At 42.4% G+C, this 119,267-nt stretch overlaps 1 protein-coding gene across 2 annotated transcripts; it reads left to right on the top strand.

Annotated features, from left to right (window-relative positions):
* Positions 1–421: 421 nt before the first annotated feature.
* On the top strand, positions 422–50,606 carry NDFIP2 (Nedd4 family interacting protein 2). 2 transcript variants are annotated; one of them, XM_020796468.3, is made up of 9 exons: positions 422–817; positions 22,498–22,657; positions 25,351–25,487; positions 29,713–29,772; positions 35,153–35,240; positions 38,819–38,943; positions 41,596–41,662; positions 45,369–45,474; positions 48,265–50,606. In XM_020796468.3, the coding sequence occupies exons 1-8, from the start codon at positions 776–778 to the stop codon at positions 45,470–45,472; spliced, it is 783 nt and encodes a 260-aa protein (XP_020652127.2). In that variant the 5' UTR covers positions 422–775; the 3' UTR covers positions 45,473–45,474; positions 48,265–50,606. The 2 variants fall into 2 exon arrangements, with proteins under 2 accessions (XP_020652127.2, XP_072850781.2); XM_072994680.2 differs by lacking the exon at positions 29,713–29,772.
* Positions 50,607–119,267: the final 68,661 nt, after the last annotated feature.

The following is a 119,267-nucleotide window of genomic DNA, read 5'->3' as shown; positions in this document are numbered from 1 at the left end:
ACCAGTGAGTGTTGTCTTATTATATGCCCAAAATACAGATAACCTCAGTTTAGCCATTTTTGTGCTGGTAGGGACACTTTAAGATTTACTGGATCTACGTGTCAAGTTGGAACTGACTTTTAGTGACACTTGATAGGGTTTTTCCAAGACAACTGAGATATTTTAAGCAGTGATATACCACTGACACACACACATACACCCCCCCAAGCTTCCATGGCCACGCGTGTATGGGCCCAACGTCTCCTGAGTCCTATGACGGACTAGCTGGCGTACAGGGCTGCTTTTGCCTCACAATAGCCAACCATAGGAGGTCGGTCAAGCTGAGAGGCCCGGTGTTGTCTCGGAGGGGGCCTTTCCTGAGCCTGTACCGCCCTCCCAAAGAGCAAAGGACATCTGGCACCGCGTCGGGTGCAGACGTGTAGCGCTTGCAGCCCGCCTTCTACCCGGGCCAGGTCTCCTGGAGGCTTCTCACGTTCGCCCGTCCAGCTGAAGAAGGAAGGGCTGGCTTGACAGAGCGAGCCAGCAAGCCAGCCAGCGCCGGGGCGTCGGTCTCGAAGAAGGCGGCCGTGAAGGGGAGGAGCTGCCCGGGCTTCCGGAGCGAGGGAGGGAGGGATTGCGAGGAAGAAGAAGAAAAAAAAAAGGGGGGGAGGAAAGAAGCAGGAAGGCGTCAAGGAGCCACCGGGGCTTTTGCGGCGGTCAAGGCGGGGGAGACAAAAACACCGAGCTGAGGGGGAGCGGCGAGCCTGCCGGGCCGGAGTCGGCCGCTGTCCCCGGGATGGAGCATCATCACCAGCAGCCTGCTAGCCGATACCAAGTGGTGAGTGGTGACCTTCTTGGCGGCCGGGCCGGCGGCGCAGGCCTTCAGCCGCCGGGGCCTCGCTTTGCTTTGCTGCTGGCGCTGCTCGCCGCCCCCAGCGCTGCAGCAGGCTGCGGGCTTTTTCCCCCGTGGCCGTCCCAGGCTGCGAAGGCCTCCGGCGCGAACTGGAAAGGGCCGGCGGAGCGGCTTTACATAACCAGGAAGAGCAAGCAGGACGTGGGGTCGGGGCGCTGGTTTCCCCTCTCCTCCCTTCCACACTCGTTGCTTTGAGCCGTGGGAATCTCCCTCTCTCCCTCTCTTAAATGGAGACGGGACAACACCTCCCTTCTTCGGTCTACGACTCCCCAGCTGCTGTTCCTGCGTTTCCCTTCGTTGGAGGGAGGGGAGCGAGATTTCAGGGCTGGAGCTTGAGCCACACAACCCCCCTCGGAAGTAAACACCCAGGGGGTTTGTCTGAATAAACACGCAGACACGGTTCTGCTGCAGGGCAGCCAGCAGGCTTTGGGTTAAGTCCCCACGAGCACGGCATGGCTGCCCGCTCTACGCCCAAGGGGTCAGGCTTGTAGGGGTGCCAGTTGATGAAATCATTTGTTTTTAACTAACCGTGTGACTTTTACCTGATGTTTGTGTAATTCGACAATTAAAGGAAATCCCATTATTGCCGAAAAGTTCAGCATGGATGACCCGTATGTTTAGTTGATGAAGTGTGAGACAGCTTACAGGTCATTAAGCAGGTAATGGCTCTTTGTTAAAAACAAACCATTTTTAGTATTTTCTTACCTGTTTCCTGCTAAAGGAGCTGTAAATACAAGCCGTTTAGTTAAAATATCTCCTATTAGTTATTCTACCTAAGAGTCTGCCTGCTGTTCTGAAAAAAAAAAAGGAATAAACATTGGTTGTCAGGAGTGAGTCTTTATTCTCATGGCTTGTCACTGCATTTCTGAGCAGCCAAGGCCTACATTGCATGTTAATGTACTGGAAATGCTACAGCTGTATTGCCTTTGTTTTTCTTTCAAAAAATATCCAGCAAGCCTAAGGCGGCTTGGAAATTCTGTATTTTAGAAAGCACATCTTAGATGGATTTTGTGTGTGCGCGCGCACGCACGTACACAGACACATACATTTCTGCTGTGGTGTAGACACTTCTTTGAGAGAAAGATAAAAAAAGACATTTTCTCCAGTATTGTACTTACTTGTTGACAAAGATTTGGGGTTTTTTTGGAGATAGATCCCTACCTTGCTGTTCATCACAACTCTCAATACTATAGGATGGTTGTGTATTCATCTTTCAGCTCTCTGCCTGAATAATGTGACATAACATCTTATTCTCGGTTCTTTGGAATGTTGCATCCCTAGGCTGAGAGATCCATTTAAGTCTTCTGAGTAACATTTCTGTGCTGACAGACCATGTTTTCTAGAGCTCTGCTGTGGCATCTAATGGGTCCTTTATAAAGAGAAAGATGAGATAAAAATATTTTATAATAACAATAACAACGATAATGATGATAAAAAGGGACTATACTCATATGGAGAAGCGCATATGTTCACATATTCTCTATTGTTTTACTATGTCTCTGTTTTGCAAGCAATATTTGAGATCTTTCTGAAACTGTAGAGCAGGATATATATTCCAGACAAGCCTCCTTGGAACAAGTATTATTTTTGCTGTAGTCTTCTTTCTTTTGAATACACATATTATACCTAGAAATTAGACTCTGCATTTCAACAAGGATACTGTATTTTAGTATACTGATAGTGGCTGAAATTCTGTTGGCCTAAATTTATGCCAGTGTTGAATATCTTTAGTTTAATTAATTAAAACATTCCTATCCTCTCCCTTCAGGTCCTGAGGCATCCTAGGTATCCCTTTTGAGAGCTTCAAGATGGGGTGGCGGGGGGGGGGGAGAGACTTTAATATCAGAAAATTGCCACTTGATTGCTAGGGCAATTTTCTGACTTTGAATGCTCCCCCTCCCATGCCAAGGCTCCCAAAGGCTTCCCTCGAGTAAAAGGAATCCCAAGGGAGACTTAGAACCGGAAGGGGGGAGGAATAGGAAGTTTTAATTTGTATTAAATTAAATATATCCTTCACCAGATGGTTATGTTATCTGGCTCATGTGGCGTAAATTTATGCTAATAGGATTTCAATGTGCATTAAATCATTCTTGAAATAGTTCTTATGTTTACTTAAATAAATTTGGAACCTTTAGTCTCTCTCACTTCCCTGCCCCCATTTTATGAATAGAAACAGTAGATCTCAGTATTTGCTGGATATTTCTTTCCACCCACCAATTACCTACTTCTGTGAAGACGTAATTACATTTGTTTCTGCTGGGAAGCAGTATGCTGTGATTTCCTTGTTCAGCTGGGGCAGTGGCAGCTACGTCACAGGGGCCTCTACAGATTGACTGCTTACACAACTTAAGGAAGTGACCATTGCACTTTAGTTTGTTCCCTGCATGCCTTATTAAATGACATCACATAGGTTTTGAATAACTCTTAAAGTGAACACCTTCGCCTTTATCATTTCTGCTCATTTATTTTTAGCTTATGGCAAGCAGAAAGAATTGGGGGAGGGGGCAACATATTGATCTTTTTTTCCAAAAAGAACTTTACCTGACATTTGATAGAACATGTTTTCAACATTAAAAGAAATTTTAGGGGCAGTTGTCTGGCTGGTATGTAATTGAAACTGTAGCGGGCACTGGACAAAAGCTATGGGAATTTCGTAGGCCTCTAATTTTACATGTAATTCTTCTATTTCTTGTACCTGGATATGCCATTCACTTCAGATAAATTGATGAATTTGGTGGTGACACCATTGCTGTGGCTGAACAACAATTTAACTTATGGGATATATAAAAGGTGGGAAATGAGAGGAAAATTAAGTAGATCTCAGGATGCATACTATATGTAATTTGAGTGATGACACCACTGTGGTTCTTATTATACCCTTTTTTGCTATTCTTAATAACCTTTTAGAAAATCAAACTCAGGTGCTACTAGTAACTCTGCAGAAACTGACTGCATAGAGTTGTCATAAGAACCAATCCAACCATCATTTCTTTTTAAGCATAAAGTAGATATGGTGTTGTAGGTAAGGGAAAACAGAACCTGGGAAAAACGGGAAAAAGGTATCGTAGCTGCTATGGGAAGGCACATATGTACATGCCTTCAGTTTGATGTATGCATAAGTGTGAGAGAAATAATTAATAATTACATGTTGTCAAGTCGATTCCAACTTCTGACAACCCAGTGCTTAGAGATTCTTAGAAGTAGTTCACCTTTTACTTCTTCTGCAGGTCACAGTCAGATTGTGCAGATTGTCCAAGGCTACATAGGTTGGCTCCTCTCTAGGAATCTTAGTGGAGAATTGAATTTTCAAACTATGGCTTTACAGCTACGCATCTAATCACAAGGCTTTGTTAATAGGAGTCTATGCAGTAATTCTCCCTGTTCCTTCTTGTATTGGATGAAAAGTATACTTGTTTTTATATATCACGTGCAATTGCTCAGTTGATGGTGTTGCCAGGAAGCTTGGTTTTGCTGCTACTCTGTGGATTGCTCTACCACCATTACTCCAGAATCTGCATTTTGTCTCGGAAGAATTAAGTAAGTGGGTATTAGGCTACCAGGACAAAATATGCAGAGTCACAGTGTACACTGGCTGTACTCCATAACATAGATTTGAGGAGTGAGTTTTGCTCTGATAAGTCTTTGGAATGTGCAACTGCAGTATCATACTCTCTGTAAGGTTCCGTTATGATCTAGTGAACCCTGCGTGCTGTCTTTTAACTGTCTTATGGTAAGGGAATAATCAGTGGAAAGTCCGGGAAACCTATTTGTAAGTATATAATATATGCTGAGTTTCCCATTGGCAGAGATTAGTGACTATCCAGGTGAGGAAAATAGACCTAAAGCAGGCAAGCAGCCCTCCTTTTATGCTTTTCTGAGTTTCAGTTCATAGATAGTACCATTCCAAGCAGCTTTCTTATAGTTCTCCAGAATTATATTAGGGCAATGAAGGACTTGCCACTGGAGTAAACTGCATTGACCTTAGAAATGAGTATGCTAATCAATAGGAAACAAATCCAGAATGCAGAGTCCTGTGTGTTCCCCCATTTCAAGAGGGAGAGAAAAAAGAAAACCATAAGAAGGATATAGCAGCATAATTTGCCATATAATAATAGCTGTGTGCTGTCAAAACAATTCCAGCTTACAGCAACCCTTCTAGGCGTTTTGGAGTTATAAAATACTGAGAATGGTTTACCAGCCCATTCATGCGTCAGTGATTACCTGGAAATACGGACTATGAGCAAGTCCATTCCTTACAACCAGCTCTGCAGGCTATATACAGTATTTGAATATGGGAGGTCCAAGTTGATTCATGTGTGGCAATAAAAATTTTTAATGTAGCCATTCCCTTTCTTTTCTCTTCTGGACAGAGTCAAAATTGTTGGCACATAAAATGCTACAATATAAATTATCTCCCCCCACAATCACCACCTGGTAATTTTGTGTGTTGGTGAGAGTGCTGCATTTGCACCCAAACAGATCAGTTTTCCAAAAAAAATTAATTTGGTCAAAAAGGATATATATTCCAGAAGTCCGGGAACGACCTGGGTAGGCGGTGCGGAGAGGCTTCAAGCTCCCCGGTCCACCCCCCAGCCTGTTCTCCGATGCCGGTAGCCTCCCCCGCCGCCTACCCAGCCTGTTCTCGGACACCCAGGTGTCCGAGAAAGGGCTGGGTAGGCAGCGCAAGGAGGCTTTAAGCGGCGGGGACAGGCTGGGGGGTGGATCGGGAAGCTTGAAGCCTCTCCGCGCCGCCTACCCAAGTCGTTCCCGGACTTTTTCGTTAAACGGGGCACTCGTTAAGCGAGGCACCACTGTACCATGTTTTCTCTTGATCAGTTGCCTGAAACATACTGCCCCAAACCCTATTTGTTATGCTCACCAGCATAACACCATCAGCATAACTTTCATTGGTGAATTGCTGCAAGTGCAGAAATCAGTGTAGGCATTTTCTGTCACATACCAAGTTGCACAAATGATGTGTGATAGGAAATACGTATGCTGGCTTCTTAACTTACTGAGTTCATGCAGCGCACCATTAGTAATAGACAAAAGGAGTATCTACTGCAGCAAGGAGATGAAAGCCATTCTGATTTAGGTCTGTTGCTTTTTGCAGTATGTCATTGTTAGGCCCTTGTCTATTATACCATAACATTTCTGGATAACCAAAATTCTACCACTTCATAAAGTGTTGTAAGAATTCCCCAGATACAGTGCATGTTTTAAGAATCTTTTAATGCTTCTTTTGATTCTTAATCATGGAAGTAATCTCCCTAGTAGATTTCCACTTGCCTAGCCATAAGAGTTGAATGGGACAAGTGTTAAAATGTGCTGTTTGAAGAGCACTGGTAGTGTCCATGTTTTGCTTGGATTGGATAACAGCTTGTGAAGTAGTGATACTAAAAATAATTTGGGGCAGATCCCTTTCCCAGAGCCAGAAAAACCCTCTCTTTTGTGTTACTTTAAACAGAGGCTCGTGTTAATTGACACCAAGAATACTGTGTTTCCCTGAAAATAAGACAAGGTCTTATATTAATTTTTGCTCCAAAAACGCACTAGGGCTTATTTTCAGGGGATTTTTTTTCATGTACAATCTACATTTATTCAAATACAGTGGTGCCTCGCTTAACGAGTGCACCGTATAGCGATGTTTCCGTATAGCGATCCCTTTTTCGGGATCGCTATACGGAAACATACCCGATCTTCGCAATGGGGAAAACCCGCATTGCGAAGATCGGGTATTGCGGCGGCCATTTTGGAGCCGCCGAACAGCTGATCGGCGGTTCCAAAATGGACGCCGGAAGCCCGGAAATGGCTGCCGGCAGCCGTTTTCGCGCCCTGCCCTCGCTTAGCGAAGGCGCGAAAATGGCTGCCGGCACCTGGAATCCTCGCTGAACGGGTAAGTAACAAAGGTATTGGAAGTTTAATGCGTTCCAATACATTTCCCCTACCCGTTTAGCGATGATTCCGTATAGCGAGGGCACCACTGTACAGTAATGTCCTCTTCTTCTGGTTATTGCACGATGGTGGAGGGTGAGATTTCACTCAACTAGGGCTTATTTTTAGGGTAGGTCTTATATTACGAGCATCCTGAAAAATCATGCTAGGGCTTATTTTCAGGTTAGGGCTTATTTTCGGGGTAACAGGGTAGTATTAATTATCCCTTACCAGATTCTGACTAAATATTGTAACTTGATTAATTTTTGTTCACCGTAAGAGCAGACGGCTGTAATCCTGGGTACACATCCTTGTGAATGAACTGTGTTGAACTTGATGGGACTTCTTTCCAAGTGAGCAAAGAATTGCACTGTAAATTAGGAAAATAACATGTGGCTGAATGAATGTATGGGACATTATTCTTAAAGTTTCCTATCTAAATTCATTTCTTCGTTCCAACTGGAGTAGGCCTATGTAAACAATGAAATGAAGTTTTGATTTAGTAGTTCCCGTTAATTCAATGGGTTTATGTTAGTTGGGACTGACAGTTGGGTTTAGCTTTGTCTTCTTGTAACTTGTTCAGCTTCCGTATATTAACTTTTGATAAAGCTTAATGCCTGTTTCAGCTTTTATAACTACAGCACTAGAGTCTGAAGTTACTGTGGAGTAGCTATAGTAAGTAGACTTTGGACAGAAATAGGTGAAGTATACAGATGTCTGTTGGGAAAACCTTGGCTTCAGCATAGCAGCTTAAAACCTATAAAACTGCCTGAAATTGCGTCAAGTGGTGATAGTGTTAAGCCCCGAAAGAAGGGGGTCTTGTAGAGGGCAGTCACATGATAGTGGCTTGGGGGGGGGGGAGATTCTGAACCTTGTGTTTTATTTCCCTAAATGGATGAAAAGCAGATTTAGAATATTTACTTGGTTTTCGTTTTGTTTACTAAACATATATCACATTAAGTTTGCACTCTCTAAATATATGCTAGATTTTCCCAGTAACCAAATAGTAGCTTGCTTTTTTTTTCTTTCAATTTTGGAATATTTGTTGTCCTTTTGGGAGTGCATGAAAATGAAAATAACTAGAAGGAATTACAAAACTATTTTTTCCCCTGAGAAGCAGTTTTAAAGAAAGATGTTAATTTTTTTGAAGGCATGTATCCCTTTCTTTTGCACAGATACTTAAATACTGTATTTTCCTTTTAAAGAATTGGATAGAGGTCATGTCTGTTACATACAGCACTGATGTTACCTGTCTGTCATGGGTTTGGAGGGAAAGTTCCATCCTATGGGGAGTGGAAGGCGGGACATCAGGAGGAGGGGCTGTACTGTATAAATATGTGATGCCTGTGTGGTGAAGAGAGAGACACTGTGAGACACTGGGATGTGACGAAGCAGCAGCTGGGAAGAAGAAGCTGTTGTGGGAGTCTGTTTGTCAGACAGGGTACTACTGTGTGTCAGAGTACCAACCTGATAGGTTCAGGTGTCTGTTGGTTAGCCAGAACTGATAGGTTCAGGGTCTGTGCTTCAAGTTGAGGGTTCTGGGTGAACCAAACTGTATGCATGTATGAGTGAGAGTAAGCCACGTTACTTTATCCTATTCACCTGATTGTTTTATTTTTCCCTGTGTGTATTTAAATAAACCTTATTCTTTTTATTGTTTGAAAAATCCATCCCTGGTCTGTGTGACTTCTTAAAGGGAATGGTTGGTGGCAGCTTAGTGTAACTGTGTGGCAGATCCCAGTAGGTCTGGGTTTGTCACATTGATTGGTGTCCAGCGTGTGGGATACGACTGGTCCAGTTGTCCAGCGGTCCAGCAAAGCCTTGGCAAGTGTGCCCAGAGCAAGGGGGGTCTAGTCAGGGACAATCTGAGGCGCGTAGGTAATCTTCTAGGTGTACCTCACGGGGAGGTGCGCTAGTAGAAGAACGTGCCAACTGGGGAGACTTAGATTAAGGTGCTCTGAGGCAGCCTAGTTTTGGCGGGAAAAAGCTGAGGCAAAACTGCGTAGTAACAGTGATCTAGCTTGCCAGCTGAGAGGCCCAGCAGAGGGGGGTAGGCTCTGACTCGATACTGTTGCAAGTTAGTGCTGAAGAACAGCAGCAATCTCTAGGGAGAGCTGGTTCTGAGGCAAGAAGGAAAAAAGTGGTCGTTTTATTTTGAGGCTTGACTTTTTAAAGCAGCCTGTTCTGAGGGGGGATTATGCCCTTGACTCGAAGCCAGATGGCAGAAATGAGTGATGTGAAAGACCCCCAGATTGACCAAGGTTCTGAGGATGAATTTGGCTCAGTGCAAGGTGACAGCACAGGAGAGCAGAACCCAGAACTTAGAAAAATACTCATAGCCCAACAGCATGAACTGAGGGTGAGGGAAATGGAGGAAAGGGAAAGAGAGAAACAGCGGCAATTTGAATTAGAGAGAGAGAGAGAGAGAATGGAGAGGGAAGAAAGAATGGAGAGAGAGAAAATGGCGTTTGAATTAAGAAAACTGGAACTGATGAACCAGAACAATAATAATAATAGGGATTCTGAGGGAGGCCAATTGTCTAAGGCTGACCTGAAGAAATTCCCTGTGTACCACAAGGGAGATTGTCCTGAGGTGTTCTTTTCCCTAGTGGAAAGAGCGTTTGTGGACTTCTCAGTGAGGGAAACTGAGAAGATGACCATCATGCGATCTTTAATCAGTGGTAGCCTGGCTGAGGTTTATGCCGAGATGCCTGAGGAACTGATGAAAGATTTTGCAGAGTTTAAAAAACTGGTGTTTGCCAGACATGGGATAAATGCGGAGCAGCTGAGACAAAGATTCAGGTCCCTCACCAAGAAACCAGAACAAACTTTTACCCAAGTGGGGGCCCAATTGGTGAGGCTGCTTGAGAAATGGCTATCTCAGGAGGGGACAGAGACCTATGAGCAGCTTAAAGACTTGATAGCACTGGAACAGTTCTATTCAGTCCTGCAGGGGGAATTGAAATTCCAGGTGAGGGAAAGGAAACCGAGGTCTGTGGCAGAAGCCTCAGAGATCGCAGATTTTATTTCCCAAATAAGAAAGCCCTTGGGTGAGGGGAAATCTGTAGGTAAACCCAAAGAAACCTACAGCAAGTACTCTCAGGGACCAGGGAAAAGCCAGCAAGGGGGAGGGGCCCATGGTGAAGGGAAGCCCTCAGACATGAAACTAAGACCTCAGATTTTGGAGGGAAAACCAAAACAAGATGAGAGAGAATCAAAATACACCAGAAAATGCTATTTCTGTCAGGGAAAGGGTCATCTAATCTCAGAGTGTGAGAAATTAAAGCAGCTAAAAGGAATGGTGCCTCAGAATTCTAGTGGGACCAAGCCAAAAGCTGTGTTCTGTGTCCAGAAAGAGCAAGGCTCAGTGTCACAGAGGGAGCCTGTTGCCATGGCTACTCAGTCTGGAACAGCTACCTCTGCTGATCAGGCTGAGGAAAATGGTCCTCTTGTGGAGGTAAAGCGCTGCTTGCTGGTGAAAACAGATTCTCAGTTGTTTGAGACAGCAGGGGTGGACGTAGGAATACTTGACCGTCAGTATAGGGGGCTGCGGGACACTTGTTCCCAGGTAACCCTGTGCCATCCAGATATCATTCCTAGGGAGTATATAATCCCAAATGAGAGCATAAAGGTGGCAGGGATTGAGGGGCAGGTAATCTCTCTGCCAGTAGCAGAGGTACCTGTCAACTTTCAAGGCTGGAGGGGAGATTGGCGGCTAGCGATTTTATCGACTCTGCCAGCAGCCGTGCTCGTGGGAAATGACCTGGCTGAACATGTGAAACGGGTGCTAGTGATTACACGCTCACAAGCCACCACAGGGACAGTTCAGGGGGGTAATGATGAGCCAGAGACGGAAGCGGAGGGGAGTTCAGAAGCTGTGGTGGAAACCTTAACCACAGACAGCAGATTTGGACAGGAGCAAAAGGCAGACGCCACTCTCCAAAAGTGTTTTGAACAGGTGACTGACGCCCAGCTAACACCTGAAACCCCAGTGAGATTTCTGGAGAAAAAGGGGATTTTATATAGAGAAACCATGAGGAATATCTCAAAAGGGGGAGATGGGATCAGAAGTCAGCTGGTGGTACCTGAAAAGTATCGCCCCATGATCTTACAAAGGGGTCACTCTGACATGTCTGCTGCACACTTAGGGGTGAAAGGGCCCCTTGATTTGATCAAGCAAGATTGGGAGCAGATCACCCAGGATGACCCACAAGACGTTGTGACATACATAGACACCTTGATGAATGACCTAAGGAGAAATCTAGAGCTGGCAGCAGAAAACCTGCAAGCTCAGAAGGTCAGACAGAAAACATGGTATGACCACAAAGCTAGAGAGAGGCAATTTGACCCAGGGGAGGAAGTGCTTTGGCTTAGGCCCTGCAGAGAGAATAAACTGCAGCTCAAATGGGCAGGACCATATAGGGTCATTTCCAAGATGTCAGACCTGAACTACCTAATAGAGCAGGAGGAGAACCAAGCAAGGAGGGTGGTTCATGTGAATGCCCTAAAACCCTACTACAGAGGGGAACAGAGGGTTTTATTCGCGATAAAAGCAGCTGAGAGTGAGGAAGCGGAATTACCCTTCTGGGAGGGTAGAGGGGAAGTAAAATACAACCCAGAGGAGGTAAAGATCAGTCCTGCACTCACCCAAGACCAGCAGCAAGAACTAAAAATGCTGCTTAGTAGATATCAACAGGTGTTTTCCAACAAGCCGGGGATAGTGAAGGGAGTGATGCATCGGATCCACACAGGGGATGCACCCCCGCAGGCAGTATCCCCATACCGAGTAACGGGACCCTATAGGGACGAGGTGCGAAAGGAGCTGGACGAGATGCTTAGGGAGAACATAATCGTCCCCTCTTCTAGTCCTTGGTCCTCTCCGATAGTCCTTGTGGACAAGCCTGATGGGAGCATTAGGTTTTGTGTCGATTACAGGAAATTAAACCGTGTAACCACTCCTGATGCCTACCCAATGCCCAGGCTAGACAACCTGATTGAAACCATAGGGGGTTGTCGGTTCATCTCATCATTGGACCTGGTAAAGGGATATTGGCAATTAAGAATTGATCCCAGGGATCAAGAAAAGACTGCCTTTTGCAGCCCTTTTGGTCTCTATGAGTTTCGAGTCCTGAGCTTTGGTCTCAGAAATGCACCAGCCACATTCCAAAGGCTGATGGACCAGACCTTGGCAGGGCTCAGTGACTTTACAGTGGCCTACATTGACGACATAGGGATCTTCAGTAATACCTGGGAAGATCACCTGATACACCTGGAGTTAGTGCTGCAGAGGTTAAGTGCAGCAGGGCTAACAGTAAAGGCCAGCAAGTGTCAGCTGGGTAGCCCGGAAATAAAATACTTGGGTCACATGGTAGGGGGAGGAATGATAAAACCCCTGGAGGCCAAAATAGAAGCTGTTCGTGATTGGCCTAGACCCAACACCAAGAAAAAAGTCAAATCATTTCTTGGGTTGGTGGGCTACTACAGGAAGTTCATCCCGAGGTTTAGCGAGATTGCGGCTCCGCTGACCGATCTGACGAGGAAGACGGCTGATGACCGCATCCCGTGGACCAGCGACTGTGAGGCGGCGTTCCAGAGGTTGAAGGAGGCGTTAATCAACTATCCTGTCCTGCGTGCTCCAGACTTCGACCGGGAGTTCATCATCTACACCGATGCGTCTAACAGCGGGGTAGGAGCAGTTCTGTGCCAGGAGGATGAGAATGGTGACCAGCATCCAGTGTCCTACCTGAGTAGGAAACTTCAAAAAGGTGAGAGACATTTGGCAACCGTGGAGAAGGAGTGTTTGGCCATAGTCTATGCGATCCAGAAGGCCAAGCCTTACATCTGGGGAAGACATTTTATTCTGTGTACTGACCATTCACCATTGCAATGGTTAAAGACAATGAAAACCCACAATAGCAAACTTATGAGGTGGGCTTTAAACCTACAGGACTATGACTTTGAAGTGAAGGTGGTCAGAGGGTCAGTGAACTGTGTTGCTGACGCCTTATCAAGAAGACCTGAAGAATGAAGACGGCGAAAGAACATGGACTATGTGTATATAATGATGACAAAAAGTAAAATGTACCTGTTTTTGAATTGGTTTGTATGAATAAAGGTAAATTGATGTAAGGTATATGGTAAATGTTTAAATGCCTAATTGAAATGTTTAACTTAGAATGTAAGTATGAGTAAGTATAATATGGTATGTATAACTGTTGTTGTGTGTTTTATCAAGGTTGTTTTTTTGGTGAAAAGCACCTTAGCTTTCCCCCTACAAAACAACTTATAAAGAGGGGAGGTGTTACATACAGCACTGATGTTACCTGTCTGTCATGGGTTTGGAGGGAAAGTTCCATCCTATGGGGAGTGGAAGGCGGGACATCAGGAGGAGGGGCTGTACTGTATAAATATGTGATGCCTGTGTGGTGAAGAGAGAGACACTGTGAGACACTGGGATGTGACGAAGCAGCAGCTGGGAAGAAGAAGCTGTTGTGGGAGTCTGTTTGTCAGACAGGGTACTACTGTGTGTCAGAGTACCAACCTGATAGGTTCAGGTGTCTGTTGGTTAGCCAGAACTGATAGGTTCAGGGTCTGTGCTTCAAGTTGAGGGTTCTGGGTGAACCAAACTGTATGCATGTATGAGTGAGAGTAAGCCACGTTACTTTATCCTATTCACCTGATTGTTTTATTTTTCCCTGTGTGTATTTAAATAAACCTTATTCTTTTTATTGTTTGAAAAATCCATCCCTGGTCTGTGTGACTTCTTAAAGGGAATGGTTGGTGGCAGCTTAGTGTAACTGTGTGGCAGATCCCAGTAGGTCTGGGTTTGTCACAATGTCGACTGGCAATAATGATAAAACTTCTCAGTGACAGAATACTGTAGTAAGAAAGTTAGAATTTCAGGGGGTCCACTTTTCCCTACTTTTCACTCACATGGTCTACATTTAAGTTTTTTTCTTTATTCATTTGTTCCCACACTTAGCAAAAATGTTTCAAAGTCTCTGAAATTGTGACAGAATTAAATGCAGTGAGTTAGCAGGCACACAGGAAGTTTCCTTACATTGAGGCAAACCATAGGACCATCTAGCTCTGTATTCTCGACTCAGACTGACAGTGGCTCTTCAAGGTTCCAGATAAGATCCTACCTTAGCCCTACTTTGAGACGCTAGGGCTTCTCTCTGACATTGTCCTTTATCATTGAGGTGTGACCTCTCCCCAATAACAGCAGCCAGAATTCCCTAGTGGTCTTCCACCTAAGTACAGTACTAGGATCTGTTCTTGATCATCCCAGAGTGCAGGACACATAATAATGGGCTCAAAATGCTGTACAGGAAGCCAGATTTCAGCTGAATATCAGAAAAAACGTCTTAAGTGTTAGAGCAGTATCACTTGGGAGGTGATGAGTGCTCAAACATTGGAAGCATTCAAGAAAAAATTGGACAACTATCTGTCAGATCTGCTTTCATTTGGATCCCTGAATTGAGCAGTGGGATGGACTCAATGGCCTTATAGGCCCCTTTCACCTCAATTGTTCTGTGATTCTATGGTTCTATACTAAGCCCTGCTGTAGCCCCACAAAGCTTTTGGAATCTGATGAGTGTATTACAAGTGTTACTAGCATTACAATAATGAATTAATTGATTAATTAGCTTGGTTAATTAATACTCAAATTTCAATTTGCACCTCAGTTTTGTGTTTTGTAACATAGCAGCTTGGAATTTTATGACACAGTGACTTTACTTACTCATAATAGAAGGTCAGGATTGATTTTCTTTTTTAAAAGCCAGTTTATTACAAATGTTGCTCTGTGCAGTGTGCTCTCTCCTCTGCTGCTAGTGAGCAGGTAAATAAACCAGAAATGGTTCCTTTAGCATTTCAAACTGAATCTGGGCTGAATAAACCAAGAATAATCTCTGGTTCATTTCTGGTGTACAAACTTGGTTTCCTTTCAGCAGCGACCCGAACGGTGTTATTATTTAGGATTACTCTAGATCTTTAATATTAGAGCACACGAAACTGTAATACTAGATCACTTTACTGGACCATGCCTTGGGAAACAATCTGCATTGAGAAGTAGACATTTAGAAGTAGACAGGTTTGTGTGTTCCTTTTGGTTCTGCTGGACTTTTCAGTGGCTTTCAATACAGTTCAGGATCACACCTCTGGGATATGACTTGAAGGCCCAGTTTTCATTGTCTGCAATCTCCTGGAACGGCAAGTTCAGAAGTTGGTGCTGTGGACACCTGCTCAATGCATTGGCTGTTGGCCTGTGCGACCCCTCAGGGTTTTGTTCCGTTCCCGATGCTATTTAATTTAACATATATATGAAATCAACAGGAGAGGGTTCTAGAGCCCTGTGCTTCGACACAACTGTTACATGGTTGGTACTGAATTCTGTTTGTTCTTTCCACCTAATTCTGGGGAAGCTCTTTTGGTTCTAAACCAATGTCTGCTGTCAGTAGTGGACTGGATTAGGTGAACGAACTGAAGCTGAACATGACAGAGGGACTCCTGCTCACCTGAAAGGCAGATCAGGGATTAAAGTTCCGTCCTGTACAGTATGGGTCTACATTCCCCCTGAAAACTCAGTTTTGCAACTTCGGCATGCTCCTGGATTAATTTTGAGTCCCAGGTTTTGTAGCAGCCAGGAGTGTATATGCATAGTTAAACTAGTGAGCCTTTGGAAAATATTCTGAAACTTTGTCAAGTTGGGGGCACTGCAGCTGACCTCCTCACCAGAGCTGGTTACAGGGAGAACAAAAAATCCTTGTTATAAGAACAGCACTGGCTACTGGTCCATTTCTAGGCGCTGTTCCCACTTTGTGAAATTCTATGCCATGAGACACTAGATTTCCACCCCCTGTTTTCTTTCTGTTGACCTTATTGTGCAGGTTTTTAGTAACTGCTTGCTAAGGAAGAGGTTTGAATGAAGGATTTATTTTATTTTATAATGTGCTTTTACATTATTTTAAACTTTTACATTATTTTAAACTGTTTTAATTCTATAGTTGTATTTGTAGTATGTTTAATTTTTTTAAAAAAATTTTGTACTGTAACTTACTGTGCTTTAAGCCTTTGAAGTAGTAGCTGTGCCAGTTTGTGCAAGTATATCAACAAGAAACAAACAAACAAAAAGAAAAACAAAAACCCCAAAACCTGCAACAGAGAATCTGTTATCTGTATTCAAAATAAGGACAAAGTACGCATACTCACCACTCTCTGTGACTTTGTGTTCACACACAACTATTCATCTTTGACAGTAAAACCTACCTCCAGATCAACAAAACCACCATGGGTACTTGCATGACTCTCCACAATATGTGAATATATTTATAGCTGACCTAGAACAATTCTTCCTTAACATTTGTACCTAAAACCCACTCTCAATACACTGTATTGAAAGCCCACTGTTCAATATAACTATCTACATGCCTCCAGCTTCCATCCTGAACACACCTCTAAATCTATTGTTTATACTATAGCCAACCCCTCAGGTACAATCCAATCTGCTCAGACCTACAGGATTAAAAACTCCAAACTCAAGGATCTACAAAGCACATTTCTCAGACTACAGTATCCAATTGAATATGGTTAAAAAAACAAATTAACTGGGCAAGATGAATATCCAGAAACAACCTACTGCAGGACAAACCCAGAAAACAACCAAACATGGGTAGGTATTACTTTCAGCTCACAACTGAGACCACTCACGTGCATTAGAAATTATCTCCAACCCATCTTTGACAAGAATATTTCACTCTCCCAAGCACTTGGTGGCAGGCCTTTACATGCTTACAGACAACCCCCCTATCTCACACAACTATTGACATACATTGGAGTACACAACACTGATACAAGGATGGAGACCTACCCCTGCTACAACTCAGATGCCCCCACATTTATCTGGCAACAGCATTACAAGATCAAACAATGTCCTATGAAACATTAACACTTTCACTTATTCTTCTACCAATGTGATCTGTGTTCTTTTTCCTAGCAGTACCCTTCTGCACTATACATAGGACAATCATTACGCAAAAGTTAATGGACACAAATCAGACATTAGGAATGGCAATACACAGAAACCTGTTTCAAAACATTTCAGTATACCAGGACACTTAACAGGATTTGAAAGTTGCTATTCTGGAGAAGAAAAATTACAGAACAAGACTCCAGAGGGAAATAGCCAAGTTAAAATATACACATTTGCTCAATACCCATCTGAACAGATTAAATATTAGCCAAGGTGTCTTAAGCCCTTACCAGATGTGAAATACTACAGTAATTATGTTATCTGCTGTTATTTTCCTTCCCAGCTAATAACAACCACCTTTGCAAAACAAGCTTCACAGGTAGTCAGCCATTTTTAACTTATTACCACATGCTGTTTTCGATGTTGTTTCCTGTAGCCACTAATCATTGTTGCTGTTTACTGAATAAAGCTTCAAAAGAAAAGAACTGAACACCAAACAGAGATCTTAAATCATTACTAGGAGTGAAATGCAACCAAACTGTTGCTTATCGCAGAGCCCTATGTAATATCTGTATTTTCACTCTTGTGTCTGAATAAGTGGACATGTTCCACAAAAGCTCACATTAATCCTTCATAAATTACCTACTGGTTTTCTGGTTGGGCAAAAAACAAAGTATTACGAAAGTATATACATACAAAGTATATACAGTACATACATACTGTAGTTGTTACTGTAGGTTTAAAGCACCCTAATATTGAAGATCTGGTTTGCCCCAAGGATATTGTATTAGTACAAGAGGCTTCACTAAGCACTTGCAGTTTGTTAGAGAATCTATGCCTGTAGTGTGTGACCTGGCCTTAAATTTAAAAGAGCAGGGAATGTAATTTGTTTTTGAAAGGAATAAGAAAAGAGGAAGAAAGAAAACAGTACACAGTTCTCTGCACTGGATGAGGGTGTGGCTGCAGGCCCCATTGGGTTCCAGAGAAGAAACCATTGCAGGTTTATGGGTAATCAATATTAAATTAAAACATAGAGATGGGGGCAGAGGGACAATAACATATATGTAATGTGGACCATAGTGTTTTATACTTACCCAGCCAGAACTGATAAATGTAACAGCCTGTGCCTGCCAGGGCAACAATGCATAATGCAACAAGCTCCTTCTTTATAGCAATATTGCAAGCTCTAAGCATGGCATATCTGGAATGGAAGTGTAGGAATCCACTCTGAGATTGAGCAGGACTGTTTGTGCAATGTAAACATGGGGTGTGTCCAGATACATTCCAGTTGCAAAGGAATCTAATATATATTTCAGTTCTACTAAATTCCTATAATCTTAGGTAGGGAAGGTCCTTTGTGACAAAAAAACATAGGAAGACTTGCAGAACTGGATAGAGTTCCATGATGCCTTCGATACAGGGTAATGCTTTTTGTCTGTTGTCATATGTGGTCCACTGAGTTCTTGTAAGGTTGTTCACTCCCTGTGCGTATGGAAGTTGACTTAGAAAACCACAACATATGATCTGACATTGGTTATTGTGGGATAATGCCTGACTCATAGTGCTGTTGCAGTGAGTGATAAGTAGGCACTGTTAATGAATACACTTTGCTAGATAGTATGAACTTTTAAAAAAAGAGTTGCAACAGAAAATATAGCTTGACTAAGCTTATAAAAACATTTTTAGACTTTTCAGTATTTCTAGATACTATGTGTGGGACTGCGCTCCTGCTAAAGTAAGAGATTTGTAGTTTGGAGGTGCTCTTGGACCAGCATTGTCTCTGAAGGCCATATAGCTGCTGTGGCCAGGAGTGTGTTCGTTCTTTGCATACTGTGCCAACTTCACCTCCTCCTGGAGAAAGCAGGTTTGACTACACTGATCCATGCCTTATTTGCATCCTGGCCAGAGATAGGTCATTTGTATTCATCTCCCCGGGGGAGAAGAATACAAATATTGCCACCACAGATGGCGGGGCTGATAGAACCCTCCCCCAGAACTGGGCCCTCCACTTGCTGTTTGCAGTGCAGTGTGTGTGGCCTGTTGTCGTCTGCGCTGCGCCAACCATGAAAGTAGCCTGTCCGGGGCTTTCCCATGCTGCTGACCACTCAGGAGCTGGGCAGGGAGACATGTCATCCTGTCTCCTGCTGGATTGGTCAGCAGTGCAGGGAGGTGGGGAAGGCCCAGCCAGGCTACTTACATGATTGATACAGCACGAATAATGATGTGCTGCATTTGTCGCACCACAGTCAGTAAGTGGACACCCAGTTCGGGGGAGGGGGAGGATCCAATCAGCCCAGCCCACCTGTGCTGGCAGTATTTGTATTGAACACAAATATCCCATCTTTAGTCCTGAGTAATATAGTGCACTCTACACATCAAATACCCAGTGTGATGTGGTGGATAGAACGACAGGCTAGCACTTAGGAGACTCAGATTTGAATACCTGCTTCACCATGGAAACTCATGAGGGAGTGTAGAGCTGATAAAATATCTCTTTACATAGCTCACTTACTTTGAAAGCCCTGTTAGGCTCACTGTAAGTCTGTTCTGACTGGGTGGCACATAATGCAAAACATATACTGTGCACTCTACGTGGGACTACCCTTGAAAAGTGTTTGGAAGCTATAACTGATAGAAAATAAAGTGGTCATATTATTTGCTGTGTCATATGGTCTGAGGTTGCGAATTCGATTTTCTACTGTTCCTCCTTCACGGGCTGGATTCGATGATCCATAGAGTCCCTTCTGGCTCTGCAGTTCTAATATTATCCCCAAGACTATCCCTAAAGTTCACCTATCTTGAATTAATTGCACTGCCTTGCAACTTACCATATTTTTCGCTCCATAAGACACTCTTTTCCCTTCAAAAAAAGTGAGGTGAAAAGTCTGTGTGTCTTATGAAGAAAATACATTGTGTTTGGTTCCCTCTTGTGGTCAGTCTAATAATTACACATTTTTTCCAATGCTGATCTGGAAGGATGCTGCCTAAAGTGTGCTGGGACTAGGCAAAATGGTGGTGGCTTAACAGACCCCCCCCCCCAATACTGTACTCATTAGTAGTGCTGATACTACAGGGCATTCGTAGCAGCCCTGTAGGACCATCGCTTCTTACTGGACAGCTGGATCATGTGACCAGCCAGACACAGGGGGAAGCACAAACACACACACACACACACACACACACACACACAGAGAGAGAGAGAGAGAGAGAGAGAGAGAGAGGAGAGCTCCACGGAGGAAGAGAGAAGACTCGTCCAGGTACTGTAAATAACATAATACAGAGGAATTCCTGGCTGGATTGCTGACTGGTTACATTAAGGGGCACATGAGGCATTGTTGGTGAAAAGTAGGATTTGTTTCAGTTGCTCACTGAGTGAAAGGCTTTTAGTTTTTTTGAGATTTGTCATACTATTCTTAAACCTGAATTTTCCTCATAAACATTGTCATTGGAAAGACTGGAATTGATGAACATAATCTGTTTCATGTGGTGGATGATGACTTAGTAAGTGTAGTCTTTTCTTCTTTTAAAAGTTCTTGAAATGATCTGTAGAAAAAAAGCTCCTTATGATTTGATTTTAATTGTGAAATTTGATGGGAAGGAGTTAACCAACAAACAGACATTCTTTATGCTTTAGGTTTTGCTGGTTATTACTGTCTTCTGCATAACTTAGAAAATGCAGAGCTTCTCAATATTGGAGACATAAAGGCAGTGGGTAAAACACTGTTGACATTATCTGTTGCAGCACACTGAGTCATGCAACTCAAGACACAACAGATAATGTCTATGGGGATTTTTTTAACTTGAGGCAATTTGTTTCTGAAATTTTCACAGAATGAGCTAGAATACACCAGAGTTGCAATGAGTTTGTTTTTTTTTGGGGGGGGGGGTTCAGAGATATATGAGATTGTGTGCTTGGTAGTTGATGTGTTAAACCAAAGTTCTTTCATATTCCTAAATGGCACATTAGTATTCAAAGCAATTTTGCAAATAATAGCTTGCTTATGAGTCTTGGATTTCCATGCTGGCTGTAGAGGAGAGGAATCTCATTCTGCAGCCAGCACAGAAGTACTGGTGTGACATCTGCAAGCTTTCCTCATCTTTCAGTAGTACACAGGGACTTCTGTCCATGGATCTCCCCCTGCTGCTAATCAGACAGATACCTACTGTGCTTTATACTATTGTGTCCCTTCACCAAACTCTCTGGAGAGATTTTACTTTAGCGTTTTGTTACGACTCTCACCATTAGATAGCACTACTACCACTAGTTCCCAAATCAAAAATCTTTTTAAATGGTGCTTTGTTTTCTTTCTCACCAGCCCCCCAGCTTAGCAGTCAGTGTGTTTACTCAAGAACAGTCACTATGAAATAGCGAAATGCTTGTTGCATAGAGTATAAGGTATTTTTATTTAAATGACAGATCAAATAAGACTAACAATAATAAAAAAGGTTATAAACATTTCTTGCAATCTTTACATATATTTGCGATAGCATTCTGACTTTTCACAGAATCTAGTCCTAATTTAAGGCTTATCCTAACAAACTTCCAAATCCTATTTTAACTGAAATTTCCAATCCTGTCTACTATTGGCAAATTCAACTCTCTTCCTAAATATCCATTCACTCTCAGCTACATCCCCCTCCCCCTCCCTTGGGCGGGGGAAAGCAGCCAATGACGATAGAATTCTGTGTAAGTATATTCTGATTTAACTGTCAACCCATTCATTCCATCATACAGCTAACACCTATACATATCTAAAAACCAGAAGCAAAACAAACAGAAAGGGACTGAAATCATCACAACATATATTAACCTGTTGAGTCATGGCAACTGGACTTCTTTCTTATTAGGTTGAAATGTTTCGCTTCTCATCCAAGTAGCTTCTTTAGTCTGAAGAGTGTTGGTAGGAGACCCCTGTTATAGCCTCTTATATCCTCAAGGTTCTCCTACCAAATCTCCTCAGACTGAAGAAGCTACTTGGATGAGTAGCGAAACGTTTCAACCTAATACGAAAGGTCTAGTTGCCATGACTCAATTTCCAGATAACCTCATCTGGATGACTAAGAATCTTCACAGATATACTCTTAAGATCTCATTTTTAGAAAATGCCTTCCACCCAAGAGAAGGAGCCATGGTGATCATGAAACTGACCATAAAGGAAGGAATTTGCCATTTTTTTTCAATTAGCCTGCTATAAAACTGTGTATTGACAGAAAAACAAATTGATTCGCTTCTCCACTAGCCTACTCACTCACTCGCTTAGAATTCCTGTTAGCTTATGGTGACCAGATGACTGGATTAAGTGTAAGGTTGAGCTACATTTTGTGGAATACTCTCTTGTTTTCTCACTCTTTTCCATTTTGATTGGGGTCCTGTTGACTGTAAGGACTTTCTAGGGAAAGCCTGAAATAACTTGTTGGTGAATGGTGGTGCCTTCTCATACTGTGGGGATAAGGTAATGTGCCCTGATTCTTGTTAGAAACTCTTAGTAGCTGTTTTCCCATTCCACTAACAAATAGCAGGAAGGGAAACATTAGTACAGTATTATGTCCTAGCTCTTTCTATTTTATATTCTGAATCTGAGCAGTAGTACTCTCAAGGCAAATGTCTTTTCTTTAGTACTTGTCCTCAGTCACAAAAAAAAAATAAACTGAAGTAGAATAGGCAAACATTTATCAGAATATGTTTTTTTTTTAAAAGCTTCATAATGAAGATGATCCTGCAGAATCATCAATGGTTGAACAGCCATCCACCTCGACAGAAACTGTGCTGGCTTCTCAGACGGAAACATCTTTACCTGAAGGAGAGACTTCACCTCCACCTTACTGTAGCATTGCTGCAGAAGCAGCTACACCATCAGGTACTTCTTTGTTGTTATATAACCTTCTCAGTTATTTTTAGCTATACTTGAGCAGCCTTTCCAATCAGTAGCATTATAGTGGCATCATCAGTTCATACGTTCTGTTGCTCTCCAATTTAAAAATGTTTTTTTTACGGCCAAAGAGCCTGAAAAACCCACAACAACCGTTTTTTTCATTTCTTTAATACAGAAGCCCAAATGACTTTGTGCAGAGAATACTAAATGACTAGATTAAATCAGTGGGATTCATGAATACTATTTATTTCCATTATGTTGCCTTCTTTGGGTATGATAAAACAGTAGCTGCCTAATTAGATGTAATTGATTAAATGTGTACGAGAATAAAAGCAATAGTTCTAAAGAAGACAACCATATACTTCCTTGAGATGATCAGTATATGTAAGCACCCCTTTAAAAGGTATGTTACCTTCCTATGTGGAGAAGAACGGAAAAGGCAACATCCAGGATTGGAAAGAATGAAGAAGTGGTGGGTGTTTCTATGCAATCTAACAAATAGTGCTGATGGAGAAATTGTGTGTGTGTTTAGTCGTTTAGTCGTGTCCGACTCTTCGTGACCCCATGGACCAGAGCACGCCAGGCCCTCCTGTCTTCTACTGCCTCCTGGAGTTGTGTCAGGTTCATGTTGGTTGCTTCGCAGCCACTGTCCAGCCATCTCATCCTCGGTCGTCCCCTTCTCCTCTTGCCATCACACCTTCCTAACATCAAGGTTTTTTCCAAGGACTCTTTTCTTCTCATGAGATGGCCAAAGTACTGGAGCCTCAGCTTCAGGATCTGTCCTTCAAGTGAGCATTCAGGGTTGATTTCCTTTAGAACTGATAGGTTTGTTCTCCTTGCAGTCCAGGGGATTCTCAAGAGCCTCCTCCAACACCACAATTCAAAGGCATCAATTCTTCGGCGGTCTGCTTTCTTTATGGTCCAGCTCTCACTTCCATACATCACGACAGGAAAAACCATAGCTTTGACTATTCAGACTTTTGTTGGCAAGGTGATGTCTCTGCTTTTCAAGATGCTGTCAAGATTTGTCATCGCTTTCCTCCCAAGAAGAAGGCGCCTTTTAATTTCAGGGCTGCTGTCTCCATCTGCAGTGATCATGGAGCCCAGGAAGATAAAATTTGACACTGCCTCCATATCTTCCCCTTCTATTTCCCAGGAGGTGATGGGACCAGTGGCCATGATCTTAGTTTTTTTGATGTTGAGTTTCAGACCGTTTTTTGCACTCTCCTCTTTCACTCTCATTACAAGGTTCTTTAATTCCTCCTCACTTTCTGCCATCAGAGTGGTATCATCTGCATATCGGAGGTTGTTGATATTTCTTCCGGCAATCTTAATTCCGGCTTGGGTTTCTTCCAGTCCAGCCTTCCGCATGATGTATTCTGCATATAAGTTAAATAAGCTGGGGGACAATATACAGCCTTGCCGTACTCCTTTCCCAATTTTGAACCACTCAGTTGTTCCATGACCAGTTCTAACTGTTGCTTCCTGTCCCACATATAGGTTTCTCAGGAGACAGATAAAGTGGTCAGGCACTCCCATTTCTTTAAGAACTTGCCATAGTTTGCTGTGGTCCACACAGTCAAAGGCTTTCGCATAGTCAATGAAGCAGAAGTAGATATTTTTCTGGAACTCTCTGGCTTTCTCCATAATCCAGCGCAAATTAGCAATTTGGTCTCGAGTTCCTCTGCCTCTTCGGAATCCAGCTTGTACTTCTGGGAGTTCTCGGTCCACATACTGCTGAAGCCTACCTTGTAGGATTTTGAGCATAACCTTGCTAGCGTGCGAAATGAGTGCAATTGTACGGTAGTTGGAGCATTCTTTGGCACTGCCTTTCTTTGGGATTGGGATGTAGACTGATCTTTTCCAATCCTCTGGCCACTGTTGAGTTTTCCAAACTTGCTGGCATATTGAATGTAGCACCTTAACAGCATCATCTTTCAAGATTTTAAATAGTTCAACTGGAATGCCATCACCTCCACTGGCCTTGTTGTTAGCCAGGCTTTCTAAGGCCCACTTGACTTCGCTCTCCAGGATGTCTGGCTCAAGGTCAGCAACTATATTGTCTGGGTTGTCCGGGATATCCAAATCTTTCTGATATAATTCCTCTGTGTATTTTTGCCACCTCGTCTTGACGTCTTCTGCTTCTGTTAGGTCCTTCCCATCATAAAAAGTTTGTTTGGAGACTGTCAGCATGCATGGAGGACTACATGCAGACACCATGTTATTCTGGCAGTTGTATTCTTAGGTGTTGTGTTCGGCATGCTCATTTACAAAATTATTTTTCTAAAAGAGATGAAGTCAAAAGATGCAAGAGGATTTATTTACAAACCGAGTATAAGATACCCTACTGTGTTCAGAAAATTATGTTCTTCTCTGTGGAAACTGGAAAGTATTGCACAGAGTAAAATTATAGTCATCATTAATTTAGAAGTTAAAATATGGAGTGCTGAAATCCTTTAAAAGTTATATAAAGAAAAATACCTTTTTAGAACACTGAGGAAACCTAGTTGTGGTGACTTCCGCAAACTCATTATTTTGTGTATACAATTATTTAAAAATAATTTAATAATAACTTTTGTGACTTAATGTGACTTTTGAGTATCTTAATATTACTAGGGAATGAGTTTCTGTCTGATTATCAGCATCTGAATTGTGAAATGCATTTTTTTCTTTTACAGAAGTGGAATCGCCTAATGAATTCTACCCATTGCCACCACCCTACAGTGTAGCTACCTCTCTTCCCACTTACGATGAAGCAGAGAAGGCCAAAGCTGCAGCAATGGCTGCTGCAGCAGCAGAAGCAACTGCCCAAAGAGTAAGTGAGCAATATGTCCAACATACAGTATTCAGATATGTAAGATTGACTCCAGTATATATATATGGAAGTGATTTATTCAGTAAACATTTCTGATCATTCATCCAAACTGGTTTCAGAACTACTTGCTGCTGTTAAGACAATTCTAGCAACAACCTGGGGGGGGGGAGCCTCCTTGTGAAAATAGAAGACACTTTTTGGTTTTTATGAAATCTTACAGAATTCATATGCTGGTTACAGAATTTGCAGACATTTGTAAAAGAAACCAAAACACTTGTACAAATAACTGTTCTAAATACATCTATGATTTTAGAAACTGTCTTATTTAGGGTTCAATTCCTGTGCAAAGCACCGTAAAAATTAAAAGATTTCTCTGCTGCATGTCTTAACATACAGAAATCCAGATGCCTGTTTCACAGTTACCTTCATGCTTTACATAATCATTAGCTACGTCTTCCTTGAGCACTTATGCCTAAACAAGGCAAGTTCATCCCATGAGCAGTATACTGTTGCAAGGAACTTGGTGAAACCTCTCTATTTTGACTGAGTACATTGAGGGCGACTATATGCAGTAGGCCGTTTCAACTTAAATGGATGCATCATAGTCAGTACCAGACAGGAAGCATATGTCACAGAGTTAAATAGCCAGGGTGTGGCTGTGTTGGCCCATAATAACTTGCACAGGCTCTTCCTGTCCATCTAAAAAAAGATCAGTGCGTATTTATTTGAATTTATTCCTGGCCCAGCTGTTGTTGTTTTAAGCAGAGGTTCCTAAATTTAGGTCCCCATATGCTCTTGGACTAAAAATTCCAGAAGCCTTCACCACTAGCTTGGAGCTGTAGTCTTGGGGACCCAGAATTGGGAACCACTGATCTAGAGGAAATAGTTCATCTGAATAAAAACTGGCTAGCATTGGAAACTTCATTTTTTCCTATATAATAAGAAAATGGATGCCTAAATGTAGTCTACAGCTTTGCAATTATGTTAACAATATGATAGTTGAAATGAGGAAGTGGCCTCACACTAAATCATGTGATAAAAATACACTGAGGGTCTCCGTACTTCCTGAGAGTTAACAACACCACGGACACAAAGACCTAGTAATACATAATCTGTGGCTGCAATCCTATTAGTGTTTGTATCAGATTTGTTGACTTGTCATGGCAAAGTATTGATTGTGTAGCTAGGTCAAATGCATGATCAGGTGTGTGAACCAGCCATGTGAGTGAGAGGTGCCCCAGCACCTCATTAGTTATCTAAATTAACTGTGGCAAGTTATGCAGATCTTACACAAATACCGATAGCATTCTGGCCAGTATGTAGACTGTACTAACATGTACAGTCCATGCAAACGTATAATGCTCTTGAACTACAGTATATACGGTGGATGCTATTAACCATACAGTAGCACCTTGCAAGATGAATGCCTAGGCAAAGAAAAACTCGCAAGACGAAAGCCTCTTGCAAGTTTTTAGGTGCCCCGCGAGGCAAAGATATTTTCGTCTTGTGAGGTATGTTTTCCCATAGGAATGCATTGAAATTTAATTAATGCGTTCCTATGGACCAAAAAACTCTGAAAAAGTCACTTACCATGTAGGGAGCTGGGGAAGCACCATCGGAGGACTGCCGGGGGTCCTCCGCAACTGCGATCGCCGCTTTCAGAGGTCCCCCGGCAGTCCTCCGATAGTGCCCTTCCCCTGCCTTTTTCTGTTCGGAGGCTAGCCTCCGATGGTGCTAGGCAAGCCTCAGAATGGAAAAAGGCAGGGGGAAAGCGTTGGAAATTCAAGGGTGGGGAAATCTTCAGAGGCTTGCCCAGCACCGTCGGAGGACTGCTGGAGGACCTCTGAAAGCGGTGATGGCAGTTGTGGGGGATCCCCTGCCAGTCCTCTGATGGTGCTTCCCCAGCTCCCCACCTGGTAAGTGACTTTTTCAGAGTTTTTTGGCCCATAGGAACACAGTAATTAAATTTCAATGCATTCCTATGGGAAAACGTACCTCGCAAGACTAAAATTTTGCAAGACGACAGGACTTGCGGAACGAATTATTTTCGTGTTGCGTGGCATCACTGTATATATATATGTGGTTACAGGAGACAGTATTATCTATGAAACACAATTTAAAAGTTCATTGCAATATAAAGTTCTGCTTTTAATTCAATTTCAGCTTCAGGTAGCTCATATACAGTAAGTCCTCTTCTATAGTCTTCAGCAGAGAAGATAGCTCAGGCTTTCATCTTGGCCCTTTCTGGTATATAGTTTCTGTAATGTATAGACATTGTATTGTTTGCTCTCATACTGTGTTATAAAAATGAGAGAATCCAAAAATTTCACTTCATAAATGCAGCTTAACTGCTCAGGTATCAATTTTACTGCTCTGTAAACAGGATAGTAAACATTGCTATCAAGTAGAGCTTATCTAAAATCTCCTTTATTTTATATTAGTTGTTCACTGTCTTCATAAGGAAGTGGCTGTTATTGTTTTTAAAGAAATATGAGTTATTCCTAAAAAAAGAGAAGCTAACAGATCCTCGAGTTTTTGTTGTAATTTTACTTTTATCTTTGCTATACAGTAGTTGTAAAAGTTCTGCAACTGTCTTCTACATGTACAAAAGAAAAAGAGCATAAAATTATGTGACTGCTGATTAACACATGGCCGAATCTCAAATAAAGCACTCAATGTTGCCTGCTGTGATTGGCAGCAGTTCTCGAATAAAGGAGTTACTACAGCCCTACCTGGAGATGTCAGGGATTGAAACATGGATTCTCTGCATCCAGTACAGTATGCCCTATCTGCAAGCTGTGGCAGTATTGCAGTTTAAAAGGACATCCATAGTGAAGGCTGCAGCCTTATTGAATCAGCTTGAGGTATCAGGTTTCAGTCTTGACTTCTGAATGTTGACTTGGTGCTGTCTCTTGGATTTCTACTTGATACCTGAGAATTCTGCTGATCTCAAAAGCTAGCCTGTTTCTGAGATTTTAGTGGTTTGATCAAGTTATCACCCATCCTTATTTTTGCTCTTAGAAGGAAATATCCCTTACAAAATAGAGGTAGATACTTTACAGAATAGAGACAAATATGTGCATAATTTTGTTTTCAGGATTTTGTAGAGCTACACGGCTTTAAAATTAGATGGTTTTCATAATAGAACTGCCAATAGCTTTTATATTTCTAAGCAGAATTGGAAAATAGGTGCAGGCGTACTGCCTCTTCTGAGGTAATTATGGCTGCCAAGTTTCAGATATGTAGGCACAGGCATTTTTCTGCAAGATGCAACTTTCCAACATAAAAAAGGGTTATTTCCTTAGGTTCTTGCGGATTATTTCCCCCAAAATCACAAACATGATGTTAAACAAAGTTCTGTAATGAAAGTTGCAGCAGCTTAGTAAAAAGGAATTCTTACATTTTGGGGTGAAATGGGAAATCCTTAGTCCTCCATTTTTGAGCAATGTATATGAAAATAGAATGTATTAGAACATATGAAACATGTTAAAATAGAATGTACTATTTTAGGCCTTTTAGTTAGTGAAATATGATGGCGTTGTAAGAATGGCCATCCTCATTGTCAGATCTTTGCCTGCACTTGCCATCATGCCTAACTGCCATGCTTTGTCTACTCCACAGGGAAAAATTAGTAGTAAATAGTAGGATTTACCTGTATCCTGTCACTCTTCAACATATCTGTTCAGCAAAGAGGAAAATCATAGTTTAGCAAAGTCACAGTCTCCAAAATGGAGAGATTAGAGAGACTCTGGTAAAATACACTTTGAGATGAGATAGTAGATCTACCAGTCATGCCACTGCACTGATGCCTCCTTCATCCGCCCAAGACAGTTCCCAGCAAATGAAACATAAATATGCAGATCCCAAGCTTTTGGTGGCTTTGGAGGAAAGCCTGTTTCTGCTTGGGAGGGGCCATTGAAAGCAGTACAGTTTTGTCTTAGGCATCATCAAAATCTCATGTACATCCCTAGTAAAATGCATTTTTGTGTGTAATATTTTCTTCCATGTTTTCCATTTCTAAGTAATGCAAATACATCACTGCAATACCTGGTTTCTAGTACTTGAATAATTTAATTTCTCTGTTTTGAGCTATATTTCTTGAGTCCATTTTAAATCATATTAAATTTAAATTTAGAGTAGTATAAGCTGTGCTTGAATGTTTGTCTTGTACTGAATGGCTTAACACTCCTTTAGTTCTTCTGTCTTATTTTCTTTACATGCTTAGCACGGCCAATTTAGGGAATCTAGGAGTCTGTTTGATGAAATATTCCTGAGTCCACCAGAGGTATGATACAGTTCTGTGAAGTTTAGATTTTGTAGTGAGTTTTGTTTTCCCGGAAAGGAAAAACAAATGATATTTCCTGGTTCTTTCTCTTTTTCTTGATGAAAACTTGCCACCATGCTAATCTTAAAAATGGCATAATAAAATTCTCACTACTTTCTTAAAAGATGCAGACTTAATAGTGAAATGTTATCTGTCTATATCCAGAAGTAAGCTCTGTTGAATTCAGTGAGACTTACTCCCACAAAAGTAAATGTAGAATCACAGTCTCAGATAGTTGTTTGTTCAGACTTGCGTAGGAGTAAATCCCATAGAATAGAATAGTCCTTACTTCAAACCAAATGTTTGGATAATGCTACATGTTAGCCCACATACTTGTGGAGAGTGCTGTTATTGTAAATACCATCAATGGCCAAACTGGTCGGGGTGTCCATGCTTTGTCTGTAATAGGGTGGGCACCTTGTTGTCTTCGGAATGTCAGTAAACTGCAACTAATCATTGCAGTATAACTACAACTGGGAAACTGCAAGTTGTCCATCCCTGCTCTTAAGTAAAGACAGACCCCTTACCAGACTGGCTGTAGAACATCTATCATGTTTATGTGCATATTATTCTTCACTTGTGCAGATAGATGCCACTTGATGCCTTCAAGGCTCCAGAGTTGATCCTCTTGAAGAAGAAGGCTTCTTTCTACCTTTGGATTAGACAATTGATGCCATTTCCAAAATACTGTAGGTGAAATGTATTTCTTGAAATAGAAATCTGGTAGAAAAGATTTTAAAAAGGAAATACATTGGATGCACACTTGTTGTGAATTCATTTCCTATTAGTCTGATTCTTCAAGATGGAGCTCTGGTAAATAATTTTATATTTATATTTGTGATTTTATCAATTGTCTACCAAAGCATAGGACTGGGCTTTTGGGCATGGTTCTAGCACAACATTTTTCAATATTAATTAAACAAAATGATATGAGTAATTATCAAGTTTCATTACTCTTATAAACAATGGCTGTTTCTATCAGCCCCAAATACCACTCAACAAAATGTTCAGGAAAAAAATACAATATAACTAAATCATCTGTGTGTAGAATTGTTAAGATTTAAATATATTTCACTATTATACGGTGCATAACTAACCTAAAAAATACCCACACCTGGTGATAAATGAATATGTCATTAATATAGAACTTGAGTGAGTTGCACCAGAGTTGATCATACTTTGAAGGGGACACACTGAAATAAGTGGTCTTCTGTAAATAAGACTTAGTTTGGATCTATGTATTAAGTGTACTATATTGTTAATCAGAAACAGAGTTCATCTCTGTATTACTTATTTTCTGATGATTATGTAATAGTGTAGTTTACCTTATTCATGAATTACACAAATCATGAGGCTAAGCTTATTCATTGGCTGAAATCCTATTGCTCAGTATACTAACTCACCCTAGAGTAGGCCCATTGACTCAGTAGGGATCTGGTGAGTCAGCTTCACCATAAGACTCATTGGTTCAAATGGGCTTAGTCTAGTTGTGACTTCCTTCAAATAGGCCTACTCTAGCTGTGACTTACTTCCCTACTTAGTTCTCCGAACCTGCTTACGTCATCACTTCTGTGATAAGGGACTCTGGAGCAGCCTTCCTTTCAGGTTGAGTGGAGAGATATGGGGAGACTTGCACACCCCCATCGGTCTTTTAGGCTTGACATCTGAATAGGGCTACTACCACTTTCACTGCGCTTACCCTATTCATAGAGTTATCCATGAATTAAAGCGTGGTCCCATGGAATTACTTTCAGGGCTGTAGGTGTGCGCCAGTTCTGTGGAAGTATAAAGGACCAAATGTAAAACTAATATCCACCGAAAAGCATATTTCTAGACTCCAGAGATAGGCTTGAAAAGCAGTGGTCAATCCAAGCTGAAAATGCAGGAGTCAGAGGTGGGGTTCTGTAAGATTTTCGGTGGTTGGAAGTGGGTCTTAATGGCCTTGCCTTGTTTGTTTCCTTGAATCACCTCCTTTTCATCTGTGTCCATGCTGTGATGAATGAAACCAAAACTCTGTAGAACAGAAAATAAAACCAGGCATATCATTAAATTTCCACGTTACATAGATCCCAAAGGAATTAAGGTTTCTTGATACCGGATTTGGACTGCCTGTACACTGGATTCTATATAGTTTTGAAAACAGCCTTCCTTGTATATTGCTGAATATTCATACCCCTCAGGTGAGTCTTGAATGCTGCCACCATTGCTGAGCATTTAATACCATTTGAAAAAAAGGCAAAAATTTTATATGTCTGTAAAAATAAATGCAGATTAAAAAACAGGATATGTAACAAATACACCTGTTTTCCAAGTGGTTGCATACTTTCCTGGATTTATTTTCTGAGTTTTACAGAACTCTTATCCTATTTCAGTACTGCATTTCTATGCACTCTAGTATTTTTAAACAGATGGAAAACAGACCTCAGAAAAATTGTTTGGGGGAAAAAGATTACTTCAGTGGCATGCTACAAATTTTAATCCTTTGAAGTTGTTTATACCATGTGTAAGGCTAAGCACAAAAATGATAGAGCCACAATTTAGTTAACCTTTGTTAGCATTTTCTGGACATAAACACCTTCTGGTGTCTGAATATCAGCAAAACATTTAGTTTGGAATGTCTTGTGAACCAGGTGTTGTTCTTGATTGCCAGTGTTATTGCACATTGCATGAACATGTATTGCACACACACACATTCTTTCATTAATTCATTTAGTTGTAATACTGCACCATATTGTGGCCTTGCCACTATGCTGGACAGCTTCCAACAATAAAATAAGCATACCCCCCCATCCCACCCAATCCCAAAAATATAAATAAAGGAATATAAAATATGTATCTTACTAACACAGGTTGCACTTGTGAAAAGCAACCTTGCACCACTTTCAGTTAGACTCTAACATAAAATTTCTACTCTGTGTGTGATCTCTGTTCCACCTCATATGTCTGAAGAAGTGGGCAAAGAAAGTCCATGAACGCTTACACTACAGTATAACAGTATTTAAGGTGCTGCAATGTTTTTATCTTTTGTTTTTCTTTTGTTTTTGTCGGATCTATCATATTTTTCCGTGTATAAAACGACACTTTTTCCTTAAATTATTAGACAAAAAATTGAGGGTCGTTTTATACACTGCTTTTTCCCTGCCTTTTGCGAAGTGATAGGGCTTAGCAAAAAGGAAGGAAAGGCTCTCTTTGGGTAAGGCAGCTGTGAAAGGGCTGCAGGATCACAGCCCTTTGATCCTGGAGCCCTTTCATGGCTGCGTGAAAGGCAGGAAAAGCGGCAGTCAAAGGGAGCCTTTTAATCCCTGCTTTTCCCTTCCTTTTGCTAAGCTCTGTGGCTTAGCAAAAGGAAGGGAAAAGCAGGGATCAAATTTTGTAATTTGAAGTTAGAAAAGGGGGGGAGTCGTCTTATACTTTGGGTCGTCTTATAAATGGAAAAATATGGTACTTGATTAGGAGACATACACAAGGTTCTAGAATGCAGAATGCTTGTGTCCACAGACGTGTTGTTGTGGTGGCTGCTTCAAAAACTACATTAAAACACATTTTCCCCAAGTTGCTGCCCCATCATATGTGCATGTATCTTTTTAGTCAGTGTATATGTCACTCACGCCTCAGTTGTCTATGCCAACACCATAATATGTGAAGTTGTTGTCCAGTTTTGCGGAGGCTGAGGCACCATCTGCACTGGTGCACTAAGAAAGGACAAAGGACACCCCATTACTGACTTTGTTGCCAAATATTCCTCATTCTTTTGACATGTGAAAGAAAACATGTTTAAAGCTATCCTAACTGTAAATGCATCAAAACAAAATAAGACTGGTTGGTGTCTTTTTCCTCCTCAGTAAGACTGGCTGGTATACAATTTTAAAAAGAAATAAACAAGGTCATAGCCCTTTGATTTAATATAATGTTCCTGAAAGAAATATCTTAATAAAGCGAAATAAAAATACAATAATATAGCTTTACATATTATCATTCCTTGGAGAAACTCATTCCAAATTCTGTGATTGTGAGGAGTAGACCCAAACTCCACAACCATTTGGTGGCATGTTTTCTTCTCTGTCAACAAAGTGTACAAACAAATTAGACTAGAATTTATCTAGGAGAAAGTTATTATTTCCAAAACAAGTCCTCAGTGAGGCTAGGTTTAATTGAGGCCATAGGCATTTCTTAGAGCCCAAGTTATAGCTTGAGGGTACCTGATAACAGCAGTATGATTGAAGCTGTGTGAGTCTGCATACAGTCAGCACCTGGTGGGAGACCATGGAGGGTTTTTTTTTTTTCAAAAATTGTTCCTGGTCTCCCCGAAAAACTTATTATATGTATAATAAATAAAGAAGAAATGCTGTTCTTTTCTGCAGTAAGCGGTGTGAGGCAGATCTGAGGAAACATCATTTGTGACTATTAGATTAAATTTAGTTGTTTCAGTTTCACTTCTTGCTGGTGACCTTCTATACAGTATTTAAAATATTAACAGACAAAATATTAACCAGGCTCTCAGGGTGGTTTGCAACAGTAGAGGCACAAAGAAAATAAAATACTTGAATACAGTAAAAGGTATGGAAATATCATTTAAAATATAAGTATAAAGGAAGACATTATTAAAATGCCTGGGAAGTAAACATGTGTTCATTTGGTAACCTACTCTGAAAAACATATGGACATCAGGGAAGCTCCTCCAGAGAGGGTATTTCAAGGCTGGGTTTCCATGACTTGAAAAGTCTTTTCCTCAGTGGCCACTTGGTTCACATAGGACGGGGATTTTAAAAAAGACAAGCAATCCCTCAGATACCTTGGTTCCCAATAGCTGAGGGCTTAAAAGGTCAAAGTCAGGGATTTGACTGGGAGCTAGTTAAACGCGATGTGCTCAGGCCCTCCTGGCAGACTAGGAACCTTGTTCTGATGTTTCCAGATGCTCTTCAAAGGCAGCTCTCCTAAGCGAAATTCATAAGTGAAACTAAGCCATCCCTTTCTTGGTTGGCTGTAACTGCACAACTGCCTGAGTTTGTGAAAGGGATTGGGTGCCTTGGAGGCAGTTTGTGGCTCTAGTGAAAAAGATGGACCCCCGCCTCCAAATGATGAAGTTTAGGAGCACTGGAGCTTCCTTCAAAAATATGCAGAACCTAAGCAACGAACACAAGTTCTATCTGGTCAGTAGCTTCTCTTCAATCAAATGAGTTCACAAAAAGGCCATTTACAGTTTTTGTTTTAGCAACTGGCGTGTGTCTGTAGTAACATTTTACTTGTGTGCTCCTGCATACATTTGTAGTTTTTACATTCTTACATTTCAGGTAGACCTAAATATATACCACTTTAATGTAAAATTATCATAACCTTAAAGGAAGAAGAATATCCACCAAGGGATGACTTCAGTGATGCAGACCAGCTCCGTGTTGGCAATGATGGTATCTTCATGTTGGCTTTTTTCAGTAAGTAACCTTTTTCATATATCTGCAGTGCTTGTCAGTTTTGTCGGTTTAAGACAAAGGCGAGAGATGTTGTTGGACTGTAACTTTCATTAGCCCAGGCCTAGGGATCATCAGGATTGCAGTCAAGCAGTCTCTGGAGAGCCTCATATTCCCCACTCATATTTAAGGTAAACACGGAAGGATGGTGGATGTAACTACAGTAATTTCATTTTCTTCCCAGCCACACAAGAAGTAACACTATTTACTTCTATTTGTAATTTTGCTTTCTTCTCAGAGCTGCTTACACATTATTCAGAAATCCCTGGACAGTGGTTCCCAACCTTGGATCTCCAGATGTTCTTGGAGTACAGGTCCCAGAAATCCTGACCAGCACAGCTTAATCGTGATGACTTTTGGGAGTTTTAGTTCAAGAACATCTGTGGACCCAAAGTTGGGGAACTACTGATCTAGGGTATCTGTTCTCCAGCGTTGTAGTCAGTGATGGTGAGAACTAGGAGGTGTACTTTGGAGCACTTATTTGACCTGAAAAAAGGTCACTACTAGCATTAAATCAGAACTCCGTATTCAGATTTCATTTGTTTCTGTACTTGGAAGGCATTCCCTGCTTTAGGGCTGGTTACGATTCTTGTGTGATGTGTGACTGCCATCTTGTGTCAAACTTCTGCATTGCATTGTATGGCACGGAGCATTGAAATGTGTAAGATACTGATGGCATCTTCCAACCATCTGTGCTGGTTTTTAAAATGCTTGAAATAAATGTTTCCATTGATTTAAAGAGGTTTGATTATTATTTACATTTAATACTGTAGATATATTATACATAGATGTAGATTCCATTTATTTACCGATTTAATACATAACCTGTCTTTCTGTCAAAAATAGTACCCGGAGCAACATACAGTAGTAAATTCAACTACAACCAAATATAATTAAATCATATAAACCAGTTAAAATCACATTGTAAAAAGAGCAGTAGCCAAGACAAAAACCTTAAGCAGAAACCTGGCTTAAGCCTAACCTGAATAAACAGTCCTTGCTTTATTGGATATTTCTTGTAAAACAAAACAAAACAAAACAAAAAAACACTCAGGAGACTAAAACAAAATAATGGGACTGGCTTCCTTTCAGTTTTATGAAAACTGGGCCACCACAATGTGTGACATGGAAAACAGAACATGGCATATCAACAGTCTGTGACGAGTGAAAAAACGCTGCTTGACAAGCAATAGCTCCCTTCCTCCTTACCCTCAGTCTCTCTCTCTCTCTCTGATCCTGCAGTCCTCCTCTCCCCCTTCCCATTGCAAAAGGAAAAACAGCCCTCTTCTTGTGAGAAGAGAGTTTGAGCGACACATAGATATATAGCTCTGAAGGAGAATGTAGAGTAGTCCCATGCTGGAGAATATGGAGATGCCCTGCTCCCAATTTCAACCGAGTGATGTGGCTCCTTAACAGGCTGGGGGCTTTTGCTTTCAGTTTTTGCTTTTCAGTTTGCTGGAGACATTCAAAAGAAAGGCATTCAAAATACAAGCTTCATGACCCCCACAGGCACGCAGGTATTAAAGCAACCCAAGTCTGAGGGTGTATTTATTTTGGGTTTGTACGCATTGTTATGTAGAAAGTGCCTAGTTTAAATTCAAATTTAAGTTTAAACATAAATTGCAAGGCTATAGTCCAGTCATGCTGACTGGTGAAATTTTTGACTGGTTGGTGAGACATTCTAGATTTTTTTTTAAGCCCTGCATATCAGCTACCGTATTTTTTGCTCCATAAGACGCACCTTTCCATAAGACGCACCAATTTTTTAGGAGAAGAAAACAGGAAAATATAATCTGTTTTCTTCGCTCCATAAGATGTACAGACTTTCCACCCCCCCCGTTTTGTGGGGAAAAAGTGCGTCTTATGGTGCGAAAAATACGGTATATACTGCATTGGCAGGTGCTTTGTAATTATTTATCCAAGCCTTAAGCAGGCAGCAAAACCAGATTTACTGAGCTACTAGTAGGCTGTTATGCATAGCCTGTAGGATATGCTCTGCTGAGTAGATTACAAATTGTAGAAAAGGGAGCAGTAAGAAGAGAGTAAATTACATGAATTATGCTGATTAATATTTCTAAAATTAACTGGATCAGATTCCAGAAAAGTGGAGTACTTTTATGGAGGTAAAAAGTTACCATCAGAGAACTTGCTTCTTGTAAGTTCTGGTAGGGACACAGAGAAGAGCCAAAGCAAGATTTTAATGGACTGACACATAGAGAAGGTAACCCTTGGGATACCTGGGTCCTAAGACGTCAAAGGTTTTAAATATCCATTCTGCTACTGTGAATTGTATAGTGAACTAGAAAAGCTGTTTCAAAACTGGCATAAAATTTTCTATTCACTCAGCCCTAGTTAAGCACATAGCAGTTTTACTTTGAATTAAAATTTCCAAACAGTTTTCAGAGACAAAAGTTGAATGTTGTACTTTATAGCAGTAACCTCTCTGGATGGCTGCAGAACATGAATCACTATGGATCAGTGTATATTTTAGCCAGCATACAACTAATCCTAGTAAAAGGTGTTTTGTGGTACAGAAGTTGCTTGGGGAAATCCTGATTGGGGTAACTTCCCACTATGGTGGGATAGGAAGCTTTAAATTAATTTAAAATAATTATTTCAAGTTCTTGATCCAGTTTACGCTGGTGGAACTGCATCAACAGGATTTTGCCCTGTGTGTATGCTGAGGCACTGATAATTAAAATTCAGACAGCACTACCTGACTTCATGGTTTTCTGGGTATACACATGCTACCGAAAAAATTGATAATGTGCTGTTGAAATTACTGTGGATGTGATTTGTTTTGTTCTCAAAATGTTTTGTATAACTTTGAGGATAGTTTAGATACAACCAGTTCATAAGATACACGCAGCTCCATTAGAAGTGATAAACCCCATTGTGTGAATTAGGTCATGGTAAATGTGGACATTAGGAGATTGAATTGTTCACCTTTAAGGCAGTGTCCTGTTTAAATTACCTCATATGCATTTGTAAACAGCTGCTGTATTGTTAAGTAGTCTGGCCCTGAAGACCTAAAACACTGCACTTAGTTCCACGATTGTCCTTAACACATGCAGTAATTTGACCAGAATTCTGCCCTTTCAGTATTAAAATACTCAGCATTTATCTTAGTGCTTTATTTCATCTAGGAGTATTTTTGTTTCATAGTAGTAGAAATGTGGAAGTTGCCATGTCCATAACAATTTTTTTTAAAATCTGAGAGTATCCAAAATTGACTAAATGATGGTCTTGTCCATTCTGTATGTTTGTCAAGAGTGATGGACTGATAGGCTTTAGATCTTTGATTGTTTTCCTTCAGTTCAGAAATGTCCTCCAGGCACTCACAGCTACTCCATCATATCAATTATGTTCATCCTAAACAGTCACTTTTAGTTTTTGCTGGTTCAAAATGTAATATTTGGAAAACCTTTAAACATTTTCCACTAAGTCAAAAGTCCAAGTTCACTGATAAAGTCAGAATTTATAAAAGTGAAAAGAATTTATCTAAATTAGAATGAGTTTAATCGGTGCTTCTTTCATTTCAGTGGCATTCATTTTCAACTGGATTGGTTTTTGCTTATCATTCTGTATAACTAACACCATAGCAGGAAGATACGGTGCCATCTGTGGATTTGGGCTGTCCCTGATCAAATGGATACTTATTGTTCGAGTGAGTGTTCTTTACTGTTTTTATCTGCACAGATGCTTTAAATTTTAAATGTGTATTCATGAAAGCATTAATTTTTATTTCCCCTTTGGTCCTTCCCAAATGTTTGTGTCCTAACAGCTGCTTGAGTGTGGTGGTCCTGTGCATGCAAAAGTATGTTTGTTCCTGCTGGTAGAAAGGATTAGACCAGACGCTCGCAACACAGAGCTAAAACAAAGATGAAGTGGGGCAATGGCAGAAGCAGGACCTTGCAGTGACAGAGGGCCATTAATTAGCTGGACCTTGACACTTTGACGCAAATTGGCCAGTAGCACAAGGCATGTTATGTCTGTGCTATTGTTGTTTTCTTTTTCCCAATCTGTTGGTGCTTCCTCTGACCCCTTTTGAACTTGCTCGCCCCCTATACTGCTGCTGTGAAACACTGTGCCATCAGAGCCTAACACTGGCTTATTGCTATTATTTGGTTTTATGATCTCTGATTGTATTATTTCATTGTTTTCTTATGTACCTCACACAGAATAGTGCTGTGCGCCAATGGAACAATAAACAAACAGACAAGCAAATATTAACTCAGTGGTTCCCATCCTCAGGTAATCCAGATGTTCTTGGACTGCAATTTCTGGACTACTAGCTGTGCTGGCTGGGGTTTCTGGGAGTTTATGTGGCAAAGAACTCCTTGCCAGAGGATGTAGTGGTGCCGTCTGGTCTAGATGCCTTTAAAAGGGGATTGGACAGATTCCTGGAGGAAAAGTCCATCACAGGTTACAAGCCATGATAGGGATGTATAATTTCCATTCTTAAAAGGAAGGTACCTCAAAATGCCAGATCAAGGGGAGGGGTATCAGGAGACAGGTATCTAGTTGTCTCGTGAGCCCCCAGAGGCAATCTGGTGGGGCCACTGTGAGATACAGGAAGCTGGACTAGACGGGCCCTTGGCCAGATCCAGCAGGGCTTCTCTTATGAGTTGTAGTCCAAAAACATCTGGGTTACCCAAGGATGAGAACCACTTCTCTAACTCTTTGTTGTTGTCCAAAGCATGGAGACTGAATCTTCATTCACGTACTATAATTCATTGCAGACTTGAGTTTTTGCCCATGTAGTCACGTCATGTCCTTATTCTGAACAGGCTGAATTGGTTAACTTAAATGGGTGGGACTGTAGAAACAGATGGGACTGCAAAAAGAAAGAAAGTACTTCTTGGTTGCAGTCAATGGCAATAGGTTTTCAGAGGACTCAGAAACCATAGTGGTATTATGACTACATCTCACTAAAATGAATGTGTCATACTGATGAGGGAGGCCACTCAGCATTATGTTGTCCTGACATGTCCCATTTTAAGACAAGGTGTTGTGAAGCTGTTTGTGTCTGCTGGATAGATATATCAGTGGTTCTTCCACTAGATTTAAAGCAAAAACAAAAACAAATGCTATAAACCCAGTGATTTTCAACCATCAGCCCTCCAGACTTGGACTTCCAGAAGCCCCAGACAGCCAAGCTAACATTCAATAATTTGAATGGTGTTCAATAATTTGAAGGGTTGACCTACAGAACACCTGGAGAGCTAAATGAAAAGCATAGAAACAAATACTGGCATAATGAATATGCCTGTGAATTATTTTAAATTGTTAAGCAGTGTGAGAAAGTGTCCCCTCCTTCCTTCTGCCTAGTTCTTTAAAAAATGAGTGTTTAACCCAAGTTGTTCCAAAATTTCATTTCATATGCAACTTTACGTCAGCTAACCAATTATTTGGTGATGGGAAAGAACTGATAAGAGACTGACCGGTGAGCCAACCTGTGGTGGCAACAGAGGAGCAAACGAGGAAGCTGTTTTTACTTTGTTAAATTCTTTCTTGGTTCAAAAGTTGCCGTGAAGACTTTGTGCTGCTGGGAGTATGTGGTTGTAACTCTGGTGAATTCCTGGAGACATTTGATTCAACTCTTTTATCAATGAAGCATGTCGTCTGGAGTCTGCTCAAGTCCAGATACCTGTCTCCAAAACCATCACGCCCTACCCTCCAGCTGCCTGTTCAGATTCCCACATCACAGAGAGGACAAAACTGTCTACCATGCTCCCTAACAGAAACGATTGAATCAGCCCTTCAAGGTTCATTTAGCTGCACTCAGCTCACTGCTGGGAACTGAATGCAGGAGCATCTCGTTTGAAACTGAAAGGAGTTTAATGAATCAAGGCTTTTTATGGGACCGGTATTCTTGGCAGTGATTATCAGTAGGGGGTGTACAGGAGGTCAAAAGCTCTCCTTTTATGGGGTCAGCTAAACATCCCCATCTGATAAGATTAAACTAATGTGACTTTTGGTGTTAATATCAAAAGCAGCGGGCTGCTGTAATGTGTTTGGGATGGTAGACGCTGGAATGGGGAAGAAAACACCAACTGACCCCTTTTATAATGGTGAATGTTAGATGCTAATAGGCAATGTTTAATATATTTTTTCACAGGTTGGTTGAGCTTATGCAGCACACACAAAGAACAATACTTCAGACCTTCCTCTACTGTTCTGTTGCTTCACAGTACTTGTCTCCCCAAATGTATGAATTGTGGAAAACAAGATGCAAGATGCAAAATAATACTTTTGTTTTGTCATCATGTCACAAGCACTACTTAAGATATACCTTACATATTTGTTTTTCTCCCAGTTCTCAGATTACTTTACTGGTTATTTCAATGGGCAATACTGGCTTTGGTGGATATTTCTTGTACTCGGTAAGTCTTAAATTTTGAATTTGATGTAACTTGAATGTTATATAAAAAAAGGATAATCCAGACTTAGTGTTAGAAATGTTTTGCAGACATGTGAATGTGCACATATATGACATAGTTTATGTATGCAGAATTGGGCACAAGTTTGTTCATTGATTTTACATGTGAGAGAACTGTCAAACTATAAGACAGACTCCTCATATTGCTGTCTCTGAGAATTTTTCAAAAATATTAGTTCATATTGTTAAGATATGTGGCATTAGTAGACTTTATAAAACCAATCCCCAAGGTACAAAAGTTTGAATAATAGTTGACTTTTAAATCGATATATTAGTTTTGTTGCATATATATTTTCAGCATTGTATTTGAATATATTTAGTTTATATGTATTTTTAATCCCTTCTGACTTTGATTGATATTCCATATTTTACCTCTGAATTATAGTTAAGAAAACTGAAGATCTGTGTTATGGATTATATTAAGGATAGGCTAGTTAAATGTTTTTATAATTAAATCCCTACTATATTTGAACTGTTTTCATTTGTGTCTAAACACACCATTAAGTAAAGGTAAAGGTTCCCCTTGACATTTAGTCCAGTCGTGTCCAACTCTAGGGTGCGGTGCTCATCCCATTAGATACGATGACATCAATGTATAAAAATACTTGTAAAATTGTAACTTTTCTATTTAAGATCTCTAGTTTTCATAAGTAAAATTTGCACAAATACTATGCAAAAAAAGCGAAGAGAAAAGAAAGAAAAAAGCCACAAACCAACAACAACCTTAGATTGTATGAATGATTTTGAATGCTGGAGTGTCCGTCACTTTGCATTCCATTCATGCAGGCATCTTTTTTGCCTTAGAATTGCACATGCATTAATCATTATTCACTCAGGCAAGGGAAGGGCTTTATGCCTTCTGAACACAGTGCTTCTGTTCCCTCGGCTTTCTTTTGAAAAGCTGTCTGCCAAGCTTCAGGCTTGGAGTGTGGGGGAGAGGAAGGCTTCTGAGTGTATTTAAGTACTCATGGTGTGTCCATAGCTTGGCTCACACCGCCAGGGTTAGCTGGTGATCTGGTCTTAACCGGCCAAGTGCATCTAAATCTGTTGCTATACCAAACGTACTTACAGATCATCAGTGTTTGTTTTAAACATTCTATACTACTTCTCCAAAATAAAAATGCCTAAACTTGATGAAATAATAAAATATAAAAACAAATATAAACATTAGCAATGCCTAGAAAAATTGCCAGTATCCTCTCAAAAACACCGAGGAAACTCAGTGCTCATGTATCCAGCAGCACATGTAGTGCAAAACCAGGAAGGAGTTCTACCTTCAGACACTGACAGTTGTAAGGCTACTAAATGATTCAGTAAGTTTGGCTGATTGGTCCGCTGCAAAGCAAAATGCCTAGGAGACAGAAGCAAGGAACAAGTGGCATTCAGAGCTGCTCCCTTGCTTTTTCTTCTTCCTTCCCTCCCTGGCTTCCCTCCCATTTGCTTTACAGTGGAAAGAAGTCGTTGGGATAAGCTCTGGGACTTCTCTCTTCTTCTCCCTGCCCCCCCCCCATATTGGGGGTGGGGAGGAGGGCCTGGGAAGCCCATCTCACACCTCAAACCCCATTTACCCATTTCTTTTCCTCACTACCCTGGTGGAATGAGATGCATAGGAAGAGTCATGGAGGTAGGCAGCAAGGATTAAAGATCTCCTCTAGAGTTCTAGCTGTGCCTTCTTCCTAGGTGCAGGGTTTTTACATTACAGGCAAGAACCCTGGAAAATCTGGATACTTCCTCTTGTGTAGAGCCTACAGACAAAGAGGACCATTGTCTTCTCCCAGGCTCAGCATTGTATCCATGATGAATGTGACAGTGGTGCTTGGCATTCCCCTCCAAGCATGTCAAAACTGTTGTGTTGAACAATACCTCAATAGGGCTTATGAGAATAGTTTACATAGTCGTGCGCCACTACAGTGTATAGCTATTAACATTCATCTGGGCAGATTGAAACATTTGGATTGAATGACTTCTTCGGTATATTCTGACTTCTTGGGAATGTCAGTGTATTGTAGGTATAAGAATGTCTCATTTCCTTAGGAGTGTTTTGAGTGCAGAAGCCAAGGGTTTTCCATGGTTGAATAATAAAACTTCCTTCCCTTCTCTTCTTCACTTGTAGATTTTTATGTTACGCATAAAGAAACCATTTATATACCTCTCTTTTAAAATAACTGATTGTTTAGTGCAGTACACAGCCCAGGTATAGTTGTTACTGGAAAGTCTAGGTTTTGGCCTGTCACAATATTGCCATATAATACTATTTCTTCTTCTTCTTCTTCTTTTTTTTCTTTTTGAAAAATTTAAAAATGGAGGAGCAGCCAGGCTGCTCAGCCGAAAAGAAATGATTTGTTAATGTGCTAGTTTTCTTGTTCAGAGGACAGTTCCCAAAGTTAGAGCAAAATTGTGATTCAACAGATATAAAAAAATTTTACTTACGCTTTTTGAGTCTCACTCTTTCACGCTTTCCTTGGTGGAATGTACAAGTACATTTCTGACTGGAAAAAAGAAAACATTTGTGATGATTATGCATAAGGCAGAGGGAATAGCATAGACATAAATTTGCCAAGAGCCCACTAACGTTTCATGGGCCCATATCTTTGCTATCCTGCATATAGTAAGAGATGTAGTAGTTCAAGACAATGGTTCTTAACCTTTGTTACTCAGGTGTTTTTGAACTGCAACTCCCAGAAACCCCAGCCAGCAGAGCTGATGGTGAAGGCTTCTGGGAGTTGCGGTCCAAAAAACATCTGAGTAACAAAAGTTAAGAACCAGTGGTTCAAGAGGTCATTAGGAATACAGTGGTGTTCTAAAAGAGAAGAGGGAACCATTTCCCACTTTCTAAAATTCCCCTCTCTGGTTGTCTGGTGGCTGTTATTACAAAATCAATGATAACCTGAACTCATGGCTATTTATTGCCATAGGAAATGTGTGCTGTTGGCTGAGTATAGTTTAAAATTCTAACAAGTAAAAGTTTTACCATGATATACACCCAGAACCACTACGCTGATTTGGCTCTATTATCCAGTCAAACGTTGGAGATTTTTTGATAATTGAAAAGTGGTTTTCCATTTCTGCAGTCTGGGAACAACACACAAATCAGTATAAAAGATTTATATCCTTTAAAATGGCAAAGCACATGCTTTCCGTGTCCTTGGAAAGTGTTTTGCTTGTAGAGAGGTGTGGAATGTAATTTTACTCTAAAACTCTGTTCCCCCCCACCCCATCCTTCATGAAAACTTCATGTGCCTGAGTCAGTGTTATTCACTATGAAACAAGAACCCCAAGGAAGAAAATCAGTGTATCTGGAATTTGGCATTTATCAGAAAAATCTTGTTGGTAGAGTGTTTTAAGACTGACTGAAATGTTTTGTGTTACACAGGAAAATTAAATGCTCATTTAAATTTTCATGCATCTGAAGCTATTGTCTTGCCCTCTCTGACTTTTCATTTAGGAAATATTTTTTACATTTTCTAAGATACATTGATGTAGCTATGACTGTATGCCAGTTCTTCTGTACACATGTTTGTGGAATTACAAATTATTGTTTTACCACAATAATTTACTTTTTAAATAATACCCATCTCCATATTACTCTGTTGCTATAGAAATGGATTGTGCATCTTTAAATACATTTCCTATTATATATCTGGTTTTAGGCCTTCTCCTGTTTTTCCGAGGTTTCGTTAACTACCTTAAAGTCAGAAACATGTCTGAAAGTATGGCAGCTGCTCATAGAACAAGATTTTTCTTCTTATACTAGAGGTAAGCAATATAATAGTATTTATAGACAAGCATTTGAGATGTATCTAAAAGAAAGTACTAATCAGGAACAAATTGAATTTGACATCTTGGCTTTTAAACACCAGGATGAAAGAGAAATGCAGTTGGAAATGTTTTGTAGGTTGAAGGTACTTATTTCCAAAAGCTGGGTTGTGCAGCCTCTGTCTCCAAATGTTTTAGCCTGAAGTGTGAGGGATGAAAATTGTAGCTTGAGAGCAACTCGGGGGCTTTCTGAAAACTCATAGCCTTTTCAAAAGCCTGTTTTTGTAATAGTGGGGTCAAATATGTTTTTAAAAACATTAATATGCATACCCATACCAGTTAGATGTTCCTGTAGCGCTACACAGTACTTCCTTTTTAAAAAGTACCATTAGCTAGGATAAATCAGTAATTTAATATTGCTATTTTCTCTTAATTTACATTTGATAAGTCTCATGATGGTCTTGTGGAGTGGATGCATCCATTGATAAGCTTAGAAATCAGTGGTTATGACTATCTACACATGAATCTGTTTTTCTGTTACATAGGCTCTTGTGGAAAATGAGTTGGTATCTGTGCATTTTGTAGGTGGTGCGCAAAAGCAGGGATTAACTCTCTTCCTGAAACTTCGGTGGATGTTGCAGTCCTCTATAAAATATCTGTCACCCTTTCATAGAAAGAATAAATTAAACTCCCAAACACCTTTTTACTCTCTGCCAAGCTTAACCAGTATGCTTCCTTCAGCCATAAGCACTTAAAATGAAATCCAAATCCCTTGTCAAACAGGGATAATGGCCTTAATTGCTACATAATTTTCCTGCTGAATGTCAGCCATAATAAAAGCAGCAGTATTTATGTACTCTTAGTTTTCAGAGAAACTGACATACAGGGCCATTGGAAGGATTACTGGACTAATGCAAGTTATGCCAGTATAACTACCTCCCCTATTTCACATTTGTGGCTTTCAGTTGAGAGCAGAATACGAATACACAAGAGCAACAAGTGCATGCAGTTGAAATTGGATTGGGCCCACAATAGTCTCAGTTTTTGCACTTGTTCAACCACTCTGGTTCACCAACTGTCAAATTAATATCAAGAGTATTGACTGCTCTCAACTGTCTTTTTTTCTTCTCCCCTACATAGTGGTCAGGTTGCTGGTGTTTATACTGTGCCATCAAAGTATGTGGCGTCTTACAAAATTACATGAGTATGATAGAGGATCCAGACGCCTAAGGAACTTAAAGAGTAAAATGGGGAGTGGGGGGCAGAGATTGCAGAATTAGTGCAAATACTGCTGTATGTATTTCAAGCCAAGTTGCAATGAGGACTGAGAGGGTAAACCAAAGGTTATGTGGAAAAGGTAGATTTTGTTGAGGGATTTAAAGAAAACCACTGAGATAACAAATGCTCAAACATTCAAGTTTCATGTGTCAGAGCCACAAGGGCAAGAACAAGGCAGGGAGAATTTTGGTTGCAGAGGACTATAGATTTGGAAGAGATTATAGTAGGAAGAGAAATAAGGCCCCAAAAATAGGGTGGGACAGGGTGAAGATTAAGACTATCTTCAGACTTAATGAAATAATAATAATAATAATAATAATAATAATAATAATAATTATAATAATAATAATAATAATAATAATAATAATAATAATAATAATAATAATAATAATAATAATAATAATAATAATAATAATAATAATAATAATAATAATAATAATAATAATAATACTGTACCAATATTTAACAGATAATTAATACTTTGTCAATGTTTTTTATAATTTTGATTGACTGTGTCTGGTTTAATAATAATCATAATAATCCATGAAATCAATTCTGACTTATGGCGACCCTTTTCAAGGTTTTCCAGGTGGAGAATACTCAAAAGTGGTTTACCATTCCTTGGTTTTTGGGGGTGCCCTGGGACTGTGTAGCTTGCCCAAGGACACACTGGAGGAACTACTGAGAATTGAGCTCCCACCTTCTTGTTCCTCAGCCAGCTACGTAAACCACTGAGCGATCCACCAGAAAGTTCCTGTATGAGTTGCTAGATATAATTATAGGGTGCAGCTAAGAAGACCACAGTCCAGTCTACTTAGTACAACTTAATCTTAATAAACATAAACATAAACAAACCTTTTATAACATTACTATAGAAATTAAAACTCACCTTTGACTAGGCTGACACAGCACAGATGGAAATAATACTGCAGTATGAAAAGATCACAAAACCTTAAAATATCAGTATCTTTCTTAGTATCAGTACCTCAACACAATTATCATTCCAAACACTGAAAAAGAAGCAGTAGCATTTACACAATGTCTCCCCTGTGTTTTTAAACCAAAGGCCTGTTAAAACACAAGTGTTTTAATGGCCTTTTAAAAGTGGATGTTGTGTATTTCTGACAGAAGGAAGTTCTACAAATGTGTCCACTACAGAAATATGAGTAGTGACCCCTGATGCTTCTGATGTTGATGGTGACACTTACAAAAACACTTCATTTTCTGCTTTTAACACTTGGGAAAGCAGGTATTCACTTCAGTATCATACATGAAACCCATATCCACATCCAGATTGTCAAGTATCTTAAATTTAGCCCAGAAACTAACTAGCATATTATGGAATCGGTCCTTGTGAAATATCCTTCATGACTGGAAATTGGTAGAGTAGCTTTAAGGGACTGTATTCACTTATATACGAGAATGTCACACTGTTAGATGCTTCTTGATGATCCAATTAACTTAGTAAATATATTTTTATTTTACTAAAATATAATCTTTCTTTATTCCCAGACTGCATCGACCAGACATTCCTTTCTCATACCAATGTGAACTTCCAGCCAATCTGTAACCTTCCAAGTGAATAGGGAAAGACGACTACTAAATACCGAAGACAAATTTGAAGCAGGATCTTTTTGCCACTTAGTGAATGACAGGGTGGTTTATGCTTAAGTGCCATTTCTGTTCATTCTGATCGATATTTATATTCAGCATTGCCTTTTGTCTTGCACATATACATATGTGCTAATTAACAAGAACTTTAAAAAGAATAAAGTCCATGCGTATAATCTGCTACGCAGTTGCATACAGCCAGACCTGACTAATCTGTGTTTGAATCTGGAAGATTTTAAGTGTAGTTTGTTCTCACAGTATTATATACTATCTTCTGCCCGGTCTTTTGTTTGTTGGGTACAGACGGCTTCTGCTGAATGACTCATAGTAAAACAACTTGAACTCAGTTAGTATGTAAATTACATTCTTCTAGTTATGCACATAGAACATTTTATCACATAGGTTGTAGCTCTATAAATGCATGTTAAAAAGCATTTGATTGAAGGCTGACCAAGGTTGTCCCAGTGCACCTCTCTTGTAATGAATGGTCCCATTGGTGTGAGTTTGCTTTTTCCCTATATAAACACAGGCAATATAAGAGCAGCAGTTCAAACTGCTGCCTTTTTGAAGTCTAGTATGAGCAGATGCTTGCAGTAAGCATATACAGTAGGAAAATGTACTGTAGTGTAACTATCCTAATATATAGTTTGATTCTGGTGGTATGAGAAGATTCTGGTTGCTGTTTCCCAGCAGCAACATCTCATGTTGCTCTGGTAATACAGGAAAAGAGGAGACAAATGGGAGCCTTAGGATCATTGGGGGAGGCTGCAGTGGCCTCAGTCCTCAACTCAGAAAGGAGTGCAATTGCTGTGGCTTACATAGCAAAACAACGCAGGGTTTGTGCACATCGAAGCAATACCATGCCACTCCCAAAGCACTCAGATCAGCTTGTATACTTGTGAAAAGAGAAGTATGAACATTGCCGGTCTTCACAAAATCATAGGGAAAACAGAAACCATGGTGGTTCTCCTTTTTCTCTTTCTTTTTTTTTCTTTTGCCAATTTGCTCTGCATATTGGTTGTGAGGCTCCAAAGTTTGACCCTTGAGCTTCACTGCACAAAAAGTATTAGGCACAAATCTGTAAAGAGCTAAAAGAATTACATTGGGCATCCAAACAGAAATGTCTTCTACAGTACCTTTGTGACTCTGAACATGGGTGGAAGATTGACATCCATTTCATTCTCATGCTCATCATCTCATTAGAAGGCCAGCATCAAGATTTGTTGGCCTTATCCTGCACTTTTTCTAGATAGACGGACCTCTGCCCCACTCCTGCTCTGTCCCCCACACCCTACAATTATTGAAGTGTAACTGGAGATCAGGAGTATATATTCTTCAAGCACTCCAGCTGCACAGCCTTCCTTCTGCTAGGTGACTTTTTAAGGAAGCCCTGCTCATTTCCAACCCAAAAGGAATGGAAACTGCACAGAAGCAGTGGATGGACAACTTAGATTTTCAGCTTGGAGCACCAATTTTCATTGTCATTATGTTATGTAAATATATTTACATAATCATTTATTATTTGAGGAGTAGCCCGAATATCTTTTAAGAAGTTATTTACTATGCTTTTAAAATGGGAATGAAGCTGAATTTAGATAAGTTCTTATTGATGCATTTTCATTTTTCTCAGTGAAAGTATAGGCAATGCACTGTTGACATTACTCACATAATTGTAAGGATGCCCCTTTGGATGGATAAATCCATCTCATGGGGAGCCAGTGTGAATAATCACATCTAGACATCTCTGGGACTTCACCGTCTGGCATGGAAGGAGAGAAGATCTCTTAAATATCTGCAACAATTCTCATCTCAGTTTGCTGCCAATCAGTGATCACTCTGCCTCTTGGGAGTGGGAAATGCACATTTATTCCTTTATTTCTTACTTTGAACTCTAGCAATTTTAATATTAACATGTAGAGGAACTATATGTTGTCTCATTTTAGTGCTGTATTCAATTTTGTATCTAGTGTATGCCTAAAGATCAATGATTTATATTCTTTTATTTCAGGATTACTAAACAAAAGCCTAAATGTTTGAGAGCAAAATGTCCATTCCTGCTTTTCATAAAAACAAAATCTCATGAGTTCCAATGTGTTTCCTTTTGAATTCATCAGTATTTTTCTATGCTTCTCTCTCTGTCTCTCTCTCTCTGTCTGTCTTCTCTCTCTCTCTCTCTCTCTCTCTGTGCATTATTTGTTTTCAAGAGAGAGAATTGAATAAATTTTGTTTTGTTTTGGAATAAAGACTCCCAGTTTTTGTACTGTATATTAGAGAAGTTTGCTACATCTTTTTAGTAGAATAATTCGCCATCTGAATGATGTTCCCTTACAACTGTATTGATCTGCCAGCAGCAGTGGCCTGTGGTCTAAATGAGGGTGGTGGTACCTCACCCCAAATATGAGGTGTCTCTCCTTTCATAGACAACAGCTTGCTGGTGTTCACAACTCAAACTGGAGGTGTGGGGGGCCTGTGAACAGGTCAACTGTGTTTCAGGTCAATTAAACTTGGGGTGAGGGGCAAGAGTCTCCCAACCCTTTTCCTCCATGCCAGTCTCCTGACTTAATTCACACAAATACCTAAGCTGTTGTTAGCTCCATGAGGAAAAACATTCAGATTTGAGTGTGGGTAGGTAGAATTGCTTGTTAAGTATGGAGATAATTCATTTTGAGATCACAAAACTCTATAGACATGCACCTAGTAAAACAGCGAAGAAATTATGGTTCCTGCCTGGAAACAACAGAGTAGTAGAAGGAATACTATCCATATTTAGGAGGAGTTTACAGTGGAACTGGCTGAACATTTGCTGTCATTTCAGAGCAGGTAAAGTCTGCAACATGTTTGTGTGTGTCTGTGCTTTGTACTTCTAAAATGTGAAGCACATTTTTCTGTAAAAGTAAGTTCTTATATAGGATAAAGCTTTTCTGCCTCTGTGCTACAAAGCATGCAAGACAAAATATTCTCATGCTATTTCAGATTCATCACCTAATCTTAGCCTAAGCTTAAATGGTTTTCGGTTAAGGATATAAAAGTCAACAAAGAAGATGAGTAGCATTTAAAATCACAATTGTCGTTCTCTTTGTCATTGATTGATTTCCCTCATATGTGTGCAATTAAGTAAAATGTTTATTCTATTTATAGGCATAAATACCTGTATGAAAAGGCATGTGCTGGTGAGGGCACATCAACATATAATTATAAAATGAATGGATTTTATTTTTGTGATCTTTATATACATGGAACAGACACTAATCAAGATTGCTTGCACGAAGACAAAGGGGTCAGAACTTCTCAGATAAGAAGTGGTTGAGTAAATTATCTTAGTGAAATGGAAAGTAAATATCCTGAACTGTTCGATTCACTGAACCATAATTACTGATAATTTCCCATAATGCATATGATCTATTTCCAAGTTGTTGTTGTTGTTGTTGTTTTGACAGGTTAGACTTTAACAGAGGTTCATGGTTGTTTTAAAGTACAGATTTTAACATTTATATTTTTAAACTAAACTGGCTTAACTATAAAACAGGCATGTAATACAACTGGAAATTATCAATAGATGAGACATAAGCCCCTAACAAAAGGTTGTGTTTCATAGACCTGTGGACTTCCTAATACCTTAGCTTCTTTCAGGTCTTTGACCCTCAGACCCTCCTTTATTTGAGATAGCAATGGCAGATTTTAAACCATCTGTTCACAAATATTTTGTTGCAACAAATATATTGTTGGATTTTAAAGATGGCCAGACATTATGTTGATTTTTTATTTCTCAAGTTCATTTGAATCATATTCAAGATCAATTCCAAAGGTATAAGTAAATACTGTACCTATAAAGAATTATTTGAGGATAATAAACAAGGCCAAGATAGCTTATGAAGAATTAATGTTTTTGGCCCTTGCTACTAGTAGCTGGGGGAAGGGGGGAAGTTATGTTCTTTTATTTCTACATTAAACTAATCCTAGTATAAACTTTTGATTCTGCTATCAGTTAAGATGTACATTAATCTATTTTCATGAGATTTGTGCATGGGTGTAAGACTAACTTATTGGAAGTATTTATATATTTTCTTTTAAGAAGCGGTACTTAATTGGAGGCACCTAGGGTGGTGTAACAGAGGCATTGGATAGCTCAAGAATGATGTAGAATCACATGGCCTGGATTTTCAGTGTTCCGTTTCCCCTATACTAGTTCTCTTGTGTGTCATTTAAACATTCAAACATAAGGAGTGGTGAAGGGGTTTGAGTGTGTCAGTAAAATTGAGGACAATACCACCAGGAGGTCAAATTCCCTTACAAGCTTGGACTTCTAGCAGGGTCATCCAACGTTGAATAATCATAGTTGAGGCACCGGACTAAGATACATCCACCCTCTTCAAGGCAGCTACTGGCAGTAAGAATAGCTGAAGAGGATACTGGTGGAGGAGACAACAGTGGTGACACTCAGGCTAAGTACTGTGCTGAAGGTGGCAGTGATAAACCACTGTTGAACTTTCCATACCATGAAACCATTATGATGAGACAGTCCAAAATGAAACAAGAGACAGTGCTGGAGGATGAAACCTCCAGCTTGGAAAGCACTCAATCAGCTACTGTGGAAGAGCAATGGACAAATATAAAATCTCTGTCACTAATGATACAACTAGAGTAAAGCCAAAAGGATGTCTAGCAGCTGGCGTGCACAGAAATGAAGTCCAGTGCTGCACAACAGATGCAATTTCATTCTGTTGCCTTGAGCATAATGCCTAAGCCTATTAAGATCTTTTTGAATTTTGTTTATCATCCAGGGTATTAACTACTGTGACGGATGCACCACATCACACATGTCACTCATAGCTGGAGCTCATTTGCATAAGCCTCTGAGAGGACAGGAGAGGCGGAGGCAGAGAGTCAGTTAAGTCAGAGAGTGAATGAGAAGAGAGAGAGAGGTTTGCAGAGAGAGAGAGATAGTCAGAAAGAACTGTAATAAAGATAAGCTGGTTAAAGTGAATGAATAAAACAGGAAGTGATTGAATGTGTGGCAGAATATATGATATTTCAATGATTTTGATTCTGAAATGAATAAAGAACATCTGTGATCCTGAATTACCCTAATACCTTTTAATAAACCAGTTCTGTTATTGGCAGCCAGTCAGACTAAAGTCCTTTACAGCGTGGATAAAGAAATCCACTGGTGGCAGCGAAAGAAGGAACGTCACCAGTGTGAGCCCTTTAGGTGGAGAAAAAGGAACGGTGAAAGTCACAAGAGGTGACCAGTGGTGGGATCTGAATAGAGACCAGTAAAGCCAAAGTAAAAAGGGAATTTTTCTGAGTCAAAGGTACCTAGCGAGAGGTCTATTGTGAAGGAGTGGGTGACTTGCTAGAGCTTTTGTGGGAAAGCTTAGTAGTGAGGCTCCTGAATGCAGATCTTTGGGGGGGGGGGAACTAAGATAGGAAAATACTCTGGAGGAAAAATTCTGTTGAGATTACCTCAGGATTTGAATAGACCCAGTGGGCTAACTCAGAATCCAAGGCTCCAAGAGTTAAGAGAGTGCTTGTGAAGAAAAAGTGGAAGCCAGGGTCAAAACAATAGGAACAAGCAGAGGCTTGAAAAAGATCAGAAGTTGTAGGGTGTCTGGAGGCAAAAAGATTGTCTCAGACCAAGGAACAGCATGGCTAGTGAGGTGCCAGAAAAAAAAGTGTAGCCATCCTACGCTGCCAAGGGAGGAACTACATAGTAACAGTAACTCAGAAAGAAACTGAGGCTTGATTATCTCTCTGCAAAATAAACCAGCTTATCCAAATAAATACACATACGTATGCCTCCTAAAAGAAGCAAAAAGATAGTGATGGAGGTAATGGATCCTGAAGAGGCACACTACCTCAGGAAGAGGATGGAGTACCTCTGTTTGTAGAACAGGAGCATGAGACTCATGAGGATGCCTCAGGGAGAGAAAATGTTTTAATCTCCCAGGAGTTTGAAAAATGGAAATTGGAACAAGCATTCAAACTAAGAGGTCAGGAACTGCAATTAAAAGAGAGAGAGAAATGGCAATGGCAATGGAACAAAAAAGAGAAAAAGCTAGAGCTGAGGAAAGATAAAAGGAAAGAGTGTGCTTGTTGGGACTTTAATGTGAAAGAGGAGGAATGAATGATTGTACTAGATCAGTGGTTGGGGAAGAGGAGTAAATTACCCCAAATGGGGTAAAAGTGAAAATCCTGGGGGTAATGAGCAGAGCACTACCCCCACCCCCTGCAGCCAAATTGTAAGCCACCTCTCCCTGTTACTTCCTTGGTTGCGGCAGGACACTTGTAAATCCGTTCTTTCAGAGATCGGAGATAAGCCTTCTTGATTGGTTACAGCTGTAGAATAGCCCAGGGCAGTCAGTCAATCTGGGGCTTGTGAATGACTGCTTCCACTGGAGATGACTGCAATTAAGCAGGAGGAGGGAAAGGCTCCAGGTAATGAGGGAAGGAAGGTGCGAAAGACTGACGGCTTCATCAAGCTTGTTTAGATGTATGAGGGTGTGTGGGTGGGTGGATATGTGTGTGTATGAGAGAGAGAGACTGACTCAAAACTATGAAAAAAGGAACAGGCAAGCAAAACAAGGTGGGGATTAAGGCAGGGAAAAGGGTCTGATCTTTTGAGTATTACCAATTGTGATCGACAATGGCTTTCTGGGGTTTCATGCTGGACTCTTAGTTCCACCTGAAGATCTTTGGTACTTCTTGGTAGCCTCCCATCCAAATGTTAACCAAGCTCGACCAAGCATAACTTCCAAAACCAGACAAGACCAGATGTGTTCTTGCAGAATGGCCTTGCTTTAAGCGTTATGCTTTCCAAATTGTACAAGGCCTTGTTCATGTAACTTCAGATGGGCAACTGTTCCCTCCAGATTTTGTTAGTCCTAGCCACCATAGCTAGTGCTGAAGGATTATGGGAGCTGCAGTACAAAATGTTTAGAGACACACAGTTGCCCACTCCACCATAACAGATAATGGGCTCTTTCCCTTCCTAGAATATGCCATCCCAACTCATACCTTCCAGACGTGCTGGCTGTTAACCATGCAGGCTGGGGATGATGGGAATTGTCTAACATATCTTGAGGACACTAGGTTAGTGAATACGGGCCTAGACATTAATTTACTGCAAAATCATCTGCTCATAGATTTGGAACAAAGCTGAAAACTTGATTGGAGTTATTTTCTGCCATTATGTTATTTAACAAGTCATTTTAAAATTATTAAAAATAGCAGTGAATAACATAAAATCTGACATCCGCTTTTCTCTTTTAGCTTGAATACAGAACATTTAAAAACAACAACATGGAAACCCTTGTTTCTACCGATATTTATTCAGGATAAATAGTAACCAGTTGCTTACTCAGTATCTAGATCAGGACCTGATGCGTAATGAGTTTATTAAACTTTGGTTTCTGCTTGACCGTTCTGCCCACCCAGAAGGCTCAATAAAGCACTTCCCTCTCTTCTGTTGTTCTGGAGAAGTGGTCTTCCTGAATTTGGCTATATAAGTATTTAATGAGTGACCTATTTGTAAAAGAGGTTTCCTGATTGGCAACAGCAAACGAGAGTGGCTATAGAACGTCTAAAGCCTTTCCGTTTATAACCTCATCTTCCTCTATTTCGCCTGTGGATGGAATGTTACCACGGCAGAAATGGCAGAAAGTTTGTTCTACTACAGAAGAGAAATCCACTGCTGACAACAGCTGTCCACAGCTTTTCTCCTATAGCTGTCATCAGGCAAGAGAAAAAAAGAGGTAGAAGAAAAGAAACATTGAATCAATGTGGAATACTCAGAATTTCACTTTTTTTTTGGTAGTTGCCTAACCTGAATTTAACATCTTTCTATAAACATTAGGGTTAGGAGTGCAAATGCAGTTGTTTCAAGGTACAGCCAGTGTATTTCAAAGGATTGGGGGCAGGTAACCATGTTGGCACAGGGCAAAAAGAGGTCAGTCCCTCCCAAGGGTTTGGAAACTGAAATGTGTCAGCCATGCAGGGTGAAGATAAAAGTTCATAAAGTTGAATTCTGAACTTTAAAATAATGGCTGAAATGCATAACATAGTAAGCCAGGCATTAGGGTAGGCCCTTTGAATCAGTGAGGACTTGGTGAGTCAACTCCGCAGTTTCCCATGATTCAAATGGGCCTACTCTAGTTGTGACTTTCAAAGTAAGTTACAACTACAGTGGCACTTGAATCATTGGAACCTATGAAGGACTCACCAAATCCTCAATTTTTAGCATTCAGTGGGCCTACTCTAGTGCAGTTTGCAATATTAAGCAACAGGATTTCACTCGCTGAATGCTGATTAGAGGCTACATTTGTAATCTTTTTTGGAAAGCTGCAGAACGGCCAATTGTGGCCCAGACTATATTAGTTTTCTTGGTCAGGGAGTGACTTGTCAGTTGGCACAAAGGCACAGATAACTTTTCTCAAGGAAAGATTGATGATGTGAGTAAATCATATTTACTTGTGCTCAAAGAGGACATGAATGTAGCAATAGAGAGTCGCTAGGGGGAAATACAAATTTCTATCCACCTATTGCTCCATTTGTACCAGTCCATGTCATGTGGTTGAGAGCACTCTATGTGCACCCAATGAATGGTGACATGTAACTCAGTTTTTCCTTTGGCTTCCTTTCCAATATAGATCTAATATATAAAAAATCAAAAATATATTGAGGATTTTCCCAAACAGCAAACAGCTCTGTAAAAGGTACTGGGTTTTGCACTGTTGGTTCCTGTACTTTTTTTCTGCCACCCAGGTGTCGCAGGGCTTAGATAGGACCAGTCTTCTACTCATCTGGTTAGTTTGTTTTTTTTTGTACTTTTTGTGGGAGGTGGCTATGATCCTCCTAATGCCATGCTGCTTTTTGTTCCATGGGAAGAGTTTAGTGCTCAGGTGCTTTTAGCAGGAAAGAGGTTCTTGGTGGAAAGCTTTCAATTAGCTATAAAATATACTGAAAAATAAAGTAAAAGAAAAAACTTTACACGTGAATCACAAGCAGAACAGTAGATTTCTAACAGGGTTGACACAACCCCCCGAGGAAAAGCAGATTTAAAATAGGTGCCTTTTTGCAGCGTGGTTTGGACAAGAATTCTGGTAAGCTCTGATCTCTGTTCTGTTCTCTGTGGCTAACGGGGATGGAACTTCGGCTTTCTGGGAGAACCCTTAATCCACATTATGGTAAACTCAACTTCCTTGGAAGATTATCAGAGTTTGCCTGGGTAAGTCAAGTGACACAATGGCCAGAATCCAATCAAATTATTATGCCATTGGGATAAATATTAGTAAATTGTGGCTGGTGAGAAGTTGGTGTTTGCATTTCTTGCCATGCACCAAGCTGTGTGGCATGTGACAGGAAATGCAAACATCAACTACGGGTAGTCACAACTGGACATTAGGTTTTATGTCAATGGATTTATGTCAAGTATTTCTTGGGGTTTGCTGAGCAAAGCAGGGTTACCACCAGCCTCCAAGGTCTTCACAGAGAAGAAAAATATGAGACAACAGCTTTGTGGCGTCCACCCTCGTGCCCCTTGCTTGACCTTCAAGTCCCAGAGCACACCAAGGCAAACAAACCTCACTCTTTTCATTTGCTGCCACCAGGTGATCCCTAAATCACCATTTACTTCTGAAAGACTCAGGTCCACACTTCAAGTTCTTTTAAATAAAACTTTGGTTTATTGATTACATAGATTCATGAATATCTTCAGTAGTTAATCACATCTAAATTCCCCAAACTACACATTCTCTTGCACACTCAGTCTGACTTAAACTCACTTCATCTCACACTCTGTCTTAAACTCACACTCTGACTGAAATATTGACTCAGGCTCCGCCTCTTATAGTATCTGTCTTGGCTCCGCCTCTCTGCAACATTAATATTCATAAACCATTATATTATATAACATAGACCATAGATCAAATAAATAGAGAATGCTACAAGCTTCTTCTTTCAACGCTTGTATTATATATGTACAGTCTTCACAAAATACTCCAGCAGCATGTCCTCTAGCAATTCTCCAACTCTCCACACTACATGTATGTCCCTGTGTACAATATATAGTACAAATGACCAATCAGGTAACATTACTTCATCTTAGGTGATGTCATAATAATTATTTCAGCCTTCTGCCTAGTCAACATGACTCAGCTTTATACACAGCTGTACGATATGGCTGATTAACAACTTCCTTTACACATTCAGTTTAAGATGTCAATTTCTTCTATTACAAACCTTGTAATTTCCTTACAATTTGCACTGACTGGAGGTAAGATTCTGGCCATTAATGATGAACATGTGCTTTAAAGTATTTGGTGGTCTCATTTTTGGATTTTAAAGAAATAGGTACTATGACAGAGTGGTTGGGATTGTGGAATGAGTTTTTAATCCCCTTCAAAAACACTGTCATCATAACTTGTTAGAAATGATTACCATTTTTCAATTAAATAATTAGTTTTTTTAAAAAAATGAATATAATGATGCTACATTATACAGTATTCACTGTAATAAGGATAAACTCATTGTATTTGTGATATACAGTGGTGCCTCGCAAGACGATTGCCTCATGGGACGATTAATCCACGATTAGTTTTTGCAATCGCTGTTGCGCTTCACAAGATGTTTTTTCCTATGGACGATTTTCGCAAGACAGTGTTTGGATCTATGCTTCGCAAGATGATTTTTTAAAGAGATGCTTTTTTGCAAGACGATGTTTTTGACACTTGGGTCCACAACTCGCAATACGATTTTTTAAGGGACACTTTTTTGCAAGATGAATGTTTTTCTATGATATTTATAAAGTTTTTTATTTGACTTTGTTCTGACTTTTTTTGCCCATAGGAATGCATTAATTAGATCTCAATGCATTTCTATGGGAAAACACGTTTCGCAAGACTTTCCCCCCGCAAAACGATTTTTTGCCATTGGAATGCATTAATCAGATTTCAATGCATTTCTGTGGGGAACTGCATTTTGAAAGATGATGTTTTCACAAGACGACGTTTTTTGCGGAATGAATTAATATCGTATTGCGAGGCACCACTGTAGCATGAATAGGTTTTTACATTTTATTTGTTATGTTGCAGTAAATGGTGATGCATTGCAGACTGCAGGGAAGTGCTAGCTGGCTTGTGTTGTACTTCATGCTTGCTACTTTATACTCTATACATTGGGGTTGAAGGAATGGTACTAGAGATGGAAGAGGAAGGTGCACAGCTGAACAGACTCAAAGGGAGGGAGAAAAGGCTGAAACTCATGAAAATGAGAGATAAGCACCTTCCCAAGACATGAGGTGGTAGTGATGAGAGATTCCTTATAATTAAGGTGAAAATTTCTGTGACCTAAAAATGTCAGAAATGTTCAAACATTAATGACCTTAAAACTGTTGTTTAGTCATTAATTTGTCTCTGACTCTTTGTGACACCATGGACCAGATCACACCAGGCCCTCCAGCCTTCCACTGCCTCCTGGAGTTTGGTCAAATTCATGTTGGTAGCTTCGGTGACACTGTCCAACCATCTTGTCCTCTGTTGTCCCCTTCTCCTCTTGCCTTCACACTTTCCTAACATCAAGGTCTTTTCCAGGGAGTCTTCTCTTCTCATGAGATGGCCAAAGTATTGGAGCCTCAGCTTCAGGATCTGTCCTTCCAGTGAGCAGGATTCATTTCCTTCAGAATGGATAGGTTTATCTCCTTGAAGTCCAAGGGACTCCCAAGAGTCTCTTCCAACACCACAATTCAAAAGCATCAATTCTTTGATGATCAGCCTTCTGACCATGAACAGAACCCCATGAACAGAAACAAATGGCTAAAACTGTTTAAATAAAACTTCACAATTTTTCTGCAATTATCACCCATTTTATAAAAATCTGTTTTTATAGTGTAGAAGTGCTAGTATAGAAGGAATCAAATGAACATTTTGAGAGTAAAATAGTCATACCTGGATCAGTTTTTGTCAACAGCTGAATTGCATTGGGTGATCACATGCATCTTGAGGTTATCAAACCTAAAATTCCTTCTGTTGTCTTTCAGTATTTTTCCACAATTTTCAGTGCATCACTAATTTCCATTTCTACAGTTTCATGGTGGGTGATTGCTCTTGATAATCCTCTGAAGTTAGATTTTATATATGCCAAGTTTTCAGAAAAGCAATATTGCACAGTCTTGATGGAGAAAATTCACAACAGTCAAATTCTTTAAATATCCACTGCAAGGAATCATAACTTGTGGAATAATATACAGCCACATCCAGCCAAGTCCCCCAACACATCATGACAAGTTGGGAAGAGAGAGCCAAAATAGGAGCAATTTCTTTGAACGTATGTACTGTACTTGAAAAGGAGCTTTAATGAACACTTTCCCCCCATATGAAATCATCTCATGTACATCAGGATAGTTGCTTCAAATTTCTTCAGCCACTCTGTGTAAACCAGGCTGTAAACCATATGCAAAGCATATGATATGGATCATTTTTGGATAAAGGAGTTTAAATCCCTTGGCTGCCTTAGTCATCTATGGAGTGGTGTCTGTTACAAAGAGGAGGACATTTCCCATTTTCACACCATCTGGCAATAGTAGTTTTATAAAATCATTGAAGAGCATAGCAATAGTGGAATTGTTTCACATTTTAGAAGAAATACTTCACCAGGCTTGTCACTTTTCAGAGTGTCAATAATAACAGTAGCCACATATCTTCTGTTTATATTACTTGTTTCATCTATTGAAGACTTGGTTCTTTAGGCAAGCCCTCCCCGCTTCCATTTCTTAATTTCTTATGTCTTACCATCTTGGACCTTTCTATGTTGTTTGATATTATTTGTTTTAAATTTTGTTTGTAAGCCACTCACAGTAGATTCATTGAATCCAGATGGGTGGGGTAAACGTTGGAAAATAAATAAATAACTAAATAAAATAAGACTACATTTTATTGTTGACAACAGCAGATCTTATATTTCCTGACATATCTTCTTAGCAGGCAGAGATATAATTTTCTTTTGGTGCTGATTCATTTGGAATTGGGTGACTGGTGTACTTCTCCAAGGAATGTTCAAAGCTAGCACTACTTAATTTTTAAAGAAATATTTGAAGTAACCATCATTGTACAGAGATCCTTACAAAATTCTGACTGGGTATTTCATGAAACTGCCATTCAAGAAGAAGCATTTTTGAAAAGGAGATGTCTGTTCTCAACGAAGGTAAATCTTGTTAAACAACTCTTAATGTTTCACAGTATAACAATGATGAATGCTATAACACTTGGGTCAATGCCTTAACTTCACACAATTTATGAAACAAAATATCACCATCACTACTGAAAATCCACTCTGCAAACTCTTGAACAAAACAGCATAATTTTGTACTTTCTTGTCAATTCTATGTAACAGACAAGCTAGAAAAAGCAATGAGAAATAATTAAAATGTATTGAGCTATTAACTGAGCACCTTTTTTTCCCTTCAATAATGAATTACTTTTTAAAATCCTTATTATGTGTAATGGGAACACTCCCCCACTGCCACGACTTTCAAAGCTCTGACTGTGTGGTATATACTCAGTCCTCGTGAAATTATAGTAGGGAGTAACAAGACAGGCTGGTTGGTACCTTGTATAGATTTAGTGTTCCACTGGGTCATTTCCCAGAATCCTTTGCAACATGCAGAGATTTCATGGCAAGTATTTACACAATCCACAACAAACAAGGAAAGGAGTATAGCTTTCTTTGGCAAATGATAGGAAGCAATTCCCCCCACCCTAAAATTAGAAACCTACTGTTGTGAGGCCCAGTGCTCAGTTATGTGGTTGAGATTCTGTAGCCAATTTAGAAAACAAACAGAAAAATATACTAAAACCTGCAAGACTCCTTCTTTCCCTCAAAATGATCTGCAGTTCCATTAGCCCTCCTTTAAAAAAAAAAAATTAACAGGTTGTGGGTAAAACTGACAATGAACCATGTTTTATTTCAAACAAAGTCTTAACAGTTCAATTTACTCACTTTTTGCTACAATGAAGTGAACTGATAAAGTTCCATGAAAAGCAGTTCTGATCTTTTGTACTGAGACTGGATCATATGCTGTGGGGGATTTGTGGAAGCTTCAAACAAAGACACAGTTATACAGTGGTGCCCCGCATAGCGACATTAATCCGTTCCGGATTAATCGTCGCTATACGGAAACATCGCAATGTGGGAGGGAAAACCCCATAGAAACGCATTAAACTTCGTTTAATGCGTTTCTATGGGTTGAAAAGTCATCGCTATGCGAGGTTTCCCCCATAGGGCTGCCATTTTCGTCGCCTCGGTAAGTGAGGGCAGCACGGGCGGCCATTTTGGAACCGCTGATCAGCTGTGTGAAAATGGGGCCTTTGGGAGGAAAAGCTCCCATCTTCACACAGCTGGCCAGCTGGGGCACTTCAGAACGATGGCAGGGGAACCCTGGGAGTCCGAGCATGGCTGGGATAGGCGGCGCGGGGCGGCTTCAAGCGGCGGCGGCAGGGTGGGGTGGGGTGGGGGGTCTGGAAGGCTTCCAGTGCTTTGCCTGGAAGCCATCCGGATCCACCCTACCCTGCCCCCACCGCCGCTGGGAGCCTTCCAAGCTCTCAAAGGGTTTTCTCCAATGTCGGAGGGGGACCCTTTGAGAGCTCGGAAGGCAAATGTCCGTGGTCCGTGGTGGCTTCAGGGTCCTTCCGAGGCCGCCGCCCACCGCCGACATTTTCCCCCAGCTGAGCGGCGGGGCTCCCGCTGAGCTGGGGGAAGATGCCCCTCCCAAAGGGGAATGCAGGCGGTGGCTTCGGAAGGACCCTTCGGAAGGGTCCTTCCGAGGCTACCACCGGCATTTTCCCCCAGCTGAGCGGCGGGGCTTCGAAGCTCCCGCCACTCACCTGGGGGAAAATTGGGCTATGGGGAAAAATCGCAAAGCGATTTTTCCCCATAGTCAACATCGCGGATCCGTTGTTAAACGGGGCGCTCGTTAAGCGAGGCACCACTGTACTATGTTTTCATGACTGTGTGCATAAGACTGGTTAAGAAACAAGAAGTCTTCACCAATCTGTGAGCATAAGAAGAAGGAAATAGTTAAATTAGGGACTGAATAACTTACCTTCTCTGTCTTCTGTTTTCTTTTCTCTCGTCCTCTCTATTTTTGCTTTTCTACCTTTTCTCTCATAGAGCAACTTAGTTTAAAATAAGAGACACAAATCTTCCCATGAAGCTGTTGGAGAGCCACTGTAGGGAATAACTGTAAAGCTTGAAAATCGTCAAGCCATTTTTTCAGTCTGAAGCTGGTATTTTGTGGCATCTGTAGGCATCTGAAAAAGAGCAATACTTCTCTTCCATTAAAAAAATCTGAAAAATGATTAATTCACTCTGCATAAAGCAAGAATGAGCAACTGTAAACCCCCCCAATATTTTTTTAGACTATATATTCCATAATTCCACACCATTGGCTATGCTGGCTGGGACTGATCAGAGGATACAGGCAAAAAATAAAAATCCAGAAGAACATCATTGCCCAACTGTTGTGTAGAACTAGATTGGTGTATAACTACCACCTGAAGCCCTTGGCAGCACAACCACTAATTCTCACTCACTCTCTGCCACAACCCAGATAGATGATCATCTGGGCTTCAAGAAAATGACCATCCTTAATGGCAATCCATGTTTTAGTTCAAGAGCTGGGGAGATTGATCGATCGTGTGAGGCTCCCAAGGTGGAAGCCATGGTTGGAGTGCCGCTGCTCTTGAAGAATAGCAGCCAGACACAGACTTCCCCCCCACCATCCCCACCGCGACGGGAGGAGAAAGGAGTGGAAACCCCTGACTGGGGAGCAGAATGCGGCGGATCCCTCACCCTAAACAAGGGGGTAGATACCCGAGACTTAGAGGAGGACATGAAGGGGTTAAGAATTGCCCGCGAAACGGGACGGTTTCAGGCGGGAAAGAGGGGGGAGGAGATAGAGGCTGGGATGGGGGATATAAGGGGAAGACCGAGGGATATTCCAGGCGGTTGGGAGTGGGTGTGGATGGAGGATCCGTGGACCCACAAGTGGGAACAAGTCCGGGTGCCACATGAAGAGGCAGAGAGGCGCCGCCAACTAGGGCTGAAGCCTCGTCCGTCTTACTGGGGGGAGACGGAGGCGAAAGAGTGGCGTAGGAAGCTCAGAGAAGAGAGGGAGGCGGTGGCTCGAGAGCTGGAAAGGAAACGCCAATGGCACATCGCCGAACTGAGGAAGCTGGGGGGCTACCCGGGCCCTGGGGCTACACCATAGAAGATGGGTCCTCATGGGACGGTTGGAGCGGAGACGAGGAGACCCTTTCCTTAATCTCCTTGGAAGAAGAAACGAACCCTGGACCGGGACCTGTGCCGCCTTCAACAGGTCCCTGGAACCCAGAGAACTCTAACCCATTTGTACACAGTTTATGGACCCCTCCCAAACCGAACCCGTGTCTCCAGACGTCTCTGAACCCGTTTATGGGAACTGTTAATGATGATGTTAAGGTTGAAATAAACACGTTGCCGTTTGACTTGCCCCAAGAGTCTCGTCCGTTTATTGGAGAAGGGACAGCCCGCCTACACGAACCCTCACATATTGGCGCCCAACGCGGGGGGCTGTCTGCCATGCAAGAAATGGAAGGATGGATACGACAAATAACGGAAGGGCAAGAAGCATTGATGAAACAACTGGCGGATCAGCAGAAGCTCATCATAGATCAACTAAGCAGAACGCAAATAGGGTCGTCGGCCAAGACACCAGCTTCGGAAGGAAGAGGGGCAATCGCACACCGCCCACCGATCAAACTCCAAAAGATGGGTCCCCAAGACGACCCGGCGGCGTTCCTGAATATATTTGAACGAGTGGCGGTGTCAGCACAATGGCCGAAGGACCAGTGGGCTCTAATTGTCACACCTTACCTGACGGGCTTGCCTCAGGAAATAGTGGACACGTTAGACCCGGAAGACGCAGGGGACTATGAAAAGGTCAAAACGGCGATCCTCAACACACTGAATCTGAATGAGGAGGCCTACCGCAGACGATTTAGGGAATTGCGACTGAAGCCAGGCATACACCCGCGGACGGTGGCACAAAAGATGCGGGTAAACGCTACGAGATGGGTACAACCGAAGGGAAAAACGGCAGAACAGGTGTTAGAATTAATGATACTGGAACAATTGGTATCAACATTGAGCTCCGGACCCAGGAACTGGGTAGTGAAACACAAACCCACATCGGTAGAGGGCGCTGTGACGTTGCTAGAGGACTATCTAGGAGCAGAAGATCCATGGTCAAATCGCCCTGCAGCAGGGGGAGAGAAACCCCGGAGCAAGGACAAGATGGCGGAGGCGGTAAACGCAGGAGCTCCACGAGGAACCCCGATGGCGACTCCGAAAAAACAAGGCCCCGACCGTGTCGAGTATGTGAACCCAAGCGGGTCACGGATCCCTCGCCCAACGATCACGACCGACCCGGCAAAGAGCAAGCTAGCCCCCACCTGGAACCAGGGGGAAGAGAAAATGACCGCCTGCTTCGGCTGCGGCCAGTTCGGCCACATCCGGAAATTCGGCCCAGCCGAAGAATATGCGTGGGCCAACATTTATGCGAACGCCGCTAAGGTGGGTGAGAAGTTCCATCCCGGGTGGGTGGTGACTGCCGAGGTTAATGGACAGAGGAAAAGGGCCCTAATAGACACTGGGTGCACCCGGTCGCTGGTACGAGAACTAGAGGGACCGAGACTAGGGGAAACGGTGGTAGTAAGGTGCATCCATGGGGACGCCAAAGAATATGATACGGCCAGGGCAAACGTGACTATCGGGACCCAGGAGGCAATCTTGGAAGTGGGAGTTGTTCCCGGCTTAACCCGCGAGATGTTGTTGGGCAGGGACTGGCCAGGCCTGGAGGACCTGGCGCGACGAGCAGAGGACGGACTGGTTGGCGAACGAGACGAGGGAGAAGGGGAAGGAGAGATAATGCAGTTGTCCAGAGATCAAGTAAGGGGCCTGCAACAAGATGATCCTTCCCTAAGGCCTTGTTTCCAAAAAGCCTACCCCGAAGGGGAGACCCCAGTGAATGGGGAAGGGTTTGAGGTGCGACGAGGACTGCTGTATCAGATACGAAGAGGGGAACAGGGGGAGGAGTCAACCCTGGTAGTCCCCGACCACTTGAGAAGCTGGGTAATGCACTGGGCCCACGATTTGCCAGTGGCCGGTCATTTGGCCGCACAGAAAACGTTGGCCCGCATCCGCCAAAGGTTCTTTTGGCCAGACATGGTGAAGCACGTGGAAGATTATTGCAAATCCTGTCCCAAATGCCAGCTAACACAACCTAAGACCGGCCCGGGGGCGGGCCTGGTACCCATGCCGTTGGTGGATAGGCCCTTTGACCGTATTGCCATGGACATTGTGGGACCCCTCACCAAGTCGGAAGGGGGGCATCAGTACGTGTTGGTGATAATTGACTATGCGACGAGATACCCAGAGGCCCTCCCTTTGAGGTCAACAACGGCGAAAGTGCTGGCCAAAGAGCTTTTGGGGGTATTTTCGAGGGTGGGATTCCCGAAGGAGGTACTGACGGACCAGGGAACCAATTTCATGAGTTTAACGTTTAAGCAAATGTGGGAACTATTAGGGGTCAAGCCCCTCCGGACTTCCATTTATCATCCCCAGGCCAACGGCTTGGTGGAAAGGTTCAACCGGACTCTGAAGGGGATGTTGAGAAAAGTGGCGATGGAACACCCCAAGAAATGGCATATGTTTGTTAACCCTCTAATGTTTGCAGTACGGGAAGCCCCTCAGTCTTCGACGGGCTTCTCGCCATTTGAATTGTTGTACGGGAGGAAACCTAGGGGGGTGCTGGACCTCATCCGAGAAAAATGGGAGGAGGGCGAAGATGCTTCACGGAATGCCCTGCAGCAAATAGTAGAGATGAGGAATAATTTGAAATTGGCCTGGGAGGTGGCTCAAGAGAATCTGGCCCAAACCCAGGGAAAACAGAAAGAGCGTTACGACAGGAAAGTGAAACCTAGAGAATTTGAAGCAGGACAAAGGGTATTAGTGTTGTTGCCGACCGAGACTTCTAAATTTCTGGCAAAATGGCACGGGCCGTATGAGGTGGTGAGACGGCTCAGTGAAGTGGATTACGAAGTGGAAACCCCAGATAGGAAAAGGAAAAGGCAGGTTTTTCATGTAAATCTACTAAAAGCGTGGGTAGACCGTGAATGCTTCTTCGATGGAGAGACGGATGAGGAATTGGGGCCAGAAGTAAGCCAAATGCAGGAGGATGAAGAAATCATTGTGGGCAAGCTCCTGAACCCCTCCCAGAGGGAGCAAGCCCTATCCTTGAAAGATGAATTTCCCCAGGTGTTTTCGAAGGTCCCGGGTCAAACGAATTTGGTGGAACACCATATCGAAACTGACCCTGGGGTGGTGGTAAGGGAGAATGGTAGAACGTGGCCCCACCACGTGAAGGCCTTAATAGAAAAGGAAGTAGAAGACATGTTAAGTATTGGGGTTATAGAACCTGCTAAGGGCCCCTGGCGCAGCTTTCCTGTCATTGTACCCAAACCCGACGGGTCCCTGAGGTTCTGTGTCGATTTTAGAAAAGTTAATGCGGTCTCAAAGTTTGATGCGTATCCCATGCCCAAGGTGGGAGACTTGCTAGATAAATTAGGGAATGCCCGGTACCTGAGTTCGATCGATTTAACTAAAGGATATTGGCAAATTCCGGTGAGGGCCCAAGATAGAGAGAAGACGGCCTTTTGCACCCCTAAGGGGCTCTTCCAATTCGTTAAAATGCCCTTCGGGCTACATGGGGCGGCCGCGACCTTCCAGAGGCTTATGGATCGGTTGTTGGATTCGCAAAGGGACTGGGCTGCGGCGTATATAGATGACATCATTGTTTTCAGCACCAGTTGGGAAGAACACCTAACCCACTTACGGAGGGTCCTCAAAGAGTTGAGGAAGGCCGGCCTAACCGTCAACCCCAAAAAATGCAAAATTGGTGTAGACAAGGTAGAATACCTAGGCTTTAAGGTAGGTCAAGGGGAGGTACAGCCGCAGGAGGAAAAGGTGACCAAGATTTCGCAATGGTATAAGCCACGGACTAAGAAGGAGGTGCAGCAATTCTTGGGCCTGATTGGCTATTACAGGCAGTTCATACCTCAGTTCGCATCCATAGCTGCCCCCCTTACGGACCTCACCAGAAAAGGGGCTTCAGTTAAGGTGAAATGGGGACCTGCCCAGGAAAGGGCTTTCGAGACCTTGAAAGGGATCATATGCGAACTGCCCATCAGGTTCTCCCCGGATTTCAGCTATCCCTTCATCCTATTTACTGATGCGTCAGACAGGGGTTTAGGGGCGGTATTGTCCCAGGTTAGGGAGGGTAAGGAATATCCTATCCTCTATTTGAGTCGGAAGTTGAAACCCCGGGAAGAAAGATATGCTGTTATAGAAAAAGAGGCGCTAGCCATAAGGTGGGCCACCCACACTCTGAAGTATTACCTCCAAGGAGCCCCCTTCACCTTGGTAACAGACCACGCCCCCTTACAGTGGTTAAACCGCATGAAGGAAACGAACCCAAGGCTTACCCGCTGGTATCTAGCGTTACAACCCTATTCATTCAAGGTCCAATACCGTAAGGGTAAGGAACACTCTAACGTAGATTATTTTTCCCGGCAGGGTCCGTGGGCGCGGAGTGAGGAAGAGCGTGCGGCACTCTCGGATGGGGGGGTATGTGAGGCTCCCAAGGTGGAAGCCATGGTTGGAGTGCCGCTGCTCTTGAAGAATAGCAGCCAGACACAGACTTCCCCCCCACCATCCCCACCGCGACGGGAGGAGAAAGGAGTGGAAACCCCTGACTGGGGAGCAGAATGCGGCGGATCCCTCACCCTAAACAAGGGGGTAGATACCCGAGACTTAGAGGAGGACATGAAGGGGTTAAGAATTGCCCGCGAAACGGGACGGTTTCAGGCGGGAAAGAGGGGGGAGGAGATAGAGGCTGGGATGGGGGATATAAGGGGAAGACCGAGGGATATTCCAGGCGGTTGGGAGTGGGTGTGGATGGAGGATCCGTGGACCCACAAGTGGGAACAAGTCCGGGTGCCACATGAAGAGGCAGAGAGGCGCCGCCAACTAGGGCTGAAGCCTCGTCCGTCTTACTGGGGGGAGACGGAGGCGAAAGAGTGGCGTAGGAAGCTCAGAGAAGAGAGGGAGGCGGTGGCTCGAGAGCTGGAAAGGAAACGCCAATGGCACATCGCCGAACTGAGGAAGCTGGGGGGCTACCCGGGCCCTGGGGCTACACCATAGAAGATGGGTCCTCATGGGACGGTTGGAGCGGAGACGAGGAGACCCTTTCCTTAATCTCCTTGGAAGAAGAAACGAACCCTGGACCGGGACCTGTGCCGCCTTCAACAGGTCCCTGGAACCCAGAGAACTCTAACCCATTTGTACACAGTTTATGGACCCCTCCCAAACCAAACCCGTATCTCCAGACGTCTCTGAACCCGTTTATGGGAACTGTTAATGATGATGTTAAGGTTGAAATAAACACGTTGCCGTTTGACTTGCCCCAAGAGTCTCGTCCGTTTATTGGAGAAGGGACAGCCCGCCTACACGAACCCTCACAGATCGATACAGAGTATTTCAACTTTACATGGAAGAACTGAGCTATGCCTCGTATGCCTGAAAGCTGTTCTTACATCCAGCTGCTGGGTGTAGTAATGAGGCTTCATGAGATATGTTGGTCCAAGGCCACCATCTTCTATATAGCTGACTAGGGGTTTCCATCCAAGCCTTTGCATCCTATGCAACCTTCTGTTCTGTTCACCACACTACTGTGGTAGCGTAGCAGTATTGTTTAAAATCACAGTGGAAAGGGGAAAAGTAGCTAAGATTTCTTTTTGACTGTAATTTCAACAGTGAAATAGGAGCAGGTCCTAGTGCTGTTAATGTTTCCAAGGTGAAGGAGCTCAGAGCCTATGGCAGCTCTACAGCCAGGTGTCTCTGTGTTCTAAACACCACTGGAAATTCAGCAGACATTACAGGGAGTTCGCGGCACCACCAGCCAATCTGTGTCTTCCCCACATACCCCTCAATTCATGTCTCATAAAAGAAGTGTGTGGCGTGACATTGCATGCACTGTTTCCCCTTCCCTGCAAGTGGTAGCCAGTGAACTATGAAAGGGGCTCCTGAGTGCCATAACATTATCTCTTATAATTCTTTAACCAGGGAAGAAGTCTGTGAGGCCCAGATCCTCTGGTAAATCATTAACCTCTAATCAGATGTTTTGTTGCTCCTGCCATTCACTTCCCCTTCGACTGCTGCAGAGCAATTACAGCTAGTAATAAACAACAAGCACAGCTTGGAAAAATTACTTTTGGGACCTGTCGTGCCTAGAATCTCCCAGTCAACATGGGCACTGGCTGTGCCAGTTGTGGTGGGGGATGTCACCTAAAAAAAGGTTTTCTAAACTCTAGACTGACTGAGTGGCAAATTGCTCATTTTGTGTACAAATATGCACAGACACACTGTTGCCAGTCTCAAATTGATTTTACTTTTAGAAACATATTTATCGTGCCTTTAGTCCCCCAACTGTGGTATGGCAAGGTCATCCTATTTATACTGCAGAATCCTTTCTCTCTCCCCCCCCCCATCCCCAATTCTGTAGTAAATGTTGAGTTCCTAAAAGAGCACTCTGTAAAAATGCTTGTTTCTTCTAAACAAGATATCAAGGAATGCATCTTCTGTCAGTAGTAACTGTAGAAGCTCAAATATTCAACTCTGTTTTTCCAGACTTAAAGAGCAAAATGACATATTTTCAAAACAACCTTATTATAGCCTTATGCATGCAATTTTGACTTTAGAACTTGAGACTGGCAGATGATATACAAACTGTGAATTATACACAAACTCTGAATTCAAAATAATAGGAGAATGCTCTTCCCTCACCTGCCAGCCCCTGAGCCTTGCCAAAGTTTGCATTGCCTGAAGCTTTACCTCAAACTGGTTGGAGCGGATGTCCCAAAGAGTTTGATCACTTATTTGTGTGCATCACAAAACCGCCGCATAACTTGGCAGGGGATAGGAATGGCAAAGATTTTACAGGTCAGGACAGAGGTCAGTTGGCACAACTTGGAAGGAAGCTCATAAAGTTTCAGGCCCCTGATTTACCTTTGATTTACAGCCTCTTACATTGGTGACACTGAGGTCAAAGCAGACAGTGATGTGAAGTGCAGATTTTCCATACACACATGCACATGCTAATAATAAAATTCAGTTAGATCTAAGTAAATGTTTGGAGTCAGACCATGAAAACAGCAACAATCCAAAAGATGGAATTAAATTTCCTTTGAAACTGTGTTGTGTTCAGTGTTCTTTGTTGGAATTCTGAACATCCCCCCCCTCCACACATATCTTTTCACGAAATGTCTGGTTTCTGTTTGCGATACATTTACAAAACTGTTAGAGCCAGTAGTGAATCATTGCTGTTATCAAATTCTCTGACAGCTTGGTTTCAACAAGTCAAGCCTCTCTTTAACCTACTATTTTAAGCTGGCTGAATGGAAAACCTCTACCTGCCAGAACAAAACCCTTTTGCATGTACTAAGAACAATTTCTTATTGTCTCTGGGAATGACATGATGTCAGTAAAAAGGAAGGACTGTAAGCCAGTGTGATGATTCAGAGCTTGCAGTAGGTGGATCATCACTGCATCTTGATCTTTCAGTATAAACCATGCTGGGTACTTCTGCATGTTATTTGAAAGACATTAAAAATACAATAATAGCAATATTGCATGACACAATGATCTTTAGGTACTCAATCTTCCTGAAGCATATGAACCTAAAGGTAACCAAGGATTAATCAGGAGTGTTCTGGGATTCTGACTTTTGTTAATCCCAAGAAACACAGAGATCAGGTTTGACTGTAGTCGAGTATGACAACATTTGGATGGGTGGGCGGGTCATAATTTTTCTACTCATGTTGTATGGTGTGCCCCTAGGAATAAACTAGCTCTAAGACAGTGAGGTATTCAGATGTTTCCCCAACAGAGAAAATAGCAATTCTGTCTATGTGTGGTTCAGAGCAAGAAAATGGCATATTCAGGAAGTGGTATCCTTCTTTTCCTCCTAGCCTGCCAGATATAATCAAGGGTCCCACATGGCAACTGTTAAATGAAATTAACTCTTACATTCTTTTAAAAAAATTGCATTGGGAGAATTCTGGGGTACCTTCTGACCTCACTTTATGATATTCCATAAAAAATCCCCAAAGATGTGTTTGTGTGTTCAGAATCAAATGTGACTCATAATATCTGAAACAAGAAAATGCATGCTCACCTGATATTTTTTCTAACTAGCTATTAGCCTCCTCCTCCTCCTCCTCCTCCTCCTCCTCCTCCTCCTCCTCCTCCTCCTCCTCCTCCTCCTCCTTCTTCTTAACTAATAAGAGAAGTACATAAAGCCTGGAAGAAAATAGCCATTATTTTTAACTTTGCCAGAAAATCTACTATTAGTATTGTGAGACACTTTTCTACCATAGTTACAAAACTGCCCGGTGAAACGCCCCTCTCCTTTTTAGTTTACAACATACAGTGTATGCCACTTTAATTCTGTAGCTCAGTATCAAGAGATATTATGTTGCCCATGACAACCAAGCTCAGAGGAAGGTGGGGATTACCTTCTCATGAAGGACAAGCTTCCAAAGGATGCCATGTTCATTGGGAAGACTACACCGGAAGTGTTTAAACTGCAGTACATCAAGAATATTGGTTTGGATGCTAATATTGTTTAATTTGAAACATTGGGGTTAAGGCTAGGTGAGGAATTATAGAAAGTAAGGCATAATAAAGATACAGGATTTTAGAGGGGGCAAAGAAATGAAAGGTTGGTGGTGGCAATTATCCTCTTCAGCCCACTTGCCAATCAGGCCTGGCTCTTCGATAGGAGTAGGGCCATTTATGTGATAGCTAAGCAAGTCTGAAGAAGGGAAATATTAAAGGGGTTAGAGAATGCAGTGTTTGGTTGGTATTGCTTTATGGGCTGGGGTGCCTGGCTGCAAAGCCAGGGAGCTTAAATCCCCATGGGGCTTCTCAGGGGAAGCCTTGAGCGAGCTGCAGAGTTCCAGAGAGACACCAGAAGGTGGGATTGGGAAGCCACTTCTGAGCACTTCATACATAGAAAACTCTGAGAGGACTGTTGTAAATCAGAATCAATTTAATGACACATCATCATCATTATCTTTCAGTTCAGTTCATGCAAACAGGAAATTCGCTCCTAGGAGCCAAAGAAGATTGGGCCTGGGGAAGGGAGCCATATATCTAGATGAGCTTTTGTTTCCTTCACTTGCCCAGTCTTGCAGGAGATCCCTTCCCTGCAGGGTCTGACTGCTTACAAGGTGTAAATACTCAGTTGTGCTCAAAGCTGTCAGCTATTCAGCTCATAAATCCTTGCTTGTGATGTTACCGGCCAAATCTGGGTTCTAAAATTCTCTGGCAAGGAATCAGACATAGACACAAACAGCTGAACCAAAGGCCCAATTTTATTTGAACAGCAGCAAAGAAAAGGTCAGCTGGGACTTCTCTTAAAAGCAGAGAAGATCCCGAAAATACAGTGTACATATGTTTTATAATGGTACAAAGAGTCATAAAAGTACTACAATTGGTCATTTGTATCCCAAGTTTGGATCCAATCTCTCACTGGGTAATGATGCCAATTACGTTATCCATTGGTTCCCTATAGATATGCCGATTGTGTGCTCATGTGTCCTTTGCTTATGCTCAGGAAGTGCCTAAATGTCTGGGGAAAAGAGTATCAATTCCTCTTATCTCTTGGTATGTCTATGTGTTTCTTTCCTGGGCCCTGATATATGGCCTTCACTCTCTGGCTCCCCTGCTGGTGATGTTCTGACTATTATCATCTGGTTCTTCTTCGTGGCCTCTGCGCATGCCCAGAGGCCTCGCAATATTCTAGAGCTAAAAAGATCGCTAGGACTGCCCCCTGCAGCCCACGTAGTCCATCTGCCCTATTAGTGACCTCAGTTCCTTTTTTTCCGCTGCTGGGGTCTCACCTCTAGAGCTTCGCTACGTGAGATAGGTTCTATCTGAAAGCAAATTGAAGAGAATTATCACTGTTTTCATTCGTATTTGTGAGGAGGAGAGTAAGGAAACAACAAGTAGTGAGCCGTCCCCTCAGATAGTTATCGTGGAGTCAGAGATATCAGTGAAGCCAGAAATAAAAGAACAAGCAGAGGAGATAGAGGAAGGTCGCGCGGGCAGAGTAGAGAAAGCTCGAGAGGAGGAAAGGCGCGCGGGTGAGGAGGAGAGGCGCGTGAGAGAAAGTCAGTTGAAACGGTTGAGAGAGGAAAGAGAAGGTGCGAGAAGCAAGGTGTACCGTGAAAGAGAGCAGATAGATGTTTTCCTAACTACCGAAGAGGGAGAGATCTCTAAAGAGACGGAGAAGGTGTCTGTATTCAAAGAGAAAGAGTCTGGAAAGACAATTGAAGATGTTCAAGCCTTCTCAGTTCCAGTAAAGAGATCTGCTCAAGCCCTGTTTGAAGGTGGAAGTGAGGAGGGAAAGACCGGCGCGACAAGACCAATCATTCCCGGTCTGAGCCCCGAAGAATGGACCGTATTGGTCTTCCCGAAGAAGCGTGGTCCTGCTCGAATAGTGCATCACATTCCCCCAGAAGTGGAGAAGGAAATATCGAGAGAGGGGGATTGGGCCCGCCACCCTTGTTGCGGGACCCTGTGCACTGTTCGCAACAATTTCCTGAGACTACCCACGGAAGAGGAAGAGAAAACAAGAACCTATTACTAAAAGGGTTAGAGGAAGATAAATCGTTGTTATGGTTCTGGGAGAGTTCTCCTCCCTCGTTGTCTGTTCATGGTTCAAATGTTAGTAACAAAGAAATGGCAAGTGAGCTTATTAATAAAAATGTTTCGTTAAATACTTCTGAATCTTCTCTTGTGTCTCCAAGTAAGGAAAAGCCCTTTAAAGACAGAGAACCCACTCACAGTATTCCCCTACTTGATTTGTAGAAAACCTTTATAAATCACATGGTGCCTATACTGACTTCTTATCAAAGCACCCACCACCTAATTCCATTATAGTGGATGCCACACAAGCCAGATCTAGCTCCCGATCCAGTGTAACCCCCCAGCAATAAGGAGGGCAGAAAGTGGGACATAATTGGTAGGACGATATATTTTCTAGCTTCTTTCACTCTCCATGTGGCAAACTATACCTCCGCCATGGAAGCATGTCACAAAATTCTATGGAACAAGGCTCTTCCATCACTACAAGCAGCCCCTGTGGAGCTTAAGCCTAGAGGTCTGTCATTCCACCAAGAGACCATGGCTTTAGCCCAACAAGAGAGAGTTACTGCTTGCTATATTACTGAAGCGGCATCAAAACACCTAGTCACTGCAATTGCATTACAACGGCGTGCATGGCTCTGTTCAGCTAATATTTCTGAGGACTCAAAAATGCATATAGAGGACCTACCATTCGATGATGCTGGCCTCGTCAATGGTAAAATGGATGACATTGCAAACGGGTATGCCATAGAATTCTTTTCAATTCCGCCTTCCTGAATTGTCCTCATGCAACCTTCTACTGCTCTCAAACTGGAAATTCAATCATTGCTCTCCAAAAATGCCATATCACCCATCACACCAGATACAAAAACCCAGGATTTTTTCCAATATACTTCCTCCTGCCAAAAGAGATGACTCTTTTCGTCCCATCTTAGATCTAAGGGACCTAAACTACTCTATTATCCAATGACATTTTTGAATGGTTACGCTGGAACACATCCTTCCTCTTCTTCAGTGAGGAGACTGGTTCTCAGTCATCGACCTAAGCGATGGGTATTTCCATATAATGATCAGGCATGAACATTGCAAATTCCTCAGGTTTTCGCTGGGACAAGCTACCTACTAATTCAATGCCCTGCTATTTGGTTTATCCACAGTGCCCAGGGTATTCACAAAGTGCATGACACTTATGGCAGCTCATCTACGTACACTTGGAATTTCAGTATTCCCTTATATAGACTATTGGTTGCTGGTAGCTTGCACTCAAGAACAAGCTGTCAAATATGTTACCTTTACTTTGTCCCTTTTGTCCAGGCTGGGTCTAAAGGTGAATTACGACGAATCAATACTTACCCTTTCTCAAAGTGTAGTCTACATCAGCGCTGTAATCAGCTCCATCAATGTGAGAGCATTCCTCCCTCAGGAGCACGCTTTCAAGATAAATACCTTAATGGGCTACTTCAGACCATATGCTTAAGTGACAGCTCACCAGGTACAGCATCTCTTGGGCCTCCTGGCTTCTACTACCTCAGTCATCCAGCATGCGAGGCTCAAAATGCATTCGCTGCAGGCTTGGTTCCTGTCTTTGTTCAATCCAATCCTCGACTCACCTGCCATGCATCTCCAAGTGACTCCAGAGCTTGCTCATCAGCTCAGGTGGTGGACTGCAACTTCCAATATTTTCCTAGGTCATCCCTTTGCTCCCCTTCGATTGACATCACAAGTTGCCACTGAGGCCAGCCCAATCAGATGGGAGGGTACATTGCAACGATCTTCAAGTTCATGCAGCTTGGTCTACAAGGGAGAAGTGTCTCCATACCAACAATTTGGAACTGTTGGTCATATTCAAGGATCTTTGTGCATTCCTACCAATTGTCACCGGAACTGCTGTCCAGGTCACCATGGACAATACTACAGCAATGTACTACGTGACCAAACAGGGAGGTACACATTCTTTACCGCTCCTGTACCTAGCAGTCCAATTCTGGGAATGGTGCCTGGACTATCATATCTTTCCTGTGGCGGTTCACATTGCTACACAAGACAACATCTGGGCGGATCATCTAAGCAGGAGATCCTCTCACATATGCAAATGGTCCTTGGATCAGGACATTTTCGAACAGATTTGCAGAAGTTGGGGACAGCCCCTCATAGAAGTGTTTGCAACAAAAACAAACAAAAATGCATCAGTTATATGTCAAGTGCAGAACTCGGCCAAGGGTCATTAGGAAACGCTCTCATGTTGCTGTGGATGTCTCATCTCCTGCACCTCTTTCCTCCGATCCCACTCCTTCTCCGTATGATAGTCAAGCTAAGAGAAGACCAGACCAACGTGATCCTGATCGCCCCATGTTGGCCAAAACAGCCATGGTTCACTATGTTGACAGCCATGGCATCTCAAATGATAAAACTACCTTCTCTACTGCATCTGCTCAAGCAGAATCAAGGTCAAATCTTCCACTCAGACCTAGTATCTCTCCACCTGATGGCTTGGAGAATCTCCCCTCTATAAATATGATACTTTCTCACTCCAGAAATCCAGCCACTAATCAAATCTATGCCCGTAAATGGTTGGCGTTTCAGAAGTTTGCAACTCAACATAACCTTCCAACCTCACCAACCACTCTTAAAGCTATATTACTATTCCTCTCATGCTTGTTTGAGCTCAAATTGTCTCTGTCCTCGCTGAAACTATATATGGCAGCTATAGTGGCTTACCAACCTGATGAATCAGATGCAGCACTACTGTTCAGACATCTGAAATTAAAGAGATTTCTCTGTGGAGTTGCACACCTTAATCCTCCATGACAGTCTCCTATGCCTCAGTGGTCTTTGCACACTGTGTTACGGCATTTGTCTCTTCCTCCATTCGAACCTCTCGGCAAGGCATCATTCATTCATAGGCATCCTTCAGTCTTGAGAGACTATGGTAACGTTCTCTGTATGGAGAACTTCGACACTGTATGCGAAGCTGGAGTGTCCTCTCCAGAGCACAAAGCCTGGGTAAAATAATATGGAGGATAGGCTGTTACCCAAGCAGCAAATCTCTCCTCTCCACATCACTGAAATAGTCCAATGGAAAGGCAAGAGCCTATACAACTGGTTCCAGCAATGTTGCAGTAGTTGCCAGAATGACACGAACTGCCTCCGGGACTCCGGCTCTGGATTTTGCCCTGAGGTTTACTCCTGAAGCCTTTTCCACAAGGCAGTGGAGGTTTGGGATCAGAGTTTTCCTTCTCCTAGATGGGCTGCCTTCCCAGGCTAACGAGTCCCACCTACCCGGCCTGCTCCCTCGCCACATGGGTGATGGCGGCGCCTCCTCCTTCTCCTCACGGTGTGGGGGTTTGGGATCAGAACACCTGCTTTCCTTTAAAGTTCTTGTAGCTATTACCTCTGCTCATAGAGCATTGGAGCTAGCAGCTCTTTGGGTTGATCCTCCCTTTTTACAATTTCATCCTGATAAGGTCACCTTGTATCCCGATGTCTCCTTTCTGCCTAAAGTGGCTACTTAATTTTATATTCGTCAACCCTACTTTCTTTCCTAAACCTACTTTGGATGTTGAGAGATCACTTTACCTCTTGGACGTTAGACTGGCCCTTGCCTTTTACATTGAAAGAACTGCATCACATTACACGACTGTTCATTTCTCATCACTGTCCTCTCAGAGGACAACAAGTCTCGCCACAGACCGTATCCCGATGGCTTGTACAGACTGTCAGTTTGGCCTACCAACTTGACAATAAGTCTCTTCCTACCTCTATCAAAGCCCATTCCACCAGGGCATTATCTACATCTACGGTTTTCCTAAGAGATGTTCCAGTCCAGGACATCTGTAGAGCTGCTACCTGATCGACTCCGTCTACCTTCTTGTCCCATTACGAATTAGACATGCGAGCTAAGGCAGATGCCAGTTTTGGATGCACAGTTCTCTGCTCAGCATTGCTGTGACGTCCCTCCACCTTTAAAGGTACCGGTAAGCTTGTTAGTTGCTCATTCGTGTGCATTTGCAGATGCCACGAAGAAGAAAGAGAGATTACTTACCTGTAACTCTGGTTCTTCGAGTGGTCCTCTGTGAATTCACACTTCTCACCTGTCCTCCCCTCTGTCCGTCATGGCTGTCTTCCTTGGAGGAGCAGCGGAATTGGGGAACTGAGGTAACCACATGTGTGGGCAGACCACGTGGGCTGCAGGGAGTGGCCCTAGCAATCTTTTTAGCTCTAGAATATTCCAAGGCCTCTGACCATGCACAGACTTAACCTATTAGTGTGAATTCACAGAGGACCACTCGAAGAACCAGAGTTACATGTAAGTAACCTCTCTTTCCTCCTTGGCCACATTCCTTAGCTGGTCATCTGCTAGATCAAAGGTGAAGGGGTGCAGGGAAGAGTAACTAAATGAAAATCCTATACTAACAGTGAATGTTTCTCTACTAAGGGTTATACAGTGGTGCCTCGCACAGCGAGGTTAATCTGTTCCAGATTAACCCTCGCTGTGTGAAAGCATCATTGAACGGGGTAAGAAAACCAATTGGAACACATTAAACAGTGTTTAATGCGTTCCAATTGGGCTGAATACTCACCGTTCAACGATGCTTCCAGGCGGCTGGCAGCCATTTTCGCGTCCTCCCATCACTGAACGAGGGTACGAAAATGGCTGCGATCAGCTGTCCGGCAGGTCCAAAATGGCCGCCGGAACAGCCGAAATGGCCGGCCGCAGCGTTTTCGCGCCCTTGGTAAGTGAGGGGAGGGCGCAAAAATGCTGCGCGCAGCCATTTCGGCTGTTCTGGCAGCGTTTTCGCACCCTCCCCTCGCTTACCAAGGGCGCGGAAACGCTGCACGCAGCTATTTGGGGGTCGTGCGGCGGCCATTTTGGACCCGCCGACCAGCTGATCGGCGTGTTGCAAAGCGAAGGTCGGTAAGCAAACCGCTTACCGACCTTCGCTCTGTGAATTGTGACCTATCTAGGTGCCGTTTTGCAATCGCAAAAACAGCACCGTTGTGCGGATTCGTCACTCTACGGAGCGACCGTTCTGCGAGGCACCACTGTACTAAAGTCTAGTTTAATTATGCTCCTGTATCAATACTGTGACAAACCGAGACCTACTGGGATCTGCCACACGTTAACTAAGCTGCCACCAACCATGCCCTATAAGAAGTCACACAGACCAGGGATGGATTTTCAACAAATAAAAGAATAAGGTTTATTTAAATACAACACACAGGGAAAATAAAATGATCAGGTGAATAAGATATAGTAACGTGGCTTAGTCTCATTCATACATACACACAGTTTGGTTCACACAGAACCCTTAACTTGAAGCACAGACCCCGAACCTATCAGTTCTGGCTAACCAACAGACACCTGAACCTATCAGGTTGGTACTCTGACACACAGTAGTACCCTGTCTGACACACAGACTCCCACACCAGCTTCTTCTTCCCAGCTGCTGCTTCTTCACATCCCAGCGTCTGAACTTCTCCACACACGCATCACATATATATACAGTACAGCCCCTCCTCCTGATGTCCCGCCTTCCACTCCCCATAGGATGGAACTTTCCCTCCAAACCCATGACAGACAGGTAACATCAGTGCTGTATGTAACACCTCCCCTCTTTATAAGTTGTTTTGTAGGGGGAAAGCTAAGGTGCTTTTTCCCAAAAAACAACCTGGATAAAACACACAACAACAGTTATACATACCATATCATACTTACTTATACTTACATTCTAAGTTAACCATAGCAATTAGGCATTTAAACATTTACCATATACATTACATCAAGTTACCTTTATTCATACAAACCAAATTCAAGAAAACCAGGTACATTTAACTTTTTGTCATCAATATATATACATAGTCCATGTTTCTTTCGCCGTCTTCAATCTTCAGGTCTTCTTGATAAGGCGTCAGCAACACAGTTCACTGACCCTCTGACCACCTTCACTTCAAAGTCATAGTCCTGCAGATTTAAAGCCCACCTCATAAGTTTGCTATTGTGGGTTTTCATTGTCTTTAACCATTGCAGTGGTGAATGGTCAGTGCACAGAACAAAATGTCTTCCCCAGATGTAAGGCTTGGCCTTCTGGATCGCGTAGACTATGGCCAAACACTCCTTCTCCACGGTTGCCAAATGTCTCTCACCTTTTTGAAGTTTCCTACTCAGGTAGGACACTGGATGCTGGTCACCATTCTCATCCTCCTGGCACAGAACTGCTCCTACCCCGCTGTTAGACACATCGGTGTAGATGATGAACTCCCGGTCGAAGTCTGGAGCCCGCAGCACTGGATACTGGACGAGCGCCTCCTTCAACCTCTGGAACGCCGCCTCACAGTCGCTGGTCCACGGGATGCGGTCATCAGCCTTCTTCCTCGTCAGATCGGTCAGCGGAGCCGCAATCTCGCTAAACCTCGGGATGAACTTTCTGTAGTAGCCCACCAACCCAAGAAATGATTTGACCTTTTTCTTGGTGTTGGGTCTAGGCCAATCACGAACAGCTTCTATTTTGGCCTCCAGGGGTTTTATCACTCCTCCCCCTACCATGTGACCCAAGTATTTAATCTCTGGGCTACCCAGCTGCAGTTGGTTCTCTTTGCAGGGCCTGGGCCAAAGCACTCCCTCCCCTGGGTTAAAGTGCCTCTCCCTGCCTTCCTGGTCATCCCAATCTTTCTTTCTGACCTTTTGAGCTTGCAGGGTCTCTGCTGCTAGCTCTAGGTTTCTCTTTAGGTCCTTCCTTAAAGAGTCTATATATGTCACAACGTCTTGTGGGTCATCCTGGGTGATCTGCTCCCAATTTTGTTTGATCAAATCAAGGGGCCCTTTCACCCTTCTCCCAAATAAAAGTTCAAATGGACTGAACCCAGTACTGGCTTGTGGCACTGATCGATAAGCAAACAAAAGGGATTGCAACTTCTGGTCCCAATTGTTTGGATTCTCTGCCAAGTAAGCCCTAATCATGCGCATTAGAGTCCCATTGAACTTCTCAGTTAACCCATTACTTTCAGGATGATAGGCAGTGGTTTCCTTGTGCTTAATTCCACAGATTTGCCATAAGCGTTTCATGAGCTTTGATGTGAACGATGCGCCCAAATCTGTGATTATTTCTGAGGCAAATCCCATCCTGGACATATACCCCACCAAAGCATCTGCCACTGTGTTAGTTTCAATGTTAGTCAAGGGTATGGCTTCAGGGTACCTTGTGGCATGGTCCACAATGGTGAGAATGTACCTGTTCCCCCTCTTTGTGGCCTTGGGCAAAGGTCCCACAATATCCACCCCTATGCATTTGAACGGAGTGTCAATCACAGGCAAAGGGCACAACTTTGCTTTGGTCCTGTCGCGGCTATTCCCCTGCCTTTGACACACATCACATTGTTTACAGAACTCCCTGATCTGCCTCCCTATGTCAGGCCAGTAGAAATTCTGTGTGATTCTCTGCTGTGTTTTGTTCACCCCTAAGTGTGCAGCAAACATGTCAGAGTGCCCCCTTTGTAAGATCATGGGGCGATACTTTTCAGGTACCACCAGCTGACTTCTGATCCCATCTCCCCCTTTTGAGATATTCCTCAGGGTCTCTCTATATAAAATCCCCTTTTTCTCCAGAAATCTCACTGGGGTTTCAGGTGTTAGCTGGGCGTCAGTCACCTGTTCAAAACACTTTTGGAGAGTGGCGTCTGCCTTTTGCTCCTGTCCAAATCTGCTGTCTGTGGTTAAGGTTTCCACCACAGCTTCTGAACTCCCCTCTGCTTCCGTCTCTGGCTCATCATTACCCCCTTGAACTGTCCCCGTGGTGGCTTGTGAACGTGTAATCACTAGCACCCTTTTCACATGTTCAGCCAGGTCATTTCCCACGAGCACGGCTGCTGGCAAAGTCGATGAAATCGCTAGCCGCCAAACTCCCCTCCAGCCTTGAAAGTTGACAGGTACCTCCGCGACTGGCAGTGAGATTATCTGCCCCTCAATCCCTGCTACCTTTATGCTCTCATTTGGGATTACATACTCCCTAGGAATAATATCTGGATGGCACAGGGTTACCTGGGAACAAGTGTCCCGCAGCCCCCTATACTGACGGTCAAGTATTCCTACGTCCACCCCTGCTGTCTCAAACAACTGAGAATCTGTTCTCACCAGCAGGCAGCGCCTGACTTCTACAAGAGGACCATTTTCCTCAGCCTGATCAGCAGATGTAGCTGTTCCAGAATGAGTCGCCATGGCAACAGGCTCCCTCAGTGACAATGAGCCTTGCTCTTTCTGGACACAGAACACAGCTTTTGGCTTGGTCCCACTCGAATCCTGAGACACCATTCCTTTTAGCTGCTTTAATTTCTCACACTCTGAGATTAGATGGCCCTTTCCCTGACAGAAATAACATTTTCTGGTGTATTTTGATTCTCTCTCATCTTGTTTTGGTTTTCCCTCCAAAATCTGAGGTCTTGGTTTCATGTCTGAGGGCTTCCCTTCACCATGGGCCCCTCCCCCTTGCTGGTTTTTCCCTGGTCCCTGAGAGTACTTGCTGTAGGTTTCTTTGGGTTTACCTACAGATTTCCCCTCACCCAAGGGCTTTCTTATTTGGGAAATAAAATCTGCGATCTCGGCTGCTTCTGCCACAGATTTTGGTTTCCTTTCCCTCACCTGGAATTTCAATTCCCCATGCAGGACTGAATAGAACTGTTCCAGTGCTATCAAATCTTTAAGCTGCTCGTAGGTCTCTGTCCCCTCCTGAGATAGCCATTTCTCAAGCAGCCTCACCAATTGGGCCCCCACTTGGGTAAAAGTCTGCTCTGGCTTTTTGGTGATTGACCTAAATCTTTGTCTCAACTGTTCCGCATTTATCCCATGTCTTGCAAACACCAGTTTTTTAAACTCTGCAAAATCTCTCATCAGTTCCTCAGGCATCTCGGCATAGACCTCAGCCAGGCTACCACTGATTAAAGATCGCATGATGGTCATCTTCTCAGTTTCCCTCACTGAGAAGTCCACAAACGCTCTTTCCACTAAGGAAAAGAACACCTCAGGACAATCTCCCTTGTGGTACACAGGGAATTTCTTCAGGTCAGCCTTAGACAATTGGCCTCCCTCAGAATCCCTATTGTTATTATTATTCTGATTCATCAGTTCCAATTTTCTTAGCTCAAACGCCATTTTCTCTCTCTCCATTCTTTCTTCTCTTTCCATTCTCTCAATCTCAAATTGCCTTCTTTCTCTCTCTAATCTTTCCTCCATTTCCCTCACCCTCAGTTCATGCTGTTGGGCTAGGAGTAATTTTCTGAGTTCTGGGTTCTGCTCTCCTGTGCTGTCACCCTGCACTGAGCCAAATTCATCCTCAGAACCTTGGTCAACCTGGGGGTCTTTCACTTCACCCATTTCTGCCACTTGGCTTCGAGTCAAGGGCATAATCCCCCCTCAGAACAGGCTGCTTTAAAAGTCAAGCCTCAAAATAAAACGACCACTTTTTTTCTCTTTTGCCTCAGAACCAGCTTTCTATAGATTGCTGCTGTTCTTCAGCACTACTGTAACTTGCAACAGTTGCGAGCCAGAGCCTACCCCCCTCTGCTGGGCCTCTCAGCTGGCAAGCTAGCTCACTTCTATTTCACAGTTTTGCCTCAGCTTTTTTCCCGCCAAAACCAGGCTGCCTCAGAGCACTCTAATCTAGTCTCCCCAGTTGGCACGTTCTTCTACTAGCGCACCTCCCCGTGAGGTACACCTAGAAGATTACCTACGCGCCTCAGATTGTCCCTGACTAGACCCCCCTTGCTCTGGGCACACTTGCCAAGGCTTTGCTGGACCACTGGACAACTGGACCAGTCGTATCCCACACGCTGGACACCAATCAATGTGACAAACCGAGACCTACTGGGATCTGCCACACGTTAACTAAGCTGCCACCAACCATGCCCTATAAGAAGTCACACAGACCAGGGATGGATTTTCAACAAATAAAAGAATAAGGTTTATTTAAATACAACACACAGGGAAAATAAAATGATCAGGTGAATAAGATATAGTAACGTGGCTTAGTCTCATTCATACATACACACAGTTTGGTTCACACAGAACCCTTAACTTGAAGCACAGACCCTGAACCTATCAGTTCTGGCTAACCAACAGACACCTGAACCTATCAGGTTGGTACTCTGACACACAGTAGTACCCTGTCTGACACACAGACTCCCACACCAGCTTCTTCTTCCCAGCTGCTGCTTCTTCACATCCCAGCGTCTGAACTTCTCCACACACGCATCACATATATATACAGTACAGCCCCTCCTCCTGATGTCCCGCCTTCCACTCCCCATAGGATGGAACTTTCCCTCCAAACCCATGACAGACAGGTAACATCAGTGCTGTATGTAACAAATACTGTTTCAAAAAATAGGGAATGAGTGAAAGACCTTTCACAAAAGAGAAGGGTGGAATTTCCTCCTATCATTGGAAAAATGTAATTCTTCCAGAAGATCAGCATCAACCCTGGTACACAGTTTACCCCTCTGGAAAGAGAACAGATTAGAGGTTGATGGTGCCTTGTAATATTTCAGCTTGTTTACAAATGTACTGGTTGAGCATAGGTGGAGGCACCTCAGATGTGCTCCACCAGACAACCAGATTCACTGCCACACATCTGATTTCCTAAGCTCTATATTTCCTAAGCTCTGACACTTTCCAGAACATAGGAAATATTTTTTTTTTTACTTATATACCGCCCCATAGCGCTACAAGCACTCTCCGGGCGATTTACAATTTTTAATTATACAGGCTACACATTGCCCCCCCCAGCAAGCTGGGTACTCATTTTACTGACCTCGGAAGGATGGAAGGCTGAGTCAACCTTGAGCCGGCTACCTGGGATTTGAACCCCAGGTCGTGAGCACAGTTTTAGCTGCAGTACAGCGTTTTAACCACTGTGCCACGAGGCTCTTTTCAAAAATGTACCTCCCAGAATCCCCTGCATGGTCAGTGGCCATATTGCTCAGAGGGTTCACCTAGCTGGAAACATGTTGTTTCCTAGTAGGAAACAAGTTGTAAACTAGTAGGAAACAAGTTGTAACCTAAACTAAAAATTTTCCAGGCAGTGACTCAGATTCACCACTCTCTTTCCCTTAACATATACATACGTCCCCCCCCCCCCCATTTCACAAACATGCACACTTACTTCAGCCTTTGCTGGGTGGGGAAAGAGGCATGCCTGTGTCCCCTTCTCTGATCAAATGCTCCTATTCAAAATATCCCAGATTAAGTTTACATCAAGAGGTGATGTCTAAGTGGTGGCTCCTATGGAGACAAGATACCCGGATACTCAGGCTATTAGCATCCCATTGTCAAGTCCAAGATTCTGACTTGGTTTTACCTTAGGGTACACACATAAAATGGTGGCCCTATTCATCTACATGTGACAATAATCCTGTAGAATTATATTTTAGTTATTGGTAACTGCCTTTGATATTTGCAATGGAAGAGCAGTATAAATGCCCCTAGAATTAATAAACCAATAAATATGATTTTTTTTTTTTTGTATTTACTCATCTTCCAAGACTTCACAAAGGAAGGCAGAGGGTCTCTTATTCTCACCCAAAGATTAATAAGTGTTCTTCCATCTACCCCACACTATTATAGGCTCCACTTGGCTATTTGCTATATTTATTTAGCCAGCAATTGTCTGTCTTGCTTAATATTGATTTAAAATGGAGTGGTGTACTTTTGGTTAAAAATATACTAGCAAACCATACTTATCCAGTGCTGTAAGAAACATGATTCCCCTTCTCTTGGTTGTTGCCCCACTGATGACCTTACAAGTTTCAGTTAATTTCTTCCCAGCCTGTTATGGATTTTATACCTCCCCACTGCTCCTCATCTCAAGGAAAATGTGAAGGAAACAAGAGTCACACACACAGCTATGCAGTCCAGGGATTTCTATGCATGCTCCTTAGTCTTTGTCACACATGGGCTATCAACAGTGAAGTATTATTAAAATGATGTTCCAGCTGCTTTGTGAATAAAATCATTTCCTGCAGTCCTCATTCATCATCTGCAATCCAATACATATTTACATGGAAGAAAATCTAGGATAGCCACTGATGCATAGCCAAAAAAGGAGAAGGGATATTGCCAAAAAGAAGAGCACAGAAAACAATGACCACCAAAAAGGAAGAAAGCTATCACTAGAAAGGATGACAAATATTTACATTAAATCCACACATGTCAGTTTAAGTTAATAATGTAATAGCTAGACACAATTATCTGCTCTGTCTGCCATCCTCAACCAAATATTCTTAATGGGGATCTCCTGAGAGCTCCTAATCCCTTTTGTAATGGTTCTTTATCTTTAATAAAGAATAAAGCTCACTTTTGGAAGATCAACACATACGAGAAACTGAAGAGGGACCCCACCAACATTTACAGAAAAAAAAGTGATAGAATGCTTGAAACACTTGGAAAAGGAACAGTCCATCGATAGGGCGACCTACCACTGGTAGAGAGACCCCACCCCTCACTGCCTTTATGGATTTCCCAAGACACACAAGGAAGGAGCCCCCTTCAGACCCATCATCAGGAGCATAAACTCAGCAACATGCAACATTGCTAAATACCTGGCCACCATCTTAGCACCATCGGTTGGACACTTGGACCACCACATTCACAACTCAGAGGAGTTTGTATCCAAGATCAGGGAATGGAAACTAAATGCTGATGAAACCATGGTGTCCTTTGATGTCACATCCCTCTTCTCTAGCATTCCCACCCCCAATGACCTAAACAACTGTAGAAGGAAGACCGAAAGAAGACAACGCCCTCTCCACCAGAAGCAGCCTCAACCGAGACCAGATATGCCTGCTCCTGGACCTGTGTCTGAGCACCACTTACTTCACCTACAGAAGTGGCCTTTACAGACAGAAACATGGCTGTGCAATGGGTTCCTCTGTGTCGCCCATTGTTGCCAACGTATACATGGAAGAAGTGGAAAAGCAGGTACTAAACACCTTCCAGGGGACAACTCTGATCCATTGGTTGAGGTATGTGGACAACACCTGGGTGAAGATCAAGATTCAGGAAGTACAGGCCTTCACAGACCACGTAAACGCGGTAGATCCAAATTTCAAGTTCACCAGGGAAGACACCGAGGACAACCAGCTGTGCAGTCATCATAGGACCCGACAGCAGCTTAAGAATAGAAATCTACAGAAAAAGTACAGCACACTCATCAATACCTCTGGTTTGACTCTCATCACCCATTGCAACACAAACTAGGGGTCGTCGGGACATTAAACCGCAGAACAAGAAACATCCCCACCTCCACGGAAGCCAAGAAGAAGGAAGACGGACATCTGACAACAGCCCTTAAGGCCTGTGGATATCCAAGATGGGCCTTTAACAAGGCAATGTCCGAACCCAGGAGGACAATGGAACAGTCTGAGACCCAGAGCCGATGGAAGAACCTGGTCATTCCTTACATGGTGGGTGTGTCTGAAAAGCTCAAAAGGATTTTTGGTAAACACCACATCGCCGTGCACTTCAAATCCACAAACACACTAAGGCAGAGACTCATCCACCTAAAAGACCAGACACTAAAACACAACAGGAGCAATATAGTATATGCTGTCCAAATCAAAGACGAGTGTTTGGAGCTCTACATTGTAGAAACCAAACAGCGACTAAACAGGAGAATGGCCCAACACAGGACGGGCAATGCCTCAGGACCACAATCAGCAGTGTTCCTTCATTTGAAAGACAAAGGACATCATTTGATGACCAAGATGTACCCATTTTGGACCAAAAAGATAGGTGGTTTGAGAGAGGGGTGAGGGAGGCCATATATGTGCATATAGAAAATCCATCACTCAACTAGGGTGGAGGCCTTAGATACTATCTGTCTCCTATTTATCATACTGCCCTTTCATTCGTCCCCAGAAAGATCAGGCCCATACACACACCAGAAAGACCACTGTTAACGACCCATGACAATGGGTGGAGAAGGACTGTAGAAGTGGGATTATCTCTCACCCCCCCCCCTTTGTCCTTCTAACAAGCCCATTCAGACTAGGGAGAAGTGAAAACAACATGGAGGATATATCAGGGATCTCCTACCAACTCTCCTCAGACTGAAGAAGCTACTTGGATGAGTAGCGAAACGTTTCAACTTAATAAGAAAGAAGTCCAGTTGCCATGACTCAGCTTCCAGATAACCTTACCTTGATGATTGAGAATCTTCACAGATTTATCTGCAATTCACCTCAAGCAGCCTTGCATCCCTCTCCTCTTGTTTCTTTACATCTTTAACAGTCCTTTAATACTCAGTAGTTCTGAGTATTAAAGTTGCCAAGTCAGCAGCATTCCTCTCCCTGACATTTCATGGCCAAAATCTGAGATCAAGGGATGGGTCCTTGTGATGTCAGAGAGATGGGGCAGGTGAGAGCAGAGAGACATGGGACAAAACTGATTTTGGAAACAGCGCTCACGCTTGGCCTTTAGGTGTGTTAACTTTGCACAAGCCAAACACACATTTAAACACCAGTCAATTCTGGTCCCAGCTTTGGAGGGTGATGATGGGCGGCCTGGCTTTAAAATTTTCTCACACAAAAATCAAACATTCTGTTTCTCTACTGTCACAAACTCTACTGTCAGCACACACCCTGAGATTTGTTCCCCTCCTTGAAGACCCTGAAAAGCAGAGCAGGTCATGGAGACATCAACCAGTATCATACATGGCTCTCTTGCTGCCCCAGAACGATCCTGTGAGGTAGGCCAGCGTAAGAAAGTGCTAGTGAGCCAATAGCTCTGCACTCTCTCTCTCTTTTGCAAGACAAATTTCTCCTCTTTTTTTTTTTTGAAAGAAATGCTAAAATAATTCCCGGGATAACCTGCATTTTTAAAGAAAATTGATTTTAGATCACAGCCTACCAGCTCCACTTTTATTTCTTCCTAAAAATATGTACAATAATATTTTGATATTTCCCCCCTCTTTTTTGTATCCCTAGAGGGTAAATCCCTTTGCATTTTTTCCCAAAGGAGGAGTGGCAATAAGCACATCATTTAAGCCATAGAAGACCATCACTTTACAGAACATTTGTACATGGCTCTTCTCCACCCCATCAGGAGACGTGATGGCGCTGCGGGCTAAACCGCAGAAGCCTGTGCTGCAGGGTCAGAAGACCAGCAGTCGTAAGATCGAATCCACGCGACGGAACGAGCTCCCGTCGCTTGTCCCAGCTCCCGCCAACCTAGTGGTTCGAAAGCATGTAAATGCAAGTAGATAAATAGGGACCACCTCGGTGGGAAGGTAACATCGTTCCGTGTCTAAGTCACACTGGCCATGTGACCACGGAACATTGTCTTCGGACAAAACGCTGGCTCTATGGCTTGGAAATGGGGATGACCACCGCCCCCTAGAGTCGAACACGACTGGACAAAAATTGTAAAGGGGAACCTTTACCTTTACCTTCTCCACCCCACTTCATCATTCCAACAACATCAGTCTTATGAGGTAGATTAGGCAAAAAGATTGACCTTCCTAAGGTCACTGCACGAATTTCACAGAGCACAGAAAAATATTGTTTTGGATTACAGTCACCAGAACCATCAAGGCACCATGGCCATTGGGCCTTTCCAAGCTATAGAAATGCTCATAGAAGCAGATATCTCTACATTTATTCAATCCTTCAGCACACACCCACCCAAACCCTATGGTTTATAAATATGGGTTATTGTTTCTATAACCATGATTCAAAACATCAGGAAGTGGCCCAATATCGCCTTGCAACATGATGCCAGCAGGGAAAAGTAAGTAAAGCTTTACAAAGGAAGGGCCAGCCTGAACGTTGATGACATCAATGTCAGCAATCAAGATTGTGGACAGGATCCCTTCTTGTTCTCACTAACTTTTACAAACAAACACCAAGCGAGGGAAAATTCCAAAAAGTTTTTTCATCAGTGTATTATTTCTAACTCAAACACGCAGTAATTCTCATGGTTTTATTTCAACCAGTCTTAGCTAGTTCTCTAGTTACTGTGTGGGGCACAAACAATCTCAATATGTAGAAGAAATGTGGCTTTCACTTAGAGTGTTTATACTCAAGTGCCTGTCCTTTGAACTGGGAAGTACTGAGATGCTTTTCCTTTAAGCAGTAATGTAAATATCAAGCATTTCCATACCATGCAACTTAATACATGACTGTCTCAGGCATCAGAATCCAAAAACGAAATCTCAGTCAGATTCCTTTCCTGTGATAGTACTGTTAGGTGTCATTAATTCACTTCCTATTTAAGGTAACCCAGTAGAATTTTGAGTATTCATCTCAAATTTTCTTTTATACAGAACAATGGGGCAGAACACATTTTGATTCAGCCTGGGCAAGCAAAGAAATAAGGTATGGATACCTGTTGCAAACTTGCTCGTTTTAAATGGTTTTCAGATATGTGCATTCTGGACTTTCCTTTCCAAAAGAATGTCTACTGAGGTTTTACCTGGGACTTTGGGAGATAAGGGATAAAATCTATGTCCATGTAGTCATCACAATTGCACCTTTCACACACTTTCCTCAAATTAACATTTGCTGTTCCATAACATGGACTTACAACACCTTCTAGAATTGACACTAAAGAAAGATGTTCTAGTCATTATAGGGGACTGGAGTGCTAAAGTAGGGAGTCCAGAAATAAAAGGAACAACAGGTAAGTTTGGCCTTGGAGTTCAAAACGAAGCAGGGGAAAAGCTAATAGAGTTTTGTCAAGAGAACAAGCTGGTCATCACAAACATTGTTTTCCAACAACACAAGAGGCAACTTTATACATGGACATCACCAGATGGGCAATACTGAAATCAGATTGATTATATTCTCTGCAGCCACAGATGGAGAAGCTCTATACAGTCAGCAAAAACAAGACCTGGAGCTGATTGTGGCTCTGATCATCAGCTTTTTATAGCAAAATTCAAGATTAAACTGAAGAAAGTATGAAAAACCACTGGGCTAGTCAGGTATAATCTAAACCAAATCCCTTATGAGTACACAGTGGAAGTGAAGAACAGATGTAAGGAACTAGATTCGATGGACAGAGTGCCTGAAGAACTATGGACGAAGGCTCGTAACATTGTACAGGAGGCAGCAACAAAAACCATCCCAAAGAAAAGGAAATGCAAGAAAGCAAAGTGACTGTCCAACGAGGCCTTACAAATAGGAGAGAAGAGAAGGGAAACAAAATGCAAGGGAGATAGGGAAAGTTACAGAAAATTGAACACAGACTTCCAAAGAATAGCAAGGAGAGACAAGAGGGTCGTCTTAAATGAACAGTGCAAAGATATAGAGGAAATAATAGAAAGGGAAAAACCAGAAATCTGTTCAAGAAAATTGGAGCTATTAAAGGAACATTTTGTGCAAAGATGGACATGATAAAGAACAAAAACGGGAGGGACCTAACGGAAGCAGAAGACATTAAGAAGAGGTGGCAAGAATACACAGAGGAATTATACCGGAAAGATCTGGATGTCCCGGATAACCCAGATAGTGTGGTTGCTGACCTTGAGCCAGACATCCTGGAGAGTAAAGTCAAGTGGGCCTTAGAAAGCCTGGCTAACAACAAGGCCAGTGGAGGTGATGGCATTCCAGTTGAACTATTTAAAATCTTAAAAGATGGCACTGTAAAGGTGCCACACTGAATATGCCAGCAAGTTTGGAAAACTCAGCAGTGGCCAGAGGACTGGAAAAGATCAGTCTACATCCCAATCCCAAAGAAATGCAGTGCCAAAGAATGCTCCAACTACCCTACAATAGCACTCATTTCACACGCTAGCAAGGTTATGCTCAAAATCCTCCAAGACAGGCTTCAGCAATATGTGGACGGAGGACTCCCAGAAGTACAAGCTGGATTTCGAAGGGGCAGAGGAACTAGAGACCAAATTGCTAACCTGCGCTGGATTATGGAGAAAGCCAGAGAGTTCCAGAAAAACATCTACTTCTGCTTCATTGACTATGCAAAAAGCCTTTGACTGTGTGGACCACAGCAAACTATGGCAAGTCCTTAAAGAAATGGGAGTGCCTGACCACCTTATCTATCTCCTGAGAAATCTATACACGGGACAGGAAGCAACAGTTAGAGCTGGATATGGAAAAACTGATTGGTTCACAATTGGGAAAGGAGTATGACAAGGCTGTATATTGTCTCCCTGCTTATTTAGTTACATGCAGAATACATCATGCAAAAGGCAGGACTGAAGGAATCCCAAGGCGGAATTTAGATTGCCGGAAGAAACATCAACAACCTCCGATATGCAGATGATACCACTCTGATGGCAGAAAGTGAGGAAGAAATAAAGAACCTCTTAATGGCGGTGAAAGAGGAGAGCGCAAAAAATGGTCTGAAGCTCAACATCAAAAAACCTCAGATCATGGCCACTGGTCCCGTCACCTCATAGCAAACTGAAGGGGAAGATATGGAGGCAGTGACAGATTTACTTTCTTGGGCTCCATGATCCCTGCAGATAGGGACAGCAGCCACGAAATTAAAAGACACCTGCTTCTTGGGAGGAAAGCGACGACAAACCTAGATAGCATCTTAAAATGCAGAGACATAGCCTTGCCGACAAAGGTCCACCTAGTCAAAGCTATGGTTTTTCCAGTAGCGATGTATGGAGGTGAGAGCTGGATCATAAAGAAGGCTGAACACCGATGAATTGATACTTTTGAATTGTGGTGCTGGCGGAGGCTCTTGAGAGTCCCCTGGACTGCAAAGAGAACAAACCTATCCATTTTGAAGGAAATCAACCCTGAGTGTTCCCTGGAAGGACAGATCCTGAAGCTGAGGCTCCAATACTTTGGCCATCTCATGAGAAGAGAAAGTCTGAAGGCAAGAGGAGAAGGGGACGACAGAGGATGAGATGGTTGGACAGTGTTATCGAAGCCACCAAGATGAATTTGACCCAACTCTTGGAGGCAGTGGAAGACAGGAGGGCCTGGTGTACTCTGGTCCATGGGGTCATGAAGAGTTGGACATGACTTAACGACTAAACAACAAAACATAGACCAGCAAACAAGGTCAAATACTCCCCTGACCTCCTTCCTAATATAGAAATGTATGAATCAACACCCTGTTTTGCAGAGATTCTCAGCTGAGAGCAGTAGCAGCAGCTGTCAAAGTCAAGATCAGCTGAGAGAAGAAGGGTTCTTCACAAAGGTGGCAAGAAAAATGTAAGATCTCTCAATCAAATAAGTGCAGACATTGAAATCTGAAGTCAAAGCCGCCTCATTCCATCCACGACTGCAGTCATATCAAGGGCCAGTTCACATGTGTGTGTGTGTGTGTGTGTGTATGTACGTACGCACGTACGTACGCATGTATGTATGTATGTATGTATGTATGTATGTATGTATGTATGTATGTATGTATGTATGTATGTTTGTTTGTTTGTTTGTTTATTTATTTATTTATTTATTTATTTATTTATTTATTTATTTATTTATTTATTAGATTTCTATCTCGCTGTTTTAGACAAAGTCTATTCCGGGCGGATTCCATTAAACATTGTACACTGAAACAGTTAAAAACAGTTAAAAATAATTCAAAAAATAATGATTAGTAACGCATTAGCAATGCTCAAGATGGGAAAACAGAAAATTATAATTAAAAAATGAGGGATCACTGGGATGAATGGGCCATTGTCACTTGATAACTACAAGCATAAGTTTCATTATAGCACGTGATAATAACTCAGACTATTATGCTTAAATGGGAAATAAACCCTATGGCTGAAATTCAGTAGTAAGTCATATCTAGAGTAGGCCCATTGAATCAGTGGGGATTTGGTTAGAACTCTCTCAGCAACATTTATTTGATGGGTCTACTCTAGTTGCATCTTACTACTGGATTTCAACCAGGAGGTAAGCAGAACTCTTCAGACTGCCTGGGACTGCCCTCCCTCCCATATGACTGCAGTGTGCACAGGTTCCAGAAGGAGTGAGAAGTTACATCCAGGTGCTTTGCTGCCTGGTGGTATGTACTGAGTGATACAGTACAGAGGAAGAAATCAGTAAGAAGACAAGGTGAAGAAGGATTCATTTAGAAACATAAATGTATGCTAGAGGAGGAGAGGGAGGGGGAATGGAGGAACCAGGAAAGATGTTCTGCCAATTATGTAGTCCTTGCAAAAGATACCAAGGGAACAGAGAAGGGAAGAGAAAAAGGGGAGGCTGTGCTGTTGCCACCAGCCACTCCTCTGCTTCTGGATGGATCCAGCCCAACAGGAGAACAAGATACAAAGCAGAAGATGATCTGGCCAAAACCCACACCAAAATGCACCTTATATAAGTCCTACAATGTGTAAGCCCATCTATCAGGACAGGAAAAAGAAAACGTTTCACTGCATACATTGTGGTATATTTTCTGATCCCATGAGAATTCCAATGTATTGAAGGTCAGCAGTAGGGCCAGGGCTCAGGTTTGTGGTTGGGTAAGAGTAAGGCTTGATGAGTAAGTTTTTTACTTCCTGAATCCTCTGAGAAGTCCAGTATTCCCTCTGAATTGGGCCAACCTACTGAAAAGCAAAACATGCTGTGTCTAATTCACAGCAGGAAAATTTCATTCTGATACTTTTGCGCAGTGATTCCATTTGGGATGAGAAAAAGCCAGCTGTGGATAGTGCCAAATAACAAATGCCTGTGATGATGGCTCAGCTGGCTTTAGATTTGCTGGCATGCACATGAAGAAGGCAAATGAAAAAGAACCTAGAGTGACCACTGCCTCAAAGTTACATGTTTCCCATAAGACTGTAGAGAGCTGCCATATATTAGGCCAATCTATTTGTTTAATTAGCTCCATATTGCCTCCTTTGATGGGCAGCAGCTTCCCTGAGATTCATAGAGGGGACTACCCCAGTTTACCTGGAGATCCCAAGAATTTAACCTGGGACTGGTCCCTTCTTCCTCAGTGTTTTCACAGATATGAAACTTTAAAAGATGCTGATTGTGAAGATAAAAATAATGAGTTTGCATGAATATTTGAGTCCATCCTCACTCTAGTCACTTCTGAGGGAAGTCAAGTCCAGTTCAGGATCACCAAAACCAGTGGCCTAAACTGTACCGGGTTTTGGAATTTAGCAAAGGCCACCAGACATCTCTAGGTTTTAGCATTCAAGGAGACTGCGTGGTTGAAGAACAGACTAGCCCTGCGATTGCAGGTTTTCTTTCAGCAGGCAAGAAGGGTTATTATTCTTACTACTACAAACTTGGATAAATTATAGAGACTAGTGTATTCAGCCAAGAGTTGGGCAGGCATATGCAACTAGATATTCACCTAGGGCCGGAGTGAGCCATTCATGCTGTCATCATTTTTAGCCATTCCTGGGGGCCCTGCTGCAGAGGTCAGATTTGCCATAGTATTGTCAAAAAAAGGTAAAAAAGGTCCTTTTCATGATAATTAGGGATGTGCTCAACACAAGTAGAATTGCACCCCTGACATCAGGAGTCTGCCTGTAAACAAGGTGCAAGGAAGAGCAGGGACTTTGTTTAAAATGAAACAATGTGTTTTAAATTACTGCATCAGCAAGTTTGATAATGCCCAGGTGAATCTGGCTCCTAGTGGATTTTGGAGTGCCCCTGGGTCTCCTTACTTTGCTGTTGTCTAAGAGTCTAGCTGAAGGAGCACTCCTCTTCTGGGATGAGACCTAGTTTCAGTTCCTAAAGATATATGCAATCTAGTGCTAAACTGTACCTCATGATTTTTTGAACTGCACATTTGGGTCTTTTCTTTCTTCATAGTTTCTAAGTGTACTCATGGTCTAGTGGCTTACTGTCATATGTATGCAACCCACGACACCTTGGAGAGATTTTGATTCTAGTCAAGAGAGCAAGCAGGACAGTGCAGCTTAGGACAAGCAGGCTAGAAATATGGGTTGTTCTACCACATTTATGGATCCTCCTGCTTTTGACCAAGTGTGCTACTATTTCTTTGCTGCCCGCATCACTTGTGCTACCCATGCCACGGGTTGCTCAAATTCAATTTAATCTAAAGTGACATAAGCCCTTGGCATTGAAGACTCTTGATGCATAAAAACACACCTTAGAGCTGAGATGTCTGACGCCAAAGGCCTCCAAATGCCTGCTGTGTACTAGCAGCACTGACACTATTTTTGTAATCTGTTTGTTCCCGTATTTGCCAGAAACGTTCCCTCATTCGTTTCTCTTTGTTTCTCCACTGCTGGGGTAGGTTTGTTCCACACAGACAATGGAACTTTTGTACTTCAGAACACATTCCACCACACCCAACATCCTGAGTTTTTAATTCACTCTCACATATAAAATCATTCTCTTTCACCCATAACTTTACCTGTGTTCCTTGGGCTTTGTAAACATTCCTTTTACTTGTTTTTTGGTGGGAGGGACCAGGTGGAAAAAGGGAGGAAAAAGGAAGGGTTGCCTGAAGCAATCGGGATCAGGTCCTACAAATGCTTTATTTTTTTTTTAAAAAAAAAACATTGTTATTTTCCTAGGCATATCAAAAATATCCCCACTCTTGCCTTGAGTTACAGTTATATACCACTGAACAGTATAACCATAGTACACTACAATAGGGGATTGGCCAGAATACTCTTTTCTCATTTTATTTTAAGTATCCTATTTTACTCTCTCCTCTCCCCCACCCAACATTATCACAGATCTGGAGGCCATTAATAATCAGAAGCCCGTTTCTTCTTCATGGTCTCTGTGAATACACACTAATGGGTTTAATCTGTGCTTGCACAGATGTTTTGGAATATTCTAGAGCAGTGATCCCCAACCTTTTTAGCCCCGCACACCGGTTGGGGAAGGCAGGGCAGCCCTCCTGTGCTTGTGCACATGCAAAAAGGAGCAGAGGCTCTTGTGCAGGCATATACACACTCATGTGCATGTGCAAAGGGTGGCACAACACTTGTGCAAGTGCATGCACAAAGGGCGGTATGGCGCTCAGGAGGCATTCGATGCATGCGCGAGGGGGATGGGGGAGTCTTCATGTAGGCACAGGCGCGCACATGCAGGCAGAAATGGGCTGTGCGGGGGGAGTGCATGTGGGGGTGGGGGAAGGTCTGTCTCCACGGCCCAGTCTGGCTCAGGCCACAGACCAGCACCGGGCTGTGGACTGGGGGTTGGGGGCCTCTGTTCTAGAGCTTTAACACACGTTCACCAGGACTGCTCCCCAGTACACATGGTCCACCTGTCCTGGCGATTACCTCAGTTTCTTTTTTGCTGCCACTGAGGTTGCATCTCACAATGAGCTCTCCGTTCGCGACTTGTTCTTACAATTCCTAGAGAAGAGAAGGAATAAAGATAGAAAGAAATCAGTGAGAGACTTTTTGATCTGTTTTCCTTCTCTCTACCCCCTTCCCTCCCTTCCCCCCTTTTATGGCCCCCATAGGGCCGTTTGAGAGGTGCACTTCATGCCAAAATAAGATTCCCCTCTCTGACAGACACGACTCTTGCCTGTTCTGTTTGGGAGAATCCCATCAACCAGCTTCTTGCCATTTTTGCAAGAATCTCATAAAACAAGCTCTTAAACTCCACCAACAATGACTCAGATCTTTCCTGTGGGAACGATCCCTACATCCTCCACTACCCATCATGGACAATAAACAAATATCGCAGCCAACGCCTGCTTCTTCTGATATTACCACTACTTCTCCGCTGCCGAAGGTGACATTGCCAAAACCAGAATTGAAGTCTACCTCTAAGGCGAAGTCCTTGGGATTGAGGTCACAGTCAACCCTGACACTGAAGCTGCCTCTGAAATCGCAGCATTCCAAGCCCAAGAAACCGAAAAAAACTTCTTTTCTTAAGCTACTAAGCGACAATCTCTTCTTATCCAGGACCAGCCTACCATTGATCTTGACTCAGACCATGATTGCATCCAACCTCCGTCGGGCCAACCACCTTCTCCCCTTCTTGCCCAGTCTCCATTTTGGGCAAATACTTCGGCTGAGGTAACAGTACTTCTATATTCAGCTTGCTCAAGCCCCAAGTCTATGGGTTGCTCTGTCTCTGTGTGCAAATCAGATTCGGTATCCATTTTGGCTGAGCCCTTACCTCTGCGTAAGTGGTCTAGGAAGATGCACCATACACTGGAGACTTGCCGATCCGAAGCCGAACTTCAACAACCTCCAGTATTTTCCAGTTTGTTATTATCCTTCTTAAAGTATGGCGCCCAGTACTTTATGGGCACAGTACTCAAGATGAGGCCTGACCAGTGGCAAACAAAGGGGAACTAGTACTTCAAGGGATTTGGAGACTATAATTCTGTTAATGCAACCTAAAATAACATTGGACTTTTTTGCAACCATACCACACCGTCGGCTCATGTTCAGATTATGGTTTTCAATAATTTCAAGGTTTTTCTGGTGTGTGTTATAAATGAACCAGCTATCTGCCATCTTGTAACTGTGCATGTGTGGTTTTTTTTCCCTCTAGATGTGGAACGTTGCACTTATCCCTGTTACATTTAATTTTGTTTCCAGTCCATTGCTCGGGCCTATCAAGATCCTTTTGAATTTTGTCTCTGTCTTCCACAGTATTAGCTATGCCATACAGTTTTGTGTCATCTGAAAATTTGATAAATATTTCCTGACCACACCCTCTCATACCAATCATTATTTAAAATGTCCTTATTGTTGTGGCAAAGGGTTTTGATTCAACACACCTGGAAAGGGGAACTAGATTGGGATAAACTACTTCAGGCAAAGACTGTTTACCAGGTTCCTAAAGCAGCTTCTTTCCCACTTGCCTTCCTTTAGTCTGATTTCCTGCTCTTTTGCCCTTCTCTCCAGCTGTTCTTTTTCTCTGCTCCTTTGCTACGGAGTACAGAGCGGCTTTTGTGCTCCTGGCATCCACAGCAGATGCCTGTCTGAGTTGACTGTTCCTAAGCACCTGTTGTTTTGCCCCCCTCCCCCACAAGTGCTCACTTTAAAGAATGTTAAACACACATCTGGAACCCTGCTGGCATGGGAGCAGCTTGGTGGCAGTGATTTAGAAGTGGACACGTTTCTCTTTCTCCTCCTCACCTAGAAAACACAGAGAGAGAGAGAGACAGACAGACAGACACACACGCACACAGAGAGAGACAGACAGACAGACACACACAGACACACAGACACACAGACAGACAGACAGACAGACACACACACACACATCATTACTTTTCAGTGTCATGCCTTTGGCACCTTCATTTGTTTGCCACACAGGGTGTGCTCCTCAGATAATCAGCATAGGGCAGAGCCAGCCATGACAAAACTACTGACAGGAGTGTGTTTAAGTGCTGAAGTACTGTGCAGTAGAGGCTACAGAGAACTCTTTGCTAGAGGAGGCCATTTGTTCAAGTGCCAAAAGTGGTCAGGTTGTTACCCCATCAGTTTTTTTCAAATTCCTCACAGCTTGCAAATCAGCTTGCTTTGTGTTACAATTGGTCATCAGGACAGCTTTGTTTCCATTCTGACTGCTCAGATAGAACAGCTTGAATCTGAGTACTTGGGTTGAAGCAATATTTTGTGATTTCATTTTTATTAATGTGCTAGCTATGGCATCTGATTTGATCTCAGGCTATAAATAAGACCTGCCACAAATCTTCCAGCAGGGAATGACTTTGTCCAGAGCATTTCCCTCAGGCTGCCATGCCCTGCTGTACAAGACTCCATTCTGTTCCCTTTCATCTACAGTTTTGTTCTTTCACCCACACCCAAACCACTCAGTATTCTGTGGCCATTGATGATGCTCAGTCTTCATTTTTTAAGAAAATGGTTCCCTTCTAATAGATTTTTAAAATCTAAGATAAACAGAGTTCCCTCAGTCCTGCGATTCCTTCCTTTTGTAGATGGATTATGTCATTTTGCCTCCTTATACTATTCTTTAAACATCAGAAATATTATTTCATGATAGTCTTCTATTAAAACTAAATGTTTTTCCTCATAAATGTCACCATTAATCAGATTATTCCATAATCTCTAGCAGAAGTGTAGATGCTGGAAACACTCCCTGTAATTATTTCAGTGAAACAAGGTTTGTGCCTGATACAGGAATTAGCAGGAATTGTGACAATTCTATGGTTACTGGGTGTGTCTCATCACCTGCCTAAATGCTTAAAAAAAAAAAAAAGGATTGTGGCATCTGCCCAGGTCATGAATATTAATGCAATATCTGCATAGACCAATGGGAGCACTGGAGGGGCGGAGTCACGAGATATAAGAGACTCAGTAGGAGGAGGGGGAGTTTTTGTTTAGGGAGACTGAAAAGTGAAGCATTTTAGGGAGTTGAAGGGTTTTGGAGTTTGGGCCAGAGAGTGATGGTTGACAGTGGATGAAGGATGATGTTTCTTAAGAGTTAACAACATTGCTTGAACTATCAAATAAAAAATAAATAAAAATATAAATATATTATCTGTAACAATAAACAATTTCTATTCGGTTCTTTTAAAAATGATACATTGCCTGGACCTCTATTATTAATATTAAACGATGTTGATGTAATCAACTGGTGACAGCTGAAAGACACATAGCGTGAGCTCTTAGTTTGGTGAAACAAGCAGGGGCCACGTGGGATTGTGACCACATGGGATTGTGGGATAGTGACGCTTGCCCACCTATCTCTGAATTGCCATATTACACAGTTAGCCAAGTTTTACCTCAGTTTTAGACCCATTTACACAGATTCCTTCCATGATAATTTGCACAATCTAGTGAACCACAAGCAATTCCTCCTCACTATCCTTAACTGTGCTGACTCTCACAAAAAATTGAAATATATAGACTTTGCAGTTTTTCTCAGGACATCTTTAGGTAGAATCCTATTAGTCGTTTCAATCAGAGTAGATCCAATGAATCAATATGTTGACTCATCCGTTGGTTCAATGGGTATACTCTAGTTGGGACTACCAAAGGAATTTAGCTTGGAATACTGATTAGTTAAATTTTAAAAATCAAGCCATTGCTATTAACATGAAAATGAAAAATATTATCAATTAATGTGTTAACTGAAAACACTAGTCAGTGATCCCTCTGCAGAGAGCATGTGTCAATCTCTTTTTCTCTCCAAATGGAAAAAGACCTGGACTTTCTTTTAAAAATTGCACTAGGTAACTCAGGCTTGGCCTTATAAATACATTTATCTACTAAAGAAATTTCTAGGAATTAAGAGTAGAAGACCTCCAACATGGCAACCATTGCTCTATAAAGAACCAACTGAGCACTCTTGCAACACAACATTGTAAACGTTTTTGACTGAAAATATATACTTGATGAAAAACTGCTCCATAGCCTTGCTTTGTTGTCATGTAAGATTGCTAGAAAGATCATGGTGATTAATTCCTACTGCAGCAAAATCAGTTCAACACAATTGTCCAACAACTGAAAGAATACTGGCTTCAGCCCCACAGGGACCATGTTTGCAAAATAATCGCCCGAACCCTGTTGTATAGTTTTCTTCTGTGGAAGAGAAATGGTGTAGCTTTCAGCAAATTATTACTAGTTAATAAGTCCCTGCTGTGTTTCCTGGCTCAACACTAAGCCACTGGTACCACACTCATGTCCCAAGAACCCCTGAAGGTCACTTTGACCACCTGATTGGTGCACAATGAGGAATCTAAGCAGGGACTCATTAATTAGCAGTAATTTGCCACTACATTATGTAAATTCCCTTCCACCAGCCTAACTATGCAACAAGACCTGGGCCAATTTTTGTTTGTAACAAAACCACAGCCTTTCTTCTCCTTCAGCTGGATGTCATCACAGCTGTTCAGAGTACAGTCTCCCAAGGAGACTAAGACACCAAATGAAAGATGCTGGGGAATGACCACAATGAAAGAATGGTGGAAGAAGAACATAGTGGTGGAAGAAGCATACACTCAGGGGCATTAATGGAATTCAAAACAGAAGGTACCAAAAAGATCAAAGGCTTTGGGCTGGTTTCACTGGGAGAAATTGTAATAGATCTTTAAACTGTTGCAAGCTAAAAGTTAAAGTTAGCTTTAGTATTACAGAAACTACAACTGCAGGGGTCTGTTTCACAGAGGTAGCTAGAGGGCTTTTAAATAAGAGAAATAGATGGGATTTGCAATCTAGCCAGGTCAGGTGAAGATGTAACGAGCCATAGCTGCTTCCTCTCCTCTGCTTCCTCTCCTCAGCAGTTTCCAGCAGTATTATTTTACTCTGTGTATGCTTCCAGCAGTGAAATAAACATGCAAAAAACAACCAGATCCCACTCAATCAAAAAAATATAAAATAAAGAAACATAACATATAAGGGCAACAAATCAACAAAGCAGGATGGTGGCCATGGACAAGATAAAGGTTGCAGAATATAATCGTCAAAATAAGACTAAGCGATTGACGATTATGAGGGAAGGAAGTCTCCTTTGGCTTCTCCCAGACAGGGAAAGAAGGAATGGAAGTGATGTTAGTAATCTTATTAATATCAGTCTAGGTTGAAGAAAGGTCAGCATAGGTCAAAGCAGGTTAAGGACAGTCTAGGAATCCCTGAGGAAATCTCCTTTCCTCCTCCTCTTCTTACCCACTCTGCAAAGGTATGCATCTTCTTTAGCATAAGCTGAGTTGTACCCAGTCACCTCCAACACAGACCAAAAGGGTACCTGTAGGGGAGTGGTACTTTGACCTTCTGATTTACTTCATGGAGGGGACTATGCCATGTTTTCCATCAAAGTCATAGACTGGACATATCCACTGTGCCCTCATGGGTGGTCTAGTTGGAATAGTGACTTCATAGTTAGGCATTTGCACGTATCCAGAGTTTCCATAGGAGAAATGACCTTTAATTTAATCAGCAAATGACATACTTAAATAAGTAGGTATAATAAGAATAATTGTGCGCTGTCAAGTCAATTCTGACTTATGACGATCCTTTTCAGGGTTTTCTAGGTAGAGAGTACTCAGAGGTGGTTTACCATTCCCTACTTCTGGAGATACCCTGGGGCTGTGCAGCTCGCCCCCAAGGCCACACAGGCTGGCTCTTCTGGGATACACAGTGTGGAATTGAACTCCTAACCTCTGGCTCCACAGCCAAATACCTAATTCATTGAGCTATCCGGGCAGCAAGTAGGTATAGAGGGCCCTATTATTCCCAGGAAATGTCAAGCCTGTTGTTGGCAGCCTTAGCCACATTTCTAGGGAGAGCTCAATCAAAATAGAAAATGAACATAGCACAAGTACATAAAAAATTATCCTAGTGGAGAGTTTCTGTAGCAAAGACAATGGAGCAGCTTTCTTTCCTATTGTTCTCTAACTTATCTGTTGACAGCCTGCACTCATGTCTAGATTATGATGTCAATATTGAGACTAGTACACTTTATAAATTACCTCTGGCTGAAATTCTTTGATCTTTACCATACCTCCCCTTTTTGGGGTGCAAAGCATCCGAAACAAATCCTTCTGCTGAGATTATCTATGAACAATGTTCGTTTTCTCTCATTTTGGCCCCGTCAAGCTATCAGAGCCTTCTTCCTGTGTTCCAGCTGACTGTCTGGGAGTTTCTCTCTTTGCAGCATGTTTCCTTCATCCGTTTGTATATCTGCCAGTCAGTGTCATAAGGCGCTTCCTGTTTCATCCCAACTTGACAAGGTTAAGCCAGAGTGATGATCTGCAGTTGTGCTTCACTTCACTGCACCCTCATCTTCTCCCCGCCCCAATCAGACATTCTTTCTGAGCAAATGTGAACCCTGTGGCATGTGTTAGGAGCTGAAGGCAGGCCAAGTGTTATGTGTTAGTCTCTGTATTTCCACATCCACTAATTCTTGAAGGTGAAAAGGGAATAATATCTACGGGAGTGGCAGAATGAAGGAATCTTATTACCCTTCTTCTTAGTTCTCTCTAGCCTACAAGGATGAACTTTAAAGTCAAATCTGCCTGCCTTACTTACGTGTCAGTTCACACAGCTGGCAATCCACATCACAGGAGCTTGAGAATTTGCACTGTATCACACAAACATAGGGTCTGTCCAGACAGGTCATTTTGTGTGTGGGCTGGATTGGGCTACAAAGAGTCTGTTGAGATTGGGGAGAGGAGAAATATCCATTTGGCATGCTCCTTCTGTCTGAACAGCAAATGACATCTTGTAGCCCAATCAGCTGTCCATTAAGCACTTCTCCAATTGTCTGTGGAAGGTCAGGGGGGAGGGATTTTTTAAAGTCTATTTTCTCTTTTCCCCTCGCTTCTTTCCCTTGTTCTCCACCCTCTCCACTTTCTCTCTCCTCCCTCAGAATCTGCAGTCATGATGGCAGAGGCTGCTGGAGGCTGCTATCTCCCAGCTAAAGAGGTTAAGCATTGAGTGCACCAAAAGGAACGCATGCCCTATCACCAAGCCAGAAAAGTGTGGGACAACTCTTAAAGAGAAGATAGAGCATTCTAAATAGGAACATTTGCAGGGAGGGATTCCCCCCCCCATCCAAACCATGCCATCAGCTATCTATACAGTCTATATGCCAGTGTGGACAGGGTCATAGTGTTATGAGTTTTGCCACCTTCAGTACTTTAAATGGGTCTATCACCAGGCTACTGATGGCAAATCAGGGATTAACAAAGGACTGTTGTCCTCAGTCTTGGAAGGTAATACCGTACTTTAACTTTCAACCATTGTAAACTGTACAGAAAAGACCCAGAGCTAAACCCAGTTCTTAGAATAGATCTACTGAACTGATCAAGTCTCATTCATTCAATGAGTCTTCGTTATTTGTGAATAAAAACTGGATTTAGCCTAAAATTTGTAGCCATCTGGACAGGAAGTGAACAAAATAGCTTTAATGTTAGCTGGAAACTGTCATGGAAATTAGAACCTTTAGATAAATGTCATTTTGATCTCTGGAAATACCTTTTTTCTATCTGGAATTCTGAAGTAGTGCTATCCCAGTTGAAAGAAATAAAAATAAATAAATTAAAAGTAACACTTTTAATTGTCAATGGCAAGTGGCTGTGAGAAGCAGCCAGAGTGAGGGCAGGCAGACACTTGTTCTGTGCCTGCCCACCCTCACTCTGGTTGCCTCTCATAGCCATTCACTGCTGTCACCACTGGTGTTTCTTCTTCGTGGCCTATGTGAATGCACACAAATGGTTGTTTTGTGCCTGCACAGGATGTCTCAGAAGTTTCTAGAGCTTAAAGACATGTGATTACGAGGGGGTGCTGATAAGTATTAAGCCTTTCCCAGAAAAAAAATTGAGATAGGAAGCAATAAATTGCAGGGTGCATTGGCGAATTTGTCTGTATTCAATGGTGCAAAAATCAACTACCTATGATTTAAACTTATCTTTCATGTTCAGGTCCAAAATGATCATGGCAACACCTCCAGAAAAGTTCAGTGTGGAAGAGCATAGGACCATAATCAAGTTCCTTTTTCTCCAAGAGAAAGGTGCAAAGCAGATCCATGATGAAATGTCACAAACTATGGGTGACAGTGGCCATTCATATGCCACAGTTAAACGTTGGGCTGTCAATTTTAAAACTGGCCATTTCAGTGTTGAAAGTGAAAAACCCAGTGGAAGGCCTGTTTCTGTCTCTGTGCCTGCAAATGTGAAAGCCATCCATGACATGATCATGGAGAACCACTGAATATCAGCCAGAAGTATTGCTATATATCTGAGAATATCATGTGAGAGAGTTGATGCCATTATCCACAATGACTTGAAATGAGAAAGCTGGCAACAAAGTGGATCCCCAAACTTTTGACAACCGAACAAAAGAGGAAATGTGTGAAGTCATCTGTAGCTGGTTTGGAACATTTTGCAAGAAATGAGTCAGATTTCCTGGGCAAACTGGTAACTGGTGAAGAGACATGGATCTACTGTTATGATCCTGAGACAAAGGAACAGTCTAAGGAGTGGAGGCACAGTGGTTCCCCCAGGGCAAAGACGTTCTGAGTGCAAAGGTTGGTGCAGAAGCAAATGGCAACAGGTTTTTTTTGATAAGAAGGGAGTTCTGCAGGTGAACTACCTCGATAGGGTTCAACCATCAATGCAAAATATTGCTGTGCTTTATTGACGAAGTCGAGGCAAAACATCAAGGAAAAACATTGAGGAAATCTCTCCAAAAGTGTCATCCTGTTGCATGACAACGCCTTGTCACACACTGCAGGTGAAACAATGGCAAAACTGACGTCCTTAGGCTTTCAAGTGATGCCCCATCCACCCTATTCTCCCAACCTGGCTCCTTTTGACTATTATCTGTTCCCCAAATTCAAAAAACACCTAAAGGGACAACGATTTGGGAGTGTTCTGGAGGCAACTAATGCTGCAAATGAGTGGTTACACCAGCAGTTGGAAGAATTTTATTTGCAGGGACTTAAGAAGCTGCAGGACAGGTGTAGAATAGTGTGGCAATTATAGCTTCCTAGCTCATTTTTTTCTGAGAAAGATTCAATACTTATCAACACCCCGTTGTAGTAGGACATTCCCTTGACGATCTTTTTCTTACTCTGTTCTTTATCTTTATTTACGTTTTAGCTGTAATGTCTTAAAATTACATTGTTGTTTTTATTGTAAGCCGCCTAGAGTGGTCTAATACGATCAGATAGGCGGGATAGAAATAAAATAAATAAATAAATAAAATAAATAAATTCCCCCGTGGAGCACATGCTCTGCCCTCCAAAAGTCCCCTCAGTTCCTTTTTGCTACCACTTCGGTTGAACTTCTTTCAGAACGTTAGAGCGATTACTGAGATCAATCCTTTAAACCAATTTAGCTATTTTCAATTATCTATTCCATGTTTTCAATAATCTATTATATTGGAGGTTCGCCTGTAAGTTATACTCTTCATTTTTCTTTTATCTACTCCATTCATTTTCTCTTCTTCCTGTGGCTTTTTCATGTGCCCCCCCCACCATCTTTCTCTTCCCTTTTCCCCTACCTTTTATGCCCCCCCAGGGCTCTTCAAGTGGGACATGCTTTGCACGAAGGAGATCCTGCTTACCGACCGTCATGACCGTTGCCTTTTCTGCTTAGGGGAACAACACCAAACACAGTCCTGCCCCGAGTGCAAAAATCTTACTAAGCCCGCTTTAAAACTATGCCTACAAAGGCTTCTACCTTTGGGAAAGGTCTCTTAATCTGACCTCCATGGATCTGGCAACCTCTTCAACTCCACATCCAGAATGATGAGAAACCTCTCGTCCGATATCAAGCCTGACAACTCCATCACCTCGACAAAAGTCCACTTCAAAGTAAAGTTCGACCTCCACATCAAAAGCTCCAACCCGTCCTGATGACTGGTCTAAGAAAAATAAAACTAAAACTAAACCTAAGAAAACTAAGAAGCCTACAAAATCGACTCAAATAGATCCACCTCAACTGATGATCCTATCACCCATCCTTCCAGGAGTCATCTAGAGATGCCCCTGGTTCGATCTTGGATAGAGGTGACCCAGCTAACATTGCCTCAGACTGCAGCCTCCATTGCTAGCCCTTCCCTGAATACTGGTGTATCTCCAGCTGGTGTTCATTCCAGCTTGGCCTAGCCCCATTCAAGCCCTAGATCATCGGGGGGGGGGGGGGATGCCTATTCAGGTCTCTGGCTCAGAGTCATCACATCATTTTCTCCGCAAACATACGACAAAGAGATGACACCTTTCTCCAATCCAATGTCCCCCTTCACACAGGGAATTTTACTATTATCCCGAACCATCTCGGTATCCAACTAGAGATGACCATGGTGAGCGGTACCATCACTATGACCCTACTATTCTGAAGACCTGACTGAACAGGTCTGTTATTATGAATCAAGGAGGGTGAGATATGCTTCTCCACCCTGATATTCACCTTCCATGTCACCTTCATCAACACGACATTGATGGACTTCATCCTCAGCATACCCAATATCGACTTGCCATGCATCGATCCCTACAAAATCAGCCCTCAAACGCACTCTCCTGGTAACAGATTCTCAACCACAACCCAAATGAGCTAAGCACTCTTCCAAGCACTCTCAACATCACCACCACCTACAAAGGGCCCCCACCTCCACCCCCTGACATCAAACAACATCCGGTATCACAACTACCTGCACCATCACTACCATCAGCAACCAAACCACCACACTGATCATCCTCACAATCATCCCTTTCCACTCAAAATTCAACATCTGGTATGTCCCAGGAATCATCCTCTAATTTACCTACTCCATCTTCTGATGTTGGCGAAAAACACCCTCCATCCTCATCAGAAGATTTCACATCATATTCCCAGCTAGTTATGCAAATGGCAAAATCGTTACAAAATTGACATCAAAGAACCACCGCCTCAGAAAAAAGACCTGGTCGGCAGGTATCTCAGATGATACTAGAGCAAGGATAGAAGACCTTCCTTTTGATGGTTCTGGCGTTTTCAATACTAAAACGGACAAGGTTCATGGACAATCTCTATAAAATCCGCAAAATGGCATGCTCGTATTCCACCCAGCAACCTTACTGGTCTCAGTGTCCTCAATTCCGAAGACAACCTTTCTTTCAACATCAGTTTCCACCATGCCAACAACCATATTGACCATACAAGCCACAAGTATCTGACAGATCCTATCCAGGCCCATCTACATCTACCGTACCATCCTTTCGACTTCAATAGCAACAAGCATGTTGACAGCCCTTTCTACGCCCACCAAAAAAGAGTAAGCAGTATCCATAGACCCCTTCTATCTACATTTCAAACTAGACTCCATCCCTTCATCTCCACTAATGATTAGTGGATCCTTTTTATTGTCCAAAGCACTTTATAATTCTGGCTTTTTTGCGGGGTGGGGAAAATTCCAAAAACATGGAGTTATGGGTGGAGGAGAATAAGACTCTCTCCTAATGTTGTTCAGGTGTAATTCATCCCACTTTTTCATGGAGGGTTAAATAAAAAAGGAAAGAAAGGTTGTGCATCATACTTGGAAAATGCTCAAGTTTGAACTCATTGACAAATTACATGAGATACCACCTGTGCAATAGGAAGCTGATAGTACATTTAATCAGTAATCAATCATTGAGGGTGGGACTGTACAGCAGGAAGAATGCAAATGGATCCACTGGGAAGTTGGGAACCTGGGAAAGACCTGGGAAGTTGTTTCCCTAGATGAATTTGCTTTCGCTAACCACACAGAAATCAGCAGAGAGAGTATTTGCTACCAGAAGTTGCAAAAAATGTTGATTGATATTTTTCTGCACACTTTCTGCTGACTCCTCACTCTTTTTTCTTCTTTGATTATCTAAGTGTCCTACCACAACAGCATGAACCTTTAAAAAAGAAGTAGGGAAGAGAAAAACAAGCAAACCAGGACCCAGGTTTGGAGCAGAGAGGATTCAATAGGTGGCCAGTTTCCCCACCACTGTGCTTGTCTCACTGTTGCTGTAGCTGGATGGAATGACTGGAAACAAAACAGCTACAAACCTTTTCACTGTGATCACTCACAAGTGATCACACTGTCTTCACCGATGCAAATACATTCGCTACAAGAAAGCTTAATATTCTTTGAAGGAAAGTTGAAAGAGCAAATGGAATGATAGAAATTATTTAATGAAGTGCCCGCTATTTATCACTAGCCCTTTAGTCAATCTTGACATGCATCACTACACATAGTTATGTCTTGGTGTACATCCAACCTACTGAAAAATGACTGCCTTTGTCAAAACCAGTTATGGCTTATAATTCCTGCTTTTCTGTTTTTACATTTCCCTCTCTATTTTCCCTTCTTTGTTTACAGGGCCATTCTGGTTCAGAGCTTTGGGGGAAAAAATATTGCTAATGCCAGATGGCCAGGCTGAGAATTCCTGCCTGTTCTCTGGCTGTCCTTTTTGCCTTTACGACCAGCCTCGTTCCACTTTGCTCCCCATTTGGGTCATCACGTTGGGAAACACGAGAAGTTGCATTAATCTTCAACAGGCGATTTCAGAAACGTTAGATCCACTTCTAACTCTAGTGATGAATTACTTCACTGTTTGGCAACTATGAAATAACATTGTTCTGTTGTGTATGTGTTGCTGTGGTAGTGTCCGTGATCTGCACGCCACAGCTGGCTCCGGAACGTGTTGCTGTTCAGTCTCAAGTCGCCTGCCTCTTCCTCTCTCCTCCTGTTGAAATGCAGCTGGTTTGTGTCTGTCACAAGAGATGGAGAGACATTTCTAACTGGCAATTGCTGAGAAGATCTCCAGCGGTTCAGTTCAGGAGATGCTAGTCTTGAGGACAACTCCTGGCATCTACTTTGTGCCCTAAATCATTTATTTTACTTTACATCATCAGGGAGATAGATCTCCTTGCCATCTCTGCTTCTTTTCTTTATCAAGCATTCCAGGATAGATTTAGAAAGAACATTGGTTGCCACTTGAGAATGTAGATGAGAGACGGAAGGTGCAGATCTGGTACACGTTCACCTAGGTTCAAATATCAACAAATCAAGCAGGATTTACTTCATAGTTGACACATAAGTCCTGTGAATATTAGGATGCTTCCCAAACCCAATACAGTGGATCCTTGATTTACAGACGGCTTGACTTACAGACTTTTTGAGTTACAGACTTCTCTGGCCGCAAAATTTAGGTTTGACTTGCAGCCTGAGAATTGACTTACAGACCAGAAAAAAAGCAAAATGGAACAAAAACGGCCTGTTACGGGATTAATGGGTTTTCAATGCACTGTAGGTCAATGGAGACTTGACTTACAGACTTTTTGACTTGAGAACCGCCTTCCAATACGGATTAAGTTCTCAAGTCAAGACCCCACTGTAACAGCAATCTTGCCTTCACAAAATTATTACGTCATGAAGACAGCTCAACTAAAATACCACTATTTGATGTGTCAGTTTTCATAAACTGGAAAGAGGTAAAAGGAGTATTAATCTGCTTTGCGAATTTATTTATTTATTTATTTATTTTATATCCCGCCTATTTAGTCACTTAAGACCACTCTAGGCTACACAGTTTAGTTCTTCAAACAGTGTGTAAGTGTCTTTGAATACTATTTCTTAGCAATACTGTCCATATATAAATCAAGGGTCAAACTTAGATGATACATTCAGCATATATTGAAAAGTGATGGAAGATCACTGTTTCTGGTCTCTTTGTCGCTCATAGGACAGATTTTGCTCCCTTCCATATGATGAATTTTGAGATACTTTGTTTTGTGATTGGTTGCTAGAAGATAAACTCAGACTTAATTTGCAAGTCTGATTGCTGAGAATGTGGTTCTACGAAAATCCCGTTAATATCAATTAACATCTACTTTAACCCCAAATTACTGGCTAGGAACTATCTTGCAGATGTGCAAAGAATGTGTTGTTTGTTTCTTCTTTGCCTCATCCACTAGTTTCCACTCCAGTCCTTGTGCATAGCTTCAGCTATTCACTTACCATCAGCTGGCTACACAAAAAGGGTAAGGAAAACTCTTTGGAGAACTTCCCAGTTTTCATAAATTCCCAATGGAGGTTTGATTTCTGAATCGGTTAACCCTTTCCTGCCAACACAAGGGAAAATTAGAAAAGATTTTCTCTTTATGACTGCTCATTGTATCCCCATGGGATTTTCCTGAAATCTGTTAGAAGCCTACATGGATGATTTGACAGAGGCTGAGGGGAATAGTTATTGTGTTGACAGTGAATCATTGAAAAAAGAAAAAGGGAAATCTGGCCCACACTGAGAGCCAGTGGGATGTGGTGGACGAAGGAACATAACAGGACTCAGAAGACCTGCATTCACCTCCTCCTTAGCCATGGAAACTCACTTGCATGTGGCAATGGTAAAACCACAACTATCTCACATGTTTTCAAAACCCTATTAGGATCACTATAAAGCAGATGCAGCTTGACAGCATATAACATACACAACTTCACATTTTGCCCTTTCATTAGGAATCACTAATTCAGCTCCAAGCCATCAGCAAAACATTGTAAGGAATGTTATCCAGTTACTTCCCAAAGACTTTCTAAACAATACCAAACCTATGTTTTATCTACCTTTTCTATTGTCCCTCTTCTACAGTTCACCCATGTTAAGTGCCAGCTATACATCAGAGGTGAAAAACTGCATAAAAAAGGGGGTCAGGATTTTTCTTTGTAGCCGGGTAACTTTGGGCCGGGCAACTTTCTTTGGGCTGGGTAACTTTGCAGGGTGGTGGGCAAATAGAGCAGCACACTGATCAGAGATAATAGAGGGAGTTACACTTCCCTGTAGTATTTAGTGGGATCACTGTGGGCCAAATGTTAACACTCTGGAGGATGGAAGTTTCCCCCACTGATACACTTGGAGATGTTTTAGCCCACCATCACCAGTCGGTCAGTCTCACTACCTATGTAATCACCTCTGCAATGCACCTGGAAACCAGTGCAACCGTGGATAGGAGATAATTTTGTGCTCAGAATTCAAAAGCTAATTTTGCCCTAATTTGCACTTCCCAGACAAATACATAGTTCAGATCACAGTTATCCTCCAATCTGTGTTCTTCTCTTCATCTTGCAGTGCAATCCTCCCCTGTAAACCTGTGTCTAAGGTAAATATTATTACGGAAAGTGTCATGCAGAAATGTTGACTGAAAATTAATTGAGAATTTGGTGTATGTTTTTTTTAAAAAAATATACACGTGTAAATTGAACACAACAGATCTCTGAGTGAATCTAATATGGATTAGATTGGACATAGAATGACTCAGCTGGCTGCATAGCTCAATGAATTGGAGTACTTGGCAGCAGTCATGGGTTGGGAGTTCAATTCCCCATTGTGACTCCTGGGAAAAGAGCCAGCCTGTGTAGCCTAGGGAAAGCTTCACAATTCTAAAGTACCATCTGAAGAAGGAAATGGTAATGCGCTTCTGAGCACTTTACACCTAGGAAACTCTAACAAAGGTCAGTGTAAGTCAGAATCAACTTGGCTGGATATAATTATTCTGCCTATTAGAACACTAATTCAATCATCCCCATAACCTGCTGACGAGTAAGCTCTGACGTCCATCCTTTGCCATCCCTTCCTCTCACTAGATCAGTCTATCAATGAACAGGTTTAGTCAATGGTAAACTCTAAGTGTCCATTTTCTCACCAGCTGGGTAGGAGGGGAAAAAAATCAGCCTCCAATGAAAGCAAGCAAGTTTTGGTTCCCTTTGACAGGTAATTATTGACATTTAATTAGCTGATGATTTCAACATGCAGTTGTCCACAGATTTTAGTGAAGTAGGCCAAAGCCTCTTTAAATTTTCCTCCCTTCACAAAGCAGCAGCAAACCTAGTTGAGTGGCCAGTGGAAGGACAGTGAGTTTGATCAAAGAGTCACTGAGAGTCACTTAGGGCTTGATCAAACCTGTGGGGGTAGATTGGTTCAGTGTTTTTTCCAGCAGTCACAAAACATAGAGTGGACCAATTTGCCCCCAGAATGCCCCTACCCACACCTTTTTGAGCCCTTGTGAGGGACATCTACTATTTTGATGTGGGTTGGTGTGCTCTAGTTTGATCTGTTCCAGTTCATGCAATTACTAGAAACAGACCAAAATCAACCCTTACAGTTATCAAAGCTGATAAGTCTCCTTCTGGTGTCAATTTCTGATAGTGGCGTAATAAATAAGCCATTTCAGGATTCAGTGGGGTCTCTACCTAAGAACGTCCCTACTTAAGAACAATCCAGCTTAAGAACAGCTCCATTTGCTAAATTTTGCTTCTACTTAAGAACAGAAATCCAAGATAAGAACAGGAAAAAAACCCCTTTCCTGCTCTTTTTTTAACCTTAGGTCATCTGAGGTTAAAAAAAAATTCTCCCCCTAGTGGTAGAGTACGTATTAACCAGCTTTGCATTAGTTCCTATGGGAACTAATGCTTCAATGTACGAACACACCTCTACATAACAAAAAAACAGCCAGAACGGATTAATTGGTTTTCAGTCCATTCCTATGGGAAATTTTGCTTCAACTTAAGAACGTTTCAACTTAAGAACACCATTCCAAAACGGATTAAGTTCTTAAGTAGAGGTTCCACTGTAGTTTCTATGGACGGAAAAGAGCAGATACGGATTAAATGGTTTTCAATGCATTCCTATGGGAAATGCAGATTCAACATAAGAACTTTTCAACTTGAGAACCACCTTCCAATACGGATTAAGTTCTTAAGTAGAGACCCCACTGTATTAGCAAACTGAACACTTCCTCTGCTGTCTGCAAATGGGCAAGAGAACTGAAATTATTATTTGTTGCCTCTGCTAGATCATCACTGATGCACTGAATCACAGATTAATTTTTAAAAAAAAAAATCTTTGCATTTGTGGAAAGTGCTGATTGAAACTGCAGTTGTGGGCAGTTTCTCGATCAGTTCTATGCACAGATCTATCTATCTATCTATCTATCTATCTATCTATCTATCTATCTATCTATCTATCTATCTATCTATCTATCTATCTATCTATCTGTCTGTCTGTCTGTCTGTCTGTCTGTCTGTCTGTCTGTCTGTCTGCCTGCCTGCCTGCCTGCCTGCCTGCCTGCCTGCCTGCCTGCCTGCCTGCCTGCCTGCCTGCCTGCCTGCCTGTCTGTCTGTCTGTCTGTGTCTAATTTAAGTGATTCAGCACACCAGCAATGGTCTAGCAGAAACAAAACTTGTTTTTAGCTTCCCTTGCCTCTCTGTAGAGGAGCAGGAGAAGTATTCAATTTGCCCATATCCTGCAGTGGCTTGTTTGGCCACTTCATGATACTGGAAGTAGGGTTGCTTAAAGGTGGCATGTCATTTGGACATGAGTATTGCACCATATGGCATATCACTCCTTCCCTCAGTCTCAAGCGACCCTATTTAGACCACACCAGGCCACTCCAAAAGGGCCAGTGTGATCATACCCTTAGTCTGTGGCATGGTTTAAACTTTTAGCTGATCTTCCCTTCTTTGGCAATGTGATGGCTCAGGACACCTAAAGAAACAAGGAATAAGTTGATAACTCCAGACTTGAATGCATTCTAAGTCCACAACAAACTATCTCACATGGGTCATTTGAGACAAATAAAGGAACTCACTGTTTCCTCTGAGCTTAGCTTAAATTTTCAAATTAGCCAGGAGGGAAACAGTACAGCGTATTGTTGCAAGCTATCCCCTGTCATAATTTAAACTTTCTTAAGGGTGGTTGATTCTCAAATAGGTGATTAAGAGCCATTGGCTTTATTTTAAAAGCTGTTGTTCATTTATTGATTCAGAGGGACCTAGTTGCCTGTATTTTTGGACTCTCCAGAGAGGAGAGGGTGCTGGTTTTGAAGACTGTCACAATGAGCACCTGCATGTCCAAATTTACCAGGACACCTCTGTTGGCATGTTGACACAGGTGCCTGTAAAGGAGTCAGAATGTGCTCATGCAGAGGAAAGGCTAGCTTTTCACCATTGTTTGACAGGGAGAGAGAAAGAGCAGGGAGAGGGGCATGGAAAGGTGGAATAGTGTCATCTGCACTTTCCCCCCCTGCATTCTCCTTTCACTTGGCCTGCTTCACATCCAGCAGATTTTCTTGTGAAGCCATGTGGCCTTCCTGTTTTTCTTGGCCTACTGACAAGCCACAAATCGTTCAGATCAGAACAGACACGGTTGATGCTGTGATAAGTGCTGTCTATTAAAATATGTGACACCTCTTTGCTGAAGTGAAGGATACAGAGCTCTCAGAGTCCATTTGCCTGAGAGAAAGCATGCCCAGCCGCGAGTCAAGCAGGCTGTTCAATATTTTTGAAAGCAACCCTTGCGCATTCTGCTCGTTCTCAGCTACAGTGGACCCTTGACTTACAGACGGCTTGACTTACAGACTTTTTGAGTTACAGACTTCTCTGGCCACAAAATGTAGGTTTGACTTGCAGACTGAGATTTGACTTACAGACCAGAAAAAAACCAAAATGGAACAAAAACGGCCTGTTACGGGATTAATCGGTTTTCAATGCACTGTAGGTCAATGGAGACTTGACTTACAGACTTTTTGACTTGAGAACCGCCTTCCAATACGGATTAAGTTCTCAAGTCAAGACCCCACTGTACTCTCTGGCCCCTTGGTCGAAGCTGTTTCAATGAAGCCATTATCAAAGCCATCCTGAGACATTTTGTCACCTGAGATGGAGCAGTGAATGCAGCCCCTGCCAGTCCAACCAAGTTATTTTGGCAACTGAAGCATAAAATCCCCCCAGCTTCTCTTACCAAATTTCACAATAAAAATACAATGAGCTGGGTCCTGCTTTAGTCATCCTCAAAGGAGATGCCTTGAAATTAAAAAAAGAGGCTCTAAATGTGGCAAAGGCTGAATCCAATTCAATAATCATAAATTAATAATATCAATAATTTGCTGTCTTTTACGGGTGCAAAAAAATTGCAGTCAGAGATAACAACCTTCCTCTGCCCCCTGGTAGGTTCAGTTCTGACAGATGCTTGTAGACCTGGGCCCAGGGAACCACTGTCTCACCAGTGCTTTGTCTAACTTTCCTCCAGCTCTACCCAGCAAGGCTAATGGTAAAGGATCATGGGAATTGTAGTACAAAAATCTAGAGGGCTGGATGCTGAAGGGAAAAGTTAAGTTAAAATTAGCTTATTGGATGGGTAACTGGCTAAAGAACAGCAAACCGAGACAGAAATAAATTTGTGATAAATTGGATGTCCCAGCTTACATCAGAAAATGCTAAGGTGGCCACAGACTTTGGAGGATAGGGCTGCTATATCTTTAATAGCTATGTGGAAGAGGACATTATAGTTACACCAGCTGAAATTCCCTCTACTATCATATCATAGGCATCCTTCAGTCTCGAGAGACTATAGTAACGTGCTCTGTATGGAGGACTTGGAACAGCGTCAAGTGTTTTGATGCTGTATGCGAAGCTGGAGTGTCCTCTCCAGGGCACGAAGCCTAGGTAAAATAATGTGGAGGATAGTATGTTACCCAACCAGCAAATCTCCCCTCTCCATGTCACTGAAATAGTCCAATGGAAAGGCAAGAGCCAATACAACTGGTTTCAGTGATGTCGCAGGAGTTGACAGAATGACACAAACTGCCTCTGGGACTCTGGCTCCGGATTTTGCCTCGAGGTTAACTCCTGAAGACTTTTCCATCAGTGGATGGCCATCATAAGTAACTTGTGCTGATGAAAAATGTGTATGGAATCTGGACCACCAGCAAGAATGTTCAAGCATGTTACCTCTTGTCTATTGATTGTCAAACATCCACCATTAATGAAGAGATATTAATGGCCATTGGTGGACTTGCCTTTTACACTTCAGTGCCCCAACATCTTCCTTCCTCTTGCAAATGTATATAAGTGTCTGTAAAACTGTGATAGCAGAAAAAAAATGGTGAAGTGAGCTGCACTCTATGAAAGCTGTGGGCCACATGGCTTTCTTCTGATTTTTTTTTCTGAATTATGTAAGATACCCTTGAATGGCTACCTAGGGCACCAACTGGAGAAGAATGTGAGCTCTTGAACAACATGGACTCTTGACACCAGCCAAGTAGTACTGCGTGCTGAGGAAACCATTCAGGTAATATTTTTGATTTGGCTAAAACTGGCTATTTCCGGTGGTTGAACTAAATTTTAATCCCAGCTCTCTGATGGAGGCTTGCCATGTTGCTGTGCTATCTTGTTTTCCCCAACCAAACAGAAAATCTCTGTTTCAAAAGAAAAGCGGGAAGTGGATGCAGAGCGCTTGGTGGTTCTTGGTTTGAAGAGTTAGGTGATACAAACTGCTGCCTGAAGAGGAGTTTGAAACCACACACTCCCCCACCAGCTTTTTGCAGACTGCCTCTGAACTCATCATCAGAAGCTAGCCGGGCCCAAACAGCAGCCATGAAACATTAGGACTGTATTATATAACTTTCCGACCCACACGCAAGACTTTGGTGCACAGCCTGAGGAAGATCAATTATCATCAAAAACTAGCTGTCTTTTTTGGGGGGAGGGGTCCAATAAAGGTATCAGCTGCTTTTGCAAATAAAATTAGTTAGTCTTCAAGGTGCCACTAAACATTTTGTTGTCATTTTTGTTGTGACAGACTCATATGGTTACCTCCCTGGAAATGGATGGTGTTTCCTGTCAGAAAGGATAACAGCATGTTACTGTCAGTGAGATCTAACTGCTTGGATTTGGCATGGCAGGACTTACTGGCCACACTGAACCTTAGTTCTATAGTACTTAGGACTGTAAGGCTTTCAGATGGCAATGGTTTGGATGTGAGTTGCA

This window comes from Pogona vitticeps, chromosome 3 (genome assembly GCF_051106095.1).
Source record: "Pogona vitticeps strain Pit_001003342236 chromosome 3, PviZW2.1, whole genome shotgun sequence".
NCBI classification, from domain to species: Eukaryota; Metazoa; Chordata; class Lepidosauria; order Squamata; family Agamidae; genus Pogona; species Pogona vitticeps.
This window is presented reverse-complemented; position numbering and strand designations above follow the sequence as displayed.

Coding starts and splice junctions, on each gene's coding strand:
- NDFIP2 (XM_020796468.3), top strand. CDS start 776: ATGGAGCATCATCACCAGCAGCCTGCTAGCCGATACCAAGTG. Junction 25,488..29,712: donor CAGAAGCAACTGCCCAAAGA/GTAAGTGAGCAA, acceptor TTACATGCTTAG/CACGGCCAATTTAGGGAATC. Junction 41,663..45,368: donor GTGGATATTTCTTGTACTCG/GTAAGTCTTAAA, acceptor ATCTGGTTTTAG/GCCTTCTCCTGTTTTTCCGA.